At 29.2% G+C, this 144,179-nt stretch overlaps 8 protein-coding genes across 11 annotated transcripts in view; 6 read left to right on the top strand and 2 right to left on the bottom strand.

The window, feature by feature from the left end:
* Positions 1-6,339: 6,339 nt before the first annotated feature.
* LOC119676798 (choline-phosphate cytidylyltransferase A-like) lies at positions 6,340-20,503 on the top strand. Its single transcript, XM_038088060.1, has 5 exons — positions 6,340-7,117; positions 18,624-18,809; positions 18,890-19,027; positions 19,086-19,248; positions 19,909-20,503. Exons 1-5 carry the CDS (start codon positions 6,626-6,628, stop codon positions 20,481-20,483), a joined length of 1,554 nt encoding a protein of 517 aa, XP_037943988.1. The 5' UTR covers positions 6,340-6,625; the 3' UTR covers positions 20,484-20,503.
* Positions 20,504-25,317: 4,814 nt separating this feature from the next.
* On the bottom strand, positions 25,318-28,594 carry LOC119669288 (RING finger protein 10). Its single transcript, XM_038079122.1, has 5 exons — positions 27,921-28,594; positions 27,376-27,868; positions 26,184-27,316; positions 25,969-26,123; positions 25,318-25,907 (listed from the first exon to the last, which is right to left on the bottom strand). Exons 1-5 carry the CDS (start codon positions 28,000-28,002, stop codon positions 25,542-25,544), a joined length of 2,229 nt encoding a protein of 742 aa, XP_037935050.1. The 5' UTR covers positions 28,003-28,594; the 3' UTR covers positions 25,318-25,541.
* Positions 28,595-30,255: 1,661 nt separating this feature from the next.
* LOC119669289 (peroxisome biogenesis factor 10) lies at positions 30,256-31,443 on the top strand. Its single transcript, XM_038079123.1, has 2 exons — positions 30,256-30,680; positions 30,744-31,443. The coding sequence occupies exons 1-2, from the start codon at positions 30,408-30,410 to the stop codon at positions 31,368-31,370; spliced, it is 900 nt and encodes a 299-aa protein (XP_037935051.1). The 5' UTR covers positions 30,256-30,407; the 3' UTR covers positions 31,371-31,443.
* Positions 31,444-32,941: 1,498 nt separating this feature from the next.
* On the bottom strand, positions 32,942-61,291 carry LOC119669287 (putative uncharacterized protein DDB_G0282133). 2 transcript variants are annotated; one of them, XM_038079121.1, is made up of 3 exons: positions 61,005-61,291; positions 47,281-47,547; positions 32,942-36,917 (listed from the first exon to the last, which is right to left on the bottom strand). In XM_038079121.1, exons 2-3 carry the CDS (start codon positions 47,421-47,423, stop codon positions 33,317-33,319), a joined length of 3,744 nt encoding a protein of 1,247 aa, XP_037935049.1. In that variant the 5' UTR covers positions 47,424-47,547; positions 61,005-61,291; the 3' UTR covers positions 32,942-33,316. The 2 variants fall into 2 exon arrangements, with proteins under 2 accessions (XP_037935049.1, XP_037935048.1); XM_038079120.1 differs by lacking the exon at positions 61,005-61,291 and adding an exon at positions 50,433-50,548.
* Positions 57,713-59,364, top strand: LOC119678477. The gene is made up of 2 exons (XM_038090332.1): positions 57,713-57,754; positions 58,215-59,364. Exons 1-2 carry the CDS (start codon positions 57,713-57,715, stop codon positions 59,355-59,357), a joined length of 1,185 nt encoding a protein of 394 aa, XP_037946260.1. The 3' UTR covers positions 59,358-59,364.
* Positions 61,292-64,487: 3,196 nt separating the features above from the next.
* LOC119669617 (transmembrane protein 184B) lies at positions 64,488-84,173 on the top strand. 2 transcript variants are annotated; one of them, XM_038079594.1, is made up of 9 exons: positions 64,488-64,692; positions 76,304-76,514; positions 76,582-76,747; positions 78,738-78,996; positions 79,068-79,237; positions 79,316-79,482; positions 81,023-81,097; positions 81,156-81,240; positions 83,850-84,173. In XM_038079594.1, exons 2-9 carry the CDS (start codon positions 76,305-76,307, stop codon positions 84,092-84,094), a joined length of 1,377 nt encoding a protein of 458 aa, XP_037935522.1. In that variant the 5' UTR covers positions 64,488-64,692; position 76,304; the 3' UTR covers positions 84,095-84,173. The 2 variants fall into 2 exon arrangements, with proteins under 2 accessions (XP_037935522.1, XP_037935523.1); XM_038079595.1 differs by lacking the exon at positions 83,850-84,173 and adding an exon at positions 81,601-81,735.
* Positions 84,174-90,232: 6,059 nt separating this feature from the next.
* On the top strand, positions 90,233-93,437 carry LOC119671981 (gametocyte-specific factor 1 homolog). Of its 2 annotated transcripts, none has more exons than XM_038082911.1 (7): positions 90,233-90,295; positions 90,649-90,753; positions 92,316-92,407; positions 92,501-92,529; positions 92,615-92,642; positions 92,694-92,882; positions 92,940-93,437. In XM_038082911.1, the coding sequence occupies exons 4-7, from the start codon at positions 92,516-92,518 to the stop codon at positions 93,123-93,125; spliced, it is 417 nt and encodes a 138-aa protein (XP_037938839.1). In that variant the 5' UTR covers positions 90,233-90,295; positions 90,649-90,753; positions 92,316-92,407; positions 92,501-92,515; the 3' UTR covers positions 93,126-93,437. The 2 variants fall into 2 exon arrangements, with proteins under 2 accessions (XP_037938839.1, XP_037938840.1); XM_038082912.1 differs by having other exon boundaries at positions 90,689-90,753.
* Positions 93,438-113,754: 20,317 nt separating this feature from the next.
* The window catches only part of LOC119678485 (putative uncharacterized protein DDB_G0282133), a 68,186-nt gene continuing 37,761 nt past the window's right edge, over positions 113,755-144,179 (top strand). Inside the window, exons 1-2 of the mRNA XM_038090344.1 lie at positions 113,755-113,764; positions 113,835-113,997. Coding sequence (XP_037946272.1) covers positions 113,755-113,764; positions 113,835-113,997 — 173 coding nt within the window. The remainder of the gene's footprint in view (positions 113,765-113,834; positions 113,998-144,179) is intronic.

Consider the following 144,179-nt stretch of genomic DNA (forward strand, 5'->3'; position numbering starts at 1 on the left):
CATTATATATACATATATCACCGCATTATATAATTGTTTTATTACACGCTAATAATCTTTAGAAGTTTTTGTAAATGAAATCCTAATATATATTATATCTAATATATCATTATATCTAATATAATGACGAGTATCCATCTTGATCGCAGCTCGGGCTGTTCCTTAACATTAGAATAGGCTAAAAATTGTAGATGATGTTGTAGCCAAAAAAAAAAACCTTCAAGATGATTGGTTGGGATTCAGTATTTGAAAACAATTAACATATTTGTAAAGTTTAGATGTTAAATTTTTTTTAACAATTTTTCGATTAATTGTTTGTGTAGCTAGCTTAGATAAAACCAGTCCGTATGGGTTACGGACTGCCCTGTGTCAGTCAGCTGAACAGTGTTTATTATGAAATATTCCCATTTTGGCGACCTATAGTAAGCTAGAATCCAGTAACAACAACCAACAGTGTAGAAAAACGGTACCATCAGGAGAAAATTGAAACACTGGGTAACTTGTTACAGTTTTATGCTGCATTTGTTGTTGGTATATAGTTTTTGCATTATTTTTATTCTAAAATTCTTTTGTTCCTCAAAACGACTCAACACAAATGAAATGTATAGATGACGCATTAAAAACGAAAATAATATATTATAAAAAGAACACAATTAACAAGGGCAAAGATGACAATACTAACAGCTGAATAATAATTATCAAAAAATAATGCCACAAAGTTTGAAACATTTCTGAAGAAAATCTCTGAATAAAAATTTATATAAAAAGGATTCAAACAATTATATATGTTATACACACTCGAATGTCTATATATGTATATATGTATATAGTGAGCATATAGTATTTTATAGTAAGAATTCACCACACAAAGCTTTATCAATTACTACTAAATCGATTACTTGCTCGATAAATAAATTCATTTAACTAAAAAATTCTATTTTTTATTTATTAATGATTTGAAATTCCATTAAAAAAAAACACACTCTTAATAAAAAATAAAAATTATTGAAATTCCTTATCATCTAATATAGTCCAAAAAATAAATTAACTACAACTGTTATCTGCGTCACAAGTGTTAACCTTGAAAATGTTCAGTTTTGTTTCAGAGTAAAAAGTTCTAAATCAAATAATAAATATTTATATATTCTTACGTATCTACGTGTTTTACGCAAAAAATAAAAAAGCAACACAAAAAATATAATTAAACATATCGTACGATTTCAGTTCTTATATTTGTTTGTGTATTCTCATGAGTGTTATTAAAAGCCAAATATATAATTCTCAGTAATACTCACCACTCAAAAGAAAGTAATTGGTTTGTTTGGTGATTAATTTTAATTTGGCGCAAATCATAGTGTAAAAGCTTTATACGCATTTTATGCAAACTAGCAACACAAAGTGTAATTGCATTACTTATGTACATATACAATGACTCAAAACAGCTGACATTTCTATTTCATGAACAAGCATACTCTCGTGAGTCAGTATGTTTGTTTTTTTTTTTTTAAATTATATTGTTGGCATACTTATGCACGAAAATAACAGCAACAACAACAACATCATTAGAAAACCACCAAGAAGAAATTCAACGAAAACGAAAAAGAAAAAAAAATGGTTTGCAAAAAAAAAGCTGAGAGAAATATGAATAATCGTGAAACAGGTTGGAAGAGTGGAAAGAGTGAGCGTTAAGCGTTCGTAAAGCTCACAAATCAAATGAAAGCAACTGAAACGACTAAACACGTCAGCCACATTGCGCGAATGCAAAACACGAAGCATTTCTAAAAAGTTTATTGAGCGGTGTTGACGTGCGCACTGCGCTTATATACAAAATATTATATATTTTTGTGTTTAATTTGTTACAAATGCAATTTAATTAAATTTAAATTTTTTCAATATATATACTACGCAGTATTATTTATTTATTAAATTAAAAACAAATAAGTGGTTATTTTTTTTTTTTTGGTTTGGTTTGAAAGAAAGTTATTAAATGAAATAATCACCTGATATTTTTCTTGCAATTTGAAAAAATTCAACCAAAAGAGAAGAAAGGTAAAGTAGAATTTATGTGAAAAATGATGACAGTGTGCTTTAAAGAAAAATGATTTAAAATAATAAAAATTATACAAAAATTTTCATAAATTTAAAATGAATATTAAATATGTTGAGATATTGTTTAATAATGTTTAATAGTGTTTGATAATGTTTATTAGTGTTTGATAATGTGAAAAAATTATAGTTTCGGAACAATAAAGCTAAACTAAATGACACATTTGCATACGAAAACATTATAATAAAATACTAGAAAAAGTGTGTTCATAAATATTTAAAATTTATTTATTAAAAATTTAAATGATTTAATTTAAAATAAACATGTGATATATGTGTGTATAGTATAAAATAGTTTTCTAATCAGTTTGAAACGGAAATCTTGATAATTTCCAGCTGCGATAACTAGAGTCAAAGTATAGTTGACGCAATAAAATTTTATAGCAGCATTTTTTTCTTCAAATTATTCTATTCTGAACTTCCGAGGTTATTCAGACGATAAAAAGTTACGTCAAGAAGTTTTGATAACGAATATTTTTAAATCGCACATGACAAATTCGATTTTAGGAGCATAAATTATAGTGCATGAATCAGTAATGTAAATCGAATTGGAAGTTTATTTTTTTATTTACTATTTCTTCAAAACAAAGTAGTGATTTTGTAGTTGAGAATTACCTATTAAAAATAACTAAAACTGCTTACCACTTATGAGCATATACAATATTAAAATGATATATGTTTTACTACATATCAGGGAAAAAAAGTTACAAAATCATATTAATTGAATTTAATAAAATAAATTATTATATTTTTTACATGACAAATTGAAAATTAAAAATGAGAATTTAAAAATTGCCTTAGCAGTTATTATTTTTCTTACAAAGATAGCTTAAAATTAAATCTGAGTATTTAAAAAACTCTTCAAGCATTAGCTTATATCACATCAAACATTAGTACTTATAATGTTTCTAAAATAATTCCTTATAATGAGACTAATAAATTGTATAAATTTATATACCCTCAATAATGTATCGAGTATATTATGAATTTACATTAATACGTATTCTTCGGTTAGATTAGGTTATAGATCTATATTAGGCAATCTTGTGCACGAAAACTAACTTGAACACAAAGAATGCTCCGTTGTGATACCATGGATGAGATACAGTTCATATGTCAGCCTGAAAAAGCACCCTAAAGTTAGAAGAATATGTTGGAGGCATATAGACCATGAACAGCGTTTTTTTAAGAAGGCATAACTCCACCATTTTAGTGGAGGGGAACCAATCTAAAAAGTGAATAAGGCTGACTATGTCTTTAATTTTAAAGAATGACAGTTCTATTAGGTCATTTAAAAAAAAGCACCTCAAGCATGAACAGCGTCCTTTTGAGAGGGGCCAGTTTTCCCAATTCAAGTAGAAGGGAACCAAGTTGACAAGTCTTTAAACTTGGGTATGTCCCCAAAACCTGACAGCGCTGTCAGGTCGGTTATAAAAGGAGTGTTAAAGTTTATTAATCTTCTTCTAGGCTGCTGCTTGCACCGATATTGTTGTACTCAGTGAGTATTGAGGTGAAACTTGTGAACTCATAAGAATCTATTCACTCAATATTTCAGTGTGAACTCTAGGTATTTCCGTTTATTTGCAAGTTAAGTCGTTACAAGAGGTCTACCAATATCCCAAAGGTGAATTTCGGAGTATAGCTTTAGCGAAATCGTAAACCTGTTGTTTATATACAAATAAAATATTTGATAGATAGTAGAAATATGGAACTAATAGTTTTATTGTATATAAAACATATATATACATCAACTGTTTAGTTGTAAAATCAAGACTATAAGTTAAAATCTATCCAGTTTAGATATTTTTAATTTATGGATACACTTTTCAAATTTATTTTTTTATAAGTTCATGAACTACTGAATATTTTATATATGCTAAGATATCTTTTCTAATTGATAAAAGATGTTAAAATATATAATGTATATATATAATATATATATAATAGTATAAATTATTACAAAATTTTTACATCATCATAAATTTTATTTTTATATATTATGTAAAAAGCAAAGTAATTATTATGTCTTATAGACTAATGTATATATATCAACAAAATCAAAACAAAAAAGTAAAAAATCAATTAAATGTATAATTTTATATCATTTAATATATATACGCTTATATAGATATCAAAGCATTTTTGTTTTATAAAATATTAGGTAATAAATCATTAAAAAATTTTTTTTTGCAACAGGTTCATTTTTTTGATATTTAATTATTTTTTAAATTTATTTTTTAATGAAAAATTTAATACTATCCCATGACTTTGAATAAAACTGAAATTATATCCACTATGTAATTATATAACAGCTTGATGCAAATTATTAATGTGTATGTCTTAATTATAATTACATTCAAAACACAAATTTGAGGAATAAATTTAAAAAAGGTTGTTAATATTAACAATTAAATATTTCTAATATATTGAATTAAAATATACGTTGAAGGGGTTTTTCTGTTTTGAACTGAACTTTAACGCAACTATATGCAGTCTTTGAATTTTCAACCTATAATGTATAGGGAATATTTAATAGTGTTTTAAAAATCACTCTCAAATAACGTAATTATATGCTCTAATACACATTAGATTAAATACAAATAGTTTTAAAATAGTGTTTTCACGCTGCACTTGAACCTAACTCGATCTCGGTATTAAGTAATGCGATAACAGCAAATTATAGTTAGAGGCTTTCAGTATTACTACAAATCAGGTATTACTTTTTTTTCAGGTTATCCAAGTTGTCAAAAGGTTATAATTTCTGAGCGCAAAAAAATTATAAAATGAGCAAAATTAATTTACAAAATTAATATATGTAATCTAATATTTTGCCAATGGAAAACCAACCCATAGACATTTCATTAACAAACAATCTTGTTAGAAAAAAAATTTGTGTTTTCATTCCCTAATCTCTAGATAAAATAGAAGAATATATACGGGGTGCTGGCTTCTAGTAGGGCAGAACTGAACATAGTCTATAGCTATATTCGAATGTGTTTCTTTACTTAAGATCAATTGCAGTTTGTTTTTGTAATTCGATAGATATAACTTTGATATCATCATTAAAAATACATATTATTTTATTATTACTGTGTGTGTTAGTATTCTCTTTAAAGGCTGTTTCAAATAGTTTTCTTACACTGAGCACAGAGATTTTTACCGGGCACAGGACACTGCTAACTAAGGTATTATCTCAACAAAGTAGACTTATGCACATTATTTATAGCAACCAGTATTAATCACTTTTGTGAAATATTTGTTGAAACGTTTGAATACATTCTTTATGAATGCCATAAACCGAAGAGTTGTAAATATCCATCTAGAAAGCAGACTTGTTGACTCTTATAACATATGGCTAAATACAAAACCCACTTTGGACTATGGGTTTATTAAAAAAAACAACTGGGATTAAAACAATAGACTTGCTAAGTAATGCTATATAGTATTCCAAACTTTATTAATAATAATTAGTATTCTTTAATATTCATGATTGAACAATTATGTGTCCCCATTCACCCTACTTTGTGAACGATAGGTGCATTACAAAGCCACTGAGGCTAACACAAACCATCTAAGTCATTATGAATAGTATTGCACACTTGATTATTAATTATTATCTTTCGTTTTTACATTTGAACATTATATATTCCCATCATAGGTATGAATCAAAAAAAAATCGACTCTTTAGTTTTCAAAATCAAAATCATGGACGATGTGATAAGTTTTAAAAGTGATGTCGATTTTTCTATATTTTGTTCGAAATTGTTCTGTATGTATTTATCTAGAAATATCGTGTTTCTTTTGGCGAATTGCCTGTGTAAGTTATTAATAATTTTCAGCAGTCGCAGAATTCGAATATGGTGGCGAAAAGTATCTGTAATTGAATTTCTAATTTCATACTATTCAATGCATGATGCAATCTTGAAAACTTTCAAGAGCTATAATCTGTGAGCATCACAAAATTTATTCAATATGGAGTTCCTAAGTTATTGGGCTCGGCATGAAACTTTATTGCTTGCAAAATCCAATTTTTGTATGAAGCAATGTTTCTTCAATTTAACTAAATTAAATTCTTAAGTTCATTTATTAAAGTTTAAAATTGTTTTAAAGTATTATTAATTCATATTCAATAAATCACAATTTAATAAAATTTTCTTTTTTATTTTAGGTCAAATAAATCAACCCTATGCAAAAATAATTGTTCCAATCAAATCAATTTAATGTTTGATTTACTATAAATAAAATATAATCAAAAACCAATTTTTGAAAAGAATCTCCAAGAAGACGACATTTGTAAAAATCTTCTCTTCGACTAATAATAATAAAATCAATTTAAATTGATTAATAGAAGAAATAAAGGAAGAACGTCTGAACGTCATTACTTTATCAAAAGGAAAAAAAAAAGAATAGAAACAATCGTCAACAAACAAATTGAATAAATCGTTCACATCAATTTGTATCAATTCATATTCATTAAATCAGAAAAATCATACAATTTGTGATAGATTGAAACGCTGCTATGGCATCTTCTTCGATACTCGCAAATAATCCAATAACAACGCATTCGTCTCTAAACGCGACTTCAGCGAAGTCTATCTCTACTGCCTCAGTTGCTAAAACTTCAGTTTCAACACGTAAACGGACATACGATTCAGCAATTTCCATGCCGGCTGCCGCCAGTACTGTTGCAACAGCAACAACCGCAAGCAATGGAACAACTGTTAAAGCAGCAACACCGGAAAAAGCAACTAATGGTCAATTGGGTAATGATACAGAGGAACTGTTAAGCATTAAAGTAGATGCTTGTGTGACTGCAGCTCCTTTTAAGGATTATACACGCACAGTTTCACAGAATGAGATTGATGAAGAGGAAAATACCATAAGTGCTGGTACCTCTGGTTTAACGAGAAAATCAAATGATAACTCTTTGGAGAGTAGTCCAGTTAAAAAAAAATATGTACCACCACCAGCCTTAGTAGTGAGTGCCAGTAGTGGTGCATCAGAATTTATGGTGAGTGTCATTAAAAAATAAAATATATGAAGTAATTTAAGAAAAATAAATAGTCCATGTAAGAGGTGACATTCTCCGATAAATGCAGAAAAATATCGCTAATTTTATGAATCGTTTATTTTATTAAATATACAAATTCAAGAGGTTTTTTTCGAACAGTAGTGAACTACAACAACAAAAATTTATTTTTTATATTATTTTAATTAATTGAATTTTTGGCTGACCATACAGCTGTTTCGAGTATTGCCAAATTTCCACTGATGCAGTGGTCTTGGAAATAATTCTTTTATTTAATTATTCGTAAATAATTATTTTTGAGACTGCAAGTACCAGGAATCGAATTCGGGTCCTCCCAAATGTGAAGCTCAGAATCAGCGCACCTTAACCAACTGATCCAAAGCCGTACTTGACTTTTTTGTTCGCATATTTTTCTGGAGTTTTGTTACTTTTACTATGAAAGTTTTTATTAACAATTTTACTTGATGTGTTTATATTAGAACGAAATCATAAACCAACTATAGAAAAATTGAATTAATTAATTAATTATATTTTTATTTTTAATTGTTAAATTTCAATACTATTCTGTTCGTAAAGGCATTATTTGTTGCATGATTTGTTCTTTCTTATGTATAGAACCTAATCTAGGAACGTAATGCTGAGAAAGTCATGTTATTTATTAATAAATAAATGTTACAGTGGAGTGTTAAAACTTTTTCAAGTGAATTAGACATAGCGTGAGATACTTCAAGTGTTAACACAAAGATATAAAATTGAAAACTGTGTTTCATAGGTATAGCCCCCAAAAACTGTGTCTAAGCAATTATTACATAATAAATAGAGAACCTATATAATTTTTCAATTTATCGTAAATCCATAGCCTTTCTAAAATTGTATATAATGAATTGTTACATTATAAAAAAGAGAACTATGTCATTTATTCAAAAAGGTTCCAAGATCGACGGGATCTACGTTTACGTCAAACGCCGTTCAAAATCCACAAGGATATTTCACAAGCAGGTCCCTGCGAGTTACAACAATAACAACATTTTTTGATGGATGTAAGGCAAGCTGTATATGTCTAATCAATCGAATCCCATTTTATTGGTGTAAAACCTTAGAACAGATTTCAATGTAGTTAGCTGTTTTGACCAACTTTTTTAACCCTCCTATCTTTCGAGATATCGGGGTTTTTAGGTTTAAACTTTTTACATTGACTACAAATAGCTAAATCTACAGATGGTTCCGAACCCCACCTTGCGTATGTAATATTTTCATTAATTACACAAATGAGGAATGAAAAGCGTAAGGTTATAAGATTTTTAACTTGAAAACTTAATTCTACCTAACTAACCCATATTGACATATAGCGTAGAGTAAATAATTGTTATTGTTGTTGCAACCCGCCGGGACTTGCTTGTGGAGTCCCTTTGGGTGGTTTTGAACGGTACTTGGTCGTCGTAGGTGACGAGTGGCTCCGAGACGTAGACCCGACCGTTCTTGGAACCAGAGAAAAGAATTCATAATCTCTGATTTTATTACAATCCATTAACAAATGGTTGTGATTGGGAAAATTAGCATTGTGTCTCAAAATATTTTTTTTTGTTAATAAATGATGTAATAATAGATATACATATATATTCTTTAGTTCTTTTATTAGAATAACTTTTAGATTTTCTAAGTGGAAATTTTTATATTTTAAAAGAAACCTATTTTTATATATTTAAATAAACCTACTTTAATTGTAATAAATGTTCCCTAATGCCGCAATGCCCCACTTTTTGGCGACGTCCATGTTATGTTTCATAAATTAATTTATGATTTTACTTTTATTAATAATGAATTAACCCGAAAGTTTACTTTAACTACAAGAGCATAACAATAATTTTTACTTAGTTTTTACTGTACTTCATACTAATGCAATAAGATTTTAGATACATATTGTATCTGTTACTTATTATATTCTTGCATTTATATGTCTTTGTTGGAACACATCATCATTTTCTTAGATATTTCATAATAAAAAATTTTATTCGTTAATATTCATCTTTAGATACCAAAAAATTAACAATTTAATAGAAATATCTCAGATGTTAAGTAAAAAGTAAAAAATAATAGATTAAACCAGATGCATTCATTGCAAAAGCAATTATAATAGAAAAATATCTCATTAAGTAGTAATCGTTTAGTGCTATATAAGCAAAATTTAAGTTAACTTAATTAAAGTTTACCTCATCGGAACTGTTGCAAATTGGCCTCCTCTCTGTTCTCCCAAGTCACTTTTGTATCTATAATATTTTTATTTAGTTTTGCAATTTGTTCATTAAGTAAAAGCAAACGAAGAAAAATCGCCTGTGCAAAATTTAATTAATTTGAAAGTAAATTTATTTGTTATCTACGCGAAGCTTTCCATTTTGCAAACTTAAAAAAAATAGCAGCTTGTGTCTGTTTTTTTTTTTGTATTCATTAATTTTGAAGAATGACAGGCTGCCTTCGGTGGGCAGATACAATCGCTAGTACGGGGAATATTTCTCTATCGTATGACCGAAAAAATTGCGTGTATCGAATGATTCATACATGACATTGGTACTACTTTCATTAATTGGTATATAAAAAATATGGGTATGTGTATTCATGTGCTAAATTTCAATTCCATTTTTATATTTTGGCGATAAGTTTATTTAATTAGATGAGTAACAACTGAACGTGTTAAATATAAAAAATATTCATAGCAATTCATTTGTACGTCCACACAAACTGCAAGTTTCAAAGTTTCAGTGTTAGTAATAAATTATAAATAAATACTTAAATATTCTAATCTAAGGTCTTACAGTCATTAGGTTCGGTTATAGTGACCCATTGTGGTATTGTGTAGACTAAGATTTCTTTTCCCTTCACTTTTGTAAAAACCATATTGATTCTTTAAAGAATATTGTCTTCCATTGCAGCATTCCTAAATTATATAATTTTGTAAGAGTTTGAAAGAATTTTTAGATGGTCTAAGCTAAGTCTTTGCAGCTTTGAACAAAATGTAGTGCTGTTACATTTAGCCCTTTAGTATGAATTCAATACAACACAGAAATATAAGTCATAAATATTAATTTAAATTTTTTTCTTTTTAAATCTATTCTCTTATTTTAAACGCGGCAGATCAAACTCGATAGTATCTCTAAGTTATATTATGTTGAATTTGTAAGAGCAGATTAGCAAGATAGGTAATGGTATATGCTTTTCGCTACCTTTTTGTTTCCACTTGCAATAGTCAATCTGGTAATCAAACAAAAATAACTGAGTATAGGTAAATAAACTTGAACCGTTCTGTCAGATCTCAAGATCAGCAAAAACATACCAATCAGCTGTATTAACTAACGCATAATCTGCTCATGCATCGCTGAGGACCGCTCATTGAGTATCAGAAAGACATACTTGAAGTCTGAGTCCACACTATAATAACTTTTGTCTAGGTTGTGACTTTGCAAATAAGAAGGAACTGTAATCCAACACATCTCTTAGTGGCCGAAGTCACACGTTGTCCTCATATATGCGTTGCTAAGCCAGATTAAAATCATTCAAGGCTGTTTATAATCATACACATCGTTTAAGATTACAACAATTATTTACTTAACACTAATACGAGTAATAATATATTTATATAATATATAGTAATTAACTCAGATATGAAAAATGGCTTCACACCTTAAAGAAAATGATTTTTTAAAATGGTAAACTGCTAGACTATAAATAGTTAATTACGGGTAAATTTTTTGACTAAATAATGCACTGGCAATTTTTTAACTTTTTTATCTTTAATTAACAATAATTAATTTTCTTCTTAATATTAACTTATATTCATATTTGCACGTGCATGCATATATATATTTCTTTAGTCAAAAAGAAAAAAGAAAAAAGAAAATGCATCGTCAGTTAAAAAAAAATGTGTCTTTAAAATTTACGAAATAATTAATAATAATTAAAAACTACAATATTTAAATTAAATTACCATAATAATTGCTTTTCAAAAAACACGTACGTTTACGTGTACATTTCATTAAATTTGTATATGTCTTTTCTACTTTTTTATTAAGTTCTGCACGTGTCTAATTATTACTTCTTTATTCTACAATATCTCAATATAAGATCTCAATATAAGTATGTATTTTTTTAGAATTCAATTATTGAATGTTATATTCATAATATATTGAAGTAAACATTTTCCTAGTATTCTTTTTCTATTATAATAGACTCTGGTATAATATCGATTGAACAATTAAATATATTAAAAAGTGCATCATCGTTGCATTAATTTAGATTCTGTATTTTTCAATCATTGATCTTTTAATTTCTCACATATCTGAATATCAAAGCAAATGTTTAATATGGTTGTATCGAAGTACGAACCATATTTAAATATTAAACATATAAAATATAAATTCGTTTTAAACGGTATTGTTATATGCAGACGACCTGCTAGGGTTAACCTATTTTATTAGTAATCTACTTTGATTTGGTTTTCATTTAAAATGCCTTTATAAAAACCTTTACTCGTTAGAACTTTAACGGAAGGAGTTGCATCGACTTACAGTAATTAAGAACTCATATGGTTGACATGATGTGTGATCCGTCTTTTCTTCACTACAAACAACTTGTTATATCTAACATATTCTTATTTACAATAGTCTGATGGATATAATCAACAAACAAATCTTATTTTGTTGAGATAATTACTTATATAGGGTACTTCCGACTGCCCGATCAATTCGAGAAATGATTCTTCTTTGGTCAAGTGACGAATTTGCATACTAAAACCTACTTGAGCAGAAAAGCTTATCATATTTTATTAATCCTGTAATGATCAATTTTGCAGTAAAAGCAAAATTGATCTTACAGCGCTGAGGACCTAGGATAAGTGAATAATTAAAAACACTGAATGTCAAATATTTCATAGATATTACCTCGAATCCTCACGACTGGTTCGCAAACAGGTCTTTTGGTTTGTCGGTCTCACTTTCGTTTGCAATGAATTTTAATTATAATAGAATTTTAATTATTATTTAGGAAAAAAAGAAACTAGCACTCAAACACATTTATGGAACAAATCAAAACAAAAAAACCTGCAATATGAGAAATGTCATTTTAATTTGTTTTGTTATAATTTTCGTTTGATCGCCAAAAGTTGCAGTGAGTAATAAGAGAAGCTGAGAATGCAGCGTAAACATTGCAAGGTAAGAGAATCAATAACAAAATAATGGAAAGCTTTCGTGAGTCTCGAAGTAGAAGACATTAATTAAGTGCATTGACCGTGAAACGGCGGATTAAAAAAGTATGAGTTAAGCAGTTAGAAAAAAAAGCAAATAAAAGGGGCATTCGAAGGATCTTCGGTCTTCTTGGTTGAGTTTTCGTGAACGGAACGGGCAGAATGTATGACAGAGTTTAACTTCAGTGATCCGCAAAGAAATACATAAGAAAAAAAGTAAAAAAAAATATATATGAAACTCTTATCGGAAACGGTGTGAAGTTGTTAATATATAAATTTATACTCTGGAACAGTGTTTTATACCATAACTATCAAGTATTTTAAATAAAAAAAAATTATATATTTCAATAATCTCTATCCAATGAACGTTTTTTTTTTAATACCAATAAATCAAGTATCGAATGCATTGAATGTGATAAAATTCAAACTGATACCTGGAACAGCAACGGTGACGGCAACAGTAGCAGTGACGCGAGCGTTAACAACAATAAGGCATAAATTGCCAGAATAGCAATAATAACTAAATAAATTACTTAAATGAAGTGTTTAAAGAAATTCAAATATATTACTAACTAAATTATAAATACGAAAACTAAACAATAGAAAAGAGTTAACATCTAATAATTTTTATATTTCAATAATATATATGAAATGAACTTTTTTTAAATATCAATAAATCAATTATCGAATGCATTGAATGTGATAAAATCAAACTGACACCTGGGACAGCAACGGCGGCGGCAACAGTAGCAGTGGCGCGAACGTTAATAACAATAAGGCATCAATTGCCAGAATAGCAATAATAACTAAATGAATTACTTAGTGCATTAATTATCTACATACTTAGTTTTTTTTTGAAGTATTATTTAATTTTCTAAGAATATCCATGATAGATAAATATAATTATTTGAAACATGTTAAATCGTGTAATGTTTTTTTTTTATAATTATTTGTAATTTAATTTGGCCTATTAAATTTTTGGTTGTTGAGTTTTTTTGTACTGAACCCTGGTATACGCTGAGTATACCCCGGCCGCGGTAGAGGCCGGAAAGGTCGTTACAAATGGCGCCCGAGCAGGGACCGACTTGCAAGCTAATGTGACCACAGAATAAAACTAGAATCAAGACGAAGAAACAAAATAAATGCACCATGTCGATCATTGCTTCATCGTATGGTCAAATCATAGACCAGATATGTGAATGGCCTGTAAGGTACAACGGAGAGAGGGATCCATTAGAGTTTGTGAAAAGAATCGAAGAACTAGCCGACCTCAATCACATCGATATGAATCTAGTTGTCAGCACGATGCCCGTACTGCTTGAAGATAAAGGACTGTTGTGGTACCGCAACAACAATAAGCGTTGGAATCTCTGGTCAAGCTTCAAGGCAGACTTTTTAAAATTTTTCCGTCCACATGGATATTTTGAAAGAATGGAAGAACTTCGTACAGAGCAAGTTAAAACAAGTCGAAGTCAGGTACAGGAAGCGAACAGCAATCGCCTGATAATTGAGCATCCAGAAACGATGCCATTACTAAATACCACCAAGTGTGTAACAACTACAGAAACAGGGAAGAACGTTACTTACAGTGTGAATCTGAAGCCACATGGGCTACAAAATAAGGAAAGTTACCAGCAACAAAATAATTCTAAAGTTAAGCAAACAACAACACAAATAGATAGCATTACAACGTCAAAGACACCACTACTATCCAAGTCGAGCATGATACCAAGCATGCAAAGTCAAACTTACCCAGCGCGACACTCAGTAACACCGCTAGAAAATATACAAGAGCAAATCTCAAGTAAATACCTCGTAGTACCATTGCAACATCCCAGACCTATCGAAGAGTTACAAATTCCAACACAAGAAGTACAACATCTGCGTTGTTCGAAACTCATCAAAGAAAATTCGAAAGTACAACCACAGCAAGGATTACAAACCGTTACGCCAGTCGAAGAAAACCCTCATGTGCAAGATGCACAAACACAACAGTTTAAAGAAAAACCACTGATTACATCATTGACCGAATTAAAGGCACAAGTTGTAACACGAGAAGTACAACCACAACCCGTCGAAGAAAGTCCGCAGGTGCTAGACGCACAACCGCAACGGGATCCTCATTTCCACGAAGAACAACCGATCACACCATCGAGCGAATCACAGATAAGAGATATTCCAGTACAACAAGATCGACAGAAGATTACAGTCGTCATTACAAAAACAAGCCAGGTTCAACTGAAGCAAGCAGCACCAAGTTCTCCAGCATCACCAGGTCCTCAACGAATCTCGCTCATTCACGCCCTTCAACTAAAACAACTATCACAACAAGAGAAAGATCGTTCTATGCAGCCGGAAGAAATGTTGAATAATCCTCTAACACAAGCACGATGTCTCAGAATTCGAAATTCATCCAGCATTCAAAATCTGCCGAAACCAATTGATAATGTGGAGTTGATTCAGCAAAAAGGTTGTGTTCATTATAGCAAACGCCAAGACGAATTTTTCAAAGTATTTAAGTGTCCCAAGAAACGAAAAAGAAACTGTGCAAGCAGATAGGAATTTAGTTTTTTTCGCTTACCGAAAATAAGGAGGGAATGTAATGATCAATTTTGCAGTAAAAGCAAAATTGATCTTACAGCGCTGAGGACCTAGGATAAGTGAATAATTAAAAACACTGAATGTCAAATATTTCATAGATATTACCTCGAATCCTCACGACTGGTTCGCAAACAGGTCTTTTGGTTTGTCGGTCTCACTTTCGTTTGCAATGAATTTTAATTATAATAGAATTTTAATTATTATTTAGGAAAAAAAGAAACTAGCACTCAAACATATTTATGGAACAAATCAAAACAAAAAAACCTGCAATATGAGAAATGTCATTTTAATTTGTTTTGTTATAATTTTCGTTTGATCGCCAAAAGTTGCAGTGAGTAATAAGAGAAGCTGAGAATGCAGCGTAAACATTGCAAGGTAAGAGAATCAATAACAAAATAATGGAAAGCTTTCGTGAGTCTCGAAGTAGAAGACATTAATTAAGTGCATTGACCGTGAAACGGCGGATTAAAAAAGTATGAGTTAAGCAGTTAGAAAAAAAAGCAAATAAAAGGGGCATTCGAAGGATCTTCGGTCTTCTTGGTTGAGTTTTCGTGAACGGAACGGGCAGAATGTATGACAGAGTTTAACTTCAGTGATCCGCAAAGAAATACATAAGAAAAAAAGTAAAAAAAAATATATATGAAACTCTTATCGGAAACGGTGTGAAGTTGTTAATATATAAATTTATACTCTGGAACAGTGTTTTATACCATAACTATCAAGTATTTTAAATAAAAAAAAATTATATATTTCAATAATCTCTATCCAATGAACGTTTTTTTTTAATACCAATAAATCAAGTATCGAATGCATTGAATGTGATAAAATTCAAACTGATACCTGGAACAGCAACGGTGACGGCAACAGTAGCAGTGACGCGAGCGTTAACAACAATAAGGCATAAATTGCCAGAATAGCAATAATAACTAAATAAATTACTTAAATGAAGTGTTTAAAGAAGTTCAAATATATTACTAACTAAATTATAAATACGAAACTAAACAATAGAAAAGAGTTAACATCTAATAATTTTTATATTTCAATAATATATATCAAATGAACGTTTTTTTTAATATCAATAAATCAATTATCGAATGCATTGAATGTGATAAAATCAAACTGACACCTGGAACACCAACGGCGGCGGCAACAGTAGCAGTGGTGCAAACGTTAATAACAATAAGGCATCAATTGCCAGAATAGCAATAATAACTAAATGAATTACTTAGTGCATTAATTATCTACATACTTAGTTTTTTTTGAAGTATTATTTAATTTTCTAAGAATATCCATGATAGATAAATAAAATTATTTGAAATATGTTAAATCGTGTAATGTTTTTTTTTTATAATTATTTGTAATTTAATTTAGCCTATTAAATTTTTGGTTGTTGAGTTTTTTTTTTGTACTGAACCCTGGTATACGCTGAGTATACCCCGGCCGCGGTAGAGGCCGGAAAGGTCGTTACAATCCTTTTAAGAGCTCAGTATTTGAAGACAAATTCATCTAAGCTAGGAGTGAAGACGTATAAGCGTTAAAATTAGGTGTGCTGCGGTAATCCTAACGAACTGTTGAGAGGAGACCATTAGCGTTATACACGGTGAAGGGGATCATGAAACCCGCTATTATAAAGCGGGATGTAATGAGGGAAGCGAGCCATTTCGTCAAGATAGAGAGAAATGGATTGAGGGGGCCTGTAAAAAAGGGCTTCAAGAAGCTCAGAGCAATGGACGGGTTAATGCAGCTGATGACGCCTAACAGGACGCCTAGCAGGATGCTTAACGGCAGGGGTGGCCACTGGGTGGAAGGGGGCTTGGGACCCTAGGAGGTTACGCCCGATTTTGTGGCGTTTATTAGGTACAGGTGTGCTACAAGGATCTGGGGTTATTACCTTGTAATCGGATTCCAAAGGGATGACATCACCGAAGACACTGGGGGGTGAAGAAGAGGGGTTGGTCTTCCTTCTTTTCTCTCCTGGGACAGGGCTGGGACTGTCTAGAAGACTTTGAAGCTCGGCTTTTTTGTCGTTGAGTTGCTAAATGAACAAGCCAAGTTCGGCAATCAGACTATCTTCGAGGAAGCTGAGGAGCTTGTTGAGCTCAGTTATCTGCTCGAGGAGGAAGGCATTTTGCTTAGTAATGATGGCGAGGGTGCTGCTAAGTTCAGTGGGATCGTCAAGAGGGTCAACAGACATAGAGAAAATCAATCAAAAGTTAGATGCTACAGAGAATTTCTTATTATTTGAAGAGTAAGTAGATTCACCGCTAAAATAAAAGTTATTATATTAAAGGGGAAATAATAAAGATAAAATAAGAAATAAACAATAAGAAGGTAGATGTAGTAGAAACAAATGGAATGAATATATTTTTATTTTTTTTTTTTTTTAATATTTTCTAGTGCCTAGTTTTGACAATTTATTAATATTAAACGAATTCACAAAGATTTTATAATTAAATTTTAATTTAACAATTAAACCTTCATTGCACGTAAAACCGTTCGTCCTCACCGCACGAATAGGATAATTCAATGCAAATGCGAGATGCGATTGCTTTGTAATATTTTAGATTCTCGGTAAATCAGTATTAAAGAAGATTCTCGGAAATTTTGCGATTAGATTTTAATTTTGCAATAAAACTATACCTACACGTAGAAACGCTTGTCCTCACCGCACGGATAGAACAATTCAAAGCTAATGCGAATGCTTTAAATCGATATTAGAGAATATTCACTGAGATTTAGCAATTAGATTTGGATTTTGTAGTAAATCTTTAAATGCATGTAGAAATGCACGTCTTCACTGCAGAATAGTACAATACGGATAGTCAATTCGTTAAAATCTAACTACTTAACATATATCCGTGTTTCAAAATCTGTTTATATTTTAAGAATTGAACTTATTTGGTGAAAGATATATTTTACTTACACATTTAAACATAGAGTATTTTTACACCAATAGGTTAATTCTAATATGTAAATTGATCTATTTATTGTTTAAAATTAAAATCTTATTTTTATTTTAAAATCTCGAGAGATGAAAAATTAAATTACCGCTCAATACTGCAATAACAATTGCATTATTACTACGTCAGAGATTATGAAAAAAAAGCAAGTATAGCAGAAGCAACAAATAAATTAATCCCACTCAATTGGTACAAATTTACCGGAAATAATAATTTAGCTGGAGAAAAGAACTATTCTAATGCAAACTGCGAAAAGTAAAAATGAGAAAAGATTCATGAAAAAATATTTAATTTCGAGGAAACTGTGAGGTGTGAAACATCTCAGAAAATCTCACATTATTTTTATTTTTGTGCAGTTTAATTTAGTTTAAAAACTTATTCCCATCAAAGCAATCGGTATCTGAAAAAAATTTTCTTACTAAATAGAAGTTTTATGTTAACCAAATATAAAAGTTTTTGTTCCATATTATTATTCCAACATATTTTTTATAGCATCTAAATTGTGTTTAAATTGTGAATTTGGATCAAAATTAACGAAAATCGTTTTATGAGTTCTGAAAACCTTTTTGCATAAAACTCAGAAAGTAAAATGCTGCCTCAAACCATGGACTACAGTGCTTTTGTAAAATTCTCTTACCAATATTAAGTATCAAAACATTTATTAATATTAATTTTTTTTCTATATATATTATAGACCATCTGTACGCCGGCACCATTCTCCTCCGATGAGAAGGCTGTACTTGAGCGAGCCCGTTGTGATTATGAGTACAAAATTACCTATCAAATGGCACGTTCTGGAGTCGCCAAACGGCGTGTGCGTGTTTATGCCGATGGCATATATGATTTGTTTCACCAGGGCCACGCCAGGCAATTAATGCAGGTTCGTATGAAAATGATAATTGATTAAAATTAAAAAAAAAATAGATAATTTTATAATATTTTAATTTCTTTCAATTCTAGGCGAAAAATATATTTCCTAATGTTTATTTAATTGTTGGTGTTTGCAATGATGATTTAACACATAGAATGAAGGGTCGTACAGTAATGAATGATCACGAACGCTATGAAGGTGTGCGACATTGTCGTTATGTCGATGAGGTAATTTTGAATAATTTTGCTTAAAACTTATAATGAATAATGTTATGTGTTTTTATAGATCATAGCTGACGCTCCGTGGACATTATCTGATGAATTTATAGCTGAAAACAAAATAGATTTTGTTGCTCATGATGACATTCCATATACTGGTACTGGTACCGACGACATATACGGTCCATTAAAAGCAAAGGGCATGTTTGTTGCTACTGAACGTACTGAAGGTTAGTCTATGCTTCATCTGTAAATACTTTTTAAGTACATGAAAAATAAGTATTATAAAAAAATATAAGAACAATTATTATAATAGGTTCAGTTTTTAATTTATTATTAAATTAAATTATTTCTATTACTTCTATGTCTAAACGACATTTAAGGGTGCACACTAACATTCGGCATTTGAATAATTGTATACTATTTTGAAAAATCCAATAGTTTTAGCGACCCCCGGATATATGCTAACATATATGTGCAGCAAAATAAGTATAGAAATTTAACAGCTGTTTGCAATAGTGTACCTGGAACCCATTCTTTAGGGATGCCAAACCTTTACTTTATTTTAGCTAAGGCCAAGAAAACCACTTAAATCTGTGTTATGCAGACAGTCTTGGTTCCGTCATATGTGAAATTGATATTGTTAAGGCACAAGAAAAGCACTTAAAGTTATCTTTACCAATTATACTTTGGTACTAAAGTTAGTTTGGTACTAAAGTGTGTGCGTAGAGTGAAGAAGGTCAATTGGCAATTAATATGAAATCAATTGTTAAATGAGCAATTTAAATGGAGTGAGACATTTTCAATGTTATATTTTTTTATAATTTTTGCTTTTCACATTTCTAACTATAATTTAATTTTTACTAAAAAAATTTATATATTATTTATAGGTGTTTCCACATCGGACATTGTTGCTCGCATTGTTAAGGATTATGATTTATATGTACGTCGAAATTTAGCGCGTGGGTATTCGGCTAAAGATCTTAATGTATCATTCCTATCAGAGAAGAAATTCCGTCTACAAAATAAAATGGACGAGTTGAAAGTTCGTGGCCGTCGTGAATTAACTAAAGTTAAAGGCGACATAATGACTAAATGGGAAGAGAAATCTCGCGAATTTATTGACGCATTCCTTTTGTTATTTGGACGTGAACGTTTACATCACTTATGGAATGAATCAAAAGGTAAACTAATACAAGCACTTAGTCCTCCTGGTAGTCCGAGTGGTTCTGTGAATGGTGATGCGGATGATTTTGAGGACGAAGAAGAAGATGATGAGGAAACTGACCCAATGCAAGCTGGTGTCAGTATCCATATGGAATTATCACCAAAAGATCGTCGTACGTATAGTCGTCGTGGTGTTGATAGTCCTACAATGGGTCGATCAGCTACAGTTCCAAACAGAGCACATACGACGCTAGCATCAAGGCAGGAATACGATGAATTTGAACGTTTAAGTAACTAAACGCTGCTTATAAAAAAAAACAAAAGAAAACAACAATAACAACAACCTAATTTATTTACAAATACAGGCAGTTAATAATAGTTATAGTTGCTAAATACAATTAGTTAATATAGATTTTAATATAATAAAATTATATACCTAAATAATTCAAATAAGTTCTACAATATTCAAAAAAAAAAAAACGAAGCTTATTTTTTTTATTAAAATTATTAAGTGCTTTAGTTGTTAATGCTTTAATTTGTTATTATTTAAAATTTTATAAACATAATTTAATAACAAATTATGTAAAGAAATATATAAAGAATTTTAAGTAGCAAATTGAATACAATGTGTAATTAATAACAGAAACTACTATTCTTATTAAGCTATATATTTACATACACATGCACATACTAAGTTAAGTCCTGTTTTTATGACCTTAGCTAATAAATGTGTATTATATCTTTGAATAATGTTATTATGTATACATATTTTATATGTTATAGTTTCAATGACTGATTTGATTTCCCTATTACTATTTTATATATATTATATTTACCTATATTGTATTGAATGTATATTTTATTAATTCTCTTTATTTCAATTTGGTTTAACTATAAAATATAAGCTCAAGCAGCTCAGAAGGTTCTCAGAATAATCTTAACAACCTATTAATTGGATTTGAATATGTATGAAATAGAAAAAGTAACAATTTTTATACCAATCGAACTCATTTTTAAGGAGTAAAAGACATTATAATTGAAAATTGAAGTTATATAGGAAATTAAAAATTTATAAGTTTATGCAATGTACATGGTTTTTATGTTTAGTCCATTTCGAAAAACTGTTGCCTTTCTCAAATCTTCAAAATGAACCAAATTTTAAAAATGAATTCTTAATAAAGACTATGTTTGGAATTTAATATCAACATAAAAATAATATATTCTTTCTTTTTTAAATATTTCTTATTTATTTATTTATTTATGAGTTTTTAATATATTGTTTAAAGTTTATAGTCTTACATGAAAGAAGACTTGCTTTAATGGCAATAAAGGCAATATTTTTTGAATAATTTTTAAATAAAAGAAATAAATATAAGCTAAGTTTAAAATATTCTACAAGTCGAAAACGTAATAATTACAAGCTCGTTTGTATTTTAGAAACAATTTAAAAAGTATAAATAAACGAACTTTAAAATAATGGCTTTATTTTAGTACCAAAGCATAACAATAAAGAGCATTAATGACGTCATACCTATGCATTTAATTTATTTTTTAATATAAGACCTATTAGAATTCTCCTTTGTTACATATAATATTAATTTTGCATAATTAATTATCGCCACTAGGAATGTGTATTATGCAGACAGTCATATAACGAATGATCATATCAGTTATAAGCTCTTCGTGATCATAAGCATGAAAATAAGTTATGCAGGCAGTTAAATCACAATTGTCAATTTCATTTTCATATAACTGTTTTTATGCTTTCTTGTTGGGTTCAAATTTAAAAAATAATATTTTCAAAAATAATATGCATATATTATTTTAAAAGGAATCTTATGTACAGAGTACAGTGATCAGTTTTGTTTGTGAAATTCTTCTGGGAGTGTTGAATGGCACTTGGTTCTTGAAACCACCCATCTACAATTCACCTCTTTTCCTTTATTCCCTTCCCTTACCGTATATCATCAACCATCTGCTTCCTAACCCATGTATTCGTTCTGTAAAACCTTTTATGTTATTTCCTTTTAGGTCCCTGTGGTTTACAACAACAACAACCAGTTTTGTTTGTTGACTTGATTAGAATAGACTGAAAGTGTTTAGTAAAAGCTAACACAACTACGTCAATTATGCTGAGACTTGCATTCTTGTGATAAGTGTGGTGATGTTTGTCGTATCTAAGTTAATTGCTATATGAGGAATCATAAACGCAACATTGTTCATCAAGTAAACATGGAAGCTGTATTCAACTTGACTGTGGTGGTCATAGCTGACTAAGCAAAAGCAATAAGTTAACTTCGGTGCACTCAAATATGTGTAAACAGAAAACGTTACTTTATGTGCAGGATACATTCCTAAACTACAATTGTAACGTAGCGTTTTGTCTTTCATGTTACTTTACACAAAGTAAGACAAACCTTAGGCCGACCAATATTTATTCTACAAAATATATAGAATAAATCCGCTTAACAGGCGCAATACCGTTTTAACGAATATGAAGAGGTATGAAAGTTGATTTATGCCTCAAACATAAATTTAAAGCAATGTATATGATTACGGGATATAATTCCATAAATCTTAATAATAATTTGGTCTATTTTCTGCAAATATTTCAATATCATTATATGAATATTCAATTCATGTTATGTGGAAAAAAACAATTGTATTAAGAGCTATATGGTATTAATGAGTTAAACTCTTAAACTATGTGTCGATTATAAGGGAGTTCATGATTTGATTAATTTAGATGTAACGTTTTTAGTAATGCAAGACTTTCAATACATTATAAATAGAAGAAACCTTGTTTTAAAGAGTTTTAAAGGTGTTTGATTTAATGCAGGTTCAAAATTCTGGTTCCGAACAAAGCATAGCAATTGTATTAAGAGTTTACTACCATATCTTGACTATTTAACTGCCATTATTACTAACTGTGTAGTTTTTGCGTTCTTAACAAACTGTACTTCGTTCGCGAACAGTAAAACTTTAAACAATTCTGAGTTATATTTTCATCGACGATAGCACAGTGAGGGGTCTGGAGTCTGTTAAGATTATAGAATAGTTCTGAATTCTATAATTAAACACATATATTGATACGTTTTTCATGGGGCGCTAGTAATTTTCGTAACACCGCTGATCGTCGATGACCTTTGGGACGGGTTAAAATCCAACCTGATGAAACCGATGTGAAAATCATTATACAGATGATATAATAATTTCATCTCACTAAGACTTGGTACCGAAGTTAAATCAAAATTCAATTACTAATCTTCTCTTCGATATAAATCTACTCATTGTATACCTTATTATAACAGAAAGATGTTCAATTTCTTAAGTAGTTAAAAAGACTAGTTCAATAAGTAAATGGAAATAAGAACGATTAAGTAAAAACTTTATGAAAATTGAATTTATTATACTATAATAGTATAATAATTTTTACTTCATTTTTTTTTTGGTCCGGAGTTGGTCCGGAAAAGAAATTCTTTAAAGTAAGATTAATACTCTAATTTATGCTTTAGTCCATTAAGCTCTCTAGACCCAATACAGCTCATGACCGCAGTTCAAATTCGTCACACATAATAATCTTGTGAAATGCTGTTTTTTGTGACGCGTGGTAAATGACAGCTAAGATAATTTATAGTTATTTACATAAATGTTTTTTAACAAAACTTTATATTTAGTTTTTATTTTAAATTACTTTTTCATCACTGGTACAAATACACTAATCCTTTTACTTCGTTTCAGATAGTTCAAATGATAAACAATTTTAATAAAACACACTTTCTAATGTCTTGTCGGAATTAGCATACTCTTAATACACCTTTAGTATTAAACTAAAATATGTATAAAATGTTTATTGCAAATTAAAAAAAATAAAATATGAATCCAATAAAATCTAATAGTTCTTTATTTAGCAATCGAAAGATAGTCAAAGTTTTAAAGTTACTAAAGTTCCTATCAGTTATTTACATTCGATGTACTTGAGAACGTTAAAAGTTTTAGAGCTATTGCACTTTACAAAAATTTTTGGTTTGTCAGGTGTTGAAAGTTATTTGACAAATTTTCTACCTAAAAAATAATTTATTAAGTAACTGATAAAGTTAATATGTCATAGTTAATAATCAATTAATTTTGTTATTAATACACTTTTACCTTTAGTAAAATCCAAAAAACAGTATTTGACGCATCAGCATTCATATATTTGTTTATTTGAATGCTAGTTCAAATAAAAAAACATATTTTTTGTCTTAGAAATAGCTCAGATGTCACAAAAAAATCGAAAAACTTACTGATCTATTTATTTTATTATATTTTACTCTACTGCATATCAAATTAATAAAATTTTACTTATTTTAAAACAGTAATAAAAGTGAATCAATTCATTGAAAAGTAACTAACTTTATTTGTAGCAATTTTCATTTCAATAAAAGAACAGGAATATCCAAAGACGAAATTTTTATGTCGTACAAACTGAACCAAATTTCTTCATTTTCAGTGCCATCTCATCTCGTTTTCACAGTTTCACAAAATCGCAATCGAGAATCGCAAAGTTGGGAAAGATTTCGTAATTGCACCAGGCACGCAGAATTCGCTAAAAAATAGAAAGCAGACACTGCTTCTAAAGTTTGACAAGTACTGTAAAATTGTTACTTGTTTGAAAGTTGTTGGAATTAAAAATTCAATTACTACAGTATAATAAAAACTGTGCGAAGCAAAATTCAAATACACGAACCCAAAATAACAGTTTGAAATTATTATTCACTAATTAACTTTAAATACTATACTATTCAGTTTGAAAATTGCATTAAAATATTTAAATTTAATGAAAATATTTATATAAAATATTTTGGAAGGTGTGAATTAAAATTGCAAGTGAAATTTTAAGTATATGCTTGCAAATTCTTGAAATAAATTAACGTTCATCACAGAAAGCACAAAAACATTTAATTTTCTATATCATAAATAAAAGTTTGCATTATTATAAAAAGTATTTGTAAATAATAATATTCTATATTATATTTATAACACAAGTTTTAATATGTTGTAAGCTTTCCCTTTATCGCTAGCTGCTATCATTTTAAACATTACAAAAACACCTTTTTCTCTTTTAAGAAAAAAAAATTTTTTATTTATAGATAATTCATAGTTTTCTTCTACTGGTTAGTATTTTTAATGTGCATTTACCACAATTCAAGAAACGATTAAAAATAAATTCTTTTAAATTTCAAAAAAAAATTGTATGCTTAGCTACCCGACATTGTAATTATGTCATTTCTAATATTATGCATTAGATAACAAGCCAATTTAATAGTGTTATATTGAATATAAATAAAATGTAATAGTTATAGCACACTCCATATTAAGTGCCTTTATAATTGATGCCCGTTGAAAAGAGTGGAAGCATTTTCTTGGCTTTCTTTTTTTTATTGCCTGTAGCGCCACCATTTGTTGCAGCATTATGTTGTTTCTTTTGTGCCATAGCCTCAGCTAAAACGTCACCTAATTGTGTATTAAGACGAGATACGCCAGTTGTTCCTTCATCTACTTCTGCAGCAGGTATCGAGCTTACACCAATGTTACGGTTAACAAAATTATTAGTTTGCTTATTTGCCTTACCAACTTCTGCCACAGCTGAATATGATGTTTGATGTTTTGGAGTAGGACTGCTGGCAACAACAGTATTTGCTGTCGAATTTGTAACTGATAATTCTTCTTTAAAATCCCACTATAAAAATATTTTTAAAAACAAATTAGATTTATAACAATTATAGCCTTATTTTACTTACAGCTGGAAATTCAGCAGGAGAGCTTAAATTCAAAGTAGCTGTTCTTGCAATTAGCTTTCCCATTTGACGTTCATTTATCTCATTTATTTTCTTTTCGCGTTTTATTTCTTCACGTTCGCGACGTTCACGTTCTTTTTTACGATACAAAATATCATCTAAAAATAATGAAATAATAATTACATTACTGAAATATATACAAATATCATGTTAAATACTTTTAAACAACTTTAGTATTCCTTCACTGACTATTGGTGGGTTCAATTCGACTTCAACTACTGCAAATTGACAAGTTAGTGGTAAATGTCTTAAGCAAGTGAATTTACGACGATGTTCCTCATCCATAGAATGATGCTCTTTTTGTAAGATGCGTGCATTTATTAATTGTGGTGCTTTATCTAAAGTACCGTAACATGCTTGCAGCATTTTAACATTTATTGGATGTAAATAAATATTTTGACCATCTACAGATTGATAAAAATAATAGTACTTGGTTGTAGATGGTGAAGAGGGCATATCAGAATTGGACACTGAAGAAAGTTCTAAAGTTTCAAAATCAGTATCTTCCAAAGTTGGTAAAACCATATCATCTTTAATTTCTTCTTGTATTTCATCATCTATAAATTTTGCTTCAATTGGATTAATATTTGTTTGTAAATCTGTGTTTTCATTTAAGTTGTCAGTCAACGAAACCTTAGTTTCTTGAGTTTCATCAACAGTTGTCATGTCTGTAAATTCTGTTTCTTGCTTGGGAAGAAAGTCACCTAATTGCTCACGGCGTTCCTTGATTAGCTGCAAAGCAGTTTGCACGAAGATAAATTCTGGGCATGAAGTGTCATTATCAGCCATAATTTCTTTCTCTTCGCGTTCAATTATACTCAAAATATCGAAACGGTTTGCAATTAAAAATTTTGAAAATAATTTCTTTTCGTCAGTTTTCGAGAATTGTGGGTAACGCTCAACACTTTCAGCATTTGTCGTGTACTTTTCAATGAACATCGACCCCTTTTTACGGCGCATCAGCTGTAGTTGCACATTCTCACCAATATTTATTTGGTGTTGCTGTATAATAACAGTGCTCTTTAGGTCATCTTTATGTATGGCTTCATAGCATATTGGACATTTGCGCCAAGTTTTATCGCTAAGCGCTAAATAATGCAAAATGCATGGCCAACAATAGACATGACCACAACGTGTCAACTTTGCTCCAACTGGAGGATATAAGCATATCGGACATTGCGGTTCTTCCGTTGTTTGTATGTTGATTTGTTCTATAAGCTTCCAGTCAATCAATGTATCTGGAGAAGCATCAAATTTAGGCTTTGCACTCGATTTGATAACGAACTGAAAGCTATAAAATGAAATTTTATTAGTACATTGATAATGATTTGATTTCGTCATTTAGCTTACTTTGCCTGCAAAAATTGTTCTTTATTATATTTTTGTTTTTTATTAGCATGCGCATTTGCGTGATTATTTCCACTTAAAACACCACGACCGAAAAAATTGTTACCAGCATAGTGCTCTGATTCCCGTGGTGTATAGTGAAAGTTTAGTAAATGATTCAAACTCTGTTTCTTACTACCTGGATTGTAGACCGAATTTAAATCATAATTATTTTGACCATATTTTGATATAGCACCTGTTGCGGTGCTAATCTTAACATTATTTTCTGCTAATCCGGTGCTGGTAGCAAGAAGGTCATCGGTGGGGCATGTTGAATCGTGATTATAGTTGTTGTCATCCTCTTTTCCAAAGCCTCCACGTACCCGAGGACGTTTGTCAACATTTGGTCTTAACTTTGCTGCTGGTTGCTTTAAATTGCGTTGTTGATCGTTTCTTGGTAAATTATTTTGCTCACGGCGACGAGAATTTCTTGCGTACGCTTTTGTGACTTGGGTATCTAAACAAATACTTAATAATACAAAATAACTAATAAAATAATATATAATCACCTGAAGATTTCCGATTAGAATCAATTGGTTGACATGCCTTCGAGTTGGTATTTTGGCGTAAAAATTGTTTCTTGTTGTCCATTGTTATTTTGTTGATTAATATTTAAAAAATAAAAAAGAGGAGATAGTGAAATGCCCTCAGTAGGGCGGAAGGTACGATGAAATTTCGACGAAAATGTGTCGTGGAACTTATCTCCACATGGAGTATGTCGCACTTCTTTAATGTTATACAGATACATGTTTACTGAGCCATGATTATTCAATCAATAATTTCAAGAAATATACTTTGCAATATATTTCCAATTTAATATTTTTTGTTAAAAATTGATTTAAACGAGTGAAGTCTTTTTTTTTTTGACTAGCAACCTAGCAAAATTGCTTGCGCTTCTATTTTAGTTTTTCGCTCTTTATTTTCCTGTTAATATCTGCTTCGAGCAGTTGTTTATAAGTATTTCGAATACTTACGAATACTTCTCGCTTTAAGGAAACGCAAATCTAATTTTTCCAGGAGGAAAATAAAAAATATATTGTCCGAACACTAGCAAAAATGGCCGTCTATGAAAGATGAACACGAACCTAGTCAGTGTTGGTTAATGGTTATTGCAAAAAAAAAATGTCAAACTAAGTTGCCATATCTTAGCCACACCTGCAATTTTTTGTTTTTGTGAAAACAAAAATTTTTGTAACTTTTAATTTTTTAATAAAAATTAAAAATATTAAAAATGAATACACTGAAATTGAATAATATTTTTATTTAAACATAGAACAATGTAATTCCCATGTTATATAGACAGTCATGCTCACATCACATGTAACGTTGTTATTCTATGCAATGCAATTTAAAAAATGTAGATTGAGCGAATGAGAGAAATTTCGATTTAAATTTATTCACGCTGACGGAGTTTTCAGCCATGTTATGCAGAAAGTCATGGGCACGTCAAAATTATAATTATTGTTGGTGAGAACAAAAACAAAATGATTTGAATTTGGTCACAGCGACGAGGCTTTCTGTGACTCAGTCATAAATGTTACGTGACCATGTTGTGCAGAAAGTCATGGGCTCGTTAAAATAAAATTTGTAGTTATTTTCAATGCAGTGAAGGAAAAAAATAAAATGTCGGTTTAAATTTGTTCATGAGAGATGAGGCTATCTGTGCCTCGTCACAGAAAGATTATTGCAAAGCAGTTATGACTTATTCAATTTATGAGTAATCTATGTATAAGAGGACAGCGTTCCTGTAATCAAGATTTAAGAGTACGATTATAAGAGAGGCACTACAACGTCGTGCGGAGAGAAAAAGAGATAGCGCTATGAATTGAACACTTGCACATATATGTACATTGTGGAATAGTTGAACAGGATCCAGAAGTATGTATGTGGATAGTATGTAGATACACTTATACCCCGATTTGCATTGATGCGAATAACGTCACCCAAAAAAAAGTAACTTTGTGGAATTGCATCTGTAGGGTTTCGATTTGCGTCGTTTTTTAAAACATGCGTACTGAGGGGATTCCCATTTTATTTCTTGTATGTCACATTGTTTAAAAGAGGATTTCATGTATTAAGTTTTTAGTGTAAAGGTGTCAGTTTACATTTGTGTGTAGAAGTGAAAATGTGAAATTCTACTTTATAAAATATAAAAATGATTCAAAAGCGAAAACAAATTTGTTTGGAACAAAAGTTAGACATTTCAAACTGTTTTTAATTTGTAGTAAAACATTCTGACATTGGAAGAATTTTGAATTTAGCTTCAACTACTGTAAGAACAGTTTTTAATCGTGATGCTTACAAGATAAAGGATTATAGAAAAGCTGTCATACATTTACAGGCCAAACAATATACAAAAAACAGAAGTCAATTAATTGTAAAAATGGAATCCCTTATATCGATTTGGATAGAAAATCAGAATCAAATAAGAATGCCATTAAGCCAAACGCTAATTCAGAATAAACCACTGAATTCAATATTCAGTGACTTATATATGTGGAGAAATATGAATTGTTTTGATTTACGTCGCATTTTGACGTTCCTAATTAAAAACGCAAATCGGGGAATAAGTGTATAAATATTTGTATAAATTAATTTTTTATCTAAAACTTAACACAGCCCTCGATTTAGCAGTACTATGATATGATACCTTTTATAAAATAAGAATTCTGACATTGTAGAAAATGTTTTTATAAGAGTTCTTATGTCAATCTTTCGTGCGAAATAGATATAATACCATACATTAGTTTTTATTTATATGCTATAGAAATACATACAAAATATTATTACAATATATAAATAAAAATTTGAACTTACCAAATTTAGACCACCTAACAACACTTAAATCTTATCTTACAATAATTGGCCAAGAAATGATGATATGTAGGCTAACAGCTGATTTGTTATCAGAGTCTGTAGTGTTGTACTTTGAACAGTTTTTATTTACCAATTTGCATTTGCAATTATTTTGAAAAACGTGAGATGATTTCATAAAAATGGATTTTCGAAATGCACGAGCACGGCAACCAGAAGTAGTGCGTTCAGTACAAAAAGATTTGAGATATACAAATGAGCTGACAGAAGATTTGTCCGATTTATTACGTCTGACCGGTGCTAGAAATTGGATAAAATATAATCAACTTTGCAAACTCCTAGCCGAGATAACATATCATGGATTTGCATCTGTCAGTAATCTCCAAACACTTGGAGAAGAGTATGTTGGTATTATTAAGGTGGATTCAAAGTACAAACATATACCAACGCGATTTGTAAGTTCATTTAGTTACTTAATCTTATTAGTACACATTTGTTAAATTAAAGTCATTTTGCAGGTGCAGTTAATAGCTATAATACTGGAGTTCGGTGGTGAAACCTTATATATACATCTGCTACAAAAATTAGAGGTCTACATTGAGCAACAAGAAAATATCTTACCAGATGCGAAGAAGAAATTAATTTCCTGTATTCAACTTATGCAGCACTCGCCAAATTACATAAAGGCTTTGCACAAGTCTCTATTCTATCTACACTCCGATAAATATCAAATATCGAAACGTGCAACAGGAATAAATTATGTACTAATAAGACATTGGATACAGCCAGAATTTTCTTTGTTTGGTTATAAAATACTCGGCGTTATAACCTTTCTACAAGTGTCAATTTCTTTTCTTATTAGTGCATTTGAAATGTGGAAGGAACATAGAAGAAAACAGTATGCTACTTTGGAAAGAAAATCATCGAAAACAATTATTAAACATGAAACTGAAGTTGAATCAGTAACAAAAGCACCACAATGTGTTCTGTGCTTGGAACCACGAACGAACACTAGCTTGACGCCTTGCGGTCATTTATTTTGCTGGACGTGTATTCTAGAGTGGTTGGATGAACGTGATGAATGTCCTGTTTGTAGAGAGACTGTTAAGAAATCTAATGTTATCCAATTACAGAACTTTTTATAGTTATAAGTTATTGAGTCAATAGGTATACAGCATAAAATATTTTTTATATTCTATTTCTTGGAAATTCGGTATTATTATAATAGAAACTTTTATATTTAAAAACAAAAAAAAATATTTAAATTTTATTATTTGGGGTCATAAGAAAATAACGATGTTATTAAAATAAAACTAGTATGGCTTTATATTAGATTTTATATAAAAAAAAAATTAGTTAAGCATAAATTAGGCGAATTTAAGGATACCAATTTAGTTAGTTAGTTAATTAGTTTTTTTTTTTATTGTGGGTAAGCTGTACTTTCAAAAACTCCAACATTTACAATGCACCAAATATTTTTCTTTCATTTTCTTCAAACATAACTTTAAGGTTCAGCAATTTTGCTAAGGTCCAGGAACAGACCTGCAAATCAATTTGAATCAGATTTGTGTTAATAAAAGCACATTTGAACATAGCATTTTCTGTATAATTAAAGCTTGGACACACAGCAGGTTTAAACGTGTTTATACTCAATAATTAACTGTTTAGCATATGGTTGACTTAAGCTATAACAGAATAGTAAAGGCGCAGTAATTGACGTCATGAATGGTTCCACCGATTTCATAGTTGTGAGTGTATTGTTGTGGTTGTTGTAGCCCATGGGGGTGTAAAAAAAAGATGACATGAAGAAATCACACAACGTATAGATGAGTTAGTATGTGGATGTTTGAGTGATCAATTGTGAATTTTAGAGAATGGGGGTGGGGTCAGTGTAGACCCCGCCGTTCTTGTCAGTGCATTAGTTGTGGTTAGGTGTAAACTGGACAGAGGAAGTTGTTAATGTGCAAACGGACAAATGCCATTTAAAAGTGGGCCTAATCCACTTCTTTGTGGAAAACAAAAGGTAAATTCCTCTACTGCTGTTTATTGTGCTCATAAAGCAAGCAGATTGCTATTAATGTTTAAGATAACACTATCTGTTAGAGTTACTCCTGCGGTCGGATAAAACATTATCATTATCAATATTATCTGTTAGATCTATTACTGTGGACATATGATATTCTTATTATCGGCTCTGTTGTACACATCACAATCACAAATATGATGATTATGTGTGATTATGGATGGATTCGTTCAATCCATCAATTCGAAACTACTGAGAATAGAAGAGTCAAAAAATTTATAACAAGAGGAGACAATGAAAGACAACAAGTACTTTGAAAAATAGTATGTATTTGAATCTTTATAGCTAGGCCATCAAAAAACCTACTCTTAAATAAATAAAGGTTATAGTTTGTATAGAAATTTAAATTGTATTTATTTCTTTAATTAAGAATTTATAATTCTGTGTATAAAGACTTACATATGTTTATAAGAAATTATAGTAGATGATTATAATAATAAACTTTTTTTTTGTTTTTTTTTCTCTTAAAGATAGCACTTCTTAAAGATACGAACTAAATGTTTTCCTTCATTACATTTGAAACTTAAAAATCGCGATTAAAAAGGGTAAAGCATCATACAATGATAACATTAATCCATATTTATATAAAATATTTACATATTTTATTCATAGTTTCAAAATTTTATAGGCAAATTTTCATAAATCAAATAATCAAAACTTATAAGCGTTTTTTTTGGAATATTTTTCCAAAAACACTTAGACTGAAAGAATAGCAAACGCATATTTTTGACATGACACTTTTCCTAAAGTGACTTTGTAAAAATGCGACAGTTTGTCCTTTCAACTTCATTAGGAATAGATAACTTATAAATAACTTAAGAATAGATAAACAAGTTCAATATTTATGTCAACTCCTTTCTTTGCGACTTAATTCTATAATTTTCAACTCCCATTTGAAAGTGAATTCTTACTTAAATACTTTGTGCAGTTATATAATAATGTATGATAATTAATGCAATATGATAAGTAGTTAGTTATATATAATACATATTTAACACTACAAATGTTTTACAAAATATTTAAGTAGATTGTGCGGCCGAAAATATTTTTTCGCCGTTTGGATTCGTAAGCAGATCTCGCGATATCAGGTGTTTCAAAGACTACACGTGCATCACCAGTTGGCAAGCCATCATCATTAAATCGTCTTATAATATCATTTGGCGATAGTTCATAACCTTCGAAAAATTTTAAAATATCTTTTAAGTCTGCTTTGAATGGTACATTTTCCATAGAAACAACACAACCGGAACGATTAAATTGATCGGGTATGCCATCAATAAGTTTATTATTGTTTCCTCTGTTGTTATTTTTGTTGTTAAAATTGTCGTTACTATTGCTATTATCATTACCATCATCGTTATATTGATTTCTGTTATTACCCATATTGCCACCACGACCCATATTTCCACGGTTATTTCGCATTGAATCATTGTTATCGTTAAAACCGCTGCCATCACCCATCTGCATGTTTCTATTATTTCCGTACATACCATTATTATTATTGTTATTACTCATGTTCGACATCATATCATTATTATTTCCCATATTACTCATTCCATTATTATTACCCATATTACCCATTCCATTATTGTTACCCATATTACCCATTCCATTATTATTTCCCATATTGCCTATTGAATTATTATTATTTCCACGTCCTCTGTTAGCGAAATCTTGCATAGAATTACCACCTCGACCGGCACCGCCACCGCCACCAGGGAAATAATTCATGAATGGCTTGTTTAGGCGATCAGCTATTTCTTGGGGAGTTATTGTATAAATGCGTAGGGACCTTGAACGAAATTTCGAATTGTTAAATTGTTTTATTGATGCTTCCACATCTCGGGGATCGTGGAATTCTACAATAAATTCTCCACTTGGTAAGTTGCGTTCATTGAATAAGGGTTCTATATGTTTGAGACGGAGTTTAATAGATAGCAGCATTTGAGCAATGTCATTAATTTGTGCTTTGTAGTCACAATTTTTAATTATAATAAAAACATTTTCAACAGGATTCATTTGATTTGGGCCATTATTGAAATTTGGACCATTATTGAAATTTGGGCCATTAAAATTTGGTCCATCGTTGTTATTGAAGTTGTGAACATTCGGATTGAAATTTTGATTCTGCATCATATTGGGTGTATTTCGGTCGTTACTATCATAGTTATTTGTTGCATTATTGTTATTGCTGAAGCGACTTGGACGTTGCCGGCGTTGTCGAGTATCGTTTTTCGCATCTAATGTATTTGGTTGATTTACATTCATTTCAAAAATGCTTGGAATGTTGGGTCTTACAACATCATTATTGTTTTGATTATTATGATTATTGTCATTGAATCTGCTTTCTCTTCTCTTCTCTTTAATATTTGTACTCATTTCTACATCAGCTTCTCTGACTTCATTTTCATTTTTCATATAATCATTTTTGGTCTCACATTCATTATCCATATCTTGAAACTTTTTAGCTTCTTCTTCAGCAAGTGCTTCTTCCTCTTTTTGTAACTGTTCGTTTGCTAGACGTAACTTTTCTTTGGCCTTTTCCATATCTTCTTCACTGCCTGGACTTATTCGTACTTTTCTGTGACCAATCATATGCTGCATTTTATCTTCCAAAGCTGCTTTTGCATCTTCAGTGCGTGAGAATTTGACAAAAGCAATATATTCACGCCGATTTTCTGGACTAGACGTCAAAAATATATCAAAAATAGAATATGATGTAAACATTTTCATGATATCTTGTTCGGTAGCAAATTGGGGTATGTCTTCTACATAGAGCACATTAAATGTGTCCATTATGGTTTTATTTCTGAATGGATTAGGTTTGTTTGTTTCATGAAACTTGTTTTCATCTCGCCATACCTGATCGTTATTGCTATTACGTTCAAATCGATTTTGTCGGGGGCCTTCTTCTGCTTTATCAAATTCTTCCTCTGTTGATTTTTCAATGTTCACGGGTTTTGACTTCAACATTAAGTTATGTCGACTCATAACCTTCTGTATATGTGACACTCGACCAAACTGTATATAAGCAACGCCTGTACGGTTTCCTTGCTTATCATTTAACATTTTTATACCATTATGCGGAATGAATAATCCTGCGAAAAATTTTCTGATATCACTGTAAGAAGCGGTACTACACAAGTTGCTGATTTTAATGCAAATATTTTCTGGTTTCTTTTCATTACGTTCATTATATCGTGGAGATGCCTCTTCTATATTTACAGCTGGTTTTGTTGGTTGAATAGTTTGTATTGGATCTGCTTTTGCAAATAGACTTGGATAAATTTGGGCGTAGGGATTTGTGTTAGCAAAAGTAATCGATTCTTGTTGAAAGTTAGATGGGTTCATATTATTTTGTAATTGTGTTCCGTCTGGTTTTTTATCTAGAAAAATACCCGGAATCACTGCATTCATTTTGTTATCCAATTTTTGATTATCTGCTACTTTCATTTTCGAATCAGCACTTTCACTTGAATTCAAAGGTGAAGTAACCACTGATTGGGCTGAAAAAGATTTCATGTGATCGTTATTGCTTTGAACTGATCCTGGAAGTACTGTAAGACTATAATTGTTCGTAGTGTTAACATTGCTACTGAAGCTTTGATAAGCTGGTATAATTGGTGGATTTGACATGCTTCCAGTTGAATTTAATGGCTGTTGAGTGAATGTATTTGATTTAATGGGGTTATTGGAAATAGTATTAGGGACAATAATGTTTGGTGGCATCATAGTATATGGATTTATTGGAGTGCCACTAGTATAATTTGGATTAGCTGTTTGCAAATTTTTTGGAAAGTTATTATCAAGACCGGGAATAGTTGTATTTGGATTTTGATTTTTAATTCCAAATGGCACCGGTGAAGCAATACTCCATGGTGAAAATGTAGCAGTTTTTGAATTATTATTCTCATTATTATTATCTTTGTTACGATTACTAGTAATGCTATCTTTGCTGTTACGATTACTCCTAGTCATACTGCCATGACTTCTATCATGACTTTTTTCACGGCTTCGATCGCGACTTCTATCACGACTGCGGTCCCGACTGCGCTCAACGCTTCTGGATCGCCTGGATGAGCGTCGACTGTTCTTCCAATCGCGATCACGGTCACGCTCACGATCACGATCACGTGAACGACTTCGCTCTCTTCTGCGTTTAGAATGATCACTTCTATCTCTCGAACGAGATCTTGATCGGCGACGTTCTCTTGAATTTGAACGGCGTCGATCACTACCACTACGCACTTTATTCTCTTCAGAGCTGGTAATTTTGGATGTTTTCGTAACGATAGGCTTTTCTTCTGATATAATGCCTGCTTGCTGCTGATATGTTAGAAAAGAAGCTGGTGCACCTAATGGAGTTGCTAAAATATTTTGTAAACCGCTGGTAGTTATAATAGGTGGTTGAGGTAATGTTGGAGCTGTCACAGTTGCTGTAACTTTTGGTTTTGCATTTGAATTATTTTGAAGAGCAAGTATCGACTGCTGACGTGCTGTTTCAATCACCTTTTGCATTTCAGCACGAGATGACAATAAAAGGCGTACCTGTACTTCATTTATTTTTTCTCGATCACGCATCATAGCCTGTCGTGCGTCTTCATCAGTACTGTTAATTTTTAAAAACAAAAGAAAAAAAATTTATTTATATAACATTTCCATAAAAGGTTAAAGAAATTTTAGAAAAGTCCAATCGTCTTTTACATTCAATACAAATTTAGTCCAATACTATTTTATATTCAATAAACTGAAAAACAAGAATTGAAGTGCTCATGATCTATTCTTTCACTGTTGCTACACGTGCTTAAGATTAAAAGTATTAAATATGTAATTAGGATATCACCTTATAACCTATAATCAGAAGAATAAATACAAATGCCAGAAGTATTTCTAAATCACAGTCGTCGAGTTTAATTAACTAAGGTCGATTCACTATTCACGACTTCGTTGACCTAATCTAAATCAAATAAAAATTAAAATGAAATACATCTGTTCTAACAGGACTTGCTATTTTTATAGTACAGAACTACTAGTTCTATTGATGGTCTATTGATTGCATAAATATACGTTATAAAAATTGTATTATACATTGTATTTATTCTTTATTGCTGCTACTGCTGCATTTAAGAAGTTCTTAAGATGAATCTCAACGCATATGTTACTCCATTTATCCTGGGAATAATCAACATAAGTTTGACAATTGAAGCCATTTCAGTTTTAGAAGGAGAAAGAGTCGGCTGATTTTTTAAATAACATGATTAAATTTGACTTTTCTAAATAAAGTTGGAATAACTTCTCGAGATAACCATTTACGATTTTGAGTTTTTAGTTAAAAAATAGATCATCACGAAAATTTACTCATCTGCCATCACAATGCGGTAAAAATAAGTACTTTATTAAGAATTATTTAATATATTACGGTCATACGCCTAAAACTGATCTTATTTCTCTTATATGGAATATAACTAAGTTCTACAAACTAAAAAAATGTTCTTTCTTCAGATTATTCTCTTGCCAAAGAAAGTTATTTATTTCTCTATGAATAGCTTTTTACACCTTAATTAAACGAATTGAGATCCGAAATCTATTATAGTGGTCAATTATTCGATTTGGTTTCCATTTCATAGATTTCCATATTTCATTTTAAAGCAGTTTATTAAGATATAGTATTAAGATATAGTATCAGGGCGCTTTTCTGGATTTACTATTATTATTTCTTGAAAAACTTCAAAAAAATTAAACATGAAAATCTTTTACTCATCAAACGTAAAATGAAGACTTAAAGTTATATGTGAGTACCAACAAGGTACCATTAAACATATACACTATATATGCAACATGTACGAAGTTATATATTTAATAACCCTCATTTAAAAGTACAATTTCAGAACATTTGTTAAAAACAACTGTCACCCAAGGTATTAGATATTCAGTTTAAGGTTTGCCTCTTTATAATATATGTCATCCAAACAACTGCTGAACATTTTTAGATTATAAAAAGTTACTTTAAGATATGGTGATTCTGTAATACCTACATTTCTCAGTTCTCATTCTGCAATGATGATACATCTGAGGTAGGAAAAATTTACCAGTTGCACTCTAGAAACCATTGCACCTACAAAAAATCACTACATTGTGTGGCATTTGGTATGGAGGTGTGATAGGTCCGTAATTTTTTAAAATGCCGAAAGTGATGACACAAAGTGTCAGTTCTGATTGCTATAGCCACATGATTATGGAAGATATTTAGTTTCAGTAGGATGTTGACACAAGTCCACATTTAATTTATGTTTTGGCCATATTTTTTGAATTGGCCAAGCGATTTGTCACCAATTTCCATGGAAAATGTCCATTCTCAACCGTTCGATATTTTGAGGAACAAAAAAAAAAACATTCTTGAAGTTATGACCGTTCTGTTGTTAGTTATATGGCGGCAAGTCATTGTACAATTACTCATTCAGTACTAAAAAAGTATCCCTATAATACAAATAGGATGAACTTTAATACTATCTGGAGAACTTTACAATTACAGTTGTTGCGTTATAAAAGTTTTTTTATTTATTAGCACCTTTTTAACATAGTAAATAGATTACACCCATATGTAGAACTTATTTTTAAACTCTATAGAAAACTATACTATATAAACATTCTGTGCATTTTTAATACAAGCGCCGTCTATCATAAAATGGACCTCTAAGTTTTAAAAATGCACGAAAGAATTTTACATACTGTATACAATCTTATTAAATCTTATCGTATTATCAATCTTGTAGTATTTGGTCAAATCAAAATTGATTTAAATGAAACTTGGTACTTCTATGAAGGTCATGACTTATATTATGAGCTTAACAAAAATAAAAAACAGCCTATTGTCATTGATAATGGCTTTATTGTTTTTCACTTTTGTCACATTTTTCTATTTCAATGGTGATATATGGTTTTTGAACTTATCAATAGGCCAAATAAAAACAATATTCAAGTTATTTCTCTTCGATATACAGGAACAAAAAAATTCATTGGATGTCAATTGATTGCTGTAAATCGGATGACACATACATTTAGTGTAAATTTTTAGTACTCAAAAAGTGATGTTTACATTTTTCTTCTGGCAAGTAAATGCTAGTACTTCATTGAGAATTGATCGTTTTGTATGGCTCTAAAAGCTTCGTAAAAGCATTGGAGACTATTTGTTTCGAAATGTTTCATATGCGTATATAACACCTATAAAATCTGTTATTGTCTAGTTTTAAGCTTATACGTATAGTCTTTTGTTTTGTCATCTGCCAATATCTTATGCTTGTGTTTTGAAACTCCATTATTGTATTTCTTGTACATTCCTTTGCAATAAATGACAAGATCACGATTTTAATGTTGCTTTGCGAATTATAGGAGGTCTCTCTTTTAAGTCTTACGCTTAACAATGAAAAGATAGTGGGTAATCAGTTAAAATGGTTTTATTGTTTTTTGAAGTATTGTCTATGATGAAGAATACACTTTTGCATTCAAATAAACCAATTTTCGAAACAGTTTTGCTATTCTTAAGTTGGTATCTTCAAAATCAGGGTTTAGAAAGTGTCATCGGGCAGTTCGGGCGTAAAAATACACTTAGTACGCATTTTTTTTCCTAATAAAAGAAATTGAAAAGAAATCATTGGCTGATAAGTCGGGACTGTAAAGCGGATGTCCCATTAATTTGACGTTTGGAGTACTCAAAAACTCCTTTGTTTGAGCTGATGATGGTGGAGAATGAATTTCCTTTGATGTTTAATTTCTTCGCTACTCCGAAGACTTCCAGCAAACAAATGCCAAACTCAGCATTGACTGTGCTATGTTGTTCAAGTGGTACAATTGTGACAAAACCGGTTTTTCTGAACAAACAAGCGACTACTCGATTCGTTCGCTTTCTCGAGTTCGGCTCACTTTAGAAAACCCAAACATCGATTGTTGCATTATCTGGAATCCAACGGGAACAAGTATTTGTGACAGCTAAATGTATATGTAAAATTGAATATTTGCTAGTCACACTAATCCCCAAGGAAGCCTCCATATCACGGTGTGTAAGATGCCGATCCATCTTAATCATTTCTCACACTGCATCGATGTTTCCTTGTATATCAGCCGTTGTGCACATTCATTTGTCGTGGAAAAAACGAAAAACACGCTCGAACTCATTGAATCAGCGTTTTACAGTCGCTGGCTGTGGTGTTCTATCACCAAATGTTGAACTAAATTGATCGATGCATACTTTTCTAGTTAATCCGCATTAAAGATCGTAAAAAATCAATGCACGAAAATGTATTTTTATTTAATTCCATTTCTTTGCAGTGACACAGTTTGGAATCGATGTAAACAACATAATAAATGGGCGTAAACTAAACTTTGTATTGATATTTATGCCTACGTATGGGATCAGACAAATATAAATCTTATACCCCAACAAATGATTATGCAGTATGTTATGTGTTCTGCTAGAACCAATATTAGTTCTAATATAGAATTAATTATATTGCATTATCAGTTTTTGTATAACATCAATTTTTACTGGCACAAAAACACATTTTTGACTTCTCCATTAAACAAACGATGTCCATGATCAAAGCCGGTAAAACAGTGTTTTTTTTTCATCAATGTTTATAAAGAAGAAAAATTTATCGTAAAAATGGAAAAAAGTTTATCGATGCACCCTTATGTAAATATATATAGACCACTGTGAGAAACATAACTACCATCAGAGCATGAGAATTTCATATTTTTTTTGGATGACTTTCTAATATCCAACTTTTTAGTATATTGGAAATAAAGTAATTTGCAAAAAGATTAATAAATGTTATATACTATCGAATCTTACTCTTTTGTAGGATCTTAGCCAGCTTTAAGACCTCTACCATTCAAAGAGTATTTTAGACTTTACTAAAGGTTTGATATAGTTTTTAAATCATTGAGCTTTATACAGTAGAACAATGGGCTAATATGCCTTACTGAATCCGTAGGAATGTCGGTATTATCTAACCTAATTTATGAATTGTCGTAAATAAATATAAAATCATATTGGATTATATTAATTAAATTGATATTTGTTTGATCTTAACTTTTTACTGTGGGCAGGAAGATGAATGTAACCTTAATAAATATAGACATTAGTTTTATTTCAATTAAATCCAAATTCATACTTATATATTATTTACATTGAGATCCGGTTTCTATTCAGTCCTTCATATACATTCTGACCCATATTCACAATAAAGGTGTGCCAATTTTCTTAAATATGTTTTGTGCCAAATTTTAAGAACATGGATTTCTCGTCCATTTTTAACTACTATTAGTTTTATTGATATACCAAGAACATGTTATGTGTTTAATCAAAAATAAAAGAGCTATTGAACTAAATTTTTTGAATCACATCTATGTATGATTAGTTTAGAAATAGAGATAAATATGCTGCAGAAAAATTTTGTCGCTACGAAAGACTGAGGGATAAAGAGTAAAAGAGAGTTAGAGACAGGTGAAACTAAGTGATGTTACCAATTTTTTTTATATTTTGTTAACTGTGGTTAAAGCTACCAATTGGATAATAATTGTAGTCACGTTGTGGTTCAAATTAGTTGACTTTTATAGTAGTAAATATATAAACTCAATACCTCTGTGTCTTTTGTCGGCGTGTTCCGCGTAGGCGCTTCAACTGCACATCTGCTTTATAAAATATTTAAAAAATGTTTTAAAAAATTGTTTTTACAGGTATTATAAAATTGCATACATCCACTATTTCCAGAATAGTACGATTTATCTCCGACAGATGGTGTAAAAGTCTATATATTAAATATGCATTAAAACTTTTTGATTTTTATGTATTGGAGCAAATTATCGATGGAATTGAAACCAATAATAAAAAATATAAAAAAGTAATGAGTTTTTTTTTTGCTTAATATCATTTTGAAGCATTAGGTAATACTTTGTGAGATTAAAATAAATTGTCTTCATCATTCATATGAATGCTGACATCATATGCGACCTCAAGATTGATTCGATTAATAAATACATAAAGGATAGAGCCCTGAAATTATTTGCGAAAACTGACAGGTTTACCAACACCGCGTTATCTTATCTCATGCCGATCTGACGTCAGTTACTTAGTCTGATGAAATGATAAACAATAATCCAGTCAAGGCGTAGAGAGGGGTTATGAAGAAACCTCGCAGTTCATAGAGAACTGGTTACCCTAAACCAAAGAATAAATTTCTTTATCGTTCCAATACAATGATAATCCAAACAAATTTCTATTATAAAAGCATTGTTTATGCACTACATTAAAAAAACCTACTAATTAATGATAGTACTATTACTTGACTCTTATATTCATAACGAATATTCGTTATTAGTAGAATAAGTTTGCGGTGAAGTGACATATAGAATTATAGTCGATAATTCCTATATTATATGTAGTCATTATTCGAATCAGTTATAAGTATTATCATTCATTCTTATTGTAATTGAGACTTAAAACTTGTTTCGCTAATGATATCAAATCATTTAATACACAACTTAGAGACTATACACTTTAATCACATTTGTAGAACGCAATCAATTTAACCTGTGCACAATTCTGATATACTTATATATATATATTTCAATATACTTAAAGTTCGATTTTTTTTTCTATAAAGCTGGAAAATCAAAATTTTAGAACTTCCGTTCATGAGTTTCATTGGCTAATGTCGCGAAAAAGTAAAAAGTTTTCCTAGCTCGATAATCGCACTAATGACATATCTATAAGTATTTAAATATATTGGATTTGGTTAACTTTAAGCACAACTTTTTCATTCATATCAAAATATATATAGTATTGACATGTTGACATAAATATTAGCTTTCCTAACTGATCGTGAATTAGGTCTTAAAGAACGGAATACATAAGAATCTTTAAAACTCTTATCGTAAGTGTAGCAATTATAAGCGCAGCATCGGTGGAAAAGTCTCTCCATACTCCTTGGTTCACAAGTTTTTTAAAGTAACTTACTCTATTGTGCTTTTTGATTTTATAGCATTCTCTAGGTTGATTCACTACCTCCATACTTATTCAAAATTATGAATTACAAGTCGATCAATACCCTGTGCTTTATGTCAATAGAGTCGAAACAAATCTTCTCCTGATTTCATTCTACAACCGATGTTATTACAACCTAGATCAAGTTCTATAATTAACCCAATGTAAACGCTATTTTGAACGTATCTCACTATTCACCCCCCACCCCACACATTTTAATTTCATTCATAAGAGCTGAGTTTAGTACGTTAAAGTGTCATAAGTTGCCATTTGATGCTTATACATCAAATACATTATACATTATATATTGAAAGAATAATATTAGGTAAGTCGTTATATGTCACCATAACAGGAGTTTTCAATTTATTTGAACTGACATAAATAATCAGTTTCTGGTTATTTGTTTATTTTTTTTTTAAATTTATTTTGTATTGCTCGCATTATATGGGTAGCAAACTTCATACGTACTTAAATCTGATATAGGTTTATATAGTCATTCAACCAAGTTGTCGTTGATATGACTGGTTCTAGTTTTATAGACAAACAGCACTTGCAATAAGTTAACCAGTAATCTATGGATTAGGTCTTCTATTAATTGGCTTTAAGAATGCGTTTAAGGTATTTAATAGGAATGATATCTTGCTGAAAGTACTCATATGCTGACTCATATGCTTATGTTTATCAAGTGGATACTTTTTTAGCCATTTCAAAGTATAAAAACAAATGGGCAATATAATATATAAGAATACATGATATAAAATGTTGCTTCATAGAATTTTGCTGTTGAAAGGAAGGGGAAAAACTTCAAAGTTTGGAACTAAAGTATATAAAAAAAATGAAATTAAGAGACAAAACTTGAGGTACAAAGTAAATATCTGGGTTCTTCTAAACATTGATTTCTTCTCTTATTTTACCCTATTTATGACAAAAGTAAATTTCTTTTTATACGTCGACGGTATGTTGATTATACGTAATGTCAAAAGTATTAGATGTTTTTTAATTAATAAAAAAAGGTGTTTTATTAATTTTATACCATATTGCTAAAAAAACACATCTTACCAAAATGTTTAAACAGGTATTTAAAGTATTCTATTTAAAGTACATATTAAAGTGGAACAAGAAACCTTTTTAAAAAAAAATATTTTTCTCAAGAAGTAGGAGAGAAGTTCACTTCCACTAAGCCTATTATATTTAAACCTTCAAATTTAAAAACAGTAATCCGCCACTGGTTACTACATCAGAAGAATATTATAGACAAGAGAGAGAGACGACGACTATGCATATGTATTTTTTTCGTGTGGTAGAGAGAAGGGCGTTAAACGGTCAACGTTGTAAGAATATCGCAATTTGTATTCCAAAACGATCATCGTGAACTTATACCTCGATAAACTCACCTTGGCCTTTTTAAACATCGATCCCTTTGGACAAATCTATTATGTCCATACCTGCGTAGTTTATGGTTCGCTAAAATAAATTCAGACTTCTTCGTAGTGAAATCTCCATTACACTACGATTAAATAACATTAAAAATTCTCTTAAAATTATTAACAATTTGTTGTTAATTGTAAGCGAGTGTTGATATAATATTACTAATAATTCTCCATACATAAATGAAACAAAGAACTATTTTTTAGACTTAGTGAAATGACAACCCTAATATCGTAAAAGAAATAATAAAATTATTTCAGATATATAATTTCCTTAACAGAGTCATGACAAATACTTATAACGTTGGGACTCTTGCAAAGAATATAGACCAGATTTAGTTCTTCTTTAATCTATGTGTTGGCAAATGAGTATAATATAATATTCAGATATGAATTTAAAAAAAAAATAGCTCGCAAAAGACGGAAGGTAGATGTTGAAAAGAATAAAATTAAAGTATTGTTAAAGGTTGGCGATATATGAAGTTATTTACTTAAATTGCTTTTAAGACTATATACAGCTGCTTTCAATATTGTTTGAGTCTTGATTCATAATCTTCTCTTGATATGCTAGTGCATATGTTCACGATTATTTTAATCTCGCACCTCATTAAACTTCGGATGATAAACATAACCATCGCGGATTATTCTTATTGTTAGAGACTTTGTTACCTCAATAGAGCTTCCAGTATGTTTAGTATCACTGGTGTTTGTACGGATACAATAAAATTTAGAAAACTAGATCTCTACCATTGGTGGTGTAGATTCCTCATAGTATTCTTCACTTGAAGGAGGGATTTTTAAAAAAAAAAATTTTTTTAAAAAATTTCTTTTGTTTAAAATTTTTTTTTTAAAAAAATACTTTTATTAATATTATTTTTTTTTAATTTATTACAATTTGGTTCCAATTTTGCAAAATTCACAATGTTGCCACCATAAATAATATGATGCATTCAGTTTAATATAGTAGCCTCTTAATAGATAACAGGATAATTATAGTACTAATATGAGAATTTAAAAACTAACCGACCCTTAAATTTAAATTTAAAAACTATTATAACCTTCAATAGTTCATCGTCTTTACATATTGTGAAATTTGAAGGGGACTGATTAACGACATCAAGTCGACTTTGACAAGCAATTCCGTCATATACACCCAGACGTTAGAGAATCATCCTTTTTGATAAGTATAGATGACACAGAAAAATTTCGTAATTTTAAAGTATGTTCTATCTCTATTTAGAATATAAGCTATGTATATTTAGTCGCTCTCACAGAGATAATAAATTTGGGGGATAATTATTTCAAAATAATGTCACAAGGAACTGTTAGTAATACATACAGATGCGTTTGATGCGTACAGATGAAAGCTATTAATATGCTCAACTTTTTGCTCTTTGTGAACGAATAAAAATAACAGTAGTAGTCCATATTACTTACCTAAGTAATTAGTTAAAAATTTTTAATAAGCACAGACTCATTTGTATTCATTTTAAATTGGCATAAATTTTACAAGGAGCGCCAGAAGTTTCAACAACTTCTGAATTTTGAAATGTGTAGTTTAATATATATATTTGTATTTTATATTTTAGCTTAAGTCTATTACCTATGTATATTGTATATAACTTATGTATATATTTTTCATGTAATTTAATTTCAATTATATATATATATACATTAAGACCGAAAAGCTTTCGGAAATTCTCATTTAAAATTCGCGCGCTGTATATTTTCCGATATTTTAAGTTTATGTAGTTTGGCAGCACTGTCCTTAATTACTATGCCAAAAATGAGCGCGATCTGTCAGACAGTTCGTTTACGGCAGCTGTTGAAACCAGTTCACCTCAGTAGGGCGTTGCGAAAAAAACAATGGAAAAAAATATTGAACAAAGAGTTTGCATCAAATTTTGTGTTTCGAACGAAATTTCGTGTGCAGAATCGTTGCGAATGCTACAAAAGGCTTATGGGGAATCAGTTTTATCGAAAACTCAAGTTTATGAGTGGTACAAAGCCTTCCAGGACGGTCGTACGACCGTCGAAGACATTTCGCAACGCACTACTGAGGTGAACTGGTTTCAACAGCTGCCGTAAACGAACTGTCTGACAGATCGAGCTCATTTTTGGCATAGTAATTAAGGACAGTGCTGCCAAACTACATAAACTTAAAATATCGAAAAATATACAGCGCGCGAATTTTAAATGAGAATTTCCGAAAACTTTTCAGTCTTAATGTATGTATATAAATTCAGTTTTTTTTACTCTTGGTATGCAAATGACTAATACTCTTCTTAAATATAACTTCTTCATGTTTGTGAAGTAGTTATAATAATATTGATCTATAAGTGAAAGAATTTTAATCATAACTGCCTGGTAGCTATTACTGAAATCACTTCTTAGAATTATGTCTTAATAAATTTTTATGTATTGTAAAAATAACTTTTGGACTTTTTTAATTTTATTATGTATTAGAAATAGTGCAAAATCAACAAGAAAAATTATTTCTATACCTGAATGCAATAAAGGCATCGCCCATTTCACCACCGACAATATGCACACCTCCTTCGGGTATTGAGAGACCTTTGAAGAACTGTCGAATATCCAAAGCATTTGCCGACCATGGCAAATTCTGTAAACGAATAATAACACTCATCTTGTTTTGCTTGGGTTTTTTTTAAAAATTTTTATTAATTATTTAAATCCATAAAATTAAAAGTTTAGTATTCAACTAGAAATAAAATCCTGGCGTATTTGCAATATGTTGATGTCCAAAGATTCTGTTAAATATATAGATAAAAAATAAAATTATATTTTAGATTTTGAATAAATTTAATAATAATGTTTTTTCATGGAGTCTTAATATATGAGTCATTAAAGTTAAAATAATTAGAAAAAATAGTACAAAAATAATATAATCCAAAAAGAAATTATAGTTTATAAAAATAATAAAAAAAACAAAAAAAATAATAAAATTGTTTAAAATAAATAATTTAAAAATAAAATTTGATAAAAATAAAAAACGATTGAATAAAAAAAAAACTAATAAAATAAAATAAGTTAAAAATATAAAAATAAAATAAAATAAAATAAAAAATAAAAAAAAAAACTAAAATTAACTTTTAAAAAGTTATAAAAAAAATAATATTAAAAAAGAATAATTAACAGCAATGTATATATTGTATATATACATATATATTGTACATACATATATAGAATATATATATAGATACAATATATACAATATATATATAGATCTGCTCCACGAGTTACTCGTAGTAATTATACAATATTATATCCAAATACAATAAACTCCTGCTTCTCATTTATTTTAACTGTTTTTATCAATAGTATTATTAATATTAACTGTAAAAATCATTGATTGGATTGTTATAATATAGATGTTATAAGGTAGTATATTAGACTAGCATTAGATGTTTTTATTTCAATCAAAAATAATTTTTAATATAATTTGCCTTTACAAAATAATTCTACAAAATAATGTCTCCAGTTCTGAGCGTGACACTTGGAGTCCAAATGAATTATATACGAAATATAAACTAATTAAAAAATGCAAATATTTGTTAAGACCATTGATGATGAGTACCTGACAATACTTGAAAAGGTATTATATGGTCAGTTAAACTTCTATAAATTAACCAAAAATTTTTGTTGTTGTCTTTTAATTTCTATTCGTACTCTTCCAACTTTTAAATAGTTTCTTTTCCTCATAAAACGTGTCACGTTCGACAAAAAGAATTGACTTTAAAAAAATTCGAAGACTTTTCATAATCGAAGTAGTAAGAATATATTTAAATAATCTCGTCCACATAATTAATTTGAACGATGATGTATTTTCGTGTCACAAAATCAATAAATATTTTTAGCTTATATTGCAGAATCTAACATTGACAAAAATATTATTTATCCTTTATCTTTCTCAGTACCAGTTATAATGTGTCTTATGTACAAGTGATCAAAATTAGATCAGTGAACATATAGAATAAATCGCACTGGAAATCCATTTTCGATAGAAATATTTACTAAATGCATATTTTTAGTGTTTACTTCCTCTTGTATTTCAAATTAACTTTTAACCGAAGCGTATATATAAATTTAGGTTTGATGCTGATATTAATATTCATTATAAGATAAGATGGTATAGTGCTACCAGTTTATGGACAAAGAAAACTGATTTATGAAATTGTTTAATTGGATATTCTTTTAAATCAGGGCTGTCCAAAGCATGACGTGTCTTTAATCTACCACAATTACGCTAATTTTCCTTTGGTATATTTTGGTAAAATTGCATTATTTTATTTTTATGGTATCCTATACAAATAAATTAAAATAAATAAATTTATAAAACTAGATATAACATTATCGTTTCAAAAAAAAAACATTTAATTATGTATTTGTTTCTGAGGCCCCCCACTCTATGCAGTGATTCATGATCGGATCTGGTTTGGACAACCCCGTTCTTTAGTATATTAATATGATTTGGTTACAAACTGAATTTTGTAGAGCACTATTTTAAAAAATAAACAGTATTGAATCTGTATTTGTATTCTCTATTCTATTGTCTTAATAATATTGAATTCTACTAATTAACATAAATTTCGAAATAAGTGTTCAGATCTATTAATAGAAATAGTCACTCTTGTGTCCTTTAAGGGTTAAATAAAATTTAATTTTTTATGTTTAAAAATATATTTGAATCAAAACATATGCTGAATATAAGATGTAACGATGTGCACTTGAAATATCTAAAAAATTTCCTACCTTAATGGCATCATTGTTAGCGAGTTTCATGTCAGCTTTTAAGGCCGTTTGATAAGTAGTTTGTTCACATTGCTGTTTGATTAAGTTGCTAAATGTCGATGGCTTTTTAAATTATATGGACAAAATATTTGTAATATTTAAGACTCATAATTATGAATAATGAGTCAGACAAAAGACAAAGTACCGGTTTGATAATGAGTCTAAATCTACAAAACAATGTAAAATCAAATCTAATTTATTATGTTGATAGTTCCGAGTGCTTTTTGAGCAAGTGGTGCTGTTTTATAGTTTAAAAGTTAATCTTTACGTCTTCACTTTTAAAGATTTTTCAAAAAACACAAGTATAAGAAGGTTGTACAGTTTCTAACAAAGATGGAAAGGCGCTAGGAACATTCGAGAGAAAAATTATTAGAAAGATCTATGGTCTCTCACGCTTTGACAACGGGTATCGGAAAAGATTTCAACAATGAGCTATACCACGGCATTGACATAACTAAGCGCATACAAATTCAGCGACTTCGCTGGCTTGGTCATACCGTGCGAATGGAAGTAACTGGTACGTGGTGGGGTACGGTGTAAGGACCAGATGACTAACGATTTCTAGACGCTCGGTATTACCAACTGGCTAAACCATGCCACATTTGGGCTCGCTGTCGGTTAGTCGACGCGGCCAAGGACGATTTACACCTGTAATGGTCAACTAAGTAAGGAACCGCTCATTATTGATAATAAAAATAATATATAGCTGATTGCATATACTACTAAGTGTTGTAAACAATATGGCTAACGTAGTTATCATTATGCAACTATAGATATAGTATAGATACAATCTAGATGATCCCATTATATTATATATAAATTTAATGCAAATATTTAAACTTACCACTGGAGGACAATTATATAAATCCGATACTAAGGTATGACAAACAGTAAATATTTCACATTAAATATCACAACTTCAGATGTATTTCTTTAATCAGATTAATACATTACTTTTGCTAAATTTTTCAATCATCTCACTTTTAATAAATATTAACACATTAAAATTTGACAGTTAAATCAACAGTTTAAATATTAAATTTTTTCTATAGTGGTTTTAAGTCGCATGGAACTGTTCCTAAAAATCGTTAGCAAATGATAAGAAATGAAATCGGCGAGAATTGGGTAATATTACGAACTTTTTCCTCAGTTCATTATAAAATTATTTATTTTCTTAAGAACTGGTACCAAGTGATGCATTAACTATATAAGGACTGCAGGATAGATTTCAGAAAGTCACCTTTTGATAATTTTGTAATAATCGAATTTGATCAATTTTGCAGCAATACACAAAAGATAAGAATGTACACGTCACGAATATTCATTAGTTACTGACTTTTATTATTAGCATTCAATACTTTTATATTATTTTGCTTAAATACTATAACCTAAAATTCTTAAAACTAAATGCATTTCTTAAAATTCTTAAAATTAAGGATGGATAGGTAATCTTTAGTTTATGGTTTGTGTTGTCGGCGTAAGGTATGTTTACAAATAAAAAAAAAAGGTTATCTGCTACAAATGCGCAGGTCATTCGACCTGATTTAGAAATTTCCATATATTATAGAACATTAAGTCATTCTATTGTCTGAAGTGTTATTTTTCTTTGTTTGCTAAAATGTATTGTATATATGTATTTGTATCGTTGTTGATAACTGTTAATATATATTTTGTTTACTAATTTCTTAGAATAACTATAAAAAGAATTCCTAATTATATAACCAATAGAAGAGAGTTAGTTGGTTGGTTGCAGTGACAGGCCATTAGATAACTTCCATGTACCTCAATTAGCGATTTTTCTCCGTTTTGCTACCACATTCCTCGCAAGAACCCTAGTTTAGAAGAGTAGAAACTAAATCCATCCCGCCGAATTTAGATAATTGAATAGGTATTTCGTCTGATGAACAGTCTAATAAACTATCAAAAAAAAAAAGTATCTTCGTAAGAATCTATATGTTCTGGACGCCAAAACCGGGCATCCACAGAGAAAGTGTATTATGGTTTCTTTTTTCTGCGGGTGAGAATTATGGAGAATACGCAGTTTCTCTACGTGGGTTCCTTTACACCAATGACCAGAAAGAAGCGCAGTGAACCTTGCAGTGTTCACGCGTTCTCTTTTGATGAGTTCCGAGGAAGAGAATTATTGCCAATACAATTTTTTATATGTCAGAATAACCACAAGGGACTCAAAGAACAGCAAAGGTTTAGATGGGCTTCGTGCCTTATATCCAAATGCATAACTTCAATTGGTATCAGCGAAATTTATTTCAATAAGGCGTTTATCGGCTCATCTTGATACGTTTATTTAGAACTTATATTTATAAATTTATATTATTTAGAAATTATATTCCTAATACATTTCGTGAAACCCGCCATCAATGTCGACAGTTCACTCACGAGAGAATGTTTTACGCCTTTTAAGCTAAAGGTTTGTTCACACTAGATACTTTTAACGTAGCGATTTACCTATGATTCGCACCCGCATTTGTTCATATTAAGCGCTTAGTATCGTGACAGAAAATCTTGTTGGTTGAGTTAAAAACGCAAAAAATCGTTACAAAGAAAAAGATATATACGAATTTAAATCCTATTGAATTGTACTTCCGCCCCATTAGGTAAGCAAGGTTATTTCATCTGGACCCGGTAGTTTTTATATCGTGCAGAATCCAAGTTTTACAAAATCAAACTCAACGAATGTGGTCGACCAATCACCGTACTCACCTGACGTCGCCTTTGACTTTCTTTATCTCGAAGAAAAGTGTTTTTAGTTTATAAATGAAAATTTGATTAAGGAAAAATGTATGGAGGATTGTTTAAAGCATTTGTTTAGTTTTAAGCATTATCATCTTTCTGTATTGAGGAATTTAATACAAGATGGGACAATTCTATATGATCTGTACGTAATTTGGTTCCTCTTAAATATAAAGTAATCTGCTTCAGATGTTACATGATGATATCAGAGTTACGCTAGGTTTACTGACGACTTTGCAACTTCGATAGTAGATTAAAATTTTTATTTTTTTTTATAAAGAAAATTTTGTAGACAAAAACCACAAACAAAATCTTAGCTGTCAATCGAAAAATGTGTTCAGTAACACATCTTTCATTTCGTCTTTTGAATAAAAGAAAATAGCTTTTGAGACATGTGCCAGAATACGAAAAATTTTTGACAGTGGTAAGTTGAAAGATAGTTGCCAGAATTGCACTGTAAATTTTACTTACAATAAATTTTGTTAAGCTATAAGAAGGTGGAATAGCGATTTGCAACGAAGATTAAAAACATCAGGAACTTACTTTCTAGGGGACCTTAAACAGCTACAGTACTACTTCTTAAGCAGTATCTCAAGCTCTGTTAAAGTTCCAGATGATTTTAAATCCTTTGTTTTGTACGGTAACATAATGGGCATATATGCGTAAGCTAACCTGACTACTATCAATTTAGTAATCATTTAATTTAATTATCGTAAACAATTAGTTAATCAATATTATAATCTTGTAATAGTTTTTGGCTGGTTTGGTTTTCGAGCTCAGTGTACTATTGCATCCAACCAAAAATAATTATTTTATAAATATACTTGTATTTTGCCTATGTTGAAATGCATATGTAGTATATTTTGTACCGGTATTGTTTAATTAACAATATTTATGTCTATTAATTAACTTATCGATAGTTTAAGTTGTCATAACATTTTTTATGCATTGCAGTCTCTTAACGAATGAACATAAATCCTTTGAAAATGAGTGAGATTAGCTTGTTAAACTATAATTCTTGTTTAAATTAAAAGTCGACTCTGATAAGCAGGAAGAGCAACTTTTCTTTGTAGTTTTAATGAGAAAAAAAAAATCCTTATACAATTTTTTAAAATATATATAATCATGTAATAGAAGATAATAACGTATACTTTTTTATTAACAAAAGTCTGCAAAACTAGTTTTAAATTAACTGCACTAATTGGGTCCATACGATGGTTTAATGCTGATGACATATCAAAAACTATTATTTTTGTTTTAAACATTAAATGAATTTTCATGGATTTTTCCTACTTTCCTACAAAAAAAAACCATAGCGCTCTATTGAAGTAGACCAACAACAATTTTCTTGTAGACTATTGAGCAGGATTTTGGATCATGATTTATTCACTATCGGTTAAGTTTCCTAAAAAGTAAAATCCCACTTAAATAATTTTTCCGATTTAAATGGAAAATCGTTGTTAACAAAAACCAACACGCTAAATCTGAACAATTTTTTTGTTTTATAATTCATTCAACAAGCGTAAAACTGCTATAAAAATTAAGACTAACAATAAAGAAATTTTATAACAGGTTCATTTAATGACATAAAAATTAAGTAACATATTATAGATAATTTTAGATAAAACTTGTAACCAATATTATTTCACGAAGACACCATAGCATCAACACTTCAAGTCTCACGAGATAAAAACTAAACAAATTACCATTGAGTTGCGTATAATTCGTTGCGCTTACTTTCTATGTAATTTCTCTGATCTTCAGGATTGCATATAAAAGCTATTGCAAACCATTTTAATCGATTACTAAACATTTTAAATTCTAACGTAGTGCGCGGTTAATATTAAATAAGCGGGATTTATTCGGCAGAGAAAATGAATATTTGTGTTGTGAGTGTATGCTATTTTACTCCCCTAATGTATATAGAAAATAGAAAGAAAAAGTATTAAGTGGACGTGGAATAATATTATATATACTAACAAAACGTAAGGATTTCTGAAAGAACTATGCTATCTCCACAAAATTACAAAATTTCCAATTTACATATGCCTTAGTAAAAATATCTTAAGATATCTCGGTATGATATTTGTGTCAATACCTTAAACTTTTGAATGATTCCGTTAGTGTTTTAAAATGTTGGAGCATATTTATATTCGAACATATGTTCGAATATATTCGATTTTGAAAGTTTGCATCAAACATTTCAATTATTCGAGATATTCGAACAGCAAATCTGTGTTGTGTCATTTTATTGTCGTTCTGTCTAATGGAAATACGTTTTACAGCAATCAGGACATGTTAATCGAACATTGCTATGTTTGAACTAAACGATCAAAAGCATATTCGAATATCAAAATGGTTAAAACTTCGAACAGTTCGAATAATATTCGAAGCACTAGTTATGCATACTTTTTATTCTTTAAAACCAAACTTAACAATTTAGTAATCAGAAGAGGAATGATATTTTCTGAATGAAATTTAAAAAAAAAATAGTTAAATAAGAATATTGGTTTATATGCTGACATTTTCAGCTTTAAGAATAATTTAGTAATTTTTTAATAGAGTAGTGGCTGCTTTAAAATATAATAGAATCGTTGAGTTTAAAAAACAAAATACATATATATATATTTTATATACATAAAAAAAAAAATAAAAAAAATATAAAAATACATAAAAAAAAATATATAAATAGAAAAAAAATATATATGAAAATAGAAAAAAATATATAAAAATAGAAAAAAGATATATAAAAAGAGACAAAAAAATATATAAAAAGAGACAAAAAAATATATAAAAAGAGACAAAAAAATATATAAAAAGAGACAAAAAAATATATAAAAATAGAAAAAAAATATATATAAAAAAAATAATTTTGAGGTCTAAGACCTTCCGACAGGTCTTATGCATAAAAAAAAAAAGAACAATTGAGTTATTGTTGAGTTTCAATATAACTTAAACGGATCCTTTAACGTAATAATGATCAGGGTAATTAAACTTGATAATGCAATGCGATGTAATCGTAACCATTATTATCAGTCACTCTTCAATCCTTTACCCATCGCTTTTGATGAAACTTGTTAATTTAATATTTTTCCGAACTTAGGAGTATCTTCGTATAAGCAGACTTTGAATTTTTTTCAATCTTTCGATAAATATTAATCCTAAATTGTAATTTCCCTTGATTGGTAAGTTTTTCATCGTCTGTTTTACTTGTAAACAAATTATTTTTGATTCAACAGTGTTTATACCTTAACACTGTGCTTCAAAACAAACTTGTCAAATAATTTCCTAATTTCTATAAAAATGGGAATGATATTCAGTGCTTTTAATCTTTAAGGCTTTCTTATCTTTGGTAATTCCATTACTCATTTTATTTATTCACTAGACCCACACAATTTAAGGATCCTTAAAATTCATCTCATTGTTTTTCAACAGTCCTTTGAATCTTATAATAATTATCAATTACAATCAAGCGACCATTATTATAATGTTGGTAAGATTTGCACTGCGACCAAGATATCTACTATGCTTATTTCATGGACTTCGTATACTTCTCTAAAATATACCTCCACTGTAAATTATAGTATTGAACCTACATTACACTGCTTTTTTTCTTCATCCGATATGATATGCTAACCTAAGAACATATATCGTTTATATATTAATGTCGGCCACACTTCTCGCAAGTTTTTTAATTTCTCATTCTCCTCTCTATAACACCTATAAGTTCCATTAGAGTAAATATCCTGTTTTGTAAGGTGATAGTTTAAATTATGGTGCCCTGTTACACTTTCTCTAATGAATCTTAAATTACAGGAATTTTGGTAATATTACTTATTAACGTTCTGAGAATTTGTGTTGTCCTTTTTAATGAATCTTAAATTACAGGAATTCTGGTAATATTACCTATTAACGTTCTGAGAATTTATGTTATGCTTTTTAATGAATCTTAAATTACAGGAATTCTGGTAATATTACTTATTAACGTTATGAGAATTTATATTATCCTTTTTTCTACTGGAATTTTCATATTGCCATTATAGTATCTTTAAATTTCACATTCTTATTTGTGCCGCAATCCGATGGTACAATAAATCTTACATATCCATAATAAAAAAAAACGTTTTGCTGACACATCCTGACAAAAGTGGAATACGTTTTCAGATTGAAATCTTCTGATTGAATCATTTTTTTTTAAAGATGTGTATTTAGTTTCAAGATTTTGACGTTGATATTTTTTTCCTTATCTATCGTTATACGATTTCGATGCTTACCTTTTATATCAGAACACCACCAATGTAATACAGGAACATAACAGAATAGAAGAAATTCTCGTACATATTTAAAGCATTTATTAGAACGTTTAATAGAACATTTTAAAAAAATTAAAAATAAAAAAAAACAAATTAGTTTGATGGGAAGCAATTTAGTATTTATATACTGACAGACTGATACGGGTTAGGTCAAGTTGAGGTGATGAAGCTAACCTCTCTATTTCATTTTTTAAGATGATATGAATTCACAACATATATAAAGTTTCGTCTGATTTTATATAGTAAATTCATAAATTAATTCTCGAAGGCGGTGAAGTAAGTTTCATTTATTTCAGATTTGCTATCAGAGTGATCCAATTTGTAGATATAAATTTGAAATTTAGTTATACAGAATTTCTGTGCTTAACATAAAGCTTAAAATAATATTAATATTTTGATTACATGGAGATTTCTGGTTGTAATAATAACCAAATTAAAAAAACGGTATTGTTAATGAAGTCCAACGTAGACTTACCATCTTGTAATCAGTTTTTCTGTAATATTTATTTGGAAAATGAATAGTTAATCTATTTTGGAGAAGTAATATTCTCCACTGGGCTACGTGAATGTTACATTTACTACTTTTAAAAGTGAGTAAAATATAGAAACTTAAAGTTCTAAAAACTTATTCTTAATTAGTTGACATTTTTGAGTAATTACTGTTGCTGCATCTAGTGATTTATTTTTTTCATGAACATTTTAGATATACGTAATCGTAAACCGCTGGCTACTAATACAATTTTTAAAATATTCCCATGAAAATAAGAAATATTTATTTATTTACTAACATTCAATTCTAATTCTCAGGCCTGCGATTGAGATTAGAATTATCTTTTAACAATATATTAAAAACAACACCTGAAAATTTTTAAAACCAAATATACGATATTCAGTTTTCTGAATATCGTATATTCGTATAACACCATATTATATAGTATTAAACGTATAATTCTATTATATACTAAGCATTTTATGTACTACGAACATATTATGTTGTATATATATTATATATTATTATGCTGTTGTTGTTTTAATCTGTAGAGACCTTGTAACAGATAATATGAAAGGAAATACAAATACGTATGCATGGGTTAGAATATGGGTAGGTAAAGGAATTGTGAAAGGCAGAGGGGATTGTTGGGGAAACGAGAGCGGATTGGGGTTAGATAGTTTATTATAATTTAGTAGATATCAAATCAATTCAGAACAAATAAGCCGTATTCAAATTGCAAATACTGCTACAGTCTGTAAGAAAGGCTAATCTAATACACTTACATTTGTCGAGAATCTTATTAGCACAATTCCGTTTAGAAATTGCACTATTGTTGACTAACAATATAGTTTAGAGTATAAAAGTACTGTAATGTAATATTCATATTGCAAATGTATCTTATTAAATAGACTATAGTCGTAAAGTCTTGAACTCGTAATCGTTTATATAATTTAAGTCTATAAATTTTGATTTTATAATATAATGCATAACTTACCTCTTATGTTAATTAAAGATTTCGTAAAGTCAGTAATTTATTTATTTTTAATTTACTATATATTATTTAATATAGATTTTGTTTGCAATTGCGATTTTAACTCCAACTTTAACGGATGCGATTGCTTTAAAGGGGACATCAAAAAATCATGAGAATATATCGAATCAAGCAAAGAGGGATTTAAGTCTTAGCTATTCAGCAACTAATATTAATTCTAAAGAGGGTACACGTATTAAAACAATAACAGTTATAAAGAATATAGGTAAACATGAAAAATTGGCTATCAATCCGGAACTGCATAAAAATAAAGATTGGGCAAATGCCTTTCGCGATAACTTCGATTCATATGGTAAAATACCTGATGTACCTGATATTGATGATCTCTTTGAATTTGTAAATAAGAAAGAACATAAAGAAGAAAAAGAAAATAACACTGAAGAACCAAAAGAAGAAACGACAACTGAAAAAGATGTTAAACCGGTTGTTGAGCAATCGGCTGAAGAAACAACTGCTGCCACAGAACCTGCTGAAAAAATCAAAGGTGATGCTGAAGTATTATCAGCTGAAAGTAAACAAGAACTTAAAAACAATAATACACAATCCCAGTCGCTTTCTGCACACAAACGTCGAGTAAGTGAATCTTTGAATAATTTAAATAATGCTTCATCACAAAATACTGTGCAAAAACATTTTGAGAATTATGTGCAGCTAAATGAAGGTGAGTACATGTATGCAAAACCATGCCCGAATGTACCTGCTAATAGCGTTAGCGTGTCTACATCATCTGGACGCAAATATGATATACCAGTAGAAAAGTCAAATGTTATCAATCCTTATATAGCGCCAGCAATCGTAAAGAAGACACAAGTACCTTTGCAAAGTAATTCTCAAAATATTCCTGCACTTACACCTACAATAAATGCTATTAACTCATTATTACCACCACTGCAGTCTCCTACTATAATTGCGATTTTACCGGCACTGCAACAAGGATTTAATAATGCTATATATACCACACCATTACCAACCGTAAAGCCAACACCACCACAACAAGGTGCGGTTACTACTAGTCAGCGTCCTTATATAGCACCAAATCTTCAAAACGGCTTAGGCATAAGTTTAGGACCACCGCCAGTGTTGATAAATAAACCCCGTGTAAATGATTTTCGTACAAGGAGCTTCGCAGTGGGTGGTAGATCCCGCGGTTTGAAATATTAAATACAAACGTTTTTATTCTATTTTTTTAAACTTTTAAACAATATTTGGTATTAGTAAAGTTTTAATTTATATATAGAATTATAAGTAAAGCAATGGAATTAATTATTTTCTTAATATAAAATGTATGAACTATAAATTTCAACAGTTGTGTTGTGAAACAAATATATTGCATTGATTTTAATTGACATATTTTAAAATAGTATTAAATAAATTTATATTCATACAAATAATTTCTCATGCATTCAAAAAAAAAAAAAAATAAAAACTTTATAGTTCGGAGCAAAAGTATTAAATATCTTTTTATAAATTAAACTGAGTTTCATTCAAACTTATAAAGTTGATAAGACGAAGTTAATATATCTAAAATTAAGTGATAATAATAAGTTATATATTATAAGAGTATATTAAATGGAAAGAACTTATACTATTTATACATAATATATTAAGTAATGATTATTTAATTGTCATTTATTTTGTAGTCTTCTCAAATTTATGTGAAATATATTTTAAACTTTAAAGCATGTTTATTCTGTTTGCAGTTATAATTAATTATTATAATTAACAATTAACTTTTTGTGTACAACAAGGCGCCAATGAAGTCAAACCTAATAAAAACAGTTCTTATTTAAAACTCTTTTAAGGAGATAATGCGATTACGGTCAACTCTAATTAATAAAAAGTTGCTTATTAAAGTTATAAACATTTTTAAAAAATAAATTAAAACTGTTCACTATTTGATTTATATAAGGCATTCCTTCGCCACGACCAACATCAGTGGAGCTAAAAACAGTTATAACAACAAAGTTGTGACATGAACAAACTTAATTCCATGGTTTGGTTTATACAAGTACACTTATTTTGACTTTGCAACGATAATAAAAAATATTAAATTGTAAATATCATTTCTTTAATATATTATGTGTGCTCAAGAACAATCCATTAACAAAAAGATTGGAAAGAGTTGCACCAAATATAACAACTAAACATTTTATTTACGTTGTTTGTATTGGTATTAATCCTTAGAGTTCCACTAGCGTATGCAATAGAGTGGTGAACGGTACGAACGTAGGTTTCATCATAGATGAGTGGCGGGTAAGCCCGTTAGCGCCTGAAACCCACAAGGCGATAATACAGAATAATAACAGTCCAAATCACATTATCTATCATATGTACTATATACACTAACTGCTGTGTAAAATGTGTAATTAAGTCTTAAAATTGTGTTCACTACATACACACATACAACGTACATTTCTCTTCACTTGCACATTTTTAATTGAAACTATCAACTGCGTAATAATGGAAGTGTAGTATTTTTATTTTAATTTATGCTCAATAGAAATTACATTTAATAAAAAGCTAACATATTTGAACAAAATGTAGTAAAATACTAAGTCGGCAAAAATCAATATCAATTACTTTAATACATACCCACAAACGAACATATGTCGTTTTTATGAAATATAAGAAAATACCTTTATATAATGGATTATATCCCAAATTTCTGATATTTTGCAAAATTAAATTTTTCGTTTTAAACACCTTCGTGCCCTTTTGCTTATAAACTTAGAAAATAATTAAGACTCCACTAGACATGAGACTTCGCCATATGTAAAAACACTTTCTAATTTTACTGGCGTTACTCACCAAAAAAAGATTTTTTTCATATACAATATAATCAAAATTATATTAAATTGATTCCACAAATAGTTCACACAGATTAATCGTTATATCTTCAATGTTATTATATCATACTAATGTTTAATTTGCAAAAATATTGCGACGAATCTTCTGCAGAAAAATGCTGATAATTAAACACAACTTGTACCGATACAGGCAAAAAATAGTATGGTGTACGCTTATTTTTATGATGGCGGATCTGTGCAATTACACAAAATGTTAACTGCATTATCGGCAGAAATGTTACCAAATTCTTTTACAACTCAGAAATATTATTGAAGACACGTTACACATATGCAATAATATTTAAGTGGAGAATATAAAATAATAATATTGCAAATATATATATTATATTAAAAACAGTGCCTGAGAAGTATTTAAGAATTTTTTATGTATATAAAATATATAAACGATGCTACATGTTTGTAGACAAGGTATGCGTGGTTCCAAATCGCACCGTGTATATTTAAGTTTGCATACCAAATTTTGGTCTGAGACAATTATTTGTTAAGTCGGTACACATGTCTGCTTGCAAAATACACATGTCTGTAGATTTCAATATATCTGCAGACTTCTCATAATTTAAGAATTTTGGTGAGCGTTGGACAAGCAAAGATCGCAGAAAAAATTGAAAAATAATGAAAAAAATGCTAAACATTTATTTTCTTTAAAAGAAGCAAATTTGAAAAAAAGTGCTACAAACTCTAAGAAATATGAAATCTTTATATAATGAAATAAATAACTGTTGCTATTATCATCATCTCAATTTCTTCAGTTTCGATTACTGTTTTGCACTCTGTACTTGCTCCGCTGTTGTTATGAACGCTGTAGAAAATAAATGAAAAATGAAATATGCAGACCTTGTTTCAAAGTGTATAGCAAAGCGCATACTTGAACTTCATACTTGGTGTGCAGATATGTAGCAACGTCTATATCATGCTTAACTGTGTACAATGACACTGAAGAAACCTAAGGATTGACAAATTAGTTAAACGGCATATGCTTCCACTTGGTGTTGTGTAAGAGACCATTATAAACAAATGGAGACACTTGCATAACGTCTAGGCATATGTGGTCGATACTTAAATGAAAAATTTAAGCGATTTATTTAGCCCTCCAATAGAGACTATTCCTAAAGTCGTGGGTTGTATAACCAATTACTGGTTATTTGGTAGTTACGTGGTTATAATGGGAATTATATATTATGCAAGTACTTTGCTGTTTCGATAATGCAAATAATATGCCTTAATTATAAACTTACAAAACCGAACACACTTACCAACTAAGATTTTAATAATAATTATAACAAACTTTTATGACTTTATTGCACTATTTCTAACTATAAAATGGTTGGAAATTAATTTAAAATTTTAGTTTATATCACAAAAGTTTTTTTACATTAAGTTAATTTTTCAACAAATTTTATAAAGCTTCAAAATTATGATATATCAATCGAGTTGTCATAGAAACTATTGTTTAATAGAATCATGTTTATATTTATCAGAGTCTATATGATGTTTTTTTATGTAGTTATGAGAATGAAAGCACATATATTGTATAAAACATGAAACGTTAACACAGACTTATTATCTAAGCTCTTTGATATAAAAGATGAGACAATTATTCAAAATGATCTAGTTTATAATTGTTTCGTTATGGACTACTCTAGAGCTACACTTGCAACGGTATCGTAAGTGAGCATATAAAATAGTTAGATTTCGTCAGCCTGTAATTATTTCATCTGTTTTATAAATGTTTCAGTTTTAGTTTTCTTTAAAATCACTTTGGTGGGTAAAATCGTGATATTTAAAATGATCATTTTCAAATGAAATATTCTCGACATTGAGTTAATATTATCAAAGTTTATTTTAGATTATTTATTAAATTTTAAGAAATAAGTTTCCAATTTTTGTGTAATCTACAGCAAGTAGATGTATTGTTGATCAAAAACTGATGGTTATGGTGGCAGTCTATGGTTTAGGGTAGCAGTGAGATTATTTTTCTGTGTGTGTTTATAAGGTGATTATAAAAATTAAAATTATCCATTTGCGTTAAAATTAAAAAATGGCTATTAAGAAAATTATTTGTGTTTGCTTCAAAATGTTACATGAAAATATTAATTTTTTGTTATAGTTTTCTTTAATTCGCGAGACTCTATTACGAATTCTGCAAACATTACTTATTTACTTAGTTGGCCCCTACAGACGTGGGATGTCCTTAGCTGCATCGAGTAGCCTCTGCTAGCCAGCACGGAGTGTTAAAATGAAAACCGTCTAAGCTCTTTTTAGGTCTTTCTTTTTCTTTTTCTATATAAATACAAAATAATATCAAAACGTATTTAATTTTTTTAAGTACCTACCAATATCTCTGTATTTATTATATTCTTAAACACTTTAAATATTGCATGCTTTCATATAAATAAACTCATTATCAATAAATCAGTTCATTTAAGGCGAAAAAGGTCAAATGAAACCTTTAAAAATAAATTTCTCACAAGGGATATTATCAAAATTTGATATATGTTTCATATGTTTTATGTGAAAAATGTGAACAACAGTTGAGCTGTAAACAAAGGAATTGAGGATGTGAGTATTTAATAAAATCTTTGTTTTTAATATATATAATATTTAATTAATTACATTATTAATTTTATACATTATATTAATACATTATTATAATACATTATATAATACATTATATTAATATATAAAATGTAGATAAATAATAAAACATATCAATATATTTAACTTTTGTGTGATATTTATAAATATGTGAAGTTTATAAAAGTTCTATCAGCTGTTGAAACTTCACAAAAACATATGCACGTACAATTTTATTACTTCACCAAGCACGTCTGAACATCGCTATTAGTCTTTTATCATTACTTCATCAATTTCATTTCATAATGTAAACATTTATATGGTAGAAATAACCATAACAGATTCAAAAGAGTTATTTGTTAAATTTTATTAGACTGTGCGAGTTAGGTAAGTTGCGTTCTAAATGAGGGAAATTCTAAGTTGTACCGATAATGTAATGATGTGTCGATACGTGTTGATAAATGGCAAAATGTGTGCAGTGCAAAAAATCCCAAAAAATCTCCCATTTGGTTTAGCACCAACTTAGCCTAACTTGCACACGTGCTATATTGACATGTTTAAACGTAATTTTTGTGTTACATTTCACAAAATAATACCACCATGAAATAATAGTAGTTTTATTCACAAAGCACAAAACCCAGTTGGAATAAAATTATAAAAACAGCTGACAAGTCTGATGTCGGAAAAGCAGTTCCGTATATCGCACAGTTCTCTTTCATCCTCATATCGTGTTTGCTGAAAAGTATTTGTTCGTTGAAAAGTGTATTTAAAATGTTTTTATAGCAAAAATTTTTAATAAATAACAACAAAAAGTTTATTTTATTAAAATATCTAAGTATTTTTATATAATTTCTTTGAATGATAAGTTTGTTTTTATAAAAAAAAATTACAATAAAAATTGCTGCACATAAAGAAGAAAAAAAAGGCATAACGTCAGTGAATTGGAGTGTTGATACAAGAAGTTGTCAAAGAGTGTTGTGAAAATAATTTACTTTTCGCAATATTGGTATACGGTATTTACGGTGAAAAAGAAATCAAATTGAGTGAATTAAAAGGTTTGCTATATTTATAATATTTGTGTTGTAAAATAAAATTAATTATCAATAATATATTTACAAAAGCAATATAAATATTTTTGCAAAAATATAAATAAGTCAATATCGACCTGTTTTGCTTTTACTTTGTTTTCAACGTTCTCGGTATGTTTTCTTAGCGTGCGTGTTGTATTTGCAAAGTTTTTATTACTTCACATAAAAATTTCATTTGCTTTTAAATATTGTAAATATACATGTAAGTGAACAATATTTTCACTTATGATTTCTGGTACAAAATATGCTTTAAACTGCTCTCTTTTCACTAAATTTTAATACCTAATTAAACAATTCCTAACAAACATGCAATATACAGGGTACCGTGAATGATATCATAATTGGTTATTCCTATTATGTGCGTATATGAATGTGTGCATATAGTGAGTCTTCAAGTGTATTTTTAACTTGTTTTCAAATGGTTGACCTTTTATTAACGATTCAAGTTGGATTTTCTGTATTTTGAAAGTGCGAATTATTTCGGAAAGACAGTTTTTGGTATAATTGAAATATTTTTAGCTAAATATATAGCCATATGTCAGCATTTATTGCATAGATAGGTTTAGTTATTTCTGGAGATATAGTGTTAAAATATATATAGTAAAATATTATAACAATTTTTTGAAACAAATATTTGATTCATAATCTTTTAATTTTGTATTGGTTGCTTCTATAAATAGTTTAATTATAATTTATCAGCAATTATCTCCATAGCTTTACTATATATAGAAAATCAACAGCATTCATATAAGTTTCACTAGAAAGAACTAAACCTCTATTTCAACTCTTTTTCACTGGAATGAACACTGACTTTCGGGGCAGTGATGGGAGTCTTTCATCACCATTCATTCCTAAAGGTGGTTTTAGTGGCATAAAAGTTATGTTTTAGTTTTTCATATTTTATCTATATATAATTATTGTAGATATTTGGGTTCGAACATTAATTGTCCGTTACACTGCATACATTGTTGACCTAAATTCTGTTAATTTTCAATAAATGAAATATATATTTTATATTGCCGTATTCCATTGAAAATTAAAAAAAGTGCCATTTGTTCTTCCCAACAGGTGTGGGTTAATACACCAAGAATAAATCATAAAATAAAAATCGTCACTATAAACCAAGACTATATCTTTCGAACTCAAGTGTAAACGTGTTTATTGTTTCACTGATGCCATCAAAAGTTTCGATTCCTGAACTTTTGATGGCAAGTGGTGAACGGCACTTGCTAGTCGAAGTTTAGGAGTGGCTCCGGTCGCAGATCTGGCGGTTTTTGGAGCCAAGATGCATTCCTCTCTTTATATCATAAATATATATTACAATTATTGCAATCAAGTTAACATCAATAAGGTCGAATATCCTTTTGAATACACGGTTGCATTGCAACAAATTTTTCAATAGGCACCTGTCTAACATCTTTGAAGAAAACTACTCAGGAAAAACTGTCGTACCTCAATTGAAATCATGATATAATTATGTGCTAAACAGTTACTTATCACGCATTAATGCGTGATTACCAATATGCGCCCCAATTGCAGCTCTATCCTCATGATTTAGACCATCTGTTTTCGTGCTTCAAAGCTCACGCAAATTTGAGTCCGATCTTTGCAACCGCTTCATAGAGTGGCTAAGTTTCTCCGTCCTGTTACTGGTTAACTTCAATTAAAATCGTACTCATCCCCTAATTACTCCCAAGTAATTGAATCGCACTCGAATACAACATATACTTATCTATATCGTAACCTATGTATTCGTTTTGTATTTTCTTTCAAGTTCTGCTTGTAACCCTACAGATTCCTGCGGGTTACAACAACACAAACATTTCTAATCTCTTAGTCCATACAAGTTTTTAAAATTTTAAACTTTGATAGTCAGACAATTTTAGTGGGAAAACGCAAGACTAGACAATTGGTTGCTTTAAAATTAAAGTTCCAGAAACAATTTTGTTACTATTTTGTGTAATTAAATTAAAATATTTTTCTTCTTTCTAAGTGATATGTTGGAATTAGAAAGTTCAATTAATTGAATTTTATTTTGATCGCTAATCTTTTATTTTGATATTTTTTATTGAATGCGGAATAGCCGATAAATGGGAACAACAGTGAAAGATTGTAATAAGCATCCACAATATGAGAAAAATTTTGCTTTAGATTTACATTATGAGAAAAGTTTAAAAGAAAATAATTTAATAAGTGTTTAAAGAAACATTGAACATTCACTGAAACTAACGTATTTAACACAGAAAAACATTATATTTTAATTTACAACAAAACTTATCAACAAATTATATTATAATTATAACTCTTATATATGGTTATTCTGCACTATAGTCCCATTTCTATTACAACTAAAGTCAATCTTATACTATCTGTAATTAACTAAATTTTAAGTCGTTTTAGATTATTTTTGATTGATTTTATTTACCAACAAGAAACAGTTCTATTGGGAACAGCCATATTTAGGTCATATGTAAATCTTCATTAAATAGTCCATAGAATTCAATTAGATTCCATATTTATTTGACATTTCAAAGTTAAATTACTTATGGAATGTTTTGAAATCCGAAGAATGTTGGAATAAAATCGTAACTATTAAAAACTATACAACTATGTACTAGTTTAATTGTCAAACACTTCAGTCACTTTAAATATCAGTATAATAATAATAGAACATGACATATAAGCTGTAAAAACTAGATTAGAAGCACGGGTTAGAATTTATTAATAATTTTTAAATTAGTGTTGTAACTCGTAGGGTCTATAAAGCAAAAGACATGAAAGGATTATATATAAACTTTTACATGGGTATAGTATAGGGTATATGGTAAGCGAGGTAAAAAGAAGAGGTATTATATAGGATGTGGGAGAGATGACAGTTTGGGTTAGTGTTAATTGAAATAAAGCTGGTTGATAGAAACAGACTACTACAATTAGGCAAAACTATTCATTAGTTGGGCGCAGTTGGTGTTATACATTTGAGATTGATATATTTGTACATGGCAAATGGTTTAGCACCCAGGTATATTATTACTGCGAATGTGCCAGAACAACTTTTGCTATACGTCGTCAAATGTGTTTTTCATATCTAGTGGTTTTAACAAGTACTTATGTGTCTTACATATATTCAAAAGCAGTTTATTAAATATAGATAGTATAGGAGTAATTAAAATATAGCAATTGCATTTTGTTGTATACATTATTCGTATTTTAAATTGATACTATCTGCAAAATGCAGTTATCGATTTAGTAGGGTATATAGAGGAGACGAGGTAAATTCATACCAGACCTTATAATTATTTTCCAAAACAACACAGAGTCTGTTTCTGTTATCTAAAAATATCAATTTTTTAAATGTTTTTGCATTGATATGCAGACATTTTTTATCTGTTCGAACAAAAACAAGAAAAAAATCAATATCTCAAAAATTTTACCAATGATTTTGTTTTAATATCTCTGAAAGTACAAGGAAATTTGAAATTGTTATTGAATTACAAAGAACAATATGGCGTCCATTTTTAGAATTAAAAAAAAGTTTTAACATAGCAACCAATTGTAGATCCTTGAATAATATATAAGTGAGTTTAACGATGACTCGATAATTATATATAGACAAGTCTACTTTATTTAAAATAAATTCAAATCAAAGCGTCATAAATATAGGAATTGTGTTCATCTTCATATTTGTAGATCGAAATATCTCTGAATATATAACATATAGTCCATTTGAAACCAAAAAGTCTTCCAGCGCATGTGTGGAAAATTACATTACTTTGTCTATGGCTCTGTTTTAGATGCCATTGCCGATCACATTTTAGTTTTTCTAATTTTTGAACAAGAATGGCTCGACCACCAATTCATAAGCAGCACTATATATATTACATTTTTTATAATGCATTCATGGATAAATAACTTATAAGATTGCTTTACTTTAAAGTGTTCATTTTTTATATTAATATAGCTAAAAAAAGAAAACTGTTTTAAAAGTACAGTTTAAAAATGGATTACTAAGTATAGGTTGTTAGTATTTGAGAATTTGTAGTAAAAAGAAATTCATTATTTTTGCTTATTTATCATACTTATAATTATCCGATATACGTTAAATATACGCAGTCTTATTTGATAACTTATTCCCATTTTGAAGGTAATTTCATTATGATTCTCTCATAAAAGTCCTCGTTATTATTGGCAAAAAATTGAAATGGTCAATTTTCACAAGTCTCACTTGAAGCGAATTTTTCAACAGAAAAGTCGTTCATCGTTCACCGTGGACTGGAGAATATGGTTATAATTTAGTACCAGGTCTGGACTATAAGGTGAAATCATAACAACTTCTTGACCAAGCTCCTGGAGCTCTTCTTTAGTCATTATCGATGTGTTTGGCCCGACATTATCCTGATTGCACACAATTTCTCTCCTGTTGCCCAAACCTGGCTGTTTCTGGGCGATTCGTTTCTTCAGATGATCCAATTGTTAACAGTACAGTTCCGAGTTGAGAGTTTTGCCGTAAAGAAGCAGTTCATAGTAGATGATTTCCTGCCAATCCCATCAGACACACAGTCAAAAATTTTCAATTTGCGCATGATTTGCTATTACAGTATCAGTACCATTAACATTATTCACATTTTAAGCCGTCTGGCTTGCGTTATCGTCGTTATCATAGAAGTACTGTAAAATGTGGCATATTTTCTTTGTGCTAGTGTTAATCTTTGATGCGCGATCAAACAAAACTGAGTCAACCATTACCAAATTTAGTAACAATTTTGTAGTACGAACTCTCATCTTTTTAACGTCATCTAGCGTAACTCTATCAGACTTATATAAAGTGAGATATAGATAACTAAACCCATTTATTGGGAAATAATGGATTTCTTTTTACTATACCTAGTATGTGGCAACTGCGACATATAAAGTTAATATTATAATTAATTTTATAAATAAATAAAATATTTCAATTTCGTTTCAAATCAAAACGAAAAAAAAAAACGAGAAAATCAACATTTTTATTTAATGTTAAGGCAAACAATTCAATTTATTAATAGAAGCCATAAAAATTTAATATGTACATAACAGTCTCTTCATATACTGTAGCGTTTTATGCTTCAAAACATCTTTATACATACAATTTTTTTTTGGATTCACTAATTGATAAAATTTGGTATGGAATTTTAGGCAATTAAGTTTTATTTTAATAGAATTCAACTGCATTTTTGGCATAATATAGTGTAATAAATAAACGACTGTCTTCAGACATAAAGTCAGGACATATTTAAACCCTATTTCGTTTATCCTAACAGCGCCTTTACAATCTCGAGTACCTTGCCTCTTGCTAGAGACTAGCCCATATTTATATTTGTTTTAACAAATGCACTCCCTAATAAAACATAAATGCTCCAAAGCCCAGTGTTCCGAAAAAGAAATACTAATAAAAAAAAATGTAACATGCCACCCCCTCCCCTTGTCATGGTTATATTGATTACACTTTTATTGTGAAAGGTGAACATTTTAGTCATCAACATTGGTGCCAAAATTTTTAATATTTTTTCATATATTTTAATTTGTTAAACTCGAACTTTTTGTGTTGTTTGCTCATGATTACTGTTGTTTGAATTATTTTTTTTTGTATCTTTTTTATTTGTATCTTGTATCGCGCGCATTTAAACGCTTTGTTTCACATAGTTTAAGTACTGCCAAGCGTTGTCTGGTAACAAAGCTTCCATTTAAATGTGTTTTTTTTTTGACGTATTTACCAACGAGATTTGTTCATTGCCAATAATAAAACAAGTTAAGTTAAAATGTTGTTTTTAAACTTTTGTATTAACAAAATGTTAATATCTTGTTCGTTTGCTTTTGATTGGTTACGTGCCTTTTGCAATTCATATTTTAGTTGATTTAAATTTGTTTTTAAATGCATTTCAATTCAGTTTTGAATCATCCAAACTTGATACGAGCGAGTATCTGTGAGTGAAATCAATTGATTTTTTTTTGGTTGGGTGATCTTTTCAAAAAAAATTTTCCACTTCCTGTTTTGATAACTGACTTTAGCTATTAGCGTTGCAGACGCTTGCCTTATACTCTTTTCAAATCTGACAAATAAGTTAACTTTCCATTTGGCGTTTTCATATATACACCAGTTCCTCATATTTCTGCACTACGCATTCATCTCTATCATTTCAAGGCTAACTGTTTTTAATTTTTCCTCTATTTTATTTTACAGTCTTTGTTTATTGTTACCATTTTTTTAAATTTATTTTTCTACATTTTCCACCTATTTGACGCATTTCATTGTTCACATCGATGAGAAGTTTTTTGCGGTTTCTTGTAGGTATTTAAATAGTTTAATGAACTTTCCAGTTATTCATAATTATTCTTCCACTTCTTAATGTATTTATGTGTTTCTTTAATGTTTTTTGTTCTTTGGCACGTAAGTCTCAAAATAAATGTGTATTTATATTTAAAAAAATTTTTTAACCTGATAAGCTGTACAGTTATATCGTTTGACAAACCCTAAAATGAAATCCACAAAGTAACCGTCAAAAACCTGGAGAAATACCATCCACACATTCGACTTAGCAATATCTGTAATATAGCAATGACGAGTGAGATTCTCCTAGCTCGTGCGTTTCAAGACAGGATTATATACTAGACAAATACATATATAATGATATATACAAAACAGTTCCTAACATAGTTAGATTAACATAGTTAGAAAACTATTTAGATTCTATTATCTACGTTGAGTTAATAGTAAAAAACTTTTAAATGTAAATCACTGAACTATTCAAAAATCTTTAACATTAATTAACGCTGAATTTAGTACCTGGTGATATAGATGGTATGATATATACAAAACAGCTTCTAATGGAGTGAGATTTACTGTAGAACTCTTGTTATCCACAAGGAGGATATGTATGAAATTATGTGTGAAAACAGTTATAATAAAGTGAAATTGCAGATCATCTAACAGGTACTATTCGCCACACAAAGAGAATCGTAAAAAAAGAACTTTAATAAGTAGATTATGTTATTATGTTATGATATATGCAATACAGCTTTTTATTAAAAAATAATACAAGTTAAAAGCACAAATAACACAAATTAATAATGATATGTTGACATATGTACCCAAGCTGAGATCTTTTAAATTTCATTGAAATGCCTTGCCTTGTATCAGTCTTATTAAAAGATTATTGATGCAATATTGATGGAATAATGTATAGCGGTTACATTTTTTTTTGGTGGTATAGTTCCTAAATTCAACCCATCGGTGATCAACTCCTTTTCCTACATAATCACTCTCTTTCAAACTTATATTACCCAACTACATATGAAACCATGTATTCGTTTTATATTTCCTTTCATGATATCTGCTTTATAGATTTCGACGATTTATTATGAACAGAGCATGACATCTAACAAACATGTTCCGGACTTCTGGATGATTTTCTTCATTTGTGAAACATGCTTTAGGGTCACCGCGATAATTTAACCTAACCTATTTAAATCAGCTATTGTTCATACATCATTATGGTTTTGAGAACATATGGTATTCTGCTATAGTTTTGCGTCCAATATAAAATATTTTTTTGCAATCGACTTCTCAAAGAAGCTACCTACTGTTTTACTGTTCAATAAAAACAACAAATGGATTTTGTCGAAAAAAGCAAATTATTGATATATATTGGTTATTATATTACCAATTGAAACGTATATATCTTGTTTATTTTATTTTTCGACATATAATCTGACAAAATAAAAATGAAACGCGGAAAAAAATACTTCCCTCTAAACGTACTTACGAGTATATCTCTAAATACGTGACTGCTTTAATACATTTTTTCAATGCTTTGAAATTTTGTTAGGGTAAAGACAGGTCGGATGTAACAACTACCTACGCAAATTTTAACCTATTTCAACCTGTCTATTTCAAAAGTCCAATTTTAAGGACTAATAAAAAAGACATTATTGTTAAAAATATATTAAAAAAAAAATAATACATAACAGTAGCCACTCCTTTTTGCGAATAAATTTTGCTTTTTGATACTGCTTTGATATGTTAATTCGACTGGTTTATTTTTAAAATATATCCTTATATACTTTAGATGAAAAAATCGAACTGTACGTGACTTACAAACATTTTAAACGAGTTTTTTTGATTGCTTTGGTCACAGTTTTCAGTTTTATTAAAGCTCATAAACTAAGTATTTTTATATAAATAAAAAGTATTTAATATAAATTTCTTATATAAATTTGATTTATTTTAAACAAAATAGATTTGTATATATACATATATTTTTTACTTAAGATGGATGTAGCATTTTGGTGTTATCATACGTATTTGTACTATCATATAAAAATATTACTGTGAGTTATATAGTTTAAAACTCTATATAATAACTATTTGTAAATAAATTGGTGATAATAAGGAAACAGTAGCAGTCCGTCTATTTAATGACTTGCTCACTTAGGCTACTGTGACACCATGGTAAAATTTTGGGACTGATTCGCTAACTGTTGGATTACACCTTATTCTGAAACGGAAAGTGATCGTTTGAAAAAGTGAGCAATGTTTTTGATACAAACGTTAGGTATGGCGGATAGAAATAAAGCAAGTGAACAACTAGTAGAAAAATAGGTTATGGCGACAGCGGAGAGAGTAATGCTTTTCTCTTAATCTTTCTGTGATCTACAGTTTCGAGAGTTGTAGGCCGGCGTGTTTTCCTATTCCACATTCTTCTGATATTACAGTAACTGTATTAGATCTAAGTAAGTATTAGATCGTTAGAAGCGTTCGAAATCAATTATTTACTTTGTTCTTTTGTGATTGTATGTGCAACAAATCATACTTATACGAGGGCGGCTTGATAAGTCAGTGACAATGCTGATTAAGCATTGTGGCCAAAATCCACGAATTGGGATACGAACTGCTACCCCATCCAGCATATTCTCCAGGTTTAGCCCCCTGCGACTATTTTCTGTTTCCAAACCTAGAGAAATAGCGAAATTCATTTTGTACCATTTTTGTAAAAATTTACGAGGTTGTCTGCTTTGAACGGCTATCAAACACCAATTGAACGACGTAGCTTGCTCAAAATTAAAATGTTGCCCACTGGTAGATTACAGCTGACGGCAGCACTGTCGCATTTGGAGTAACTGCGCGAGAAATTCAAAAACTCACTGATTTATCAAACCACCCTCGTAACTTGGCATAATTTAGTTGTATTTTTAAAATTTTGGTTTGTGTACAGCCACTTTAATCCAGACTAAACCCATATCTAATATAATTACTATACTACGACGTTTGTGTGGCAATTAATGGGTTTTGCAGTTGTCTTTATAAAGCGGAATTATTTTAGGTTAATCAATCCCGCTTTTATACAATATTGTAACAGATTTTAATCAAAATACTTTTTTTTCAGGTAGTATTTTATTAGGTGATCAGTTTATTTAAATAGACCCACAACCAAACAACTAAAATATTAATATAAATTCTTAAGTATAAAAATGGTTGTTCTTCCTGTTATTATATATGTGATGGGCCAGCTCGATAACAATATTAAAATTAATTTAACGAAATATGTTTGTAGTCTGTTGATTTCTTTAAAACATTTTTTTTTATGGTTTCTCGAGCTTTTAAATTCTTCTACACCACTTTTTTGTTTTATTCAATGATGAATTTTGACTTTATATGATTTCCAATTTCTAAGCTCATTTTCAAATGTAGTATGTCTTGAAAAACCATAAATATATCAATTATACATTGATAGCAGTTCTCAAAAGCGACTAATATGAGGGCATAAAGGTTATCTTGAAATGTATGAGTTCAGATATTGAAGTGCATGCTATATCCAACAACATTGCGCTTCTTCTGGTTCTTACGCGTTCCTCCTACCGGATAACTATTAGTACTTATGGTAACTTTTCAAGCTATTAAATTCTTCGAGACCACTTTTTTGTTCTATTCTAGTTTTATTGAAAGATGAATTACAACTTTATATGACTTTCAATTTCAAAGCTTATTTTCAAAGGTAGTAAGTCTTGAGAAACAAAAGAAAGGCACTTGCAGTCCAAACAAATTATATATACGAACTATTAACTAATTAAGAAATTTGAATATTTCCTAAGACCACTGATGATGAGTACTTCTTGGCAATACCCGAAACAGCGTTGTATGTTCAGCCAAACTTAGTTAATAAATTAACTAAAAATTTTTGTTGTTGTCTTTTTATTTCTATTCGAACCCTTTTAACTTTTAAGTATTTTCTTTTAGTCATAAGACGTTCCACTTTTGGCAAAAAAATAAAATTAATATTAAAAGATAAATTAATTAGGTATACATTGATAGCACTGCTGGACAGTGTAAAATATTTAATTTCTGCTTCTTACACGTTTGCACTTTTCCGTAGTTTTATATGTAATAAAGCCCTATAAAACTCTTTAGTGAACTCATCAGGTTCACTTTTAGGTCTCAATTAGCAGGTCTCACTTTTATTGAGACCTGCTTAAGTATTTTTGCGATATTTTATATTTTTTGTTCTTTTATTCCTTTTGATTGATTAAACGTCAAATTTTCAAGTTGTCAGTTTGAAGTGAAGCTGGTTAAATTTTGTTGCTCCTCTAACGTTTTCTATAAGCAGCCACGAAGCTATTATGTACATTATGTACAAATATGTACAAATATTGGAAATGGCTAGTTTATTCCTCTTCATTTGAATATTGCGGGGAAGAAGTACAGTGATGAGTTGCCTCTACAGGATATGTAGATTTCAATGGGTTTCTACTACGACACTGACATGGGAGCTTCTCTTCTACTACGTGTTTAATAAATGTAAAACTTCATTGCCTGTCACATGCAGTTTATATATGTCATGTGTGTTTGAATGTATATCTATATATATTTTCAAAGAACCTTTAGTGTATTTCATATTTTTCCTAAATTAAATTTTCTTATTTTAAAATTCATATGTGTATTTGTTCTTAGTTTGTTTTGTAACTTGATATGATGATCTAATGGCTTTCATTTAGTTCGATTTTTTGTTTTCTGTTTAAATTGACCTATTTGAAAAATATTTTTTCTGCATGCAGTGTTGTTGTGTATCTTATATCACACAGAAAAGCTAAGCTGTAAATATTTCCTAAAGCAGTAACTTGTCTGCGCCAGGTTGAATGGAATGGAAAAACGCACGCCGAAGTATATTTTTAAGAAAATTAACTTGTTTCTGAAAAGCTTTGAAACTACGTTATCATTTCGTTTCACAAAATAATTTGAAATTCATGATTCGGTGCAAAAAAATTTGTTATGTATAACAGAGCTTTTAATGTGTATTGCGGTGATTGTGGTTCCTACTAACACACAATGTTTACCTTTTGCTGATAAGTCACAAATAGATAAACTGATATAATTGTACGAATTTCACTTTTTGGTTAAACATGACAGGCGTTCGATTTGTTGATAGTATTTCAGTGTTAATAATGTTTAAATAATGACGTATATCTTTCAATAGTACTCATATTTTTTTATTAATTATAATTGATTCAAAATAAAAAATTACTAATGTTTTATTAAAACCAATTATTTCAGTATGAGCACAAATACTACTGATTTCATTGATCCGAATGGTACGACGTTTAAACCTAATTACAATTTACGTGTAACATCAGCAAAAGACATGTCGACGCCTATAGATCCGTTAATAAGTCATGTAGGTGATGGTATTTTTCTACAGACCAAAACTGCACAGGGTTTAGCTGGCATTTTTGTTTGGGCCGCACTTTTTATTACATGCCAACAGGTGAGTTCATTATATCAAAAATATTTATTGATTTTTTTATTATTAAATTCTTTTGTCTATGTTGCAGATTTATCAACATTTACGTTGGTATACGAATCCACAAGAACAACGATGGATTGTACGTATATTATTCATTGTACCTATTTATGCTACGTACTCTTGGATAAGTTTACTGTTTTTCAATTCCGATAATGTGTATGTGTACTTTTTCACTGTACGAGATTGCTATGAAGGTTAGTATAAAATTAATATACATAGTTTAATTATTAAATTTGATTTGATAAAGTTAATTATGACGAAAGAATATTTTCTCAGTTGGAACTATTATTTTATTGAAGAGGGTTTTGAATAGTAGTGAATTACAACAACAAAAATTTTATTAGTTTTAGTTAATTAAATTTTTGGTTGACCATACAGTTGTATTGAGTATTACCAAATATCCAGCATCAATGATCTTTTTGGAAATCTTTCTTATACTAATTTATTCGTAAATAATGTTTTGAGACTGCAAATACCAAGTGTTGAACTTGTAAGCTGCCAAATTTTATGCTCAAAGTCAGTCTTAATTAGCCTTTGAATTTAATTATCTTTGTAGAACTATGAAACTGTATTTCGATTCGGAATAGTAACATAAAAAATGTATTTAACAGCTATCTATATGACTGTAAATACTGATTTATTATTTATTTCTTAATTATATTAAGTTTTAACTTAATTTTAACTTAATTGTCTTAAGTTTGTGTATTTATGTTGGTAGTAAAATTATTTAGGTTGAATTTTAATTTAGTTTTGTTTATAAAAATTCAAAATATTTAGTAAATAATGTTTTGTATTGTTAGATAATGAGTTGGTAGAAATGTATTTTGCACTTAAAACCACAACGAAAGGTCACCTTTTACCCCAAAATTTAATGGATTTACGAGAATATTATAGTAAATTCTTGGTATACTGATTATCTGACAAACTAAACTCTCTAAATAACGAACGATCCAACACTTGTATGTAACGAGTATACCAAAAATATTATTTCTAAATAACGAATGTTACATATGAAATGGTTTTAAAATAACGAACGACCTGGATCTTATATTATTTGTTATATCGAGAAGTTTCTGTATTGGTTATAAAAAAAATAGTTTTTAGGTATGTCTAAAAGGAAATGATAAACATACAATTAATCCATTTTTGAAGGTTATGATAACAGGCTAATCGAAAACTTTTAAGGTCTGTAAGCGGTAGCAAAGCGGAAATTTACAAGAGGTTAGGTGTTGCTTTATAAGTTGTTTCATAAGAAGAACCTACTAGATAAGGTTACGTCGGAATGGTAGTCTTGTGGCCAAAGCACATTTGTGCTGAAACAATGGCTCGTTGTGATACTACGGATTAACGTTGTTCATACACAGACTAGAGGTAATGAAATAAATTTCTACTACCAGTAATTATTGTGCATGAAGTCAAGATTTTCAAGAAAAAGTCCTTAATTGGTCCAAAAAAGGTGTTGTGTTTCATCATAAGCAACCTAGAATATATGTGTATCATTTATAAACTCACCAGAAATTGCGAGCTCTTAACTGAAAAGTTTTGATATATACCAAACGTTGAATAAATCTCAAGAAATGACTGTGAAAATCATCTACCACAGTTTTTCAAAGATAAACTTTATTGATTTAATAATAAAGTAAGAGATTCTACCTGTTATATTGAAGAAGGTTGTGGGAAAATTATTTGTAATATTATTAACAATTATTAAAAAGAAATTAAAAAGAAAATATTTAATTAATTTTGACTTAAATACTTTTTGCACAGCTCATATATATATATTATTTTAATTCTTAAGGAATTTATTAACTCTTAATTTTTCTATATTTATTATATAAATTATTATATAATTATATAAATTATTAGGTTAATCTGAATTCAAAAAAAGGAAATTATCTGTATTATATTTAATATATTATAATATATAATGTATTTGTTAAGGCTTTAAGGAATTAATATTGTATTTATCGTCAGTAGATAATAATGAAGCTTCCATTTCACTTAATAGAAACTTTGAATTTAATAGATAGGTTTCGAATAGTATTAAATTGGAACAACAAAACTTTTTATTTAATTTTATTGTTGGAATTCAGTATTGCTCGAAACCTCTCTATACATTAATATATATTTTTTGTATTAAATATTGTTTTAATTTTAATTATATTTAAATTCTTTAATTTTTAGCTTTCGTAATATATAACTTCTTGTCACTGTGTTATGAGTATCTTGGCGGCGAAGGAAATATAATGTCGGAGATACGTGGCAAACCAATAAAGACCTCATGTCTGTATGGAACATGTTGCCTCAAAGGCAAAACCTACACAATTGGTTTCTTGCGTTTTTGTAAACAAGCCACCTTGCAATTTTGTTTGGTCAAACCTTTGGTGGCTTTTATAATAATATTTTTGCAAGCATTTGGACATTATCACGATGGTGATTGGAGGTAATTTTATTTCTAAACATAAATATAAATATGTAATAAAAATATAAATAAAATAAATTTTTTAATTTTAGTGCTGATGGTGGTTATATTTATATTACAGTAATTTATAATATTTCCGTTTCGTTAGCTTTGTATGGTTTGTATTTGTTTTATTTTGCTACGCGCGATTTACTGACACCCTTCGAACCTGTGTTGAAATTCTGTACAATCAAATCAGTTATTTTCTTATCTTTTTGGCAAGGTGAGTCATAAATAATTCAACTATCTTATGTGAAATTCATACATTTGTTAATAATTTTTTTTTTGCTTTTTAAAACAGGTGTTGGTTTGGCTATTTTAGAAAAGGCCAATGTTATATCGCCAATTGTTGACAGTGCAGGCACTGTAACATCAACCGGTACAGTATCCGCTGGCTATCAAAATTTCTTTATATGCATTGAAATGTTATTCGCTGCAATTGCTTTACGTTACGCATTCCCTTATCAGGTGAGTCCATGTTTTAGTTTCTCCAATATATACTAATTTTTTTTGATTATCTCTTTCTACCAAAAATAACTATGTAAATAAAACAATTAGGTCGTTAAATATGACTATTTAAAAGATAAGATAAATTTCAAAATAAATACTTTAGTACTCGTAATATCTAATAAAGGTGTGGGTTAAAAGATATAACTGCTAGTATTCTCATTATACAAGGTGGATTTCAAAGTAAATAGAAATTCTTGAAAATAGATGTTTGTAATGAGTCTACCTATGGTAACTTCATGGTAGATTTTTCATTAACTTCCTGCCAATATTTAAGATATTTGGTCGAATAGAAGCAGAATTACTGCGTATATTCTCTATGATCCATTAATCTTTAGAGAAGTTTATTACAATGGCACGTTTTTGGTCCATTGTCGAAGCAAAATGTTGCATTTATCTTGCTAATAATTTTTTTATATGCAAATGCTCTTGCAAAATGAACGAATTTAGTTGAGATTTTGAAAATATCCGTTATAATATTTTTATTTAGCAATATTCCAAGGCTTTTATCAACTACGTTCGGAGCTGTTACATAATTTATTGTTGTTATTCCTGCTGTTTCCACTTTGAATCTTAACAAATAACCACAAAAAAGATTAATAAAAGATATATAAATGAAATGGAAATAGAAAGGATGGAGGAGTATAGAGTTGGAGTAAGTGAAGGGCATAGAGAGAATTAGTACACCCAGTATGTATGTAAATAAAGAATCTTACCACATCGATGGGATGGGAACTAACTCGAAAAGCTTTAAGGTTTGTCTGTGCATTTAGGAGAGAAGAGAGTTGGGCGACGTTGTAGAAGGTGGAGCAGTACGGGAGGGCACACATTGGACTTGACGCGTTTTTGCGCAGCTAGTATTGTTTAGCGTGTTGTTAAATCTGGTCTAATATACAGTTATTAAATTAACTAAGCGAGTTCTTGGATTGCGAGTTCTTGGATTGGATTGGATTGCGTATGGGTCATTCAAAACCTACTCATGAGCACCAGTGAGTGGCGATCAGCCATTACTGTTCGTTTTGTAATAGCCCACCATCCATAAATGATATACTTAAGAATTGCTCTACTTTCGATTCTATTTTCAAAACAATCTGTTTTTGAACACATATTATAAAAAATAGTTCCACATAAAATAAAATTCTGATATATATATATATATATATATATATATATAATGAAGCGTGTAACTAAATTTCAGCTTAAAAAATAATAAAATAATTTTCTTATTTTGGTTATAAGATTTTATATTTTGTTAATTACAAATAATAAATAAATAAAATATATAATTATATATATAATATATAAAAAATATATTATACTTATTTATTTTAAAATATTGCCAGATTATAATTTCAGTTATCGCTAAGATCTTATTGATTAGCCTTTGTATTTTATTTAGACAATTATTAATTTTTAATCAACTGTAATTATTTATGAATATGTAAAAAATAGAAATTTAGTTTATATTATAGATAATAAAAGATTTTTACTTTCATTTCAGGTATATGCACGCAGTTGTATTGGTGATGGTCATGGACGTTCAGTGACAATGCAATCAATTTCAAGCAGCTTAAAAGTAAAGTTCTAACTATTTTTAATATATAACTTTTTAATTGCTTAATTTTTTTTTAAAGGAAACAATGAACCCGAAGGACATAATGACAGATGCTATTCACAATTTCCATCCACAATATCAACAATATACACAATATAGCTCAGGTTAGTTTGTTAGCTCTTTTGTATGAGAATGTTTATTTTTGTTTAGATTGCATGTAATATATATGCTGTTTGTTTGTTTGTTTTTTTTTTTATAAATATGTAGATATGTAGTAGTTAAATAATACTGATATTATGTTTTATTTTATTTAGTTAAGTTAAAAAATTATTTTTTTTTTCTAATTTCTATATATAAAATTACCTAAAGGTGTTGGGTTATATACACACATTCACAAAGCAATTTAAAAAAGATTAGTCAATTAGTCAATGTTACTTCACATAAAATATACACAATTTAAATATTATATTAGAGATTTTGTTTCTTTTGTTAAATATTTTTCTTTTATATTTTTATTTTTACAGAAGTAACTTCATCTCAACGTTATGAAAAACTCTAAAAATGCTACTGATTTCAAATTAAACCATTCCGTTTTAAAAGCTTAGTTTTAAAAACTGTGACAAATAGTGTCAAAATAATATGGAAAATTTAAAAACTATAAACGTATATATGTATACATGTATGAAATATGTTTTTTTCTTTATTTTGATGTTTAACTACGCTGTCAACCAAATTGCCTTTTAATTATTTGTACTTAAAAATTAAACTTGTAACTTAATTTAGTTTCAATATAATGCACATATAAAGAATAACTTTTTATTTTATTAAATTATTTTATATAGAAAAAGTCTTATGCTCATTTAGTATTAACCATTTTATTGTTTATTATTTAAAAAAAAAATCGCAAATTTGAAAATTTTTTAATTTTATTTTTTACTTTTTGTGTGCATAAAACAAAGTGATTTTACTTTGGAACGTCAATTTAGTTTTAATTCTCATTTATATAAGTACTATATATATATACATATAATTTTTTTATTTAAGTTCAATAAGTTATAATTTCTGTGTACATTTTTTTAATACTATGAATTTTTTATAATAGAGTTTAATTAATTATAAGTTTTCTTTTTTATATAAGTATAAAGATTTATTTTCTAAAAGAAAGTATAGCTTCAATAGTTATTTGATATCTTGCAATATTAAGTATATATTTTATATATGTAATATCATTCCATAATCTACATACAGAATGCACAATTTATTAGATTCGTTTTTTTATTAAGTAATTTCTACTTATATACATTACAACTGTTAAATAAGTTGTGCTTTTCTCTGCCTTAATACAAATTACAAAAAAAATAAACAGATAAATTTAGTTAAGGTGGTACTTAAATACATTTTGTTTTATTTTAATCTTTTATTTCGATATTATAAATAATATTAAGAAAAAAAGTGCACTTATTAAATTAAGTAAAAAATAAAAAATATATATATAGCGATAATTGTTGTAATGAGTGTTTACTCTATGCTACAAAAATAAAAATATTAAATAATAAATTATAAATAAATTTATAAATATCTTATATAGTTGTTGTGTTTTGATTGTGAAAGTTTGTTATAGATCTGACTCTAAATTATGGCAGATGTTATTTGTACCCATATTTCAGCAAATTTAAAAATTTAAAAATATTAATTAATAAACTTGTATATATATATATATATATAGATTATTTTTTTTTGTATAAGTTTATTTTAATCATTATTAAAAATGATTATGCTTTAATTTTATAATATTTTGTGTATAAACAGAAAATAGTATTAATATCATTTTAAAAGGAGAACTTATTTTTAGCAGTAATTCTTTGCTAGTTTAACAATGGACAATTAAAGTAAAGTAATCCGTAAGTGTTGGACATTGGGCACTTAAGTGTTGCTTACACACATGTTATGCAGACAGTCAAGTTCAGATCAAGTGTAAAATTATTAATTAACTTAACTTAATTATTAAATTCTTTATCTAGAAAATTTCTAGTCTTTTTTTTTTTTAATTGTATATAAGAATTTCGGGAACCTATTGAATATTATATATATTATTTATATTATATATATAATAGTACATTTTTGACTTGAAAATTTGTAATATATTTTTCTATACATTGTATAAAGTACTTTAAGGAAACAATGGATATGTTGATATATTGTATATATTGTATTTCATATCTTAAGTTTTGTTCAAACATAAAAAGGATAAGGTAAAGGACTAGAAGACGTGATCACAATTAAGTATGCTGATATAGACATATGAAAAATCATTGCAAATGCATAATACACTAACAAAAATATTTGCATTTTAGTAAACACTTTTTATCCACACCTTTAGGTCTTTCGGCTATATATTTAACTAAACTGTATTATGTGTAAAGACATTATTTTTACTCTTTCAAAAATAAGTATTTTTAAAACTGTCGAAGTTTGTTAAATAAACAATTTATATAAACGTCTATATATTACTTCGAATAAGTGCTAATAGGATACCGAGTCGAATACTATTTCTAATAATATTCGAAGACAGTTCCAAAAAATATTTGTTTTTATAATTTGTATTTCTACTTTAAACATTTTGGTATGCATTTTAAAAATATTCTTGGCATAACGATTATAAATTTCTTAAAACTCTTTAGCATGTTTTTTAAAACCAAATTAATTATATAGAAAATGTTATTTGCTTTAAAAATGTAATAATTTTCTATGGAAATAAATACATAATAAATAGGTGGAAAGAATTCTCGCGGCATACGTGTTTCTTCCTATGATCCAGACGATCCAAGTTGTAATGCATCACAGAACGGTATCGGCGGTGCTTCAACGAATGGTAGCGGTGGCATGAGTGGTTGTATTGCATCAAAGACTTTGGGTAATCAGCGAAAATTTATGCCTGGAGGACAACGTGTCGCAACGATAAGTCAAAATTATAATGAAAAAACCATGTTGTTGAGCAGTGATGATGAATATCAGTAATTATTGCTGTTAAAAATGTTTCAAAAATATCTTTATTATATGTTTTGTTTTTAAATGAATTGAAAAAGAATTATAAGGCTTTGCTGTACAATAAAAAAAAATAGAAATCAATATGTTCTATTGCTAACAGAACTATTTTTAAAATGTTATTATGTACATATATTTTTAAAAACATTGTATATTTATTATCTGAATTACTTTAAAAATAATGTGTTTTAAATTTATAAAAAAAATAACAAATTTTTATATATTTTAAATTTTATATTTATTATGTTTTGTTAATGTATATGTATCGTTTACAAAACTTGTTAATAGCGCAAATTTTTAAATATAAAATTAAAATAGATGTTATTTTATTTTTTGTACGCTTTGCACATTTTAAACTGAATTATTGAATAAAATTTTTAAGTAATTCATTCATAAGCACCAGAAATTAATAATTAACAATTCTTAGATAATTTTCTAATAAATAGTATTGTTCAAAAGGTAAGGGTTTAAAGCATGGGTGCTTTGACCATAACTCTTTTTACACATTTGTGTTTGTAATGTCATTTGCTATACGACTTTACGTAATTGCCTGCTTTTTTGTTGGTAACAACTGGAGGAAAAATCTTCTAAAGTTACAAATAGCCCGTACCATTTGCTAGCCGGATTCATGTACGACTAAAAATTGGCTAAAATTGCACGCGGATTTAAAAAGTGGGCAACACTGGCTTAAAGATTGAAATTACTAGATTATATTATCTAATATATTAGTTATCAATTTAATTTAGTTTATTATAGTTTCGTTAAATGGTAGTATATAGATCTTTTTTGATCTATATTTTTACAAATACAAAATATGATTTCAACCCCACAAGAAAGTAAAACAAAGAAACTTTTCTAGCAAAGAAACTCTTTAAATAGAGAAAGGGTAAATAGTAATGAATTAGTATTGAAATAGTACTTAAAATTAAAAGTAACAACTATATAACAGTTAACTGTATCAATGTATAGCTGTCTGTACAAATTTTTTAAGTGAATTTATTTATAAAACAATTATAGCTCATTGATAAAATTTGGAAAAGTTTGAAAAACATAAGTACGGCATTGCTTTAGTTGTCTAAACATGAGTCTGTGCTACAAAATTTAGTAGAGTTGTAGTGCAAAAATAGTATACGAAGAATAAATTCAAAATAAAAAATTCCAACCATCACTGTTGATGGATATTTAATAATAGTCAAAGCTGGAATAAGTTTAGTCAAAAAATTCAGTTACTTAAAAATTAGTCCGTGTGAAACAATATACAAAGAAAATTTGGACATTAAAGCATAAAGAAAAATGAAATTAAAAAAAATTTTATATAATAAAACCCTATATATTTAAAACAGCATACTGAAAAGTAATTAGTGAAGAATTTTAATAATTTAGATAACATTTGGTTCTTCATTTTGGAAACAACTGATCCTAATATTGATATATATCAGTGGCGTGGACAGTGCTTGAAGTGAGGTTAAAATCAAATTTTTTTTTGCAATGAATAAAAATACTTTCTTTGTTTTATGATAAGTATTATATCCTCCCTCTTATAATATATTATAAAATGTTATGTTCTTTAAGAGAGTGATTATGTTGGTTGAACATGGTTTTCTAGGCATCACTGTGTAGACATGTGCCTCCCTTTTATGTAAGTACTACATGTCTCCCTAACAAATATGTAAGTATTTTGCTAGGATGCTAAGGAGAATTTATGTTCTATAGAAAGGAAGTTTTTATACAAGAAAAAATGAAATTAATATCAGATATTTTATAACATTTTATTGTTGTAATTCATTACTATTTGCACTTCTCTAAACTGTATTTGTGAAATATAGTAATAAATTTAACCCTAATAAATTTGAATATTTTTACATATAAATCAATTTTTGTTTACAAGAATTCAATATAAATTTTCAGAAACTGATTTTTTATATTTAAACACTTTATATTATGTATTTAATAAAATGTTTTCAAAATAAAATTTATCTGTGCAAGTCGTACCAAATTAGTTACTTACTAGTTACCAATTAAACTAAAATTTGATTGTAGAACAAAAATACTTTTTTTTATAAATTTTATAAAACTTGAAAATGTTTTTAATTTATAAAACGTAAAATTGTTTTTAATTTATAAAACGAATTTTTTATAAACCATTTTAACGAGCACGACTTTTTATTTAATCAAACACATTTATTGCATAAATCAAACTAAATTGCAGAAATTAACTGCCGTCTAGAATATTCAGGCGAAACTAACTAAATTTTAAACAATTTTAAACAAAGTCCAAAATATTTTATAAATATAAATGTAATTTAGGTAAAATGTTTTAGAAAAATTATAAGGAGAAACTCTATTATATGCTTCGCATTACCAAAAAAAAAAACTACAAAACTAAATCCGAATAAATTTCTTCAAAATATCGAATTTCTTAATCTTAAAAATTAATAAATTATCACGAAAATTTAATCAAAACCTAAATTTTAATATAACACGTTAAACTGTAAAACAAAAACAAAAACAAAAAACAAAGAACTGCAAATAAAACGCTAACAAGGATCGGGACATTTAAGGAGAGACCCGTCCTTTTATTTTATGCTTTGAACACAATAAATAAAATTATCTTAAAATTGAAGTAAACATTTTATTGTGAACAAATTTAGTGTATAGATATGTAATTTAATAACATAATTGGAAAATATTTAATTATAATTTAATTTAAATTAAACTTAACCATATTATGTGTAACCATTGAGACACGGTCACCTTTCACGCATTTAACATGTTAACTTTATAAATTTATCTTTATATGATATATGTAACTTTTTTTATAAATTATTATATTAGTACATACATTTAAACATAGTTATAATTTTTTTATTATTATTGTATGTGTGTGTATAATATACAGAAGTAGTAAAATTTACGTTTGTGTATAACCGGAAAACATATTTTTCATTTTCATTAATAACCCATAAGCCAAAACTTTATTATTTAAAAAATAATAAAAAAATGGTCGTCAAATTATTATACTAAAAATATAATGTGAAATGTAATTTTATAATTTTTATGCATTTTTTAATATATTTGAAATAAATATAATAAAATAGAAAATATGTAAGAAAGAAATAAAAAATTTAACGAAAATAATAGATATTAAATGTATGCGTAAAACCAATTATTAAAACATTTTTAGTTATTTATTATACATATATATATATGTAAAGAGCATAAACGGTTATGATATACAAAATTTAAAAATAAATAAAATCTATATTATATATATAAATACTTTTAGTGTTTTGCTTATGGTTTTAATATAAACAGGTAACGCTGAAGTTGCAGATGGGTCAAAATTAGAGAGTAGAATTAAGATATATGCAAATACTATAGTAATACCGTGTCTTCGAATTTCCATATCCACTTGCAGGATATTTGCAAAAGCAGTAAACCATATAACAGTTGATAGAATTCGTTCTTCGAATATTTATATCTTTGTAGCAACCTCAGATTCTTTAGCTTGTATACAGGTAATTGTATTATCTCAATCAGTCTGTGCTGCTTTTTCGAGCTACTCATTAATTTTAAGTTTGAAAAAGCTACATGAAGTACCGTAGTATGGTTGTGGCCCAATATAAGGTCGCCCCGTTTCTGGCTTCCTCATCTGATTTTTCGTTTCCCCCAAATCCGCTGTCCATCCCTGGGATCCATATTAAGTGAACCCTGTTCCTTTCAGCAAGGTCTTTGAAAAGTAGAAGGCATTCAGACACTAGTGTTGAGGTCACTCGAGGTGAGAAAAAATTAGAGTTTAAGTAATTTATTTTATTTATTATTTTCTTCAAGTTACGTGTAAAGAATAAATGTGCAAAAAAACACTAGCCGTAATTTTTTCTTTGAGAGTTGTAAAAAAACAGTATTATGTCTTGTTCAAACAAACTGGCATCACTTTTAATATATGATAAATGCTTATTTTTGACATCTTGATTTTGTATTGTTGTGTACAATATGATATATAAAAATTGTAAACATTAAAAATCAATTCATTTTAATAAAAGAAAACAATATGAATGGTTAATATTTTTATTTTTTATATTTATATTAATTAATTTATTTATGTATTTGTTTATGTAATATATGATTTCAACGGATGAGATGGATTTTTCAACATATATTCAGTGAATATTCATAATAGACAGATTTTTGATTTTGATTGCACGTAAAATTTTTTGCTAATAAAACCTAACTGAAGATTTTAAGAGCAATATTGTTGCTTTACATGTTTTCTTTCGTAAGCTGCGAGTATTTTTTTGCTACTCTGAAAAAAAAACGACAGCTATTAAGGACGTGTGCGAGTTAGGCTAAGTTGATTCTAAACCAAATGGGCGATTTTTTGGGATTTTTTGCATTGCACACATTTAGCCATTTATTAACACGTATCGACATATTTCTACATTATCGGCACAACTTAGAATTTCCCTCATTTAGAATGCAACTTAGCCTAATTCGCACACTTCCTAAATGTCATATTCATTAATAAATGACATATCTTCTGCTATTGGTACCAATAAATGTTTTAAGAGGCAAAAAAGTTGGTTACAGTACGTTTACACTACGTACTTAGTAAGTCATATATTACATTTTTGACTATGCTGTAGCAGGTACGAATATACTAATGACGATATTGAAATGTTTTTATTTGTGGCAGGCATGCCATAGCTTCGCTATCGTTGGTCTATCCACTTAATAAGTGAATTCCGAATTTATAGTTCGAAACAGTGTTAGTGTTGAACAAACTAAAAGAAAATATTTGAAGGTAGTTTATTTTGGTTAGAGTCCCAGTTAATAGGATCAAAGATTATGACAATTTTTCTACTGCAATTAACATGATTAAATATAGAAGTTAAGAGATTTGTTTTCCGGGCTTTAAGCACAAAAATATGAACAACGTCGGTACTCAGACTTTAAAAGTCGATGGGTCTTTGTCCCAGCGAGAACCGTGAGTTCACCTCTTTCTTTGATTTGGCTATAACAATAACATGGTTGGCATTGACTTAAATCTCAGATTTTTATTTTGTTTTGTTATATATATCATTTTTTACAAATTTGTTGGAAAATTTTATTTTCATATAAAACTTTGTTCCAACTACAGAAGCTATACATTGTAACCCAAGCTAAATTACATATTCAGCAATAGAGAAAGTTTGTACGACTAATATAAAAACAAAAATTCTAATTAAGTATTTAAAAATTTTACGACACACAACGCTAAAATATCGTGCTTTATTTTTTTAATTATATAGGACCGATAACTAATTGAGCGGAACTTAAGGTTTATAACGTATATTTAACATTTTTGAGGTAAGTGTGATATTCCTTTTAATAAATAATAGTCATTATATATATTTTTAATAACTTGACGTTGATGCCGTCTACTGATCTGATACTTGTATAGGTTATCTTAGCCAATGACTATATGTGACATCGCTATCAATAAACTAGTAATAAATAATAAATTGAGTTGAAAGGCATAAAAAGGTAGGATACATTTTTGATCATACATAAGTACAAATGCTAGCTATCACCTTCATGTAACACAACCAACTTCACTTCGGGGAGAAGAAAAGCAACTGTGTGTTTTCATCTTCTCATTGTGTTAATAGTTTAATAAAGTAGTGCTACGAGTATAATAAAGTGATTTAATATATTAATAAGACTAGTGTAAGTACTAGTAAGAAGTCTTTTTAGGTTCAGAGTTGTACAAATGCAAATGTTGTTTAATATTTTTTAATATTAACAACATTTGCTCTCAGGTTTTGGAAGTTGCTGGGTCTATGTCCCAGAAGCGCTCGAGAAGCGCTCGAGAATTGCTCACCTCTCGTTGGCCGGGCAATAATAATAAACACACTAGCTTTGACTTAAATGTCAGATTTTTACTTTCTTTAGCTTTATAAATCATTTTTAAGAGATTGGTTCAAAAAAATTTTTTTCATATAAAACTTTCTACAAAAATTTTGTCGTGTAAAATTAAATTTTGTTTTGTAAATACTTTTTCTTATTAAATGTTTACATACCTTGCAATATTAAAAGCAAAAATATCATCCGTACAAATTTTTTTTTCAAATAGGTCTGATAGTTAATTGTGCAAAAGTTGGAGTTTTTAACATAAATTGATTCCACATTTTTGAGGTAAGTGTTATATTTCTTTGAATAATAGTTATGGTTAATAGAATTATAAATATATATTGCTGAGGTATTACTGAGGTAATAATAATGGTAATGGTTTATGGGTTTTACTATTGTTTATTACTATTACTATTGTCTAGTAAATATAGACAGGGGCATTCGAGAACAGTTGGTCTCAAATAATAACTACGTTGGTATTGACTTAAATGTCACATTGTATTGATATTAGTTGGATAAAATTTACTTTCATATAAAAACTGTTTTAATTTTATATGCTTTATATTGCAACATATACTATAATACATATTCAGTATTAGAGAAAGCTTATAAGACAAAACTGAATTTTATTCTTACAGACAGCAGAGATAATAACAGTCCCTATTTCTTATTCTATAGTTGTGTTATTTAACTGGGCGTTAGTCGGAATATTCTACCTATATTGAATTAACATATGTTATAAGGTAAGTGCAATATTCTTTTATACTTATAATATTTATTAGAAGAAAGGTAAATATATTGCTGCAAACCTAGCAACGTCTTCATGTAAGCTTTAAGAGGGTCTGGGATATAAAAAGTTTTATTGAACTAATGTTTCCCAAAGACGGTTTAGAAAAAATAAATTAATGCAAGACTGTTAAATATACATAATTCTAAATATTAGTGTCCAGCTGCCGTATGGTAACAGCCTTATGGTGATAATTCGATGCTTTACGTAAGCAGATTCTAGTTTTCTTGCCAAGCCTCTATATTTGTAATGTAGTGGAAATCTTCTTTGATTCTTCCCTCAGGTTAGAATTAGAATCAAAGCTTCTAACCTGAGGGAATATTTTTGTGGAAATCTATATTAGTATACAAATTAATTAAGAATTAATTATTGGAGAGCAATCGAGTGATTGTTTTTGCTTTAAATATATAAGCACTTTCGGTTCATTTCTTTGTAATTGTTAAAGATAATGCCGACGAATAGAAACAATACAGAAAATATGTTTTAATTACAAACTATAAACGATAAATTTAAACAACACCTTGGGTCGGTATTTCATTAGTTTAAGAGAATTGTAGCATTTTGATAAGTTCGCCTGAGTCTGGAGTCATAATAAAATATAAAAATATTAACAATATATTAATAAATTAATATTTTAGTTATATAATTACTAGTAGATGACCCGGCGAACTCTGTTCCGCCTTAAAGGCAATAAATAAGCAGTTTTTTTTTAATTGGAAAAAATACAAAAAAAAAAAAATACCTACATTAATCATTCATAATTTATTTGTGTATTTTAGTACACATCGCAAATTATCTATTTGTTGACCTCTGTTGTTCGCTCGACCTTCAGTCCTTAAATTTGCAGTATTTCGTATTCTTCTTGCATTACGGCTTTGTCGGGAAAGATTCGATCGTCTTGGTCGTGGCATTATTAAAAAACTAAAAACTCAAATTTTCAACCATACCATACATTATAATTGTTAATTATTTATTTTGTTGAGTTTGCAACAACCAGGTAGTTTTATTGATTAAAAACGATATTTATTGCAACACAAACTTATATTGATCTAATACAACTTTTAAAAACACATTAACTAAGTTATATTTCTATCTGTTAAATTTTAATAAAATATTTTCTTATATCAAAAATTTGATAATTTCAAAACCTACTTTGTCGTGAACGGGATAAACAGGTATCCTATGTCCTTCTCCTGGCCTTAAACTACCTCCCTGCCAATTTTCAGCTAAATCGGTTCAGCCTATATCCTTCTCCTGGCCTTAAACTACCTCCCTGCCAATTTTCAGCTAAATCGGTTCAGCCGTTCTTGAGTTATAAGTGGTGTAACAAAAACACATCTTTCTTTTATATATATAGATATAATAATTAAATATGAAAATTAAAATATAAAATATAATGAAAAATTTATATTCAATACAAAATTAGTTTTTTATGAAATTATTAATAAAAATTAATCTTTCGCTTTTCTAATGATTAAGACACAACTTTAACTGTTGATTTTGTTCACTTTATTGCAGTTACAGTCAATAGAGAACGCCTCAGAGACCAATTAGTAACTGACAATTAGTGTGTTGAGAGAAAAGTTGTGTGATCTTCAGAAATACCCAAGGTAACAGATTTCTTGATTGCACATAATTTCCTTTTTATTGAAATTTTATATAAATATGTCATATTAATCTTATAATTTTATTTTTTTTTATAGATTCTATTTACCAAAATGACATCGACAAAGTAAGTTGTTTACAGTTAAAAAAACAAAAATTAATTTAATTTGATTTTCTTATTGTTTCTAATAAATGTGTTATTTTATTTACAGTTCTCAGATAAATGAGCATCTTGAAAGAGTAAGTTTTTATTTTACATTTATAAGATTAAATATTTATCTTACATTACAGATTATTCAAGAAAGTCCATTAGTACCCGAAACGCTTCTTCGTCAATGTCCTTACGATAAAAGTCACACAATCCTTTCGAAACATTTTCAAACACATATTATAAAATGTGGTAAAAATTATAAGAATGTTGTTAAATGGTATTGTGCTTTTAATGTGTGCCATATTTTCACTGACTCTGATTCGTTGGCGGTAGGTTAACATTTTTTTTGTTATAAACAAATTATTATGTAATACCTATATTTCCAGTTACATATGAAACACTGCGAAAACAGATACACTTATGATCGTTACGATTATACGTTAAGCGACAACCAAAATGTTAAAGTTCCTAAAGTTATAGTGCCACCTACAGAAATGTGGGATGATGAAACAACTGTTTCGGGGTACCAAAATCATTTGTATTCCGAAACGGATTCGATTTATCGTACTTAATAAGGAAGATTGAATGGTCCTGAAGTTAACAGGTTATTTGGTGATTGACATTAAGGACTTATTTTTTATAATTTATTTTTTGTGCGTTATTTGTTTAATATGTGGAATACTATTGTGGAATACTATTGTGGAATATTATTGTGGAATATTATTGTGTTGATTATGGACGAAGGAATAATTTTTTATATACATCATTTCAATATTGAATAGTTTCAATGTTTCATATAAGACAATCCCTACATCAATTTACATCAATGCAAAACAATTTACAGGACGCCGAATCATTTTCCATCTTATATACTATATGTAGTATACTAGTGCAAATTTTTCTTTTTAACAACAGCTTATAAGGACTAAACAAGGACGACCTAAATAGATAAATTGATGTCCTCACCGCTAATATTCAAGAATTCCGTTTTTTAATTTGTGTGTATAAATAAAAATTGTAATTATTGTTTATATGTACATTATATACATATAAATTGTAATTAAATTTAATTTTCTTACATTAATATTCATACTTTAGTTATAAATAATTCGTAAATAAATACAATTAATTTAAAAAGTTATACCGTACTTTTCTTTTCTGAATAAATAATATTTTTCCTTAGTTTTTAATATATTATATCACTCAAGTAGAGCTGAAAAAGTCAGCCGATCACAGTTGACTGATTATCTACGGAAAAGTTAACAAAAATTCAAAAAAAAATAAAACGCCAGCTGATTTGACAAGTGTTGCCATTAATTCTTTTACAGGAGCGGTCACATACTTTAATCCTATGGAAATATTTAATGAGTGCCAAATAACATTCGAAGAAAAAGTACCATTGCTGGTAAGGATCTCAAGTAGTTTTGGAGATTCCATATTGGACTTTTTTCTGTGAAGAACGAGATTTGCGAAGTTCGTTCAAAATCTTCGACTGATGATGTTTCTCTGGAGAAAGTCTAAAATTGATCCAAATTTAAGATTAATCCAAGATATGATTGCTGATTAATTAGGCTCGAATGACATGACTGTATTACAAATGTTAAGCGGTCATCATAGATACGTTAAGACATTGAAAATTCGAGATCCAATTCCGTCAATAAAATTGTTACATGTGCTGAAGGTTGATCGGTGCTATGAAAACCTAAAAATGTTAATCTAGCCATTAAGGTCACGTAACAAAAGAAATAAAAGTGATTCAGGTTGTCAAAGTTCGTCTTCTAATTGAATAATAAAAAGAAAATCAGAAATGAAATTAAACAAGGTATGAAAACGCATTTAATAAAAAGGTGGGATACTTGATTTGTACTAGCGCTGTCACGAAAAAATTGTCGAACTTCAATAGGTATGTTGACAGGCAATAGTTCACTACCGGACTATCCGTACTTTAGAATATATCTTATGTTACAAATATGTCTAAAATATATCTCAGTAATACAATTACAAAATTTTTGAAATTTTAGTTTAAATTTGACAGTTACTTAACTGTCGAAAATCCACCGCCTTTACAAAAAAAGGTGTATGTTGTCGCATTTGACTTGAAGGTCAAACTGATGAAAGTGTCATAAAAATTGTCATTTCTGATGTCTACAAAAACTTGATTAACAATTTTGATTGCTGTGAAATTGAAGATATGGATGTGGAAGATATATGGTCTTAACAACACGGTGCCACAGCCCACATATCATAATTTAATTTTGTAGCGCGCAGAAATTTCGAACTTTCACGCATTGGATATATAAATGAAAGTAAATTACAAACCAATATTTTTTATATAAAATTGAAGATATGGATGTAGACGATATATGGTTTCTCGAAAATGATGCCATAACCCACGTAATACGTCATAATTCAGTTCTATTGCGCGGAGAATTTCCAAAACGTATAATTTTACATGTTGGTGATGTAAATTTGGTCACAAGATCATGTGATTTGACAAGATTATTGGTTTTTTATGTAAGATTTCGTAAAAGTTAATCTTTATGTAGAAAATCCTCGAAACTCTCCGTCTTTCATAAAGTTATGTCATCAAGTTCATTCTAATATATGTAATAGTATTTAATCTGAAGTTGTGAAAGACTAAAATTTGCTTGTTTTAAGTGATAAAAGTGTGATACAAATCATCAATTCTGTTTAGACAATCATCAAACCCGTACTACCAGTTTTGTCCAGATAAAATTGAGGGTCCCGACCATATAATTAGAGACTGTATATGATTCGTAGATATTAGACAAAATCTAATTGGTGAAGTCAGTTCTTCTACTATGGTAATGCAGATGTTGGCAAGGATTGAGGAGTGGAGTCTTTACAAATGCATAATCTCTCGAACAATGAACATTAATAAAGCGGACGAAATACCTAGTATACAATCGGAATGAAAGCACACTAAGTGCTCTTCTAACCTGCGCTGTGAAGGAATACCTTAAATGGTCGTACTGTAGGAAATTTCAGGATTTTGGGCTGAGAATGTGGGTATTTTTTAGTCCGTAGGCATGTATGACTCATTTGAGTCGTGCATAAATCGGGCATGCAAATGGTATGCGCCATTTGTATCTTTAGAAGATTTTTCCTCCAGGTTCGATACCAAAAAAAATCAAAACTCAAAAGTCCGTAGGCATGTATGACTCATTTCAGTCGTGCATGATATGGACATGCAAATGGTAAGGGCCATTTTGTATCTTTAGAAGATTTTTCTTCTAGGTTCGACACCAAAAAAAAATCAAAACTTCCCGTTTTTTGTCAAGTTTTGTCCGATATATTGTTAGAGAGATGGCGCCAGATGATATGTACCGAATATGAAATGAAAATGATTCGAAACATCATAATTCTGTAAGCTGTCCCTTGGAGGACATTTAAGTGATGTTGTATTTCAAACCTATTTTTTGAAGACCCAAACTACCTTCTGCTCAAAAAGTATCCGGATTTTGTTGTTTGTTAACTACTCCTTAAGTAATAGACCTTTTTCAAAACTTTTTTTTGTTTTGTTGGTACACCCTTTCTTGACATATGGTACAAATTTAAGCGTCATCTGTCAATTAGTTTGTTTACAGAAGCTGTTAATGTGAGACTACCTCAAGTGCAGTTAGCGATTTTTACTATGTAAAATTCTTGTGGTATGCGATTTTTTGACCAAACACGGCACCACTGTCATCGCTCAGGCACCATATTCGCCAGATCTGGCACCGTGCGACTTTTTCCTGTTCCTAAAACTCAAATTGCCTCTTCGTGGTAAGCGTTTTGAGTCGATTGAATCGGTAAAAGAGAATTCGCTGAAATAACTAAAAGCCATACCTTCACGGGCCTACGAAAAGTGTGTGGAAGATTGGATTATGCGTTGGCATATGGGTATCGCTTCAGAAGGAGCATATTTTGAAGGAGATAAAATAAATTTGGAAAAAAAATTCAAATTTGTGTGTTTTATTTATAAAATCCGAGTACTCTTTGAGCAGAAGGTACATAAAAATAAACATTTGATCAAATGTAATTTTAATCACAATGCGTTTTATTCATCTGTACTTTTTCACTTATACTTCAGTTCAGTTTTGAATTGTTTTATAATTTATATAAAAATTAGTATAATTTTAGTATAATATTATTTAAGAAAACAATAAAAAATAATAATAATATGAGGTAAACATTAAGTATTTAACTTAAAATACACACGACAACGGATACCGTTTGAACCATATAACTCGTTTTACTTAAATATGTACGAGCGCAGAAAGCAGAACATTTGTTTACTTGTGAATAATAATTTTCGACCAAAACTGGGCGAAATCCTTTAATGTTTACATACGTGTAAGCAGATATAGGCTTTCACATATGCATACAATGTTTACTATAGTATATTTGCATGTTATCAATATTTACATATTTATGCATGCGTTGTATACGTTGTATGCGTTGTATGTGTTGGGTTACTGGTTACGGGTTTCTCATTGTTGGTTAATTGATTGTATGTGTTCGCATGTGTATGTGCTTATCCTACATTTCAACGGAAACCATATGACAAACGCGTGTTTCCAGTAATTATAACCCGTTGCATCACATAATACCTCATATGCGTAAGCTCCAGCGTTTGTGTAATCGAACATGTACGAAACACTAACACAATGCTGCCTGATTTCCGCTTCCGTTGGCTTATTGTGCCATGTATTAACGCACCCATAAGCATAGCAATGTGTGTGTGTGTTTTTATTAATACATAACTATAAACAACATAACGTCATTATTATTACTATTATTATTATCGCCAATAATGCCAGCAATAAAACCAATACACAATACACATACACATATGCAGAGGTGGGAGGCTAGTGACAATAAGTATACGAACAATTACCAATAATTCGTTGTTGTTTCAGGTTGAATTCTGTTTTTTTTTTAACCGCTTATTATTTGCTTAACACATTGTCACCGTTCACGTACACGCACATACAGTTGTGTTGTGAGTGGGTGTGCATACAAACGTAAAGCGTTAAATAAATTCCTTCGAAGGTATGTACATATAAGTTTGTAAGTTTGTGCATTTATTGTGATTAAATAAATTATTAATTTATAATTACACATACATGTGAAATACATTGTCCGTTTGTCTCTTTACGTGTGAATACATTTGTTTTATTACCTCTGTGGCAGCTGTCAATATTAAATTCAATATTTTGTTAACCTTTTCATTGTGTGTGTAATATGAATATAATAACAGGATATATTGTGTAAAATAATTGTTTTTAACTTATTTAATTTATGTGGGTCGTAGCATTATTTTTAATTTTTTCAACAAAATTATTATTCGCGGACTCAATCATGCGCCCGAACTATTTATGTAAATAAAAAAGTTTTATATAAAATATTCATTTAATAATAAAATAACATATTTTATAATTCGTTCGAACTGGTTTCGACGATATGCAAAATTCTGCTAATTTATTTAAAATGTTTAAAAAACAACTTGGTAAGTTATTTTTTTAATCAATTTATTATCACTTATGTAAATAATTAAATTCGGATGTGTTTTATTTAATTATTTTTTGTTATGTTATATAGTATTTTTATTTTAATTTATATTTGCATTTTAGTTTCTATTGAAAGCAATTTAACACAACGGAAATTTCATTTAAAATATGAATTTAAACTAAAAAACAGAAAAATTAATATTGGAAAATTCGAAAAACATACTCAATTATATATACAGGGTGCTTTATTATATAGCGCATTAACTTCGCTAAACCTTCTGATCAAAAAAGAACGAGAGGCCTATATAGGCGCTTATCCAATCGGCGTCTACACAAAAAGTCGGAAAATTTTCATATCATATATAATATATATTTATGTATTTATTATTATAAATTTTTATATTTATTTATTTATTATTATAAATTTTATAATTTAAAAATTCCAATATTTAATAATTTATAAATATTCTATATATATAATTATGTAAGGGTGAAATAAATATATAAACTACTTTATTAAATAGGGTTAATATAATAACTGTTTGATATATAAAGATTAATAAATTAATTATATATTTAGCAATATTTTTGAATGGAATATTAGATATATGTTAGTTTAATTGATAAAATTTATAAATTGTTACCGATTTCTAGATTTTAAAATTTTTAAAGCTAAATTATTAAATCTTTATTAATTAATTAATAAAGAGGTTTTTCGAACAGTAGTGAACTACAACAACAAAAATTCATTTTATATTAGGGGTATTCAGGCAACTGATTCGTTGCTTAGTAGTTGATTATTTTAATGAATTGAAATTTTGGCTGACCATACAGCTCTTTCGAATAATGCCAAATATCCATCATCAGTGGTCTTAGAAATAATTCTTGTATTTAATTATTCGTAAATAATTAGCCGTACTTGAATTTTTTGTTCGCATATTTTTCTGGAGTTTTGTTACTATTACTATGAAAGTTTTTATTAACAATTTTACTTGCTGTGTTTATATTAGAACGAAATCATAAACCAGCTGTAGAATAATTGAATTAATTAATTAATTTTATTTTATTTTCAATTGTTAAATTTCAATACTATTCTGTTCGTAGAGGCATTATTTGTTGCATGATTTGTTCTTTCTTATGTATAGAACCTAATCTAGGAACGTAATGCTGAGAAAGTTATAATTATTATCTAATTTTAAATTTGTGTTTACGTCACAATATAATATCAGTACAAAACATATATGAACCAAAAAAATAGACTCAATAAACCTTCCCAAAACAGTACATTACAACTGCTTAACTTGTATAATATTATTTTATACAACGAAAACTTTTAAACAATAATTTGAACGATGATGTGACCTTAGTTACATTATTAATTCGGGCTTTGATGTATTGCTTTCAATTTTTACAAAGATTATTTTATTTAAATTTTTTTCTTAACAATTAAATCAAAACTACTTTTAATATTAATTACAAAAAACTTAACTAAACTCTTATTTCAACTTTTTGCTTTGAAATGATATATATGACTTTATATAATGAACTATAACATATTTTTAATGTTTCTTAATATTATTATTTCAATTTTTAAAGTTTAAAAAAATATTTTTAAGGAAAATGTAACAGTACGACCTACCCATATGTTTTCTTTGTTCCTCAGGGCAAAGAATCACTTTCCGAATTTAAGGAAATTCAAAATAAAGCACCTTGTAATTATAATTATATATATTTTTCGTATTTCTCAATATAATTTTTCAATTTTTATATTTCAAATTCATCAATATGTTCTCTCTCTTTCTCGGACCATAACATCTCTTTACGAAGTCCATACACTTTAAAATAAAGCGCCCTGTATGTATATACATATATAAGTATATTTTTTGAGTTCTCAATATAATTTTTGAATTATAAATTTGATTTAAATTTATCAATAAATACTTTTCGTTGTTTCTCGGCTCAAGGAATCACTTTTCAAACCTAATATGCTTTGAAATTAGATACCCTCTAAATAAAATTAATTATACTTTTCATATTTTCCAATATTAATTTTTTTGGTTTGAATTCATTATATTTATAAATTAATCAAACACATTTAGCAGGACCCGAGTTCGATTCCTGGTACTTGCAGTCTTAAAAATAATTATTTACGAATAATTAAATATAAGAATTATTTCCAAGACCACTGATGAAGGGTATTTGGTAATACTCGAAACAGTTGTATGGTCAGCCAAAAATTCAATTAATTAAAATAATTTAAAAAAATAAATTTTTGTTGTTTTTTCACTTCTGTTCGAAAACCTCTTTATGATAATTATAATAAAACATTTGGTGCGGAGTATATACCTAAATAAACACTAAATTAGAATGAGATGACAACCAAAATAAAACATTTGTTACAGCGTATATGCCTAAATAAACACCAATTACAAGGAAATGATAACCACAATGAAATATTTGGTGCGGCATATGTGCTTAAAAAAATAGCATAAGAAAATAAGTAATACATATATGTTCTTGATTGAACATCTTAAGTACTTTAAGATAAGATAGTAGATACAAGTATAAACTTGAATATCTACTATTAAAGAAAACTTAAAATTGATTTTAGGCGTATTAGCCAAAAAATTTGGCTTTTAATAATATATAAACATATATATACATATAAATGGTATTACATATTAATCCACCATTATTTAATTAAGATGAATACAATCGAAATAAAGATACATTAAAGATAATCCATTACTTAAACATACATCCTGTACAAATCGCTTTTTGGTAAGATGAGTTTTTCATTGTTTAAATATGAAAAAGATTGAAAAAGAAATCACTGTTTATAACACCCAGAACAGCGCTATAAATAATGATGTATTTTCCAATGTGCTAGCGAACATCCTCTGGATGGTTTTTGATTTTAATGTACAATACTAGATTGCTTGATTTATTGTCATAAAAATCAACGAAACAACTTATTAAGTCAAGTATTCGAAGATAATATTGTCTTTAAAAATAGAGCTGACATTCTAAGCATGGCCTTCTATATCGAGTGATCTATGTCGCTTGGATAGCGTTTGGCATGAGGATGTGTCCAAAAGTCTTTAACCGATATTTACTCGACATTCTTCTTGGTGCTACAAATCGTTGTATTGAATTAGAAATTGAACTGAAGGAAGTTTTGTTAAAAGAAACGCTTTGAACCCATGTTGTATGCACAAGTAATTTACCTTCAATGAAGCTCTTCCTACACTAAACTACTCCATTGATCATAATGCCCACTGAGTAAAAGTGCTTGGGATACTGACTCGCTTTTCATCATGCAAAGAGGAAGAAGATTTTCGTTAATAATCTTTTTAGTATTTATCTTCTTAGCAAATTATTATTTCGTTAAATACTGTACTGATAATTAAACCAAAAGCCATTTATGATGAATATTGGATTATATTCGGGAGCAGCTGTGTTCAGATCAAAATTAAAAATTAAATTTTTGAATTTAAAATTTTCCTTCCCATTACTTTATAATATGATTTATATATATTGAAATTTAATAAAGTATAATGCTAAATAAGAAAATAATTACTTCGTTAAAAAATTATTACATACTTGCATACAATATATACAAGTATGTGATTTATGTGAAGGGTACATAACAAAGCCAAAGCCCATGTCCTTTTTTAAATTTTTAATTTGTAGAACACTGATATCATGATAAGAGTCTAAAATTTATTTGTTAAAAATTGTCTAAATTTTATTTGCTTAAAAAAAAAATGTTAAGTGCAAAGACTATTTTTATTACTGTATAAAAGTTAAAATGCATTTATTAACACAATGTTCCGGATGTACAAATACGATTATGCACTCACACCCGTGCCAGGTTTTGAATCGAAATTCAACATAAATCCTATTAAATCTTTAAGCAAACATATTTGTATAGATTTTCATGGTGATAAAATGCAATTGAGGCAATTTGTTATATTCGCCCATAAACACAAAAACACATTCGCACGCACATAACGACACAGATACTCGTAATTGTCCAGATACTAAACTTCAGATTAGTAGGCATTCTTGCTCATGTATCAACTGCAGGCTATGGCTGTGTGTGCCCAAGGATTCTTAAATGGTCATTCTTTAATTAAATAAACATTGAATAATAAAATAATTTTGTGTTCCATTTAAATTTCATTGAAATGAAAATGTTTTATCTTAATTTACTCGGAAAGGCTATTTGTATGCAGGCGGTAAGGCTGCAGGACTAGATTTGTGATTGCAACAATTTGTTGCATTTCATGGTGTAAATTGTATATCGGTAAGCATTAATACATGCAAAATGACACTCCATTATTGTGGGTAGATTAGAGATAAAAGACCATAGCAAAAATGGCAATTCACTTGTCTGCGTTTACTTTAAGCATATTTAATATGATTTAAAGTGCTTAAATTATTATGACTTTATCTGAGGAGGACAGATATAAGTGAGATTATGAATTATTTATGGAATATACTGAAATAATTTTTTAAATCATATCTACGGGTAATTGAATTCATTCAAAAGGTAATGATTTTTAAAATTGAAAATATTTATATATTCGTATGTAACGAAATTATGAAGTCAGATATTATGAATACAAAAAATTCAAACAATATTATTTCGTTGTTGAATAAATTATTAAATAAAATTATTTACTGATTACGAGTGGGTTTTTATATCCAAACAAATAAGTATGTGCTTCGCTCTTTTACATTATTAAAAATTTCTATAAATCTAAAATAGTCATTCCCTGATTGCTTCTCAGTTTCTAGTCTGCATTCAATAACAATGATCAAACGAGAATAAAGCTAACGCAAAATATGTAATTCGCTAAAAGAAGTTAATTCAGATGTCAGACAAGAATATACCTTCTTCTGGTATTAAATGATGGCGTATATAAATGTAACACAGAAAATATCTATTATACCTTCTTAATACTAGGCTTCCGGTATTAAATTATGTATATAGTTATAAATTCAAGAAAATACCCATTTAAACCTTCTTAACACTAGTCTACAGGTATTAAATAATGTTGTATATAGATTTACCACTGAAAAAATATCCATTGTACTTTCCTAATATTTGTTTTCTGCTATTAAATAATGTTGTAAATAGATGTAATGCTAAGAAAAAGTCCATTATACTCTCTTAATATTTGTCTTCTGATGTTAAACGATGTTGTACATAGATGTAACCTAGTGTTGCTTGGTAATGCCTATTATACCCTCTTAACGTTAGTCTCCAGGTATTGAATGATGCTGTATATAAATATACCACAGAAAAAATTTTTCATTATACCTCCATAACATTTGTCTTCCGGTATTAAGTGATGTTGTATATAGAGAAGATACCATTACATCCTCTTAATAATTGTCTTCCAGTATTAAACGACTGGAAGTATATCCTCTTACTACTAGTTTTCCACTACTAAATGATGTTGTATATAACTGTGACACTAAGAAAATGCCCATTATACCCTCTTAATATTTGTCTTCTTATATTAAATGATGTTGTATATTGATGTAACACTAAGAAAATGCCTAACATACCCTTCTAATATTAGTTTTTCGGTATATTAATGAAGGTGTGTGTAGATGTAGCACTAAGAAAATACCTATTAAGCATTAAAATTTCTCTTTTTCTTTTTCTTTTTCTGTCTCTTTTTCTCATTCTTAGTTCTTTAATTTACATTAAACAGCGATTTGATGTGACTATGACTCTCTGTACAACATGACCCTAATACCTCTTTGGGTTACTACAAAGATTTTTATATTTATAATAATAAATTTTGATATATTGATATGAATAGTAGTGTTTGTTGAGCAAATATTCCTTCAAAATACGGTCCTCAATTATGAAAGAATACATTATATATGTGCTATAAATGATTTGGAATAGTATGTTTTATTAAATAATTAATTGGATTGTCTTAGGAACATCGTTTTGTATACGATTTATTTAAGATTATAGGACTTATACATAGAATAAATTTTCACTGTTTGAAAATGATTCATTGCAGCATATGGGATCAAAATTCTGTATACGGTTATAAACGTATATCAATATACGAAATAAAAGTAAGGATGAGTTGCCTTTGGTAATGAGCTTCAAAATAATATCTGTAGCAAATATATCTATAACCTTTTTTAAGTCCAAAATAATATCAACATCAAACAAAACTACTCATATACGAAAATTACTTAACCTACTATTGTCTATAAATATGTTCCCAATATTGGTAGAAACTGGTTCCAAAGACTAGTCAAAAGACGATTGCATAAATAAAAAGTTACTATATGATGTGGTATTTAGTTTAGAGGTGTGATAGGTCTACATCCTTCAAGATGTGACATAAACTATTAATTCTGGTTACTATTTCATTTGAATATTAATTCTATTATTATTATTAATTATTTATTAATTAATTAAACAATTTTCTGATCAGGACTTTAAACTAAAGTTGAAATATCGATTAAATAAAAATGATTAGGAAATAACTTGTTGTTCTTTCAATTTTTATTTTTAACAGTAACGAAAAATTTATCAAATAGTCTGTCGAAACACTATATCTGAAATAATTATGTGTGTTCTGGATTAAAAACCTTAATTACTCTAAGATAGGATATTAAATACATGTTCATATTTGAACACGTTTTGTGTGGACTTTTTGTGCGAGACATTTGATTGACGTGCAGTTTCAAGCTTTGACGAATTAAATTAGTCGTCAAGATCGTTCAAATTGTCACCACTGGATTACCACTGGAGAACCGTATTTATGTATATAATCCTCACACTTCCGTTGCTTTGAAAACAAATATGTGTCTTTTATAAAGTAATTTTATAAAGTAAAGTAACAATCATTAAAATTGTCATCAAAAATAACCTCAAAATGACACAAGATCGTAAAATGTCTAATGGGCAACATTTGAATGTATTGATGCTGCATTGAGTAATGGCAAGCTCCAAAAATTCTACAAAGATTAAAATTTGATTGAAATCTCAATGACAAGCGTGTTTTATTTATTTTCGGTACTAGAAAATTGATACTTTGTACGTCATTCTAAAAAGAATAACTTGACTTAGTCAAAAAATATTCCTTCGAAAAAGTTCTTTCGTTTTAAGTTTTTAAATTAAGTAATGAAAATTTCAATTCTCAACTCATCAAAAATTGATTAGCAAGTGACAACTACAGCTGTACTTAAGTTTACAACATATTTCAGAGATTCAGATACACATATCTAAATTTGCACTTTCAAACAGATAACAAGTATTGGAAAACACATGTGTATACTAACACACACTCATAAACGTCATATTATCTTAAATGCATATTAGCACATTCAAGGAAACAAATTTGCAAGCAGCTTTAGTTTGCCTGACGAGCCTGTCTGACAAAAAGCTGGACTAACCGAAATTATCTCAAGGCCGGAAAATTAAGCAAAACATTTACGTGCTGGAAAATTCAGATGTCGTTCATCGGTGCGTATGAGTGTTTTGCATAAGTGCATGGAGTGCTTATGTGTGCATATATGCGGTTGTGGTTGAGTAAAAATTAACTCATTAAAGGCGTGTGTGCTGCTCATCGCTTCACAGCTCAAACAGTTTTGTGCAATCTATGCAAAGCGCAATGAATTTGTATGCAATTGCATGCATCTATATGCAATTGTATACAGTCTCGTTTCCTATACATAAACAGACACAGTGAATGCATTTTAAATGAGCATATAAATGCTTAATTTTGTTTGTAAGTATGTTTGACTGTTTCTCTACTTTCAAGTATACCGAATTAATATTATTATTACCATTCGAGTTTGGCCAAGTTGGTGTGCGGTGCAACTGTTGACACACTGCCATTGCCAGCAGTCGATTTTGTGGCAAGCCGTAGGCATACAAGATATCTGAGGAGAATACAATTGCATTGTGTCAGAATGTTGAATCAAAGGAAACTAAATATGTTAAGTATCTTTTGAATACTACAAGTAATATTTGTATCAGCATTTGAAATTGTGTTTTACTCTTACCCATATAATGCTAAGCATAAATAGTGAATTAAATAATTATTTAGGCTTGAAATGAAATGTCTAGTTTAGTAGCTTAGTATACTTTTAATATGAGATTTAAATGTGTCGATAATTTTACTTAAAGTCGGACTTTAAACATACCACATTAAGTAATGTTAAAATGAATCTTTTATGAAGACTAAATTAAAAATACAATAAAATGAATAAGCACAAAATGCATTGCAAATGAATGATCTTGCCAGATTGATATATTTGTTCCTTGTTAATTTAACATAACAAGTATTGATAGTTCCATAGTGTACATTGTCCAATAAAAATATCCTTAAGCTATGTCAGATCTAATCTATTATGATTTTCCACTATGATACGAAAAGTTGAACATTTGTTGGTATAACTGTTTAAGTTATTCATCTAATAAAATATTTTTTTAAAAAGTACAAAAATATTAAAAATTGGATTGAATTCACATCAATATTTTGACTTTATTGTATTGTTATTTTCAGGATACTACCATAATATTTTTGTCATATACCAACAATTAAATATAAAAGACGTAGAAATAATTATTTAATACAATAACAATGAAATGGAAACTACATTTATGCTGGAATATTTAATATATTTATAAAATGTACCTTATGTTTATACCTTGGAATAGTTTTGGAAGTCATTCTTCAGTGAGATGTAGTTCTCAAAATTTTTCCAACTCATTTCATAACCATTATTTTGCACTTTAAACAAATAATTAAACTAATTATAATAATATTTAACTTAGTCACTTAAAGCTTTAAGTCAAATTTATTATTAAAATATATACATATACAAATTTAAATTTTGTAAATTTGATGGAAAGCCTTTTTACTTTTACATCAAACTTTATAATTGCCCAGTTTGTTCAGGGATGATATAAGACCGCCATAAATTTTTCAACAAAATTCGACTTTATTCATCATTACCATCAAGATCAATACAATTATTCTAGAGCTTCATCAGCGCTTTGATAACTCCCTTGCAGAATATTTCACATTTGTTCTTTAAATATGCATTAGATTTGGCGATGATTTTTTTATCCGATCCAAATCTGTTTCTCTGGAGTATTTTTCTGTCTGTATTAATCAGCCAACAGGTAATATAGTATACGCTGGAAGCCAAATCTGGCGATTATGGCAAATACTGAAGCAATTCAAGGTCTGATTCGCGCAATTTGGCTATGATAGCCAAATATGATTTGTGACACAGCACATGTTTTTGTGAAAGAGATTTTTTCTTTTTCGTAGGAAGCTGTTGTTTAATGATTTCCTTCTTTAAACGCACATAACAGTTGGGTTATGAAGAGATCGCTTTAAATGGTCCGGACTCTTTTAATGCAGTCAATAAGCAAAATTCCACACACATCCCAAAATACGGCCGCCTTAACCTTGTCAGTTGTCTGTTGCCTTACTTTACATTTGTTTCGATTGCTTTGGTCCATGTTTACCGGCTGCTGTCGACTCAGCTAACTGTTCATTCGCCTCTGAAATGAAGTGATGGATTCAATTTTCGTCTATTGTTACTTACTTTCTCAAAAATTGACACATTTTTGTTTTAAACTGTAAGTATCAGAAATTGCACCTCATCATCATAGGTTAACCATTGATTCTTGTGTTAAACAACGTTTAATTTTAGTTTTTTATCTCAAATAATTTATTCGTATTTTGTAAATCCCATAAGTGATAATAAATAATGACAAACATCACATCAAATAATTTCAAAAGTAAAAATTATTTTACCAAAAAAGTTTGTAGAGATTAATAAAACTATAAAATAATAAAAAAATAAGAAAAAAACAATAGAACTAAAAAAAAAGAATTAAAAATAATTACTGTTTAATAAATATACACTACAAGTAAATTAATTCAATTATTTTATTTGATTTTTTTGTGAACAAATTCGAAGTGATTATTTGTGGCGTATCCATAAAGTAAGTATTTACAATAAAAAATGTTATTGTTAGCAGTTATTTGTAGAGTTTTTCATAATAAATATAATGAATTATAATGAAAAATTAAAATATATACAAATAATTAAAAATCAATGGAAACCACAAAACCGTACTGTAAACTTATAGTGAGCATATCATGCAAAAAGTTACAAATATATGATGGCATTTTTACATACACATGACTACAATTAAAATTAATTAAATAATAAATTTCAAAATAATTGCATTTCACTTGTTTACCCACACAATAGCAAAAAATGCAGAAAAAACGTGCAGAACCATACAATTGCAATAAAGTACACGTAACATTAAATGAAATTATATATGCAGTTGTGTGCGCACAAGTGTAAATACACGGGTAATTGCAATTAACACTGGTCAACAAAATGTCTAAAATATCAAAATAATGTCATATAAACGATTAAAGAATAAAAGGAATACCGTGACAAAGGGATATGGTGTGATTTGTGATACTTATAATGAAGAGATTTCTTTGCAATCAACTGCTAATAAGCGATCACTTGATTTTATTCGATTTTTAGATTCGAATTTGAAGACAAAATCTTTTAAATCTATAAAAGCTCAGTACCATATACATTCCAAAATCATATTCTTATACATGTCTACGGACTTTAACGACCCCGCATTCTCAGCATTATTATCTGTAGAACTTTAAGGTATGATTAGTGAAGGTATCTCTTCACAGGGCAGGTCAAGAGAGCATTAATAGTAGTCCATTTAAGTAGCATAGATAAGAGGTTTTCTCCAATAATAAATACTGCTTAATATATAAAAACTGAACTTTTCTATAGATTGATAGGTTTGGTCTTAGTTTAGTCCGTTTATATTTATTAACCAGCTTTCGAAACCACAGAGTAAGGTCAGGATTATATTTTAGTGGACCTAAAGGGAACAATTTTAAATGCAATCAAATAAATATCGAAGAAATAAATATCAAATATCAATTACTCGTTACTTTTTTCTTACAACTTATATGTAAAGGAAATTATATATCAATATTGTTATAATTTTTTTATTTTAAAATCTCTTTCAGTAGCACAAATTTTTTAAATATGTTGTTTGGTGTACTTTATCGAACGCGCACTTTATCATTTTAATAAAATTAAACAATTTCTGTGTTAATATTTATTATATTTTTTGTTACATCGAACTTATGTTTAATTGTTAGTCCATCTATCTGTGTTGGTATGCGAGTATGTGTTTGTATGTGAGTGAGGATTGTGCGTGCCTTTAACCTCGCTATTATTATCCTGTCGTGTTAACTGCAGAATGCACTCACAGCCTGTGGTGAATGCGGTCAAAATGGTTAAAATGTTGCACAGCTATTCGATGTAAAGTTACCTGCTGTGAGATATGATAAAGGGTAAAATATGTTGCACTTGCTGGTATAAATGGCTGTTCATACCAGCGAGTGCAGAGTAAATAAATGTAAATGTGCTTTTCAATAAACACATAAAACTGCTTAATATATGTGGCTTATTTGAAAAATAATAAGTACACAATTTTTAATCGAAATTGTGGAATTTGCCATAAACCCAACTAACTAATGAATTTTTATAGTTCTATAGTTAAAACGGATTATCCAAGTATTCAACTCAACATGAATTCGATCATTTTGGCATCTTTAAGGGTTATGAATCTAATCAAATTCATTCATATCATAAGTTTTTTGCCTTTCAATACCCAAAAAATGTTAAATGTATTTAATATATTAAATTTTAAATTAAATTAAACATTTGAGTGTATTTACACATATGTCCATAAAATTTATATAACAATACAATTTTGAAGTATTCAACTCTATTTGAAAGGTAAAAACTGTATTTGCAGTTTCTTAATTCTATATTAATGTAAAATCTTAAAGTAGTGTTTGAACAGTGTTATCAATTTCGTGGTTCTGGAAGTGGATGACTTTGTATTTGACATTAGGATTAAATTTTTTATTTTAATTCATTTAATTCATTATTTTAATTCATTGTTTAAGCCTTGTTAAAATACAACTATCCATCGCGGGTTATTGGGCATCATACTGTTCTGAGTGTATTAAGATAATTTTCGACAACTTATCAGCTTAAAACTGCATTAAAATTAAAACTTTATAAAATTTATTTAATGTATTTATATTTCCATTTAATTGAAATACTTAATTACATTTTTTTTTATTAATTCAAATACTTGAAAGTAGAATCCAATTCATGACTCCTACAGGATGCTCGTTTCCAAAGCATTGAGAGTTTAAGAATGTTCCGCATAAGCTATATTTCCATTAGTGTAACCCCAAAATATATGTTTAGTGATTTTAAATCCCATGATTTTGACCAATTCAGATTCCTAAAAAGTGAAAACATGTGACTGTGAAAACGTACGGTACCAATACCGGTTTGTGTTGGTTTTAGCACCAGCCTATTCAAATTTTATACCTGTCATACATATGTTTTTAACTTCACGTCTCAAAAAAAAATGGTGATCGTGTGGCTGTAGTAATCAGAATTCACTGTTTGTGTCAATTGCAAAAACAAACACCCCTATTGACATTTAATATTCTTAAGGAAAAAATTTTTTTGTTCTTATTATTTAACAAAAGTTTCAAGAAAATATATTTAACGATTACAACATTTCAGGTTTGAGAATTCTAGATTTTAGTTTTGATCCCCTAATTATGTTTTAGTGTTTAGAACCGAGTTTTGATAAAAACTGGACCGTCTAAATAGCATATGAAAGTGACAAATCAAAGAAGCGCAACCACTTTATTGCAGCAGCTGTATAGACTTTAAGCGATTGCTATAAGACAGAGTTCAATGGAATTTATTTGTTACCATTTTACTTTATTTCTTTGAAAAACATAAAGAATTAAATATATATAAAAAATATTTACAATAAATATTTAAGAAATAAAAGAAATATTCCGTAAGCACATTTCACGTATTAAAGTTTTGTGTGTTTAGCAAGTTTTAAATTTTTGTAGATTTTGTTAAATGGAAGAACCACAGTGCGTATGAGTAACATTACAAGTGGAACCACATAGTACAACACTTTAAATTGCCTATTTGTACGAAATTGTACACAAGTTTAGTTTTTTAATTTTCTATTACTCACAATAATAAATCTCTACCAATGTGACCAAAAATGAAATTTAAATTTTCAAAGATGCTACTGGTCTAGAAAACATTCGAAAAATTTTATCAACTAAAAACTGAAAACTAAGTTGAACATAGATATATAAACTATTTTTTGGTAAATGCATAGTTATATTTAGTTTTATGTACAATACGAACATATGCGAACATATGAACAGAAGAGCATAGTTTGCACCGAGATTTTAATATTCACTTTGAAAAGATAACAACTTAAACTAAAAAAAAAATAACCAAAGAAATGTTTGTTTATTTTTTTTTGAGAAATGTACTAACATCGACCGCATGGCATGTAAGGTACCAATATCAAAGCCCGTCAGGACATTGCACAAGTGTACAGTATGGAAAAAGTTAATACTCACTTTTGGTATTTTGTGTGTTTGAATATAAATTTTTGTTGTCGGTCTGTGCAATAAATATCAGCAGCACGGAGTAAAGTGTCCAAAAAGGTATAGAAAACCAATTTAGCAAACTTTGCTACTTGGTAAATTTAGTCTTAGTTTTATGTTGTGCCATTCTGAGACTCGTAAAAATAAACTTGTACTTGCTGCTATTGCTAGTACAGTGACCCAACATCACCTTAAAAACCTTTAAATTGGAATCAGCTTTATTTTCTTTTGGACCAGAACAATGAAAATTATTCCTTCTGAACACTTAAGCAAAATGTAAAGTATTGGTTTTTAAATCCACACTGGTATGTTTTATGTGCGTTTACTTAAAGTAACAATTTTGCTTAAAAAACTCCTTTCTGAGATTGAGTATATTTACAAACATAGACATTTTATTTAATTTTACTTTAATTTTATTTGCAATTATATATGTGAATATATTAGATTTCTCAAAGACTTTTATACGTTGAATTGCATATACAAAGAGAAAAAATTTGTCTTGAAAAAAATGATAAGTTTTTAGTTTGATTCTTTAAGAAATAAAGACATCTTTGGAAATGTTAAGTATAAAAAAGTAAAGTAAATATATAAAAGCATTTAAGTTTATACAGTTTGGTTATGTTATAAGTTTTTTATGTAAATAACAAAAAAACTAATAATATCTCTAAAAAATTTTTTATATTTGATAGTTTCACAATAGTAAAAAAAATTAAGAGTTCCTTTTGTTGTATTCACCACTACATAAATTTTTCAGCTATTTCTATTACGTATCATTGATCTTCATTCGTTGAACGATTTATCAGTTTCACTCTTCTGTGAGGTATCTGTGGTTGAGCACCAATTAACTTAAAGATCCCATGGTAATAGTACCTATGGTATGTTCTCATACAGCTTTCGAACTGACAAGCCCATTTAACCGAATTTGTGCCTTTTTTAGTCTGCGTACACATTATTTCTATTTTTTATTTTAAAATAAAAAACATTATGTATTTCAAACAACTATTTACTAATAGGTTTACTGTATTATTGCTAAGATATATAAAATTTTTAACACCTGCATTATTACAGCTATTAATGGAAAAATATGAATTATTTGATGAATTTATACGTAGAAAAATTTAAATGCAAACAAATGTTTAATATATCTGTTCGCAGGTGTAGTGTATATGAAGCGCTGACTCCAAGTTTCAAATTTGGTAGGGCACGAGTTCGATTCCTGGTACTAAAAAAAAATTCCTAGTCTCAAAAAATTATTTACGAATAATTTAATTACAAGAATTATTTCCAAGACCACTGATGATGAGTATTTGACAATACTCGAAACAGATGGATATTTGACAATACTCAAAACATACATACTAATTTGTTAAGAAATTCTATTTATGCACATATAAATTAGTTTATTGGATTCAGATAGCGTTTATTTCTAAAAACTCAAATTAAAACTGACAATATACTAGAAATGATTACAATAATTCGTACAATTAATGTTTTATTTCGTTTTACCAACAGTTTGACTTTCAAGCATTTGCATATTAATTACTATAATTTCAATATCACTCATACGCAATGTTAATCACAACCGAATTGTTACAATTAAATAAACACAAACACAAAAATGGTGCAGAACTGTATAAATCCAACACATGCAGGTAGAATATCGTTATCTGTATTCTGACAGTTCAGAGTTCAACATACGATCTTTAAACATGCTGCATTACCAACTCCCGCCTCCCTTTCCACATATACGGCACACACACTTAACTGCAACAAATTATTAACAGAGGTAGAGGTGTATGTAGGACTAATGCAAATCTGCGCTTTTCTATTATTTCACCAACAAATACGTTTAAGTTTATAAACATATACATACATAACACAAGTATATATCAACACATTCATATATTTATTTCATAAAATATGTGCGAATGATTGTGAAGTGAATTTAGTTTGTTCGAAATGCAACTAAATATTTTAAAATGTAACAAAATTAAGCTGCAAAGGATTCGCAATTCCTAACATTATGCAAATTCATATACAAAAATATATATCTACACATATTATACGTTTATAATTTGTTACATTTACATTCATATATTTGTCGTATGAACATGCGTGCATGTAAGTGTGAAGAGCAAAATACAGCACAACATATATTTTGTGCACATAATAAAATTTGCTGTTACCATAGTTGTTGTTACTGTAGCTGTAGCCGTTATTGCTGATGGTGTTGTTGTTCTTGTTGTTGTAGCTGTAGCTGTTATTGCTGTTGGTGTTGTCAGCTCTGAGGTTATATATGTTAATGCATTAAGCACACTCGCTGCATGCGTATATTTATATTGTAGAATATTATTGTATGCATGTATACGTGTGTGTGTTTTGCTATGTTGTGGGTGTGTATATTTTATTAATGTTATTATACAGTAACAACACAACCATCAACAACTCGACTCATACGTATATGCATAGTGTTGTAAACGTTTAAATAAAGTGCAAGTGAGGCAAGTATGGAATATGTTTGTGCATTTATACATATAAGTGTATATATGTTGATTTGATTGTGTCTTTGCTATATTGTACAATGTAAACATTTTAAATTTCAAGCTCGTGATAATAATAATAAAAATAAAAATAATACAAATATACATAAGTATGAGTGTGCAAATGCATATTATTTTTTGCTTTCAGTGTTGGTGAGTGGAATACAAAATTGAAAACTATGTAAAATGAGCAAGAATTGCTAAATGTAGCAGTGGCAGACAAAAAAAAAGTATTTATCTTTTTTTTCTACTTTTTGTACTATTTTTTTAAAAAAAGTTTACGGAAATAATGTTTGAAAAACTTTAAGCGAGAAAATATAATTTTAATATTACTTCACTTAGGTTTTATTTTACGAAGTAACGTTGCTATATTAATTTATACTCATCACTCACTGCTCTCATCATACACTCATATCACTCTTCGAATTTTTTTGAATACTTTTATTCGGTTACTTATTTAAAAATTATATTAAAACAATGGATTTATCTAAGGATAGCTCCAGACTTATAGCTTACCGTCTATTATAGTTAGTATTAATCAACAAATTAATAGATTTGAAAGAGTGAGATCAGTCAAGTGTTATATTACAAGATGGCCCAAATCCACTGCAACCATCTTCAAAGTAATATAACTCTTAAACTAGTGTCAACACCTTGTCTATATATCGTTTAATAACTGCTGGTTTTATTGTTTAAAAATTAAAACATAAATGGGAAGCTGGCTTAAAGCTGTAGGCAACGAAACATCAAGGAGAGAGAGCATAGTCGTTTTAATAAGATGCTGTGCAGCCTCACAAAGCATGCTTAGTCTTTTTCTAATATGAAAAGGCTACGTACCCTGATATGAAGAGGCCAGGTCTGCTTTGTGAGGCTACGTAAGTGTGTCAAAACGTTCACACTTTATACCTTAATGTTAAGTTGCCGACTATTTCAAGCTAACTCACTTGGCTTTCTAATATGTGGCATTTTGTGGACTTTATATTCAGCACTTAACATTATCTGAGTAGTAGCGAGTTCAGAATGTGTGTTGTGTAGCCATATCGAACATTCAAAATGAATCCGAAAAATTAACACCTGTTTTTGTTGAACTTAGAAATTCAATTTTAAATAAAATAAGTTAAACAACATGTAGTTTAATAGGTTTAGTTAAGTTATGGTAGGTTGGAGTGGCGGATTTGTGCCCAAAGCTTACTTGAGATCAAAAAATGGTACATTGCTATACCATGGATTATCGTAGGTGCAAAGATTGGAGTTCAGCGTACAAGCAACGCCGAAAGGCATGACTCCTTCATACAATCAAAAGTGAATCAATGTGAGAATACTATAAACTTGAGCAATTCCAACTTTGCAGAATGACAGTTCTGTCAAATTGGTAAAAAAAACCGTTTCAAAAATTTTAAATCTGCATACTTGGTCATTAGTTCCATGTCCTGTTTTAAATGTGAATTGATGATTAGGAACGACGAGGGTTCGGGTTACTATAGACAACAAATCCGTCAGCAGCCTATAATTTTGTCATACTTAAGTGCCTTGGGTTTATAAAATCTTTTCAAGGGTTTGAAAAAATCTGGATGGTCTTCTCGACAACAACCATAATGTATTATAAAGTAATACAACAATAATTATAATAATTCAACAATAGAAAAAGACATGCTATTAGGTTGGAAATCTATTGTTCTTGGATTTGGTTGAAAGACCGTTTTAAGGTGTTCTGATAGAATGCAACCTTTATCCTCGTGACTGCTAGACCAAGATCTGTCAGGTTTTCTAAGGTTTAGGTCCTTTTAGATTGATGGGTTATTTGAATGGTTATTTTCTTTAATAAACTTTAGATACAGATTCTAATATGGCGGAATACATAAATTGAATTTGTCAAAAACTGGTGTCTTTGTTTTAGGCTGTAGTGACCATGTTAAACTTTGTGCCTGAAAAAGAATATATGCGGTTAAAAACAAAAAATGCAATTGAAAAAAAGCAATTGTTGGTAGAAATATATGGAATGCACGCTCCATCGATAAGATGTGGGACATGGTTTCTAGAAATTAAATGCAGTGATTTCTATTCGAAATGCAGTACTCTGGCAGACTACAAAAATACGAAAACGAGCAATTGCAGGAGTTATTAGATGATAACCCAACTCAAACTGAATAGTAATTGAAAAAAGCAATAAATATGTCACAAAACCATAAGGAGATATTTTTGTCACATGAGAAGGTCTGGGTAAATGGATTCCACACAATTTGAAAAAACGTAAAATGGAAAATCGCAAAGTCATGTGTGAAATATGCCTTCAACGTCTCAAAATAATATCATATTTATATCTAATTGTGAGGAGTAACGAAACATGGATTTATTTTGAAAACCTGAAGCTGAAAAAAATCTTGGTTTCAATTTTTCGATTCCTGGCGATTCCGGTCTTTCAATACGAAGGTAGAATCGTTTCGGCAAGAAGGCAATGATTTACATTTAGTGGTAAAGCGATACAGTGTAGTACGAAATTTTATACTCCGGCGAAACCGTTAAGGCACAACAAGATTGCTTACAAATAATTATTTTATGGATTGATCAAAGTCGAAAGGAAGTCAAAGTAATTTTGTGACACGATAATGTGCTGTCTCACACAGCTTAACCAGTGAGAGACACCTTGAAATCGCCTAGATGGGATATCCTTCCACAATAGCAGTACTTCCCAGACCTGGCGTTATCTGACTATCATTTCTTCGCATCAATGGGGCAAGTGCTTGCATTTTCGTAATTTCGAGGAATATAGAAAATAGTTCGATGAATGGTTTGCCGCAATAAAATGAACAGTTTTTCTGGCATGATATTATGATATTACTTAAATTACCGGAAAAGTGGGCGTATGTGTAGAAGTTGATGGCCAATATTTTGAATATGAAAAATGAATTTCTCTTAAAAATTACATGTTTTCTTTACCAAAAAAAACTGTAAAACACTTATGCATACACCTAGTAGTTACTTTAATTGAAAAAAAACCAAATATTTCCTTGTATAAATTTTCTTTTTCATTGGGTTATAAATTTAAATTTTTAATGGAATAATTATTTTAAAAGTAGATAGTTTATTAATGCATATTTCTTAAGTATATATCATTAAAATTAATTCAATTATTTGTTATTAGCATAAGTATCAAAAATTATACAAAACTCTATGGAAATAATTGTAAAGTATGCAAATCATTATTTATGTTTCTATAGGCCAGATATTATTCGTTAGTTAGATTATTTATCGCACAGCATCGGGTGAGCTCACATCGTCGATGCGCAGAGAAACATTTAAGACTTTAACATTTTAATTTAATTATAAAATATGTGGCAACCATTTATAATTTACGAAACTAAACGACAACAGTAATTAACACCAAACCCAACAATCATGTCAACAGTCATTTAAGCCAACGTAAGAGCCGTTGTATCGGCAGCAACAGTAGCAATCACAGCAACACAACAGGTACAAAACACAATAACAAGATCAGCAACTAAGACAACAACTGACAACAACTGCTGCAGCAACATCGAAAATCAATCAATCATACTGAGAGCAGAGCAACAAGTGCAATAAACCTGTTTGCAATTTGTTGCTGAATTCGTCGCTGCAGTCGTAGCAATAAAAATAATAAAAAAAAAATAAAAATTATAAATAAATAAAATAAATCAACTGCACCTACAGTAGTTGAAAAAAGCTAAAAATGTTGAATTGCTAAAAAATCATTTAAACGCTTTGCTGTTTATAATCCAAACTAACAGACACGACACGACACTCACAGAAAGGGGGTCTCACAAATATATGCACATCTATTAATTCCTTTTAAATGCTTATCATCATCGAACAGTACATTAAAGTCATAAATAATCAGCTATGGTGTGACATTTATAAGTATTATGATCATTATTTGTGTATGTGTACCTTTAAGTCATTATGCTTTTATTTTTTTAATGGAGACACAATTACTTTATTGCAAAAATCGCATGACATCAATAATGCTGGTAACTAGATAAACACTTAGTCACACTCTATGGAGCAGAAGAGGTGAGAGTGTTGCATACAATCGGTACGGTTACATATCAGTAGAGAATATCTAAATCAGTTTATAAATAATATTGCTGTATATTCGTTTGTACATCATTTAATTAATTAGTGATACTAATTAGCTACCATGTCTTCGCAATACAATCTTATAATTAGTAAGACGCATCGACGTAGCTTCAGTTTACACAAAATAGATTTTTAATGTGTGGAAGTAATATATTGAGGGGATGATAGTTTAATGTTTACGTATAACTTATGATGCACGCATGCGTTAAAGAATTTGAACAGTGGCGGTTCATTACTGTGAACACAATATTCTTAAGAGTTATTAAAAAAATATATCTATCATAAAGATCTACTTTCTTGTTTGGCTTCAAATACTTTTTTTTTATTTGTTAACTAACACAAATTTTTTGATAAAATTTTAACTATTAAATTGTTTAAGTTGTATCGAAATTTCTTTAATTAAGATCAAATACTGGAGTACTATAAAATATATCTCATATAAGAAGAGTTAATTTATGGTATATGCAAATAATTTATATTTCTAAGAAAAGTAATGATTTTAACGTTCACGATAACATATACCTAAATAATATAATTGATATATATGATAATAATTTGAACGTAATGGTTAAAACCTAAGTTGTCTTTGAAACTGAAACCATGAACATACTCAAATGTTTCTACAATGTACTTCTAAGAGTTATATTTTCCAAATTAAGCATTTATTCTTTAGTGAAATACTAATAAGTATAAATAAATGGTATTATATAAAAATAATTAAGGAGTATTGTTAAAAAAATTTCACGATTTTAGCTTCTTAAGGTAATCGTTTAAGGTGTCTTTGAAACGAAATCGTGGATTTATACTAACCTGTGTCTACAATGTTCTTCCAGTAGTTATATTTTTCGGTTAAATGAAGTAAAATAACAATAAATAATATTAATTGGTATAATATGAGAATAATTAGGGAGTAACGTTTAAAAACATTCACTCCTAAAGACAATCGTCAGAACCGAAATCTTGGATTTATACTGAAATATTTCTACAATGTACCTCTTTGACTTATATTTTTTAATTTAAGGATTTTTTCTTGTGAAATAACAATAAGAAGAAACATTGAGGAGAAATATTTCAAAAATATCACAACTATTATTCCCATAGGAAATATTATCAGATATCCTCAGAACCGAAATCATAGATTTATACTTAAATGTTTCTACGATGTACTTCCAGTAGCTACAATTTTCAATTAAGTAATCTTTTCTTAAGAGGAATAATAATATTTATATAGTGTTAATAGAACTGTTATAAATAATACCGACACACGTATACACATACATTCAATAATTATTAATTATTTAATACATTAAATGTAAGTTGCAGCTCATCTACAATAATATACTATAAATAGAACAGCATTGAAATTCAAAATAATTTGTTTCATCTTCTATCGAAAATGTTGCTCTTGTTACTTTATCACTGTTGTGACAGAAGAGTGGACACCCACTAAATGTAATGGAGTTGATCTTCATGCATTCTCGCACATTTTATTAAAGTGGCTTTCTTTTACAAAAATATCAAAAGAATACTTCTCAAAAGGCTCGGAAACTTGAAAGGTTGTAGAAAGCATTCACCGAAAATATGTTGGCCATTCTTATTTATGACCTTTTATCATTTACCAGGTTACTTTACAATTCCATCGGTGTAGAACATCTGTGGTTTATCAGCGAAAAACTTTATAAAGTAATTTTCAGCTGCAGAGAGTTCTAAGGAGATTCTGAAAAAAGTAATAGTCAGATGGTGCAAGATTCGAACTATAGAGTAGAGAGATTAAAATTTCTTAATGAAGTTCTAGCCACTTTTCGTTAATTGTTTCGTTTCAATGGTACTCTGTAGTAGTGATTCTCTGTAGAGGACGATATTAACCGTCAGGACAGGCGGAACGAGTTCATGATAGTCAATTTCCGTCCAATCAAATATGCACTATGTTCTTGCCAGTCGGCCACTAAAAAGTTAATGAAATTTTGTAGCTGGTGAATTTAAATCGAAACGTATGCTTATAACTTGACATTAATATAATTAAGTTAATATTAAAATTTATTACGGTTGTCAATGTTTGTATTATCCAATACAGACAATCATAATCAAAGGCCAGTAATCCTCCTTAAATGACAACAAAACCTGTATTGTGAGCAAAGAGGGTTATGTTCAGTGTTTGGCGAGTATTAATTACTTTAACAATAAAGATATTTAAACTTGTTGATTTTGATTTTCGTTTATTTAATGGAAGTTCATACATTTGCTTCTTGTTACCGCAAATATAAAATTATTAAATCTTTATATATAAACATTATGTTAATATACCGTTTTTACAAAAGATTTATTTTTGGGACGATAACTAATTATGCTGATAATACTACACTACGAGCATAATTAGTTATCAAGACGTTAGAATCGGACCTAACTATATATTGCAATAGTATCTATTTTTTTTTTTCATCAACATTTTAGCATTATGTTTGATATAAAAGATGCAGTATTTAATATAAGATCAAGTGGTACGGAGCTAGGAGTCTATTTTTGATATTGAAAGGAAGATCTTCATAATTTTATTTCAAACTAAATATTGTAATTAAATGACTTTAGTTTTTGGTTTTAAGATTTTAAACTTTCAATAAAGTTAAATCTAACTTGTTTTTTTGTGTTGATTTTTGTCAATGTTGCTTATAGTAATATAAATATTGCATAGTATATTATTTAGTATACAGTATAATATACATTGTGACCGAAAAGTTTCCGGAAATAAATAAATAAAACGCAAAATTCTTAATCTTCATCAATATTTATTTTATCTCCCTTCAAAATATGCTCCATTAGAACGATACACAATGCCAACTTTCTTCCAATCATCAAAACATTTTTTATAGGCGCTTTCCGGTATGGCTTTGAGTTCCCTCTGCGAATTCTGTTTTACGTCTTCTATGGATTCAAAACGCGTTCCTCTGAGTGGTAATTTGAGGTTGGGAAACAGGAAAAAGTCACACGGTGCAAGATCAGGTGAATACGGTGGCTGTTCGATGGTATTTATTGAATGTTTGGCCTTAAAATCGTTGATAATGTTGAACAAATTGAGGTGAATCGGAACAAGCCGGGCGTTGACACGTCGCATACACAAATTGTCCACCAAAATCAAACGAGCCATCTCACGACCGATGCCTAGCTCTCGTGCTATCTCTCTAACACTCACATGAGGATTTTTGAACACGATTTCCTTTGCCTTTTCAATGTTTTCGTCGGTGGTAGAGGTCGAAGGTCGTCCAGAACGCGGCATGTCTTCGACGGTCGTACGACAGTCCTGAAAGGCTTTGTACCACTCATAAACTTGAGTTTTCGATAAAACTGATTCCCCATAAGCCTTTTGTAGCATTCGCAACGATTCTGCACACGAAATTTCGTTCGAAAAACAAAATTTGATGCAAACTCTTTGTTCAATATTTTTTTCCATTGTTTTTTTCGCAACGCACTACTGAGGTGAACTGGTTTCAACAGCTGCCGTAAACGAACTGTCCGACAGATCGCGCTCATTTTGGCATAGTAATTAAGGGACAGTGCTGCCAAACTACAATAAACTTTAAAATATCGAAAAATATACAGCGCGCGAATTTTAAATGAGAATTTCCGAAAGCTTTTCGGTCACAATGTATTGTTTAAATGTATTCATTGTAAGACATCTTGCTTAGTATGTTATATACATAACATATATATTCTTTTTGTATAAATACTGAAGCTGCACTGTCATAATGAATTTGTCTGAAGTGTCACAATCGGTGTAAATTGGTGTTCACACTGCCTAAATGAATTTAAAAATCAACTGTTGAGATTATGGTGTATATATGTATATCACATTCTAAATGTGTGTATTGTAAAGATGTGTGTATTGAATTTAGAATAAATACTGAAACTCTTAAAACACTGGCAGTGTGAATACCAGACCTCACTGCTTAAATGAATTTAAAAATCAGCTGTTGAGTTTATATGTGTGTATAGGTATATCACATTCTAAAGGTGTGCACTCTAAAGTTTTCTTTGTTGTTTGGTATCGAACCTGAAAGAAAAATCTTCAAAAAATACAAATGAACCGTACCATTTGCATGCCCGATTCATGCACGACTCAATTGAGTCATAGGTACATGCCTACGGACTAAAAAGTCCCCACATTCTCCGCTGAAAATATTGGAAATTCCTGCAGTACAACCAGTTGAGGTATTCCTTCACAGGGCAGGTTAGAAGAGCACTGCAACTATGTTGGGACTGACATATTGAATTTTTCTGAAGTGTTTTAGTAAATCTGTGTTCATACTACTTAAATAAATTTAAAAATCGGATGTTATGTTTATATTTTTTTTGTGTGTATATTTTGATTCGTTTCAAAAGTAATTTACTCTCTTCTTTAATACAATGGCATTCTATTGGATATGTTCCGTAACAAGTATTAAAGCATATTAAAATGGTTTAGTGTATCGTTTCTATAGCAGGCATTAATATTGTCTTTATTTTAGTATTATCATATTCTAAATCCATTCAAATTAATCGTAATATATAATTTTTTTTGAAACCTCTACTGTCGACTGAAATTTTTTACTTACTAGTCTGTTTGTTTTTTAAATTATCTTTTAAGTATGTAGCACATATACCATAACACAGTCTATATCAATTGAAATAAATAATTTAATTTTTGAAACCGCTACTGTCAATTGAGTACTTCAACTAACTAGTCTGTTTGTCTTTTAAAAAGTCTTTGAAATATGTATCATATACATATACTATATCATAATCCATATTAATTGACAATAATTCCTTTTTAAAACCGCTACTGCCATTAGAGTACTTTTACTAACTAGCCCGATTGTCTTTTTAAAATACTTTGAAGTATGTATCATAACATATATACCATATCATAAAATTTAAACTTTTTATGCACTTTTTATACAGACTTCAACTTGTACGAAAAGTTTTTAATTAGAGTTTATGCGCTGAATGCTAAAATAGCGCCTATAGTGCTTAGTACGCACTGCGTTCCACAAACTGCTGGAGTGGTTTTCTGCGAATGCGTGCAGCTGTTAACCATTAAGCACTACGCCAAGGTGATGACGATAATGATGTTTAAGGATATTAATGTGTTTCTGGACAGAATCAAAGTAAACAGTGGAAACCTACATGTTTTTTCTTGTGTCTCGCGCACAAATTTATGGCGGGGAACCATATTTGGGTGGCAACAACCTTGAATTGCCGGCTAATAAGCGGGCACTGTAAGCTATGCGTTTAATAGCGTGCAAAATTGTAAAAATCCTTTATTTTTAATATTCTATATTATTTTAATTAAAATATTAAAAAATTAGTGAATATAAAAACTTTATATTTCACTTGTGCATATTATACAAAAGATGTGAAAATATAAATAAATATGAGGCACTTTCATCACCTGCAGATTGCAATGCACGTGCATACAAAAGCAGCTGCTACTATCCATATTCGTACTCTCGTACACTTGATACTCAGTTTGGGAATATCAATTTGCATTGAACTGGTTAGCATATTTTTTACCGAAATATCAGCTACGGTTCGGGTTTTCGGTACGCATACTGCAATAATTGTCATTTTGCAAATTTTGTTATCAAGGTGCTTCTGGTTTCGCCATTGAAGAAGATACGGCGTACGTATACGCATTTATGCAATTCCGGTATTTTGGTTGCATTTAGTTTTCGGGTTCAGCAGAGTTTGCTTTTGGATAATATAATTTTGTCTACACCTCATACCTCATATCAATGATATTGTTGCACATGCGCATTAAATGTTCAACAAATTGTAATTACCACAACACTTTACATCGGCATTTCGGGGTGCGAAGTAATAATGAGGTTGGTTTTTCATTGATATTAATTGACCGACAACAATTTTGTGGTCGAAGATCGAAATATATAACCCGAAAAGCTGAAGAAAGTTGCTCCGCCACTTTGAATGTTGAATAATAAATACCAGAATTTAGATTCCAGAATGAACATCGCGGCAAGAAAAAAATAATTGCGTGCAATTATAACTAATTTGCTTGTATGCAACATTATAATTGAAAATCATTCTGTTCGCGTGGCAATTGCAAAGATACTCGTAATAAAAAAATTAATTCTGAAAAAATTTAACAAAAAATAAACAGGAATAAAAACAAAATATTTATTACAGAAGCATTTTAATGAAATAATGACTTTTTCATATATTAAAAAAAAAAATAAATAGTAAATGTATATTAATTCAATTAAAAAAAAATTTTTTAAATAATTAATATTTATAACAGAAACATTTTCATCAAATAATGTTTTTTTATATATTATTTTCGTAATAAAATAAAATATTGATTTACTGTTAAGAAATAAAAATACGCATTTATTGTTTCAAACATCAATTGATTTTAGATATAAGTTTTAAGCATAAGGTAAGCCTTTACTGGGTTCCGGGCCACAGGGAAGTTTTGGGAAATGAAAAAGCTGATGAGCTATCCAGAATTGCATCAAAAACTGCTTTTATAGGCCCTCAAGCCTTTTGTGGAATAAACTGGGCCGGTACAAAACAGGTTATCAAGGAAAGGGAAAATCATATGCGGCTGGAGTACTGAGAAAACTTTCCAGGACTCAGACAGAGCAAAGCACTGATAAGACCGTCCTCCTACAAAGACATTCTTAAATTCTCAAAATGTAATTTAAGGTTGATAACGGGTTTCATTACAGGTCATTATGGTCTGAAATATCACCTTTATAAACTATAATTATCTGCTAACTCGGAATTCAGATTATTCCTCGAAGATGAGGAAACGACCGTGCACATTCTTTGTAACTGTCCAGCTTTAATAATGCACAGAAGAAACCTGTTTCATATGAAATTTCTGTCACCAGAGCAGATTAATAGCTCTTCTCTAGATTCAGTTCTAGATTTTGTTCACAAAGCTTTAAATAGCTTTGTGTAATCAATAGTGAAATTGGTACAAAAGTACTATTCTGGCCACAGTACCAGCTGTTGGGCAATTTTCACGTCTACACTTTTAATAATAATAATAAGCATAAGTAAAAATGTGTTTCTAATATAATTAATTTCTGATACAAATATATCATGGAATAGGCTAAAAATGTAGTGGAGTTCCCCCCCAAAAAATGTGATCAAAGTAATATTTAATAATAAAAATAAGGCCCATGGGAATTTACCTCATCTCATTTCATATATTTGTAAGTGATATATTGCGTATGGATGATAAGGGTTTTGGGTTTGCAGGAAGTTTGGTACAGCAATTGAAATCGGATTCGATGATCTTTTTTTTTTATTACCAGATGCATTTTGATATTTCTGCTCAAAAGTTTGACATTTTCTAGGATAAATATCATTACAACGTTTTAGTTTAAGCACGTCTATTGTGTTATTTACATTAGAATAAATGGAATTAAATAAAAAAACATATTCGTGCATTGATTTTTTACGACCTTCAATGCAGATTAACTAGAAAAGAATGCATCAATCAATTTAATTCAACAGTTAGTGATGCAACACCATATCCAGTGACAGTAAAACACTGGCTCAATGAGCTCGAGCATGGTCGTCATTTTCTAAAGTAAGATCGTTCAATAAGATCGTCTAAGAATGGCTGTTGTACCAGAGAATATCGATACAGTGCAAGAAATGTTTTAGATGGATCGGCATCTTACATACCATATTGTGAAATGGAGGCATCTTTGAGCATTAGTCAAAATACCATGTATTGAAAATCTGAATGTTACCACGCAATAGATTATATTATAATAGATTTTTTGGGATATAACTACTTTTTATGTTTATAAATAATAAATTCAGCTTTTATTAGTCGAAATATGAATATTACCATCTAGTTATAGTAGTTAGTGTTGTTGAACTTGGTAGTCGTTTAGTCGGTTCGCTATTTGAACTTAAGTTGGGTTGATAGAATATTCAAGAATTTTTCTATCAAAATTATTTGGAAAAGATTTTAATATTTTTTCTTGGTTTATATGTTACGTTGACTTTCATTTTACGCAATAATAAAATTTACTTATTTAGTTTTCTGTTTTTAAGTGTATCAGCTTAGCATTGACTTTATTATTTTGTAAAACAATTTATAAAATCATTATGTAAAGTTGAACTAATTAAGTAAATAATGCGATTTATATAATAATCGCAATTAAAACTTAGTTCTTTCAATGTCTATCCATTCCAATTAATTAGGAATAATTAATTTATAATATACATAGCAACAATTCGAAAATTACTATATGTGATGCATTATTTAGTTTTTAACAGTATTTAAAAATTAAATTAGAATAACAATAATAAATTTATGACGTATACTTTATAATTTGTAATTAAAAATTATAAATTTTTAATTATTTAAATTGTTTGTTCTGATTTAACCAGTTTTGTTGTTTCTTAAAAATAATTTGATAAAGTGTTAAGTATTTAATGAACATCGCTAGCATTTAATGAACATCTAATAATAAAAATGCATTGCAAAATTGTAAAACTAATAAAAATCCCGATACTGAACGCTTTTGGAATGTTGTAATTAAAAAAAAAAAAATAAAAAAAAGATAAAAAACAATAAACTATATTAAATACAAATGCAAAAGATGAAAGAGGAACGCAAGATCGTTTTGTGGTACATTAGTAAAGTGAGCGCAGTAACAGTAGATGTGGCACAGCTCGAAGTAGTCAACATGCCGCAAATACTTGCCAAACATTTGTCGATTGTGGCAGTTACGTTGAAGATTCCATAGTGTAAAATTTTTTTACTACTTAAACATAAGCAAATTCAAGTTACTAACCACCAGATACTTTACCAACAACTGAAGTTGCCCTTCAGCAACTACACGTGCATTTAAATGTGGACACATTGCAGACGCAGTCAGTCAGAGTCAGTCCACAGCAACGAAGTCTGTACACAACTCCAATCCCATATCATTGTAGGTTCTGCATCGACTGCGATTACCTTTCTCGATGGTTTCTTATACTTGCACGTACTCGTATGAGTTGCATACACATTTAAATTCAACTTCAATATTGTGTTGAAGCTGCTGTTGTTGCATTTGCGGATTGTGTTGCATTGTTGTTTGTACTGTTGTTGCTGCTGTTCCTGCTGTTGCTGCTGTCAGTTACCATCAGGTGTCGTGTATTTTGTCAGCATTATTTGCGCTTAACTTTCCGCTTGTTTGTTTCTGTTGCGCTAGTCTGGTAGAGTCATGAGCACTTGGACAGACTTACAGATGGACGCACAAGCAGACCGAGAGACATAAACTTACCAATGGAGAGATGTCTTGTTGGTTAGCTGATGAAGACGATGAATTATTATAGCGCAACGTTTTCAACAGTGAAAATGTTGTGTAAGGAACGCATTAAAGAGCCCAGGAATATTTATTTGCTATAATTTTTTTTTTATTTTTGTTTTTGGGCTTTAATCTTTATGCAGTTCTTAATATATTTTTTTAATCATTTTTATTTTTATTTTCTCCTTTTTTATTTTGTTCTTGTATTTTTTAATGAAGGCAAAGGACAAAATAAAATTGAAAAATTGATCTCTGAAGTGCGTGAATAAACAAGTCCAGTTCATTTAACTTGTTTAATTTGTAAATATTTTAAATTTCATTTATTTCAGTTTTAAACAACTACAACATATTATGAGAAAATGATATAAATAATTTATTTATTTTTGTGAACTGATACTTTTTTGAGATGAGAGGGTGATTAATCACTATTTAGCTTAATTAGATTACGAATGGAACTTAATGACGCAGCTTGGATTGATTAGTTAAAGTAGTGACTCTCCATGAGTCCAATTAAAGCTTTCACGCCATTTAGTTGCTATATCCTTATTACCAATTGGTAATTTGACTACTTACTACCTTAAATCCAACCTGTTTTTTTAAATTCATTTTTTTTATTTTGTGCGTTGGGGTGAAGGATATAGCTACACACTGACCATGAATCGGTACCCAGGAGCGTGAGTGCCTGATTCACACAAACTAAACCCTTCGACATAATTCTTAGAGACTTTCTCATGCCAAGAGACAGTGTTAGTATTACTTCGGAGTCGGGTCCATATTAGTCATTCAAGACGTTCACTAGTGTAATCTGCACCCAAACGCAACTACTGTTTCAGATCGCTACCCTTGCACTTCGTTTATTTTATTTGTATGATATGATTGCTTGCTCCAGCTGCCTTTTGTCTAAATCTACTTTTTTCAACTCCAGGATTTTTTTTAGCAAGTATTGCTATGCGATCCCAGTTTGCTTTGTTTTCGATCTTCGATTTCCTAATAAAAATTTAAATTTAAAATTTACTGTTTAAGATTTTTTTCTTAATTAAGAGAGATATAGATAGCTTCCATGTTAATTTGAAGCGCGTGTCACCTGTTTAATTGAGCTATAAAATTGTACTGTGAATGAATTTATAATATAATACTGACGATATATTTATATCATGTAATCATGTTTAGTTGCCGCTTCTAATATGACAGGCACAAGTTTAAAGCCTGGCGCTTGCAGTGCAAATAAATTATATACGAACTATAAACTAATCAAAAAAATTAAATATTTCTTAAGACTACTGATGATGAGTACTTGGCAATACTCGAAACAGTGTTATATATCCAGCCAAATTTCAATAAATTAACTAAAATTTTTGTTATTGCCTTTTCACTACTATTTGAACCCTTCCCACTTTTAAATAGTTTCTTTTCGTCATGAGACGCGTTACTTTCAGGAAAAAAAATTAACATTAAAAAATTTTAAAATATTTCATAGTTTTACACTTAGCAACCAATGTATAAGTCTGTTTTTATCTCTTTTGAGATATCTGTTTTGATATGAAGAGAAGTCTATATGTTCAACTGAGGAAAATTATATCAAATTATTTATTGTAATAAATACTTTAACATTTAGCATAAAGTGAATGGATTTGATTGCCTTATTTGTGTTGTTTAAACTATTTAAAACTATTTGATATTCAGTAACACAAAATAATAGTACAAATATTGAAAAAATTATGGTTTTGCTCAATAACGAATCTATTAACTATTGCGACCTTCGTGAAGTTAAATGTTAAATTTACAAATGCAACCAAAAACAAAAAAAAAATACTAGAAAATCTTTTTAATTGAAAAGCTGAGATAATTAACTTATTTACATAAATTAACCATTTAAAGAGTGGCAAAATAAGTAAAGATACTTACACGACGTCTACGAATTAACGAGTGCTCCATGTCTTGTGCTCAAACCGAGATAGGTTTTCGTATGTTTAAATACTCGCACAAATTGTTACCTTAAGTCTATTGAGAAACACCGCCTCGCTGCACACTTTATTAAAGATACTGGGTACACACATCACATGTATCTATAAAAGAAAACGATTAGAATGGCACACAAGAAACTTGAAATGGAAGCGTTGATCTGAAATAATTGTTAGGTTGCTGCTGCTGTTGTTGATGGTGGTGCTGTTGACGGTGGTGCCGTTGCTGCAACTATTTTAACAGTTCTGCCTACTAACGTAAGCGCAACCTAAGGCAAAATTGCAATTCAAGTAAAGAAGTCAAATGAGCGGTGAGCCAGATTTGGTATGCCTAATATTGCAGCACTCATGATCATCATCATGGTGCAGTTAGTTGGCTTAGGGTTTGGGGGGTGGCGTAGATTGACTCGGTTTGGTGGTATCTTAAGATTGAAAATGCTGTTGTATGTCGGTTGGTAATGAAGTTTAATGCGACGCTTAGAATAGTGATTGTAAACGTTAGAAGTAACATTGATGTACCAATGTTATGTATTGCGAGGCTGCATATATTGCAGGTATTCACTAACGGAGGTAAGCCGGGATGAGGTGTAATATGTATGCGATTTAGTGTATAGTGCATTATGTCTATTGGTTGTGTTAAAATATGTGGACTTTATTTATTTAATATAATATTTTTTTACATTTTTTTATATTTTTTTATATTTTTTTATAATTTTTTGTATATTTTTGTATTTTTTGTTTAGTTGCATTCGCATATTTTATGATTTCAATTTATATTACTTGGCGTTAAAGCTGAGGCAATGTTGGATGATCATGTTTGGTGCGATCATCCTCATGGAAAATACTGTGTCGGCCAAGGAGTTGAGTGCAGTTGCATTTTGAGACCAATGGCAAAATGTTTATTGGGTTTCAAGTTACAATACTTCAAATAGCAGCAGTTTCTTTATGCCTTAAGTTGCTGCTTATGCATCTTTTTGTTTTTGGTGTGAATGTAACTTTGAATAAATGCACTCTGCAAAATAAAAGCAGAATATAAATAAAAATATTTCTATGAGACTTAAAACTGAAACTGAGCTTTGCTAACTTAAGTAGTGGCAGTGATCTTGGCAGCTGTGGTATGAGTGGTAAGAGTTAGAACTTAGCTACAGGACAAATAGTCTGCGCAATGATCAACAGAGCTAAGGCACATATGAAGCGCTACAACAAAGCTTTGGTGTGGATTTCTTTGATTTTATGTATTTTTTTTATGTTTTTTTTTGTAAATTTACAATTTTTTTTTATGTATTCTTCTGTTTGAGCGCATTTCCTTGTCTAGTTGGCGCATTTTACCTGTTGGCGATTTTATTGCATACAAATATTTCGATAATACTCCAAAGTTGTGCGCTACTTCGATATGTTGCTGAATAGCGTTAGCTTTCATTCTTTTTTTTTTCTTCAAAGTTTTATATTTTAATTTAAGTTAGTTTAGTTTATTTTCGTTTTATGGGAGGCTAATGCAAAAGTATCGAATTCCATGAGTTGTATTGACCTCATCCGCACAAGTGTAATGACCATGAGCACAATTCTAACGACGACAAAGCTAATGGTTAGCATCATCATTACCATCATGGCCATCATTATCATCGTTATTATGATCATTATTACATTGATAATTTAGTTTTATGCTTAGAAACTTTAGATAATTGCGGCTTTTTCACTGCATATTGAACATGTTCATTGTTGATATCTTTCAATTAAATTTATGCATTTAACTGTAAGTATTTATGTTCCTGTTGTATTTATTTATATTAAACGTTAAATATTACTTCGTTCTTAACTGTAACAGAACAGACCTTATAAATTTTGTTGTATTACTTAAGTACATAAAACACATAAAATGACTTTTAAATACAACGAACTTCTAAGAATCGTATGCAGCTGCTTTCTTTTGCGATAAAACAGCCATATGAGGTACTGAGATACTTATGTGAATGGATATGCAAGCACACAAATTAAGATACGTGTGTTAGGTATGTGAACACATTTCTTAACCGAAAAATTTCATTGAATTTAATTTTTGAAGATGAAATCATCTTTCTCATACAAGTCTGACCATATTTATGTAATATTAAATTTTTATTATATAAATAAGTCAAAGGCAATGCGACTCAATACAAGCCAACAACAAATATTGTTGTGTGCAAAATATGAAAAATCGTATGCAGATGATATGAAAGGGATTGGTACGATATAACCGGTCATCAAGACTTTTTTAATTAACAGTGTGAAAAATTTAACTACCAGTTAAATTTAAAATACTTTAAGACAAATTTAACTAACACTTAAATATTTAACATCTTAAGCAATAGCAGAAATACTTATATAAATCAGATAAATATAGATTTTGCTTTTATTTAGCAATGCTTTTTAAACAAAAGCATAATGTTAAGAAAATGTTTGGATTGAAAGTACTACAAAAAGTAATAGGTGGATTTGTTCATTCCGAATTGCGGCAATAAACAACAAGTCGCTTATTAAAATCTCTTGCTAAACTTTCTTGCTAAAGTCACTTAGTAAAGTCTCTTGCTAAACTCTTCTGCTAAAGGATTTTTTTCAAAAACCAGTCAGGGTGTTTTATTTATTTAGAAGCAAAATTGACCAAAAATAATAGTTATTACCTTTAAGTTAATTCCAGGAAATCACAAATTCTTAAAACGGTGTTTTTTGAAAATGATTTTTTGAGTTTATACTGAAATTTTAAAATCACCTGCTGCTGAATGCGATCCCGCAGAATTTTTATCCATATAAAAAGTTTGGTTTTGTGAAGTATAACAATATTCTTATATCGTAGTGCTAACTTTGGGTTTGCCAAATGCTCCAAATTGACAATTCGATGGATTTAGTAACTGGTAACCTTGAAGTATGTGAGCTGGCATTGTCATGTTGGAACACATCTCCTTTTCTGTTGGTCAATTCTAGGCTTTAAAGCCGTTTGAGAAGAGGTAATTCTAGTCGCCGTTTTTTGATTGTTTTAGTCAAGTACTCGTGTTGTGGACTAAAAAGGACCGAATCGATCGTTGCATCAGGCTGGAGTACCACGTAACAGATAATTCACTTCAATTCCCTTTTAACACTCAATATTACTTTCTTTGCTAACAATTCCGACTTTAAAGCCGTTTGACACGAGCCACTTCTCTTTGATTGCTCTATTTAAGCTAACCAGTGAGTAGTGGAGGGCTGAATTATACATTGCGATAGGATAGAGCAGTTCATAATAGACAATTTACTTTCTAATTCAACGAAATACGCAACATAAACTAGTTTGCCGATCTTTGACTATGAACGCTTACCTTGGACATTCTGGTATTGAACCCATGATTTACTTTAGAAATGCTTTAATTAAGTTGTGTTTCGTCTGTGTTTCACTGATGATAATTCAGTAAATCAAATTTCTTTGTGTTAATTCATGTGGTACCCAAATATCGAGCGTCTTTGTATAGCTTACTATTTTTAAATTATTTCAAAGTGTCATCCCTCTATTGTCCTCACAGTTTTCTTATAAAGAAAAATATATCTTTTTTCCATAACCATAGACCATAAATTGAAAAGAAAATTTTAAATAATTTAAAAAAATTAATTATGTAATTTTGCGCAGTGTTAAACCTTCTATATATAAGATGAGCTTCGTCTCCATGGTATGCATTTAAAATGTAGCTCAATATAATTTCGAATTATATAAAAGGATTCACATATTTATAGATGCCTACATGTACATATTTATATATGCATATCTGCAAAACTTATATGATAACCTTATATGATATATGTATGTTTATCTGTGAAGTGAAAATCCGCAAAAAATTATCAAAATTCGTATAAATTGCAGTTGCTTAAACTTAAACTCGTTTCAATTAAAATTCTTTTACGAACAAAAGATGCAAAAGCATTCTAAATAAATAAGTAAAGATGAAGGCAGACGTTATTTACCAGAATTTGCAGAAATTGGTGCAGAATAAAATAAAAACAATAAACATATTAAAACCAACTAATAAAGCAAAAAGTTCTCAAAAAAGCTTAACTTAACAACAACAATAACAGCAAAAACAAGCACAACAACAAAAAAAAACGCTATAATAAAAAAATAAACATCAAAGTGTGCGTTTTTTTCTTTGTCGCAGTTTTTTGTCTTTCTCCTTTCTCTTTCGGTACACCCAAACGCATTTACTTTGTTTTGTTTTTGTTTAATATATATATATTTTTTTTTTTTGATTTTTATTTTTTTGGAATATATTCATTATGTATCTTTTGATGAAAAAATTATTTTGTCGGTTGTCGTTGCAAAAAACTGTGGAAGATTTGCCGCATTTAAAAAAAATCTTTAAAGAATTTATTTAAAACAAAGTTGATAACGTTGTTGCTATTGTTGTTGTTGTAGTTGTTATTTGCGTTGCAGTCGTGGGATTTCAGTTCAGTTTTGCCCCAGGCCAAACATCAAATAAACAATTTTATATATAAACGCATCCTCAGACGCATTCATACGCGCCTGCGTTTCAGCATTTCAAACATACAAAACTGTATCATTTTCAACTTCGACTGACTTAGACCGACTGACTTAAGTCGTCGTTCGTATTTCACCTGGTGTCATTAAACTGATTTTTGTTACCAAACAACAGCAACATTTTGTGCATCCAGAAGTTTTATTGCTTTAATATTTTAATATGCCGAAATTATATCCTAAATGGTTTTAATGGCTTTCGGTTGATATTTCAAATATTTTATAAATACATAATGTATTATTTGTATTTGCTTGCACACAAACCTCATTTAAATATATCTATTATTTGTAAGTAGAAGAAAGTCGAAAGAAGTACTCTGGTTAGAAAGGTGCTTGATTCGGTACCCACGGGTAAAAATTGAATTAGAGAATATCAGCATATTCGGTAAGTGACCAACGATATGAAGACACTTGGTACAACCAACTGGCGACAGAAAGCCACTGATTGAGCTAGTTACTTAATGGACGACTTACGTCTGCAATGGCCAATTAAATGAGTCAGTAAGTTATAAGTAGTTTTCTCGGTGCCTTAATGGTTGTAGGATCTGGAAACCTGTTGTCTGTAACAAATGTGCCTGAGAACATATCTTAAAAAAATTAGGAAAAATTATAACAAAATCAAGAAATTAAAAAAAAAATTAAAACAAAAATAGGGAAAAAAAATATTAAGAAGAAGCTCACATATTTTATCATAGCGTTTAACTTTATTTGTAACAAATAAGTCTAAAAACATTTCTAAAAAAATTAGGAAGAACAATAATACCAACAATAATGATATATATAAAAAAATAGAAAAAAAATAGAAAAAAAGAAATACTAAAAAGAAATATATGCTGTAAAATGTATACTGTAATGTCTAACTATGCGGCTTGATTTTACTGTTATAAACAGAAGATCAAGAATTAAACCAAAACTGTCTTTTAATACTAATAATTCTGTAATCCAGATATTATCAAACATATTCATCAAGGTGGATGTTGAATGAAGGGGAACAAAATAAACACTTTGAAACATAACTGGAATCAAATATAGCTACAAAGTGTTATTCCGCTCGTTACTTATTAATAAACTTAACAGAGTATTTGAGAACATTAGGTTAGGTTAAGTTTGGTTATACCGGTGATCCTCAAGGACCCACTAAGGTTTATTGGCTCATTGCGTTACCGTATTAGAAATTCAAACATCTTGAAGGTCTGAAAAAGTCAAAAATGCTTTTTAGACGGCAGTCCTGGTCTTAACAAGTAAAACAGTATGTCGCAAAGAGTATTTAAGAAAACTACGAAAACTATCACCACATCTCTTTATGAATCACGAAATATTTCTATCGCTAGAAATTGAATGCATAAAAATTGTATGAATTTCATTTAATATTAAATATTATCATAGGATATCAAATTTGATTGTGGGATAACTTTTTATCAGAATGAATTAGTAAAATAAAAACATCGAATATGGCGAATATATTTGCAAAGTCGTGGGTAATATAGCATTGAGTTTTGAACCTGTGGGAGCTTAAACAGTTTATAACAGTGTATAAACAGTTCAGCCAATAACAAATCTGAATTGATTATTAATAGATTTTTTAATGAAGCATGCTTCTGTTAACCACTCCTATTCGAAAATATGGCTAATTATCGTGATATTCGACAATTTTGTGACCCATTATATACCTATACTGGTGTGCTGTTATGCACACCCTTCAGCGATTGTAAGGGAAACTGATATATATCTAATATATCCATCTGTCAACGATATTGTGTGTGCGACATAAGTATTTTATTTTTTAAAGGTATATTATTTATTAGCATAAGCCTTCCGAAAATCCTGTTTTTTCCAACTGATGGCAGGTGATATTAGACTCTATTAGGAACCCATTTTTTGATAATAGTCTGATTAATTGTTTATAACAGTTTCTTTTAATGTTTTCTTTGGGGAATTTTGCTTTCCGAAAGATACTTAAATATAACACATATGCTTTTCTAGTTCTGTCTAGTGCAAGATCTATGTGAGGGAGTCTCTTTAAATGAAAGAGTTTTTGCTGTCTATAGCAAAATATTAAAATATCTGTCTCCTAGATATTTTATATTATTAACAGACTGTATTTTCTCACAATTTATTACAATTCTGGGTATGTATTTGACTATATCATTGGTATATATAATGTGTATGATACGTAGTTATGAGTACTTCTGCTTGTACACTACAATACTTAGGCATTTGTACGAATATTTATTATACTGATCCACTCGCATTCATACTCACTTTTTGTATAATGAGTATGAGTGCGTACAAGTAGCTTATGTGAAAAGTATACGCACTCATATTTAGTTTTTATGATTATACTCTAAATACTAAAATTATGGCTCTTTGCAGTTCACTGATTTCCATTGTTGGCAAAAAATTTTTTCTAAAAAATAAATATTTAATCACTACTTTAACGGACCTATTCTGTGCACTTGACAGATTTGTCAAATTCTTTAATAAAATTTTTAATTTTTATAAAGCAGAAAGCTTTTTGGTATTCTGGACACATCTTGACAAATTTCAAAGCTCAAGTACCTAGTGCTTCTCACCACACTATGGTGTAAATTGTTTTTTTGTATAGAAAACTGTTCGTAATTGTTCGTAACTGTTCGTAAAAAATGCTTGTAAAGAGCACATATTTTAAGTTGCCAAAAGCATTTTTCATGCATTCAAATAACAATAAAAAATATGCTTGTAAAGAGCGTATATTTTAGTTAAGAATATTTGTCATGCATGCAAAAAATAAAAATGCTTAAAAAGAGCATATTTTTATAGTTGTCTACAGCATTTGTAATATTAACAACTAACAAGGAAAAGAGCTTTTTATTTATGTCACAGAATACCAAAACCTTTACAGCTGTCAATTTTAAGAAGTGTCAATGTTTGACAAGTTTATAAAGTGCACAGAATAGGTCCGTAAGTATGCATTGCAGCTTTAAGCGAATTTTGTTAAAAAAAAAATTAATTTTGGAATTTTTCTATTAGCATTTTTGATGATTTCAAATAAGTAAATAGTGAAAGGACTTACGCATATTATCCACCGTTTGGGAGGGACTTACATATTATCCATTTTTTAGTTGCATTTAAAAAATACTTCAAAACTGCGCTGACAAAACGATCGTAAATAACACAGAATTTTTTTTTTCTTTACTTATGGCTTGCTTTGAATATATCTTCTTTTGGTTGGTATTATTTACTTTATCATCTGTCTCGGTTACTTGTTGAAATTTTATTAAAAAAAAAAGTGGAAAAAATAATGAATTACTAAAAAGCGACGTTTTAACTAAAGTACTAATGATACCCTTTTGAGAATGAGTTAAGCTTGTCTGCAGCCGAATGTTATAAATAAAAAAGTTATGATCATCAGTGCAGATATAAAAACTCAGTTAACATTGGCTTTGAACTGAAAAACAAAAATAAAAACAAAAGTAAAAACCAAAAACAAAAGCAAAAACAAAAATAAAAGCCAAAACAACAATCAAAATACGAGCAAAATGAAATGTTTTGCAACTTCTTATTTTATTCTGCATTTCATATACGCATTAAATTGGAACTCATAAGGACAAACACCTGTAGAGGACATATATTCGATACAACAAACAAACAAGTAACGTCAGCAATGCCACAACTACACCAACAATAACAAGAGTAAGATCAACAACAACAACGACGGTAAGTGTTCATAAGGTAACATGATTTTGCCTTGCGCGCCTTTTAAAAACAAATTTAACAATATGGCGCATGCACAATATTCATAATGGCGACGATTGTGTGACTAAAATAAAATTAAATAACTCAGAATTTCTTAGCAGTTGTCTTTGCATTATTTTTATTATTTATTATGGTTATTGTTGTTGTTGTTGTTGCATTTGTTGTGACTAAGATTGGTCTACACATTGGTTGACCTGTGTCAATAGCCGCAAATATATTTACATGATCAATGCTACACTAAGAGCTGAAAAACACTAACAACACTAACAACAACAAATGCTACGAAATCAACAAAAGTAATATAAACAACAACAATGCTAGTCGCAACAGCAGCTAACAAAAATGAAAACATTGAAATAATAAGAAATCAAGCAGCGCTGGAGCATGGCAATTCAAATAAAAATATTCCCAAATTGGTTGGTCGCACAGGCGCAAATCTTAGTGCATATCGTATGCTCTTGTTGTTGTTGTTGTTGTTGTTGTTGTTGTCGTTGTCTTTGGTGTTGCTATGATACAAAGGACAGACAAAATCACTATAGTGAGTCGTCGTCGATAGTGAGTTAAGAGCGAGGTGAAGAGTATTTTTTAAGGCAATTCATCGCATTTAACAAATCCAAATCTTAAAATCCAACAGCATTCGCGCTGTTGCTATCGTTTTTTTTGTTTCTTACTGTGATTTTGTTGTTATTGTAATTACTCTTGCTGTTGTTGTTGTAGTTGTTATTGCCGTTGTTTTTGTTGTTGTTGTTGCTGGATATTGCGGCATTTGAATGTGATGTGTTTGTACTATAAAGATTTCTTAAGCTTACTTACTTAGCTTACTTTTTCTTTGTTAGTATGAAAACAATTTGGTCGTCGCAGTTGCCGTTATTGTTTTTGTTGTTGCTATTGATGCTGCTGTTATTATTGTTACTGTTGTTGTTGGTGCTATTGCATTTTGTACTTATGTGAATGTTTTCGTTTCCAACGACCATGTCGATTTATTTGAATTTAATCTTTCGTTTGACTTGATGCTGTAGCTTTAGTTGTTATTGTTGCTGTTGTTACTGTTATTGTTGTTGTTGTTGTCATTGTTGTTGCTGTTGCTGTTATTATTATTATTGTTATTGTTGTTGCGCTTATAATTCTTGTGTGTCTTTGCGCATCTTTATTTGCTTCATTTGTTGTTGATACCAATGTTGATGACGATCTTGAGGATGTTGCTGATGCTGATGCTCTTGCTGCTGAATTTTGCATTTTTCCCTCAATTTCTTTTAATAATTTTTTATTTTTTTTTATTTTGTTTGCAGCATAAATTTTTTTATATATGTATTTAAAGTTAACGTATGTATAATGTGAAAAGTTTATAAAAATTCCTGAAGTTTATTATTATTGGTGCTTAAACTCGTACATTTTATAATTGCTACAGGGTGTCTTGTTAAATAAAAACGGAAAATGTTGATTCAAGAAATAGATAAAAATTAATAAATATCTCAAAAATGGATACTTAAGGAAATATATAATTATAATGATAAAGTGGTGACGATAATATAGCAGGGAACGATTGCGTAGACTTGGCGGCACTTATAGAAGCTCTTGTTTCAAGCCCTGTTCCTGTCAGCTACAGAGAAATTTGATTGATAATTGATTTATGACGATTTTTTGGCAACAGCCAAAAAAATTTTAGACTTATATTTTCTCAGCAAACAGCTCAGGAAGTACATGCTTTCTTACTCCAAATGCAGAATCTTTGACTTGATATATAGAAGTAATATATATAAAAGTTTTTGCAAAGTTTAAATAAAGTACAACTGTTATATTATTATATTCCATTATACACTTATAAAATACAGCAAGTAAAATTGTTAATAAAAACTTTCATAGCAAAAGTGACAAAACTCCAGCAAAAATATGCGAACATAAAAAGTCAAGTACGGCTTTGGATCAGTTGGTTGAGGTGCGCTGATTCTGAGCTTCACATTTGGCAGGACCCGAGTTCGATTCCTGCTACTTGCAGTTTTAAAAATAATTATTTACGAATAATTAAATACAAGAATTATTTCCAAGACCACTGATGAAGGGTATTTGGCTATACTCGAAACAGATGTATGGTCAGCCAAAAATTCAATTAATTAAAATAATATAAAAAATAAATTTTTGTTGTTGTTTCACTTCTGTTCGAAAACCTCTTTAAATTATACACTTATGATATATTTTACACTCTTATAAGTGATATATGGAAGTATCTAGATTAATATTTATTTAAATATCAACCTTAATATGCCTATCCTATAAGGATAAATACAAGTATATGACCGCAGTACCGGTTGTTGGGCAATTTCACCTTAAAAATTGGGATGTATCGTCTAGTCAGTTAAAGAATGAAGCTTCAAATAGCTTGAGCCTAAATGTAGACACAACAGGTGCTTCGTCTTTGTAAGTGCCGGTAGACATGTTCCACATAAAATTCGACAGGGCAGGCCGAGCCTGGCTCAATGCCGTTGCTTAGTCCGGTGATCCGTTATGACAAATTCTTAGCTAGATACTTCACATTTACTTTAATGTACTAAGTCCGAGGCTCTACATTTGGAGTATAGAGGAATCTGGGTTTGAAGTCGGACGTTTCATAAAAGAAGCGCAAAGTTTTTTAGTTGTCTGGGCGCTCATTGTTTGTTATATTATCGTCCCTGCTTAATCGTAATAATTATATATGTACAAAAAAATTGTCGTGAATCAACTTTTGCCTGTGGTTAACAGGAGCAGAAATTGAAGCGGGAGCTCTGCGCGCTCATTACCTGTTATATTGAAATCTCCAAGAACTCAGTAGCACCATGAGCTACTGCTTACTAAGTAATAGAAATGAAGTAGATTTGTGAATTATATCACACGAAATGCCGAATTAACATTAATAGCTATCTGACTATCAGCAAGATTATAAACTTTCTTTTTATGAAAGTCTATGCTCATAGTAAGAAAATGGGCTTTAAAGATGACGAAAATTTCTGCCTAAAGTATGGAAATAATGTTGTAAAGATGGCATGATTTTCTAATTTCTAGGTCTTGTTGATTGTTTTTCTACATTTTTAGTGACCGTCTATGGTTTTCTAACATATAAATGTATAGTATGCAAAAATGTATTACTGCTTTTAAAATATTTAAAATATATGATAACTAATGTCTTTGTTTCTTTGCTTCTACGGTTCCTTATACCATTAAAGTATAATATAGAAATACAGTATTTTAAAATACTTTTAATATATAATAATGAGAAAAATAATCCCCCTTGGACCTTAAGTAGATAAAATAAATTTTTACGTAATTATTTAATTTAAGCACCCTGTATGTTATTTCAATTTCAGCCACAAAGTGTACAAACGTTTTTGACGTTTATTCAACTAATAAAGTACAATGGCCATGTGAAGTGAACCTGTTTGCAAATCTTTTACTCTTGTTTTATGTACTTTTTTTATTGTTGCAGTAGTCGCTGTTGTTGCTTAACTTTTTCCAGATACATAGAATGCAAAATTCCTTCTAACCAAGTCAATATCGCTTGTTGTTTATTCCTCCTTCCCTGCAGCACAACCACGGCATGTTAAGAGCTAACAGCATTTTTTAAGCCAAGTTTAATCTGCTGCAATGTTACGTTTTGCACTTAAACCGAAATTATTTTCCCAGCATTTCTTTAATGTTCGACCAAAATTATAAAGTAGGAAGTAAAATGTATGCTGAGTAACGAAAATAGATTTGATTTTCAAATATAAGACAAGTTAAGGTACGTTCAGCTATGAGCAAATATTGTTACAGAAGAAATATTAAAAAGAAGTTCTTTGTTTTAACGGTAGAGATACACAATTATGTTGGTTTATATTGCTAAATAAAACTGAGCCTTCTTCACTTAAATTAATTATTAACATTTTTATTTGTTTTTTCAAGGCTTTCAATAAATTTTTTTTCTTAAACATATTTGTTCATATTAATTATTTATGAGTTAAGAATTCATGCGGTACCTTTGAAAGAGAATTCCAAAGGTCAAATAAATGCCAACACCTACATCAAGAAAGGATCACTTGTCACGTCTTTCATTTCGAATGAAATTTTTCTGTGTATGCACAAAGGCCAAAGTTCACCAGTACATCAGTACATCCGTTTGCCTGCTGTGTATTATGTGGGCGAATTAGCAGATACTTAAGAACCACTCGTCGCATAATAACTATATAAAAATGTGAATCGACGTCATTGGTTTGTAACAGTTATCATATAATAGAAGTAGGTGTTACGTAGAGCTGTGGAAGTAGTGTAACGAGGCAACAGAAAATTCAATATGATTTGATTAGGTTTATATTTAAAATGAACTCATTTATTGAAACAATACATTTCATTGAATAAAGCAATAAAAATGCATAAAAATAATATCATAAAAGTATTTTTTTTGCAAATGAAAGGTCATAAGGAAAAATTATACACAAACTCTTTCTCAATTTCAACTTCTCATTGTTTTTGCAAACATCCTTAGCTATTTTTAAACTAACAAATGTATGATATATGCATAATCAGTCACAAATTCGTCAACCATTTACGCACTATTTCTATGCTATACTTATATAAATACAATATATATAGTACTCGTTCTGTTTATAAATATTGCAGTTTATTTGTAAAATTCCCTCGTGTTGAACATTGTAATTCAAGTGTAAACCAACCATTTGGCCTTATAAAGTTCACCTTCAAATTTATATTTACCGCACACAATTTTATAAATTCTGAGATTTTTTTATGTCAATACAAATTTGTGTTCAGTTTACGATTATACGATACTGGCGTAGCCATCGAAGTTATTTCTACTTGGTACCCTTTACTGTTGCATAGTCAACGAACCATCTTTCGGGCCAACTTGAACAATGTCAACTAAACAGCCTCGACCCATAAATACGCGAGTACATTTTATGAGCTAAACTGAAAGATGGATTTGATACATTTGCTGTTGGGTTAGAAGTACTGAAAACGCAAGTATAACTTTGAACTAAATAGTAAATAAAAAACCCACGACCCTTAATCTAAAATCCTTGTTTTGTCGTAGGTAGTCAAGGACATTTGATTGGTGCCACTTTGTTGTTATTTCTTCGATGAGAATATAAATATTCATAAAAATGTAAAGGTGCTGATTTCAAAAAAATATTTAGCATAATAAACGAGGGGGAGATAATATTGAATATGTCGAACCGACAAGTTCTGTATGAAAATGAATATATTTAAGTTCAACACATCATAATTAAGATCCATATTTAAAAATGATTTTCTTAGTCTAATAAATAAATACAATTAGTTATCGTCAGTATTGTAGTCGGGATTGTGCCAAGGAGAGAGATATACTAGAAACAGGAAGGGTTGTTAGTTTTTCGCTTAGAATATAAATATTCATAAAAATGTTAAGGTACTGATGTTAACAAATACTTAGCGAATTATCGAGCGGGGGGTAATATTGAATATGTTGAAACGATAAATTCTGTATAAAAAATAATATTAGGGTAAACTTTAATTTAGTAATTTAGAACTTAAAACTATCTTATCGTAAAACAAAACTAACATTTTAATGATGAAATGTACACAGTTTAAATACTGCAAGACTTATTTTTCACCAAGCTCTTTTACGATTAGATCAACACATATTTAAAAGTTGGTTTTAGTTTTTTTTTATAAATTTTTGAATAAATTTTTTAAAAATTTTTTTTAAATTTTTTTAATGTTGTAATTTGTTTTTAACAGCATTAATTTCTGAAATCTTACAGGATTGGTCCAAATTATAAAGAAATTTGAGTTTCTAGTTTCAAAATTATATGAAATTGTTGTTTATTTAACTAATAATAATACATGCTTAAGTTTCCTAATTTCAACGCCGTTGTGACAGGCTTTGATTAAAACATATCTCCCGTGCAGCAAGAATTGTACTAGCTTAATTAAGATCAGGATATAGGATTTGAGAGTACTTGGCACGCATAAATATCTCCCACGATGTCGTTCCTCTATTTTTCTATCCCATTGCACTCAATAACTTGAGTTCAATTGAGCTTTCGATTCATCCCAATGAAATGACTAGGTTTCTCGGCTTCTGATCCTGGAAGACTTCAAATTAAATTACATGTATACTTTGTAATTCCTTTCATATTATCTACTTTTTAGAGAACAGCGGGCTACAACAATAACAACAACAAACACAGGTTAAATACCAGCGTGAATAATACTTCTGTAGAATATTTGAGCACTTACGGATGGTAAAATATATTTTATAATATAAATAAAGCGGAATATTACACGAAAAAATCGTATCAGTATTATGTAATTTCGTCGGTACCAATTAAATCT

The sequence above is a fragment of the Teleopsis dalmanni genome, chromosome 1, assembly GCF_002237135.1.
Source record: "Teleopsis dalmanni isolate 2A chromosome 1, ASM223713v2, whole genome shotgun sequence".
In the NCBI taxonomy this organism is placed as follows: domain Eukaryota; kingdom Metazoa; phylum Arthropoda; class Insecta; order Diptera; family Diopsidae; genus Teleopsis; species Teleopsis dalmanni.

Coding starts and splice junctions, on each gene's coding strand:
- LOC119671981 (XM_038082911.1), top strand. Junction 92,643..92,693: donor TAAATGAGCATCTTGAAAGA/GTAAGTTTTTAT, acceptor CTTACATTACAG/ATTATTCAAGAAAGTCCATT. Junction 92,883..92,939: donor CTGACTCTGATTCGTTGGCG/GTAGGTTAACAT, acceptor CTATATTTCCAG/TTACATATGAAACACTGCGA.
- LOC119669287 (XM_038079121.1), bottom strand. CDS start 47,423: ATGAGTGTTATTATTCGTTTACAGAATTTGCCATGGTCGGCAAATGCT. Junction 36,918..47,280: donor GATGCCTTTATTGCATTCAG/GTATAGAAATAA, acceptor AAAAATTAACAG/TACTGATGAAGACGCACGAC.
- LOC119669289 (XM_038079123.1), top strand. CDS start 30,408: ATGGATTTTCGAAATGCACGAGCACGGCAACCAGAAGTAGTGCGTTCA. Junction 30,681..30,743: donor AACATATACCAACGCGATTT/GTAAGTTCATTT, acceptor GTCATTTTGCAG/GTGCAGTTAATAGCTATAAT.
- LOC119678477 (XM_038090332.1), top strand. CDS start 57,713: ATGAAAGGAAATACAAATACGTATGCATGGGTTAGAATATGG. Junction 57,755..58,214: donor ATGCATGGGTTAGAATATGG/GTAGGTAAAGGA, acceptor TATTTAATATAG/ATTTTGTTTGCAATTGCGAT.
- LOC119669288 (XM_038079122.1), bottom strand. CDS start 28,002: ATGGACAACAAGAAACAATTTTTACGCCAAAATACCAACTCGAAGGCA. Junction 27,317..27,375: donor GAACAATTTTTGCAGGCAAA/GTAAGCTAAATG, acceptor TTCATTTTATAG/CTTTCAGTTCGTTATCAAAT. Junction 26,124..26,183: donor AATACTAAAGTTGTTTAAAA/GTATTTAACATG, acceptor CATTATTTTTAG/ATGATATTTTGTATCGTAAA.
- LOC119676798 (XM_038088060.1), top strand. CDS start 6,626: ATGGCATCTTCTTCGATACTCGCAAATAATCCAATAACAACGCATTCG. Junction 7,118..18,623: donor GTGGTGCATCAGAATTTATG/GTGAGTGTCATT, acceptor TATATATTATAG/ACCATCTGTACGCCGGCACC. Junction 18,810..18,889: donor ACGCCAGGCAATTAATGCAG/GTTCGTATGAAA, acceptor TTTCAATTCTAG/GCGAAAAATATATTTCCTAA.
- LOC119669617 (XM_038079594.1), top strand. CDS start 76,305: ATGAGCACAAATACTACTGATTTCATTGATCCGAATGGTACGACGTTT. Junction 78,997..79,067: donor TATCACGATGGTGATTGGAG/GTAATTTTATTT, acceptor TTTTAATTTTAG/TGCTGATGGTGGTTATATTT. Junction 79,238..79,315: donor TTTCTTATCTTTTTGGCAAG/GTGAGTCATAAA, acceptor TTTTTAAAACAG/GTGTTGGTTTGGCTATTTTA.